Here is a 116,996-nt window from a genome sequence, read left to right as displayed (position 1 = left end):
TGGTCTCTGCTTTACCTGTGGCTTATATAAATTTGTGTTTACGTGTATAGCCTGGGCTGCAAGAAGCCCAGAGTGGTGCACATGGCTACCTTTATCCTCACAACAGCCCTGTAAGGAAGGTTATGCTCAGGGATAAGTGACTGTCTCAGAATCACCCAGTGAGTCTCATGGCTAAATGGGGATTTGAACTTGGATTTCCCCAGTCTAATCTGGCACACTAACCCCTGTACCACTATGGCTCAGTTCATTCTTATTAGAAGTACTTGTTTTTTACCCTGGTGACTTCAGAATGCCTTTACTTTTCATAGAAGCAGCCTTTTGTAGCTGCTTTACTTGTGGCTTGTAGAGTTCTTTTCCTGTGTGTGCTTGTTTGATCCTGTCATGTAAGATACAAATCTACACATTAATGTAGTCCTGTTAAGCACTATAAAGCAACTGATGTTTTCCATATTTCTCTGAATCTCTGCTGATCAATTGAGGTTTGTGTGTTTGTATTTTGATCCCACTTGTTAGCTAGAAATCTGCACTTAGCAATAACTGGCAAAGGCCCTGCCTTCACCCATCACCTGCCCTGCTAGCACCCCATTCCAGGAACCACCTGGAACAGCTGTGTATTTGGACTCTACCTGCGCTGTTGCTCCCCTGCGACTGGTATTGAGAGGCATCGTGCCTCTGAGGCTGGAGGTGGCCTATAGCTACCAGACTATTAGCCATTGGGAGACCTGTTCTCCATGAATTTGTCTAAGCCCCTTTTATAGCTAGCCAAGCTTACCTAGTGGTCGTCACCACATCCCCTGGCAGGGAATTCTATTGATTAGTTATGCGCTGTGTGAAAAAGCACTTTCTCTTGTCGGTCCTAAATTTCCCGGCCTTCAGTTTCATGGGATGACCTCTGGTACTGGTGTTGTGAGAGAGGAAGAAAAAAGGACATTTGGGATTTGTCTATTCTGTCAAAAGTTAGCTGCCACCTCCAGGACAACAAACTTCAGGAGGCTCTAATAAGTGTTTACCTACAGTTGTCTGTATTGTTGACAAGCAAAAATGTATTACTAGAGGAGGCAGTCTTTTCAAATGGCTTTATGGATGGTTAATATAGGACAAAGCTTCAACTTACAGTTAAATACTGGAGTGTACGCAGCTGTCCTGCAGAAGGCAAGCGAAAGAGCTGTGCCCTTGTTGAGTCTCACCATCTGCCACAGTACCTTCCACATGTTACTCTTCACTGAAGCTTTAACACCTTTTTGGCTGTTTCCCCTTCCTTCTGGAATTCTTTAGCTCCTGTATCATGATGGGTTCAGCTGCTAAACAGTTTAATTGCAGAGGAAGACTGCTTTAAAGTCTTGGCTGGCAGTGAAGTAAAGCTGTAGCTGGTGCCCTCTATCCCACACCACACCCAAAACAACTAGAAATAAGTTGGTTAGGTCCACAGTTTAGTCAACTTTCTTGCAATTGGTTGATCTTGCCATTTCCCTGGGCAGGAAGGTAGATCTATTCAGTGGCATAGAAACCTATTTTCTACTCATAGAAAGCAAGAGACTCTCCCCACCCCCACAGCATGGTACAGGAGCAGATCAATTCACATATTAAAAGTATGTGTGCGGATTTTGCCTGGGATGGAAGAAAACTCATTTGGAGAGCAGAGACCTAGGATCCCCAGTCCATTCAAGAGCAGTTCAGTCAGCTCTCCTCCCAGGGATAGTAGCATTAGAATGTCTGTCATGATGATCCTAGGATTCTCCTTCACTATCCTCTGCTAACACATCCTGGCTGGAACATGGATAGAGCTGGGACTGGGACTGGCTCAGGACTGAGCCGAAGAATAAGGAACGGAACTGTAAAAGAAAAGAAAGGGGGGAGGGAGCAGGGAGAGAGTGTCTTTGGAGCCATAATTTAAGAACTAGAAGCCTGCAAAAATGTTGTTGCTCATACAAGTTGTAGTTGCTAAGACAGAAACTGATGATGAGTGTGATACACAAGGAGCTGAGATTTTTTCCCCCTTTGCCTTAAACTAAAGTTAACACACAAAATCACATCTGTTTTCTGCAAAAGCATACATTGTGTGGGGGCAGCCCATGGACAGGACACATGTGTTCTGCAAATCTCCCTGTTCCTCTCAGCCACTCCAAAACTAACACACCCACATGCATCCCTTCCACAGTTTCTGCCACACCCTTCTAATTTCTCAGGAAAAGTGTCTCAGATTTCATAGCAGGCACATATTAGGAAGCAAAACAATTGCCAAAGTCTGATTGCTGCCACTGGAATGTTTAGTATGTCACTTTAGTTGGACCAGAGCCATTAGCCAAAGTCATGACTTAAGTCTTATTGAAAGACTAATGATCATGTTGGCTGTAAATAACTGAAGTCCCACTGCTTTCAACTGGACTTTTAACTGGATCAGGGCCACCCAGGGCTGCTTCACACAGCAGGGACACAGGCCTCTTGGGACCTTAATGCATGAAGTAGATGCAGCCTAGTATGGCACGTGAGGGCCAGTAACATCTTCCTGTGGAATATGTGTGGTATGCATACCTTAAAAGTATACATATTGGTATTCTGAGTGTTTTATATACCCACTGAAAATATAAAGTAGCTCCTGACCACAGTTGCTCATTCTCCTCATTATGCATTCAGACTTTGACACTATGCAGTCCCACTGCACCAGGTCCTCCTTTTTATGGACTTTAGTACATACCCTTTTTTGTGGTGGTGTGCCTGGCACAGTCTCCTCATGATCACTATCTGGCTCCCTTGTACCTAAACTGCTGTGCCTCAGGGGGAAGGTGGGGCTCGGAGGTGGTTCTGTTGTCCTTGTGCCATCACACGTCGTTTCCATGGCAATCATGTAGGCATCGATGTCATCACAGGTGAAGTCATAAGCAGGGGCCAGGGGCTTAGATGTGCTGGTGTGAGGGAAATGGAAGCAACTGGTTAGAGCAGGGGTGGGCACGTTTGGCCCTCCAGCTGTTGTTGAACTACAACTTCCAATAAATTGTGGCTGGGGATGATGGCAGTTGTTGTTCAACAGCAGCTGGAGGGCCAAGCATGCCCATCCCTGTGCTAGATTACCAGGCTCCACCTCCTTGGCAAGCCCAAGAAAGGCTTGCGCCTTGCAGATGAATAAAAATCTTTTGAATTAAGCTAATCTTGATCCCAAACCTAAGATCTGGAGCCACGGACACACCCCATTTAAGCTAAGAGGTGTTTAAGAAAGCCACCCTGGGGCAAACCATTGGAGGCATGAGATGCCAAAAGTAACCATGGCAACCCTTTCTAGTCAGGAAAGGAGGATGACAGACTGAGCTATTCAACAGGCAAAAATATATGTATATCCATGACACATGACAAGTCACCAGCAGCTCAAACGTGATTTTTTTCCCCAGTGCCAACCAGAGACCAAGAAGCAGTTCCTACTTGGGCCCGGACTCCTCCCCACTCCTTGTTTTGTCTCTGGGTACTAGATTTTGTGGGGGAAGAAGCTAAAGCCTTGCTTACCAGCTGGTTGTCTGGGAACTGTGGCTTTCAGGTTCTGACAATGTGGCCAGAACTAGGTGCACTTCCAGCACAGGGTCCTCCAAAGTGAAGATAGCTGGCCTGCAAAAAGAGTTGAGGTGGGCAAAACTCAGATAAGCACTTTTGGGCTTGAGGGAAATCAAATTGAAAGATCAGATAGGGAGGAGACAGCATCAGCTACTCTATACTGTCTTCTGAAGGTGGAGAACCCATTTAGCCATCATGGAACTTCCCTCGTGGAGGCCTACCTGCCAGGGGTATCAAAGTGGATGCTAAGGGGAAGATTGGAGGACTCTGCAAAACTCAGAAGACCCTGCAGGAGAGAGATGAAGTAATTTAGCCTTTGGAGCCAGGTGGCTACTTAATTAATGAATAATTCTGAACAAGGAATGGGGCAGTGCACTGACCCGGAATTCCTTAAGGCAGAAAGTGACTTGAGTCTCCTGCTTGACATGGAAGGCTTGGAACTCATCCTCGCTCAAACACAGCTCTGTCACCATCATCCGGCCAAGCTCTGTGGTAGAGACAAAAGGTAAGAACACACTCTTCTCATACAGCTCTCCCTGGTTCTATTCCATACTGTTGCACCCTGCCCTACAAGGATGCACAATAAAAAGGGAGTGGCTGTGAAAACACAGTCCACGCAAACAAAACAGCACAACCGGTGACCTTTTGAGCAGAAACCTCTATGCTAGGAACCTGCAAGTCACATAATGAGGAGCTAACACAGTTTAGTGACAAGGAAGTCTCCATTACCTTGACAGGCTCTAGAGAGAAGGCAGAAGCAGGGTCTCAGTAGGATGCTTACCAGTCTCCTCTTCCAGGTAACTGCGGAAGCTCACCTTCCCAGCAGGGCTGGCACCCAAGGTCACCTCAGCCAGTGTCAATGGGAAATGCACCACAGCATCCACCAACAGCCTGAGTTGGACGGAGGGAAAGGGAACAGGTAAGCAGGAAGGCACCAGGCAGATTCATGGCTGAGCACTCCTAATTCCCCATCCTCCTGGGCCTAGGGGGTTTCATTTCTGCACTTACTATTCATTGTTCAAAGTAAATTATTCTGACACAGCATGAGCCTACACAAAAGCACCTATTGCTTTCTCCACTTCAGAACTGTGTGTATCCACATCCTGGTTTCCCATAGTCTTCATTTAGTGCTAATCAGTACTTCAGGGAACATTTCTCCAAACACACCCAAGGAAATCTCTCTTAGGAACTCCCTACCCAAACATATACACACCAATATTCACACATGGAATACTCACAGCTCTTCTCATGGTCACCGAGAAGTGCTCTGGGCGGTCTGTGGGGAGTGCGGGATACACTTACCCTCCTGGCAGACAATCATCCTTGTTTCCCTGGGCAGGTGGATCACCTGCCCAGACGACCAGTGGCTGCTCCCTGCAGCTCCGGGGGTTGGGGTGCAGGAAAGTGCTGCCATGCATCTCCCTCCGCACTCCAATAATGCAACGCACGAGTGTGTGGTGCATTATTGGGACCCGCCCTCCCGAGTGTAGCAGCTGCAGCTGACACACAATCAAATAAACAAGGTTAAGGGAGCACTCACTCCCTTCATCTAATTTTAAAGGGAGGCTACTTTGCCGCTGTGATCGGGCCCGATCCTGGCAGTTCACAGATGCATGCAAAACTAGGCTGGGCTCTTTTAGCCCAATTTTATTTATTTATTTATTTGATTTTTATACCGGCCTTCCGAAGTGGCTCAGGGCGGTTTACAATTAAAAACAGAAATCATTAAAAACAATTAAACTATCAGAACAATTAAAACCCTGAAAACCAGGTTAACATTAAAACAATTAAAACTAATTAAAAACCCTAAAAGGCCAGGCCAAACAGATGGGTTTTAAGGTTTTGCATGCACATGTGAATAGCTTCATTATGTTGCATCAACTGTGTCGTCATTTTGTCTGTTGTGTGGATGAGCAAGGAAACCTCTAAGGATCTGGATTTTGAGGGTCAAACACCCACGGGATGCACGTATGTGAGCAGTTGTGGATGCACCTTTTGTATTACTAGACCAAACCACAAAATTCTTACTCTGTCTCAAACCCTTCTGTCTGTGCTGCAAACCCTCCCAACTAGATCATGGTCCTACCTGGGAGGGGCACGCAGAGAATGGGCACACTGCCCTGTGTCAAAGACAGCCTGTAGCGATTCACACTCCTGGAATGACAAGTCATGGGTCTTGACAACACCTGCAGAAAGCAGAGAAAGCCTCAGTGGTTGATGGCCTGAGGCACAGCTTCTTTCCCAGAAAACCCATAAGCTCACAATGAACAAACAGCCTTCCCAAGAGATGAGAAGAAGGGAGTGAGGGAGAATTCTCTCCAATTAGCCTGAATCAGAAAAACTGACCAATTGGGGGGGAACATCTAAAATGACTTATGAAATATTTTCTCTTTAAGCAGGTGAGTGAAACACTAAGTGTGTTTTAAAATAAACACAACCAATAAAATAAAATCAACCAATTCATGCCACTGGAAGTCCTGGATCAAACACAGTCCTATCAGTGATCATATCATTACTAGTTGTCTGGATTACTGAAACATTTCTTTTAGGGCTTGATGTTGCAGAATGCAGAGCATCTTCAGGTCCAATTCATGAATACCTTCCACTTTCTCAAGTCTATGAAGTTCAAGGAGAAAATGCAGAATCAGAAGCTATGGATCTTTCAGATGGCAATTCCAATTAGAGAAATAAACGTATGCCAGTATTTCGAATGATATATTGTTTATTGAAATGGAGTGGGACATAAATGAACACAAATGAGTTCAGGATAGCCAACTTAGTAACTGTAGGCATATTTTGGGAACATGTTTTAAATGCTCCCAAGCATTTAAAACATTTTGGGAACATCTTTACAATGGGCAGATGCTGTGTCACATGTTTTCTAATTAATTAGCTCATTTTCTTGCAGTATCTCTCCAGCATGTAAGTTATTTTTCATTTCCTGATGATGGTACATCTGCAGCCTGGGTTGTGCTGATCTGCAGGGGCTTGATATCATTTGTGGAGGGTACTGTCGGGTGAGCATATGCGTTTATTTCTTTTGCTTACTGCATCTACATCCTGTCTTTCTGCCTTGACAGTCAAGTTGGTTTACAATGTATGCCACTGTTCTTCATTGCACAGCCCACGGGGCACTGACGGTCCTCACTGATCTTACTGGTGGCTCCGCCTTGCTATCCCCCCACCCCGTTTCCAGCCCCCTCAGCCACTGTTGCTGTTGTGGCCATTGCAAGCTCGCTCACTCTCTTGCTTCCACCTCCTCTGGCTGCTCCCCCCCCCGTCTTCTTCTGCCATAGCCACCACAACCTCACTCTCTCCCCACTTCTCCCATCGCTGCAGGGACCACCACACTCCCACTCTCTCCACCCACCCTTCCACTGTGGTTGCCATTCTCTCTCATGCTTGCCCCCAACTCCTGCCACCAGCACGGCCACATCCTGGCCAGTTTATACCTGGTGGCAAGTGGCTGCCCTTCCCTCTTGTGCCCAAGTGAGAGGAAAGGGCATGTCAACCCCCTTACCACTCTGCAAGCAGACCGTAAAATGGCGGCGGCTGCATTGCCCAGTAAGGGGATGGATGCATCCTTTCCTCTCACTCGTGTGCAAGAAATGGATAAGTTCAACTACTTACCGCTATGCAAACTGGAGGGGAAGTAGTAGCACTGGCAACAGCAGCAGGAGGAAGAGCAGGAAGGAGAGTATGAGAGAGAGAGAGAGAGAGAGAGACACAGAATGGCAAGCCAGAGGTTGGGGCCTGTGCCAAGGGGGATAACACTAGCCCAGACTACACAGTGGCAGGGGAGGTGCGTGTGGGGCTTGGCAGGGCAGTGGGTAGGCAGGAACCCCCCTGAAAATTTGGCTGGCACCCAAAAAATGGGGGAATGCACCCAGGGCGGGCAGGCCAGCTATGGCGGCCCCCACTGCAAAAACAGTGAAGATCACTGGCATATACACAATAGCCATAGCTCTGAGGTGAATAGAACATTCTGACCTGCTGATGGGAGTGGTTGTAGCACTCCCACTTTCTGGAGGTACGAGCGGGCAATAGTCCTTGTCCGTGTTCAATTGGTGGGTAGGACTATGATCCCTAATTAAGTCCCCTAGTAAGACCCATCAGGAGCCTTACTCCCATAGCGCTACAGGCTCTTTGGGGCTTTTCACTATGCATGGTTAAACACAGTACAGGTTACTTAACTTCTGCAATGGAGCCTTCCTGGATTCTCTTCTCATGCCCACTTCCTAACTATTCTATTTTCTCCAGAGGTATGTGCAGTTTCATGGGTTCCACTCCCCGTAGCCTAGTAACAGTTGCCTGCAAGATACCTGAACTCTCGGCTATCATTTATCTACTCAGATTTCCCCTGTACCAAAATTATGCTATCAGCCACCTAATTCCACGAAACGGTCATCTTCCACATTCAGGCAGTGTTTCCACTTCTGAGTGCTCACCATATTTGCAGTGTAGCTGCACACGGAGCCGGCTGGCACGGGGCCTCAGTGAGATGAGACATTTCTCCACCGTTTTCTCAAGTGAGGGGAGTGAGCGAAATACAGCCAGGAAAGACTGGAGGGCATAAACACAACCATGACTGGTGTGCATTTTTACCCACCACCTTCCCCCACCCAAAGGAGGAAAAACGATCACGCTGAACTCCATGGCCAGTAGCACCCACTCTTGTCTCGGAGAATTGTGCCCCCAGTTCTGCTTCACACAGCTTACGTCTCCTTTCGTCCACTATTTCTACTTGGAATCCAAACAATTCCGTTTCAAAGACCTAAATAAAGGCTGTCTCCTTGCAGCTTGGCTGAGCAATGCTGGGAAATGGAGTGCTCTTAATGCAAGCTTAGACAGAATTTGGTATGTGCCCCCTTCCTTAAGCTTTGGAAAGTATTTGGTAATCAGCAGAGAGTGCACAGATTTTCTAAAACAGCTGTGATTTTCACAAAAAGTCTGTCAATTACTGAAAGCTTTTCCTCCTGAACCCTGCAAAACACAAAACAAAAACACCCCTCTTGGTCTAGCTATTCCTCCATTGTTTGTGTCTGTTACATTTTATGTCTTATCTTCTCATCATTAAACTCAAGGTGGTGTACGTGGGGTTTCCAGGTACTGACCAGACTAGACTTGCTTAGTTTCCACAAGGTGGCTGAATCATATGCCCTCAGACTATGCCCAGAGACCCCTTGCATCATAAGCAGCCACCTACTGGATCAAATTAAGCATCCCCCTAATGCAGCATTCCATCTCCCACAAGGGCCATTCAGAGGCCTCTGGCAATGGGCTTCCTTTGATTTTTGTCCACAGCATTTGATATGCAGAGATATACTGCCTCTGAAACTAGAAGGGCAATTTAGCTATCACAGCTGACAGCTGTCGATAATTCTATCCAACATAATCTATCAACTTTGACTTTTCCCAAACTCTTCAGCAGTGAAGAAAGGATATACACCCTTCAGTCCACAAATAATTGTTTTAAAGCTAGTAAAGAAGAGTGGCAAAAGGAAGTATTTTATGCTTGAAGATTAATTCTATGCATGTTTACTTGAAAATTCAACTTGCAATTGTACTGAATTCAGTGTCCAACTAAAAGCATGTGCGAAATTGCAGCATATTTCCAAGCCTAGGGCAGAAAAAATTAATTGGCAAGCAAATCTAACCTCTCTGATACATTAGTTTTCAGTGTATGGGTCCACCCACCACCCCGATGGTGGGGTCCAAACGTGATAATCACCTGCAGTTTGAAATGGTGCAACAGACAATTTTATCTAGTGTGTAAACCCATTGCCAGCATCCACAGGTGTCAAGGCTGGTGTCTACTTGCCTTGTGATAAGAGCTTGCATTATTCCCTCCCTGCAACCTATCCACAGTCTCAAATGGACACCTCACCTTCATGAAAACTTTGCATCGGAGAACACCTGCATCGGGGTCAGGGCCTGACTCCTTTGGCTGGTAGTGCTGGAAAAAGAGCGGGGCAAACAGGAAGCAGGCATAGGCGGAGCGAGAGGCATTTACTGCACGCAAGGACAGCTGGGGAAACAAGGATGGAAAGTGTCACTAACTCCATCACAGCAGCAGCAGCTCCCAACTTAATGTTCAATGTCTAGCCCCAAGACAGTTCAAAGCTGCTTTGCAAAGACACAAAATCACTAGTCCAAACATAGAACACATATCATCAGAAAGCCCCAATGTATGTAACATGTTGACAACCAAGAAACATACAATGGCTTACAATAAGGCTTGACAAATCCCAGGTGCCAGGTAGCCATGGCACCTAGGAATTTAACTGTGGCTCCTAGACAAGGATATTCAGAGGCAGAGTTATTTAATAAAGTCATTATGTCCTCTCCATAATGTCTATCACTAAGTCTGGTTGATTTTGTCACGTGTCCATTGTCTGGCTCCTAATTTGGGGGCTAGCTCCTAGATCCAAAGAAAATTTGTCAAGGCCTGGCGCAGGACATATGCCACCCTCATCTCACAGCCACAAAGAAAGATCCCCCCCTTTGCTATAAATAACTGACATATCATTGATGAACATTCTGTCCCCTCTTCAAGTTTTATTGTTTATACTGTGTAAATGTTTGAGAGCTACATCCAACAAACAACACTGCATACAATCTCAGCTTCAATACAATATGACGACATCTATAATATGCTCTGTAACATAATGTTACAATGTTTTCTATAAATATATCCGGCTTCTATTTTGTAAATAAATAGAACTCCTTGACTTGAGTCAGCACCACCCACCATTACCTTGGAATTCTTTAAATACAAACCAAAAAACCGTAAATTAATTATGCTGTGAAACATCCTCTGCTATTCATTCATTCATCTTGTTCACAGAGCTCTCTCTTTTTCCAAACTCCTTGCCTCACCCCTTCCTGCAGTGGTTCAATGTAGACTTCATCTCCAACACGGGAGAGTGTGTGCACTGCTTTCCCCAGGGCTGTGTGAGAGAAAGAAAAAAGTAGCAGGTATCAGTAAGCATGAATGTCTTCCAGTGTCTGATGCTGAGCAGCAGTTTGTGCTGGCCAAGATCGAATTAATAAATCTTCTTCTTCTTCATCTCCTCCCTCCTATTCAGTAACCATTTTGGCCCAATGTTTACAGGAAATAACATGATGTTAATGGTGAGAGACAGGGCTAAGCATGCTTAAATATTCATAGGAACACAGGAAACTGCCATATACTGAGTCAGACCATTGGCCTATCTAGCTCAATATTGTCTTCATAGATTGGCAGCGGCTTCTCCAATGTTGCAGACAGGAATCTCTCTCAGCCCTATCTTGGAGAAGTCAAGGAGGGAACTTGGAACCTTCTGCTCTTCCCAGAGTGGCTCCATCCACTGAGGGGAATATCTTGCAGTGCTCACACATCAAGTCTCCCATTCAGATGCAACCAAGGTGGACCCTGCTTAGCTAAGGGGACAAGTCATGCTTGCTACCACAAGACCAGCACTCTTTTCCTATCATAAATACCATAATGATCGTCCCTTCCAACCCCTGTGCTCTTATTTCATGCCCATCCAGAAATTCCCTTTATACGATAGGAAGATCCTTCTAGGATCTTTTACTCTCTATATAATACAGGGCTCTAAAAATCCCAGGCACTTAGCCACCCTTGTTCCTAAAAAATGGATTCAGGCTCATATGAATTTGAAATCAGTTTCTAGTCCTTTTGTACTCATACCTAGCCCATGGCACTTCCTCTCTCTCTCTCTCTCTCTCTGAATAGAGGCTGACATCAAAACTAACACTCTCCCATCTCTTAAGATTTTGACTGCACTAGTGCAAGGATGTTGCACTAGCTAGTTCCACTAAGTAGGGAGCTTGCATTCCAGATGAGTATCGAACAGAAGGAACTTTGGCAAACTGTGGCACACCTTCCTCTGTGAAATGTCTCCCGCAGGCCATATAAGTTGCAGGGAACCATGTGAGGCTATCTGCTCTCCTTGTTGTATAAGTGGACCAGCAGCACAAGAGATTGAGTAACTTTGAGGAACCACTCAGCTATGTGATCTTCTTGCATACGTGCATCTTTGTTTGTTGCACTAGTATAGCGTTAGTCTGGATATCAACCAGCATGTTTTGTTTCCAAAATGGAAATAAACACCATCCAACTAGTCTCAGGGCTCTCACAGTGGTCTACTCTTTAAAAAGACAAGAATGCACTTTGCGGGGGGGGGGGAGATGGGGGAAGGCATTTACTTCAAGCAAAATATATTTATAATAATGAAAATATCAAACCATTTTAAGTTAAAATTGTTACTGTTCGCAGTAGCTACTGTGAACACAATTGCTTCTGGTGGTTCAGCAAAGCCATCAAGTTTATAAATCTATGCTTCTGACCACCTTGGGACTGGAGGTTTTTTCAAACAAATAAATATGCAAAAGGCAGATGTAAAACTGTCAAGTCCTAATGAAAACACAAGATGCCCTACCTACTCCACAAATGCTGAATCATGGCCATCCTCGGGTCTCTAGAGTGAGCAGCGTCCCTGTTCGCACAAGCCCAGCAGTCTCTTTGCCAGCTAAGGGCCAGATCATAGACAGCTGCTCTGCCCCGAGGTGGATGCCCCATGTCCAACTTTAGATGCTCTCCTGCCTCACCTTTCACATTGCCTCCAGTAATGAGGCACTTCATGCCAAGGGAGAGAAGCCGCCAGGGCCGCCCCAAGCAACCACGAAGTGGGGAGACTAAACGTCAGTCTGCGTGGTGCTACTTTTCACCGGGATCCCATCTCAGGAGCGCGACAGAAAAAAAAACCTTGCAGGCACACCCGGCGGCGGGGGTGACCCGGGGCCCCTTGCTGGCGCTGTACCCCCCACACCGACCCGTTCCGTCTCCCGACGGAATCTCGCACCTCCCACCCGGCACCACCAGCGCGCTTTCTGCGGCATCTCCTTTCCGCGCCGTTGTGACGCGCCTGGGAGGGAGGAGCAATCGCCATCGTGCAGCCACTGAGAGAGCCCGGATGTCTCGCGAGACCTCTCCTCGAGTCATGTGCGCCTGTGTGTGCTGCTGTTTAAGGCGTTCGGTAGAGCTCGTTTGGGTAGCTGCTGTATACCACCGCGAAAAAGAACAGTTTTACTGTGTTTAAATGAAACAATGTTGTGCAAGAATAATAAAAAGCTGTTTTTGAAAGGTGTTGTGGAAATATTTGGGAAGGGGACAGCCAGCATGGCGTAGTGTTTAGACTATTGGACTAGGACTGGGAAGACCCAAGTTCGAATCCCCATCCAACCAGGAAACTCACTGGATGACTCTGGGCCAGCCATGTATCTCTTAGCCTAGGCTCTGCCTCACATGGTTATTGTGAGGATAAATGTAACCATGTACACCGCTCTGAGCTCTTCAGAGGAAAAGCGGGATATAAAAGTTAAATAAATAAATAAAATAAGTTTGTGCCTAAGCAGTTTTGTCTGGAAGTCAGCCAGGTTAACCACTGTCTTTGTCAACTGGTCTGCCCTTGCACCTTTTAAAAGCAGTTTGATCTACAAGCAAAAGCAGATGAAGCTTCACAGCATGAAGGTAAACCTTACCACCTGCTGCTAGTGTCTGCATATCAAGTTGTCATTAAAGGCATAACTAGAGAGGCTTGTTCATAATTTGTTCACTAGCTTTAACTAGCCACTAAAATATTTATAATAAATATCATTGTTCTCTGAGAATGTCTGAACTGTTCAGAACATAGCTAATATACAAGCTGGTCCAAAACTTGCATATCATGAAACCACCAGAACAACTCATGAGACCACAGTCTGTCTAGCCCAGTGTTCTGTTTCCAGCATTAGCAGTCAGATACCTGTGTGGGTGTCTGCAAAGCAGGTATGAAGATTCAAATTGCTGGCAATTAACTGAAATATTGCTGAATGTCAGGATATTTCTTAACATGCTGATGCTGATTTTGAATGTTCTGTTTTCTTCAATTATATTTCATGTATATTTTCCCACAGGAAAGTTCAGAGGTGTGTGGCCTGGTGACTGTTGCATGGGACCTTGTTGTCCAGTCCATTGGAAAATTATTAATTCAAAAAGGCTATTGATATTAATGATAGCAAAAATGTAACCATGCGTTGTGAAGTTGGCACATTTGCAGCAATGGAATCTCATCTAGAAAGGGCATTAGGAATGTCTATAGTATGTGAAAGTATGTTTCACCTATCACACTGTTGAAGAAATCTGGACCAACTAATTGACCTTCCCATACCACTGTCTACATGTAATTTATGGGTCAAGGAAAGCCTTATGATCACAACAGAGATTTGAGAGTAATGTTCAGATGTACTGGGAGCAAAGTAGCTTTCTCAGCCCAAATATTAGCGGCACTTTTCTACAAGGAACATAAGAAGCTGCCTTATACCAAGTCAGACCATTGGTCCATCTAGCTCAGTACTGTCTACACAGATTTGCAGAGGCTTCTCCAAGGTTACTTCAGGAGTCTCTTTCAGCCTGATTTTGGAGATGCCAGGGAGGGAACTTGGAAACCATGCAGGTGCTCTTCCCAGAGTGGCCCCATCCCCTAAGGGTAATATCTTACAGTGCTCACATACAGTATGTAGACTCCCATCCAAATGCCACCAGGGCAGACCCTGCTTAGCAAAAGGGACAATTCATGCTTGCTAGTACCAGCTCTCCTCGCCTAATAGGATTAACTGTTAATCTGTATCCACTCTTTTTCTTTATGTAACACTAATTTGAAGAAATACTGTAACTTAACTTCTCTATATTCTGAATTGTTTTGCAAATCTGAATGTTGTCTGGTGCTAGGTTTGAATGCTAAAGATGTACGTCTGATGTGCTGCAGAGATTGCCTGTTCTTTGTTAGTTTCACTGTAATTAACATGAACTATGAAAAACAGGAGGAAAAAACCTAAAACAGACACATTTTATGTTTTAACTTTAACCAAATTAAAGAACAAGACTTTGGGCATTTACTTAAAATGCCCCCTTCTGTCCCTTTCTCTTCCTCACCCCAATGGAAATGTGAAATGGCACCCTTAAGTCCTAAAAATCTATAAAAATAAAATAAGTTTCCCCTCTGGAAAGAAAATTTCTTGCCAGTACAAACAGGCATATTGAAAAACAAATCAGAAGAGGGTAATACTTCCCTGCTTTAAATGAGCACCTGGGATTAAACTTGGCACTTGGACTGCTACAAAACAGAACTGAAAAGTAAACTTATGATCTCATCACATCCATGCACAGTTTAATCAGTTACAGGATATACACTAGCAAAAAGAAAGGCTACAATAAAAACTGGTGGCAAAATTCTCTTCTCCAAATGTGTCCAACCTGTATAGTAATGGTCTGTGAATCAGTCATCAAGGCCAAGAATATCTCTAAATTACTTGGAACTTAATTGCCCGGTAATGTTAACAGTAGGCAGTTCCACACACAACTCAAGCAAATAAAGTTACTTGGATTCAACCTGACTGAATCCCAGTTACACAATGGGATTAAATTGGTTTAAGAAATCCAAGTGTTTTGTCTTAAATATGTTATGGATCAAGCTGCTAAACTGAGTTGGCCACAGTCCAGAGAACCATGTGAATAGCTTTGGTTGCCCAGTGAGGTTTGGAGTCTCGTGTTTCTCCAGCAGAAATCCCCAGTGCTTCATTCAAACAACTTTTGAGACTCAAGAGAGTTTTAAAATAAATTTGTAATACAGCATGAGGGTTTGTTCACTCTAGAAAGGTCCTGCAGAGCATACCCAAAGTAGTTCTCTGATAGTTAAAACAGGAAATCTATGGCTGGGTCTCTTTAAAAGCAGCCATGGAGGATTGGATCTGGGCAGTGGTACTGGAGAGGGGAAGTTTGACCCTTTCCCTGTTTTGTTTCCTGGTTGAAATTGCCACACACACACCTCAAGCTGCTCTCAACCCTGTTGACAAAAATAAAAATAAAAATAAAAAAATCATTACCTATATGATGCACAGATGGCTAACAGACACAGAATTTACAAGGGAAATTACCTTTTGTGGGGAGACTCAGTCCTGGTAAAATACTTGGTCCTTCATTGTGTTTTCTTGATGAAATAGCACTACAAACTAAATGGTGTTTTGATTTTTTAATGCACTTCTAGGTTAGCATTCATTTACTCCCACTAGCTAACTGGTCCATTAGGAGATGCCTATACAGTATTTATTTATTTATCCCATTTTTATCCTGCCTTTCCCCCAAAGGACTCAGAGCAGCAGACATGGTCTCCTCACTTCATTCTCTACTCATATTACCCTGTGTGGTAGGTCAGAGTGATTGGCCCAAGCCAAAGGTCACCCCCGGTGACTTTTATGTCTGAGTAGGGGTTGGAACCTGGTTCTTCCTGGCCCTACTTGATTACTCTACCACACTGCTTTGCATTTTGAAGAGACATTGATATTGCTGAATGTTAGGCTACAAACTATTCTTATTTTTCATATTCTTTGTCCATATTCAAGTCATTCTATCCTTTTGCTTTTTTGCAGCTGTCAAATATGCTGCCTGCCCAACTTGTTTTACTACTACTACTACTACTACTACGGATATTTATATACCGCCCTTCAACCAAAGTTCTCAAAGCAGTTTACATAGAAAAATAAATAATACATAAATATGATGGCCCCCTGTCCCCAAAGGGCTCACAATCTAAAAAGAAACAAGGTTGACATCAGTAACAGCCACTGGAGGGATGCTGTGCTGGGGTTGGATAGGGCCAGTTGCTCTCCCCCTGCTAAATAAAGAGGTACTTTAAAAAGATGCCTCTTTGCTCAGTTATCAGGGATCAATTTTGCCCTGACAAAAAATACATAGCCCTGTTCAGATCAGTTTAACTGATCTCACCCACTCCTTCCCACATGTGCTTTGGTTAAGAGAGTTGTCGGCTACTTAACTGGCAGATAATATTATGACGGGCAGTTTTTGTTGTGTTTCTTCTTTGGCCAGTAGGAGGCAATAAGCACCCACTGCTTTGAAGCTGGATGCTGCCAGCATACACACTAGTTGTGCTATGGTCATTCTACACCATTCTTCACAACTTTGGTCCTCTAGCTGTTTTTGGACTATAATTCCCATCATCCCCAGCCAGTGACTAATAGTCAGGGGTAATGGGAGTTGTAGTCCAACATCTGCAGGAGGGCCAAGGTTGTGCAGCCCTGTTCTACACCTTTGCTAATTGTGCAAGTTTCCTAGGTTTTTCAAGATGGAATATCTGAGTCTTTCCAGGGGTCCTTCCAGATATTGATATATTCCAACAAATTACCATGGAGAAAAACACATGGAATCCACTCTAAGAAGAAAAATGTTGAGTTATATTCTTAACGCCATCTGCTGGCAATCTGCAGCAATCTGTGAAACAGTGAAAGCTCTCTTTTTTCCAAGTTAGAATAAAAGGAGTATGGACACTGGTATGTAGCCAAATTGGAAGGTTTCTCTTCCTTATATTCAGTTTAGGCAGCTTTATCACTGAGTATTCTTACCTCACTACTGATAATTAGCCAAACATCTATCATTATAACAGGAGGAATTCAGCAACAAGGTCACATCACTGCCTTTTTTCTGTGTATATGCATGCAACAGTCAAAGGCAGTAGGGCAGCAGGGAAAGACTATGGAACTACAGGTGTGTCTGGATGCAGAGTAAGCTCTTGTCTTCTACTTATTCACAAACTCTTTTAAAGCACTGCTTTTTGCTGCCTGGAAAAGCCCTGAGCTTGAGATGATGAAGCATCTAAGCTCAAATGACAGATAGGCAGTTGGGAGATGCAGGAGTGGATGGAGGTTCAATGTTCTGGGATAGAGTGGCAGAGCTGGGGTATTGTCAGCATATAAATGGTACTGAGGGTCATAGGATTTGATGAGATCACCCAGAGACAGTGTGTAGGCAGAAAATGACAGGAGGCCAAGGACAAAACCTTCAGGGACCCCAACAGAAAGAGGGAGAGAGGTAGAACTCCCCACTCTGGAAACACTGAAAGAAAGAATAGACAGGTAGGAAAAGAACCATCTGAGGACAGACCTAAGGCACAGAATATGAGAGAGTGACCAATCAGACAAATATATGTACAGACATACACTGAGAAAGAGACTGAACCAGCATGAATTTTTTAAATGTTTGGCACAACCTGCTTAGAACAGGTCATACCAAGATTCGTGGGACAAAAGCAGCCCCATGATGAGGGCCTAAATAGACAATTTTCCTCCATTGATCTTCCATAACTATTTATTCCATCTTAGGGCTCCAAGTTTAACCAATAGTATAACAATTAAAGCTTTATGTGATTGATCAACAGGGGCCTATTTTAATCATTGGGGCTGCAACTAAAAAGCATATGAGATAACCCAGCACTCTCTCTGTCTCTCTCCCTCTCCCTCCCTCCCTCTGCCACCATCAACTTAGCAATGCCTGGACCAATATGAACTCAGTTGGGTACAGTTGTAAGGACACATAGGGACACCTCATTGACATAATTTGTGATGACGTAATCCACCCAATTCAAGACATTGGACATGTAAACATTTGAGGCACAAGTGGGCTAACTTGTGAACTGCCTAACTGATTTGAACCAAATTTGCTATAGCTGTAGGGACACATAGGGATGCCTCAATGGCATAGTTTGTGATGATGTCATCCACCCCACTTCAAGATGGCAGATTCGTGAAAGTTTGAGGTGCAAGTAGGCTAACTTGTGGACTGTCTAACCAATTTTAACCAAATTTGGTATAGTTGTAATGAGTGACACATAGGGATGGCTTAAGGGCATAGTTTATAATGATGTCATCAACCCCAGTTCAAGATAGCAGACACATGAACGTTTGAAGTGCAAGTGGGAACCAATTTGGACCAAATTGGGTACAGTTGTAGGGACACAAAGGGACATCTCAAACATATAGTTTGTATGATGTCATCCACCCCGATTCAAAATGGCGGATGCATGAATGTTTGAGGCACAAGTGGGTTAAGTTGTGAACTGCCTAACTGATTTGAACCAAATTTGCTACAGATGGACCCAATTTAGTAAAGTTGTAGGGATGGTGAAAGGAAGGTAGGCAGATTCATTCTTATTAGAACAACTTTGCTAAGATTATGGTTCTTGCATGTAATAGGGAGTGAACAATAAAATATTCAAGATGGCCTTTCCTTTTAACAAAGAGATCCTAGTATCTCTTAAGTTTTAAATTATCCTACACTTCTTTCAGTATCTAAAATAGTACATGTTGAGATTTTAATTATAAATTTAAATGTATTAATCAAAAGGCAGGATGAATCATACCAGAGGGACACAGTGCATGGTTAGCTTGTGTAGTTTACAGGCACATGATGTGGTGATCACCACTAGCTTAGATGAGTTTAGCACAGGTGGATTCATGAGCATATACCTGTTAGCCATGATCACTACATGTAACCCCCAGAAGCAGTATATGTCTCGTCTTTGTGCCAGATGCTGAGGACAAACTATGACAGGGAGAACTCTTGCTTTCATGCCCTGTTTGTGGGCTTTGCAGAGGCATGTCTCTGGCTACTATTGGGAAAAGAAATGCTGGACTTGGTGTGATACCTCAAACCTCTTAAGGTTTGATGGTAGCAACATGAGACAACAGGTTTGTAGTCTACAGTATTCTCACAAAATGTCAGACTCTACCAGTAGGTCCTGTGGATGTGAGAAAGGGCTTCTGATCAAATAGGGGAACTGAGACATAAATAAAAAGGACATTTCCCCTTAAAGCTGCTATCTAAACAAATAATTCCTTTATTTTTCCCTCACAGCTTTCTATCATAGCTCTGATGAGACAGAAATAGAGATACAGTTCACACAACCAACAAACTATGGTTAATTAGGATGAAGAATAAGATCCAAAATTTGCTGAGATCATGCACTCTCTCCTCCCCTGCTTGCCTTCTCTGCTTGTGTGCTGTCAATATCCTAGTTGGTTTAAACCACGTCCCTGTGGCTCACGTGAAGCTAGGAACTATGGTTTAACTCTGGTTCACAAACTGGGATGTGAAATCAAGGTTAAACATTCTAGTCTATGATAAAATCCTAATTTGTGATCCAGAGTTAAATCACAATTCATGGTTTCATGCAAGCCACTGAGCCATAGGCCGAATTCAAAGGTAACTTGAAACCAGAGTTAAACGGGGCAGAGTTTGGAACTCCATTACATCCGGATTCGTGAAACCACGGTTGCGAGTCGAAAGCAACCTGCCAGTTGGCTTGTCAAACTCCAATTTGAACCTTCGGTTTGCACAAAGGTTTGTTGCTGATACTTTCAGTTTGGCCACCAAAGCGTCACGTCCGATGCCGGACACCGCCATAACTGCAGTTTTGTGCCAATTCTCAAACTGCAATCATAGAGATGGCAGTGCATACCCGCCCAAGAATGCAGCTGCCCCATGGCTGCGGGGCTTCTTGCTGGCCGCCTCATGTCCCATCTCAAGCTTGTCAGCTTGTTAAATGGCACAGCCACACAGGGGCCTTCTCTCTTCCCACTCTGTCCCTTGCACCCCTCATATGGCAAGCAGGAGGAAAAGGGGACAGGATGATAGGACACGCACTAAACTCTTTGCTCCCCAAGAATGAAACGATAATGATGTATATTCACAAGCACAAACACGGCAAATAGCAACCTAAGCAGGGCACCCCATCACAGCACTGGGAGGGGAACAAATGGCTCTGTGTGTGTGTGTGTGTGTGTGTATGCGCACGCGCCCAGGGTCAAGTTAAAAGGCAGCCCCAACCAGGGATTCTCGAGCAGCCAAGTTCTATTTCCCCCCCACAGAAAGTTTGGGGAAGGGGGAGGGGAAGGGGAAGGGGGGAAGGGGAAGGGGTTTTTTTTGTTTTGTTCCCTAGGCTTATTCATGAGCAAAGCTGATCATCAGGGTTAGCAGTGCTCCAGTCTAAGGAGCTATTCAATATGTGTGATGATGACAGATGGCCAACTGTGGCCACTGGGGCTCTCTACTGAGCCAGGGTGCTGTGTGGAGGAAAGCTGTGGGGCCTGGTACCCCAGCGACTGCTCTCCCTGTCTTGGCGACTGCCACCAAGTAGCTGTCAAAGCTTGCCCCCTGCTAGCCCTTCTGCCCATGGGGGCTTGTGTGTACCCTTGCTTGTGACCCAAAACAGTGACCCTGCTCTCCTGGTGTCCCTGGAGATCGGGGCTCCCCTCTCCTGCAATTCTCCATGCTGGCAGATCTGCATATGGTGCAACACCACACCAAACCTGTGCAGTTTGGATGGGTTTAAATATCCGTCCACGCACCCAGTATTACCCTTGTACGTGCACGCGGCCAGGCTCTGACACATGGAGCGTCAGGATCCCCTTTGGGTGCATGCAAGGCTTAACAGGGATAGGGTGTGCGTGCAGCGCTCCTTTCCATCTTTTACTATGTTAGCTCAACTCGTGAGCATGCAGTCTGATGGGAGACCTAGGGGTTACACCGCATAGTCTTCCTCAGTAGACCAGCCTTCTCATGAGAGGGATAGTCCACTGGCAGCAAGTTAACTGCGGAGCGGGAGTATAGTATGGGCTGCATGGGCTGCTTCGATGGGGTGATCCCTCACGACAGCATCCTAGGTCATGATGGGGCAGGGAACCCCCCCCCCCGAATCCTTTGGCCTCCCTCATATACATATCCCCTCCTAGGAAGGCTTCATGTTCCCTTCCTTATCCTAAGTAACAGGGAAATAATGTCCCCCAATATCCCCTCCACTTACCCTGACATCGTTCTTGTGCAGGACTACTTAGGGGTAGGGCTCTTTGAATAGGGGTGGTACCATCGCTGCCTGAAGAAGTGCTGGCATGACATGGCATTTAAAGGGATTTAAGTGCCCTTTCCATACTGAGGCGGGTGGACGGACAGCTCTGAAAACACATGATCACGCTCGGCATGCCCCCTTCAAGTTTGTGGCCAGTCGCAACCGCTTCGCCGATTTGCTGATGCGGTGCCTGCAGTCTGGCCATGGAGCTTGCTGGGATTAGCTTTGGCAGACAAGGAGCAAGGAGGGGCTCCCCTCTCCTGGAACTGGAGGTTGGCGGATCATGGTTGGAAGAACTTCTGCAGTATGGTTCAAAGTTTCAAATTGAAACCATGGGTTCGCCAACCTCCGGTTTTGTGTTACATCTGAATTTGGCCATAGTTTCAACAAACCAGGATGTAAATGTCATGGCTCCGTTCCAGAGCCAAGAAGGCGGGGGGAGGAGGGAATGTGCAGCCTCAACAGCCTTTAGCCCACATTCTCAACCCAAACCAACCATAGCTTGTTGATGTGAACCAGTCAGGAGTATTTGTCCAAGGCCTCCCAGAAGGCTTTGTAAGCAAGCAAGGATATGAAAATGGCTGCCCCACCTCCAAAAGCTATTGTGTCACACTACCCTTTGCTTTGCAACTTTTCATGACATGACAGAAATATAGGAGGTACTGTACCTGCTGAACATTATCCAAGGAAGTTATCACTGCAATGAATTTGATGGGCATAAATAGCACATTGCACTTGCACAATATGCATGCTGTATTCACAATGTTGTGAATCTTGTTTATGATAACTATAGAAATAAGAAGTCACAATTTTTTAAAAAAATAGAAAGCTGAGAGCATTTGACAATTTTTTTAATTGGTGGATCACATGGGAATATAGGAAGCTGCCATATATTGAGTCAGACCATAGGTCCATCTAGCTCATTATTGTCTACACAGACAGACAATGGCTTCTCCAAGGTTGCAGGCAGGAATCTCTCTTGGCCCTATCTTGGAGAAGCCAGGGAGGGAACTTGAAACTTTCTGCTCTTCCCAGAATGGCTCCATCCCCTGAGGGGACTATCTTCCACGGCTCACACATCAAGTCTCCCATTCATATGCAACCAGGGCAGACCCTGCTTAGCTAAGGGTCTTTATAAATGTTTGAGAAACTAACATGAGTAGTTCTAAGTCGGCTTTGGTTCAAGCTGAAGCTGCCAATGACAACTTTTGAGGTTGCTTAACTTTCCATTGTAAGACTGTTTCCAGTTGCTTATATCTTTGCCCAATTATAAGTGTTAGCACAAAAGCTTTGCAATCACCAGGGTTTCCCTCAGGCTGAGGATTTTTTTTTTTTAAAAAAGATTCAGCTAGAATGGCAATTCTTGTGACTGCAAATGAGGAGGCTAGGCCTGAGGCATGAAATGCATGTTTTGCATTAAAAAACAAAACAAAAACAACCCAGTTCTTCCAATGCTTTCATTGAGAAATTCCAGCACCTCTGTGCTTTGGAGCCAGGACCTGAAATTTGGCAGCAGATAGGTTTCGTTTTGGTGTTAAGCAGGAGCGTTGCTTTTGTCGGCCTCTGGAAAATCTGCCCACATTTGGCCAGATTGGAAGCCTCCAAAACATTGCAGCTTATGCATGCTTAGCAGAGACTTTTAAGAACTTGGCAAGCAAATTTGCCAAGTTGTCTGCAGAGAGAGTGCGCCAGCAATCTGATGGGAAGTCTGAGGGGAATTCATGGAATGGTACTTTCTGGCCACCAGATGGTGCTGTGATGCTGAGGAGCAGAGTGCATCTGCTGGTTGCAGGACTCCCCCTGCTGGCTACAAAGTGTAGAGACAGAAAGTATTTGGGCTAGAAAGCTGTGGAGAGCAATGGGGGAGAGGACAGCTTTGGTGTAGTCTTTGTTTAATAATTTATGATGCATTGTCTAATACTGTAAAGCAGTCTTCCTTCAGTATCATTCCAGTCCCTTCTCTGCATCTTTTTACTCTTTACTGTTTTGTGGTTAAAATGCTGCATTCCAAGATCAATTCTCATCTTGGCCCCTTCACACTACATGGCCTTAGGCAAGCCACTTTCTCTCTCTCTCTCTCTCTCCCTCAACAACCATCATCTGCGATATGGAGAAAACACTGGACTACATTGCAGGGCTGCTGTAAGGACTGATCTTGAAGGGTTGTTGTATAAGAATATACTTAGCTCTCTATATGCTAAGTATTATATGGCCAGGGGGCTGGAAACATTGGCTGGCATCCAGAGAGCAGCCATCTGGGGATGCAGCAGAGGCTGTTCCTGACCCAGTCAGAGTCTTGCCAAGCAGCAGAGCATCATGTGTGCAGGGGGAGAGGGGAGCCATTTTCACTGCTCTCCCCTGCCCCTGTTCAGTGCTCTATGCCTTCCAAATATATGTCCCTGAGGGCTGAGTGACACTCATAGACATATATTTGGAAGGCAAAGAGCACTTGCTGGGGCAGGGGAGAGCAGGGGCAAAATGGATCCCTGCTAGCTGAGCAAAGGCACACATTTTTAAAGTGGCGATTCTTATATTTAGTAGGGGAGAGCAACTTGCCCCATCCAACCCCAGCACAGCATCCCTCCAGTGGCTGTTGCTAGTATCTGCCCTATGTTTCTTTTTAGATTGTGAGCACTCTGGGGACAGGGGACCATCTGATTTATCTATGATTTATTTTTCTATATAAACCATTTTGACAACTTTGGTTGAAGAGTGGTATATAAATATCCCGCCGCCATGGCATCATGGTAGTCCCCCCTCCATCCACGTCCTCTGCTGCTGGGCTAGATTCTGGCTTTCTCTGCTGCGTCCCCAGATGCCTGCTTTGGATGTCAGCCATTGTTCTCGAATTGCATCAATACTGGCTTACATTCTCTGCAATGTAGTGGGGATGGTTACAGGGCTGCCCGCACTGCTGTGAGGCTCTAAAAAACATACCCATGTTGCTGCAGAACCAGGTTGTTCTTCTCCTGCTAACTGTTGTGCAACTGCATGTTGCGACACTACTTCTATTGGGAATAATGGAAAGAGCATCGCAACACGGGATTGCACAATGGTTAGTAGGGGCGGAACAGCCCAGCTCTGCAGCCGCATGGGCAGCTCTGTAACTGTACTGCTGTGCTGCAGGGAACGTGATCATATCTGGCAACGTCTGAAATTTGAGTGGCAATTATCTAAATAAGACATTTGTACAAAGTGATTGCGTCACCGTACACATTTCCTGCAAGTCTTTTATGGTTGTGCTTCCAGTCTGGCCCTACTGATCCGGAGGAGTTTGGTTCCAGTGACTTACAGCCACTGTACTGCACCTGCTGTGTTCCTCTCATGGGCCTGGTGCTGCCAGTGACTGCAGCTGCAGTTTCTCCTTAGAGGTCATGTTTCTGAGTGCCCAGGATGTCAGTCACGAGGTGTTCTTGTATATGGCAACTTAAGATTGTGGTGGACGGACTCTCGTGATTATAAATATTCACCAGATGGGTTGAACTGTCTTCAAGGAGAGTCAGATCACAAGGGCAGGAGTAAAAGAAAGTAGATTAATAAAGGCATTTCCTGATATCAACATACATTTCCTTCGTACCATTGGGTAAGGTACAGATAAGCCACTAAAACAGCAGATGAATTAGAATCATCGCAGCTTCATATGTGGCTCAGAGACAGTGAAAGGTTGAAGAAGCAACAATAGGTGTGGTTGGGATAGATTAAGGAGGTCTTGAATGAATCCACCAAAGAACATGACCCTCTAGAACACTGAAGTGAAGATTTCCAAATCTTTGAGTAAATTTCTGAGAAACCAGATTTAAAAATGCCTCTGTATGCAGGTGTTTCAGGTTTGATGTATATGATGAATTAGGCACGTGTGTAGGTTGAGTAAGCTCATGCCGCATTCAACCTGTGGTTTGGTAGTCATGCACACTGGGTTTGGCTTCCCCACCCACCTTCCCCCAGATTCACTGTGCCACTGCTCAATCCACTTTTGGTAATTTTGTGGGGCCACAGCAAATGTGGGTTGAGTCACAAACTGCATTCATTCTGAAGTAACCCCATGGCTGCTTTATCACAGCCCATTATTCTCAGCATATCAGTTTGGCTGTGTGAATTAGGACTCCAGCCATCCCATTCCCCCGTTTGCTCAGGGAGTTCAACACGTGTAGCCACTTTACAATTGATCAGAGTATTGGGCCAGTTAGCTTCCCTGATTGGCAATGGCTCTCCAGGGTCTCAGTCAGCAGTCATTCTGATTGGAGAGCCAGCGTGGTGTAGTGGTTAGAGTGCTGGACTAGGACCGGGGAGACCCGAGTTCAAATCCCCATTCAGCCATGAAACTAGCTGGGTGACTCTGGGCCAGTCACTTCTCTCTCAGCCTAACCTACTTCACAGGGTTGTTGTGAAAGTGAAACTCAAGTATGTAGTACACCACTCTGGGCTCCTTGGAGGAAGAGCGGGATATAAATGTAATAATAATAATAATAATAATAACAATAATTCCCAGCCCTGCCTTCAAAATCCTTTAAAGGAGAAATGCCAGGGATTGGACCTGGAACTTTCTGCAGGTCCTCCACCACTGAACTATGGCCTCTCCGCAGGAAAAAACTTACTTAGAGTGGGATTAGAACTCATGACTTTCATGAAACTAAAAGTATTGTTTCAGGTTCATCCGAAGACTGTTGTGGGAGTTAATATGATCCCATATAGCAAATAATGTGTTGCTTAAAAAAATACAAAACATTTCATAATAAAGTAAATTTTAATAAAACACCCATTTCCTGAAATAATTCACCCCCTCAGTAATTTGGCAGTACCAAATTAGGCAGAATCTCAGATCTGCCTTCTTGTTAGTATGTATTATGATGACATAAGACGCATAGACGTACCTAAAAACAGGAGTGGAACTGCTGGGGAGTGTACTCACACCATTTTGGTCCTGATTCTTTTCTCTAGGAATATTTCCAGACAGCAGACTTTATTGTGGGTTTACTGCAAGGCTTTACTGAAAGTTTGAATTTGCCAACAAAACAAAACAAAACAAAAAACAAAAAACAAAAAAAACCCCCAACAACCTGATGCAAAAAATGGATTGTTTTAACCCCAGTCAAAAATTGGGCTACATTCCAATACCTAATGAAAAATCTGAATCATGTGTGGAGTAGTTCCCGATAGTTCGCAGAGACTTTGCGGTAAATCTGGCCAATATGTGAATGCACACCCTCCATTCTGGAGGAGAAGCGAGCTAAAAGCCCCATCTGGAAATGCTCCTGGAGCATTTCCAGATGGGACTTTTAGCTCAGAATGGAGGGTGTGCATTCGCACATCGGCTGGATTCGCACCACAGTCCTTGCGAGATATTGGGGAGTACTTCACACATGATTTGGGTTTCTCATTACAACCTAGCCCGATTTATGTCCCGTGTTAAAAAAATCAACTTTTTGCATCTTTTTTTGGGGGGGGTGTGTGTGGCAAATTTGAACTTGCAAGAAAGCCTCACAGTAAACCCGCAGTAAAGCCTGCTGTCTGGGAAAGCTCCAGGGCTAAACTCAAAGGAAATCAGTTCTGCCAGTTTCCTGCAGAAGCCAGCTGTTCACAGTGCTGCTTGCCTAGTACCCATAGCACCCCACAAAACCTTCCCCCTTCTCTGCAAGGCAGATTTTCAACTTTAACAAAAACAACCCTTGGGTTTTTTCTTTCTTTTTTTAAAAAGAAAGGCACCAAATATACTTTTAAATACTTACATGTACAAGTGGTGCATTAAACACTAAAAACCAGCAGGCAGATCAGCTGAAGCCGTGGGAGAGAGAAAAACCTGAAGACTAAATTAGTGTTGGAACAGAAAGCAAATACGTCTATCATTTGCAGTGTAGGCAGGGACCCCCACAGAGGGGAGGGGGGAAAAACACATGCCAACTCCTGTTTTAAAGTATGTCTGTAAGCACCTTGTCTTTCATTATGTAATTCCACACTAACTTTTCCATAGGATCCCTGCCACATTCATTGCATTCCATATGGATATTGCACTCAAAACAAATCTGGTTTGTTGCAGGAACTGAAGCCGTTATCTATTAAAGGTTCTGCCTCATGTGTTGGCAAAAGCAAGAAGCTTGTAACAAATGTAAGGCAGGAAAAGCAGAGAAGGTGGTGTCATGTATATATAGCTGAAGAACTCCCCAGAGAACTGCATTTTGCCTCTGCCTTTGCCATAATTTAAATGCTACACTAATTATGTTATCTAGCTACATTCATAATCAATATAATAAAGACTTGTGGTTACAAAATATGCAAGCTGATGAACATATATAGCTAACTTATCCTGAGTCAAACCATTGGTCCACCTTGCTCAGTGTTGTCTACCAAAATGACTGGCAGCAGCTCATGAGGGTTTGAGGCAGGGCTCTTCCCCGGCCCTACCAGGGATTTATCCAGACATGGCTTCATGCTGCAGGGTTTCCAAAGAGCAAATCTGTTTTGCAGCAGATTCACAGCTGTATAATTTGGGGGATTAGATGGGCCATTCACATACGGTCGGTTCCTCTCTGCATTCTTTTTCCTGTGTGCGCTCCCACAGCTTGCTCCGGTTTTTTACTACAACCAATCACATCCCAGGAGGAGGTGAGAGACGCCTCCCTTCTTCTTCTTCTTCTTCATCATCATCATCATCATCATCATCATCATCATCATCATCATCATTTTAGTTTTACAGCCGGCGTTCCGCAAGATTGACTAGTCAAAACAACAGAACGCTTAACCCGAACCGGCCGAATCTGACCCAAATCTTTGCTGATTTTTATAATGAACTTGCCTTTGTGACTGCCTTCATCACCTCATGTTCCCTGCCACCCCAAACCATTTAAGAGACCATGGAAGCTTAAAGTAGAAATCATTGCTTTCTCTCTGTGATGAAGAAAAATGCAGCCTCATGGAATCGGCTCAGACACAAAGGGAGGTTACATCATAAGAACTTAAGAATAGCCCTGCTAGGTCAGGCCCAAGGCCCATCTAGTCCAGCAACCTGTTTAACACAGTGGCCTACCAGATGCCTCTGGAAGCCTACAGCAGGAGTTTACGGCATGCCCTCTCTCCTGCTGTTACTCCCCTGCAATTGGTACTCAGAGGCATCCTCCTATAGCCCTCCGACTAGTAGCCGTTGATAGACCTCTCCTCCATGAAGTTATCCAAGCCCCTCTTAAAGTCATCCAGGTTGTTGGCTGTCACCACATCTTGTGGCAGAGAATTCCACAAGTTGATTATGCATTGTGTGAAAAAATACTTCTGTTAGCTGGTCCTAAATTTCCCAGCAATCAATTTCATGGGATGACCGCTAGTTCTAGTGTTGTGAGAGGGAGAAGAATTTCTCTCTATCCACTTTCTCCACAACATGCCTGATTTTATAGACCTCTATCATGTCTCCCCACAGTCGTCTTTTGTCTAAACTAAATAGCCCCAGGTGTTGTAGCCTTGCCTCATAAGGAAGTTGCTCTATACCCCTGATCATCTTGGTTGTCCTCTTCTGCACCTTTTCCAGTTCTACAATGTCCTTTTTTAGATGTGGTGATCAGAATTGTACGCACAATTCCAGGTGTGGCTGCACCATAGTTTTGTATAAGGGCATTATAATATAAGCAGTTTTGTTTTCAGTCCCCTTCCTAATGATCCCTAGCACGGAATTGGCCATTTTCACAGATGCCGCATATTGAGTTGACACTTTTAACAAGCTGTCCACCGTATCCCCAAGGTCCCTCTCCTGGTCAGTCACCAACAGCTCAGATCCCATCAATGTATACTTGAAGCTGGGGTTTTTCGTCCCAATGTGCATCACTTGAAACTTGTCAACATTGAACCACATTTGCCATTTTGTCACCCACTCACCAAGTTTGCCATGAATGATCCTTTTGTAGCTCCTCACAATCCATTTTGGATTTCACTACCCAAAAGAGTTTGGTCTCATCTGCAAACTTGGCCACCTCACTGCTTACCCCTATTCCTAGATCATTTATGAATCAATTAAAAAGTACCAGTCCCAGTACAGATCTCTGGGGGACCCCACTTCTTACTTCCCTCCATTGTGAAAACTCTCCATTTATCCCTACCCTCTATTTCCTGTCCTTCAACAAGTTAGCAATCCACACATGTACTTGTTCTCTTATCCCATGACTGCTAAGTTTCCTCAGGAGTCTTTGATGAGGAACTTTGTCAAAAGCTTTCTGGAAGTCCAGGTATACTATGTCTACTGGATTACCTTGATCCACACACTTGTTGACACTCTCAAAGAACTCCAAAAGGTTCTTTTCATCGAACCTGTAGTCTCCATTGTTAAGCTTCCAGGCATCCTCCAACAACATCTGCATATGTGAAGTCTGGTAAAGAGGGGTGGATTCTTCCAAAAGGTAACAAACATTTCTTACATCAAGAAACAGCCATGTAGAGCAGGGTTGGCTTTCCCTTGCAACCGTGCCCATGGAATTCTCCACTGAGACGAGTGTCACAGAGAGCAGAATCTCCCCTCTCCAACACAATAACATTTTACTGATAACCAAACAGTAACCAAGGATAGTTTTGTAACCTGAATTTGAACACTTGTGACAGGATTTGTGCTGCTGAAGTTTGTCTCTGGACTGAAAATGGAGGGAGGCTGGGTTTGGGGGCAGGCAGGCAAGGCTTAACGCCTCCTCTTCTGATCCCCAGCAAAAAACCCTGCCAAGCTGCAGGCTCTTTCTGAAGCTGATCAGTGCCGCTTGAAGTTTTTTTGTTTGTTTTTTTTAAACAACCTACGAAAGTGTGAGTTTTGGAAAAAGCTGAATTATTGGCAATGGCCCCTCCACACATCACGGGAGAAGCATTGGGGCATACCAGAAAGCTTGATTTTTTTTTTTAAAAAAGCAACCGCAGATAGAGGATTTTTTTACCCTGGACAGAATTTGGGCTAAGCTAGAATGTGCAGCAGTAATTTGGGGGAAAGCAGAATCATGTGTGAACTGGTCCCTGATAGCCTGCTGCGACTTCAGGGTAAATCCAGCTGATATGTGGACTCATATCCTCCATTTGGGAGAAGATGCGACCTAAAAGCCATGAGTGTAAAAGTCCCAGGAGATGCCAGGAATTAAGCCTGAGCTCTTCTGCACACGAAGCACGTACTCTACCACCGAGCTACGATCTCTTCTCCTCACTCACTTTCCAGGTGCTAGAGCTCTGGTGGTGGTGAAGTAGCTCTACATGTTCCAATATGCAAGACCGTGTTTCCTTTTGCTTTCCTTTTCCTTTGCTTTTTCAAAGTCGGCCTCTCCTAAATTTATGCTATGTTGTGTCTCCACTGCGCTAAGCAAGCATAAAACATATGTTCAGAGGATCTGCAGAGATCCTTGGCACACAGCCATGTATGTCGAGCAATGAATGAGGATCTGCAGAGTAAGGATAAAGGGATATTAGCGTTTTCTTTTGTGTTTTAGCAGGAACACACCCTCCATCACTCCCAATCTCCTGCCTGGCTCCAGTCCCACTCAGTCACTTCCCAAGTCCAGTTTTGGGTACAGACCAGTAAAGGAAAAGCCTGTCAGGCAGGCACAGATGCCTGGAGGGTCAGGAATCCATGCTGACTGCCTCCCCACAGGTTTCTTACATACATTCAGTAGGAGTCTGCTCCAGTGACTGAGAACCTAGCCTATACAGAAATGCCCAGCTTTGGACACAAGACAATACTATGTAAGAAAAATGACTAATCTGGACATGAATCCAGGTCACCCCAAATTAAACTGGAACTTTTATCCTTATATGGACAAAATCTCGATTATACCTAATCAAAATGTTGAAAAGACAGAAGATGTTAGGTGGTATAAGACTAGGAGGGGGAGTAATATGGGACACCCTATAGAGAAAAATGAGTAAATCTCTAGTCAGTGCAGCATTTAATGGTTGAGGTAAACAAAGCCTGGGTTTTTTTCACATGGGGCTTTTAAACATGGGCCTTTAACTCGCATCTCCTCTGGAACAGAGTGGGGGGTGTTCACATATCGGCCAGATTTACCCCGAAGTCCCAGTGAGCTATCAGGGAGCAGTTCACACACAATTCGGGTTTTTCACAGCACATTAGAGTGTAGCCTGATTTATATCCAGGGTAAAAAAATCCACTATGTTCGTCAGTTCTGGGGGGACAACTTTGAATTCGCAGTAAAGTCTCCCAGTAAACAAGTGGTAAAGCCTGCTGTGTGTAAACATTCCGGGGGCGATGTGAGTGATGAGCATAACAAGAAAGAGGGAAGTTACCAGAACAGAATGAAACTCTCTTCTCCTCTCTTCTCCTTTTAGCCTTTGGTTTAAAAACAACAACCAAATCTTAAAATAAAAGGGCTTTCCTAAACCAGTTTGCTTCAGGTAGAAAGATACCTGAATAAATGAGTTAAAAATTAAGGCTTGTGCAGTGAAATATGCTATTAAAAAGTCATAATAACCAGTGTTTCTCCCACCTTCACCAGTTGCTGGATTCTTTCTGCCTTGACTTTTTAGTTTCCTTAAACAACCAAGATCTCTTCAACTTTAATTGGGGGGCGGGGGAGGTTGTACACAAGTTTTTGTTTTTGTGGGTGGCTATTCCCTAAAACGTTTCTAATTTTCAAGAGAAAAAAGGCCCATAGAAAACAACATATTTTAAACCTTGGCCATTAAAAAAAAAAGCAACCCCCCCCCCCAAAACCCAAACCTGAATCTCAACAGTTCAATAAGCATGTTGTATTAAATAGTTCAGAGTGCCTGTGGGAAAACAGTATGTGCTCTTGAGGTGCATCTGGATTTATGGATGTGTGGAATTTGAGGCGCAGTTTTATCCCATCCAGTTTCTGCAAGCCACAGAAGGCTGCCGTTTTGGTCCTCCTAATTCCCACACCCATAGCTGACCAAAACTTTGCTAGGTTAAGCAGCTATGCTGTACAATGTGAGACCGGGCCCTAAACTGGGGACCCTGGGAGGATCCTATGCAAAAACACTCTTGAGGAAATCTCTTGTTATGAAGACTGCTAAGTGCCATGTAATGTAAACGCTCTCCTTTAATTTACACTACATAATTTCAAATTACTCCTAGAAGCACCACTGTGCCCAAGAGAAAGACTTTGCTTGGGAACACCATGTCTGAGCTTCTTTGAACTCTGAAGAACCAACATAATAGTTTCATCTCTTACTTTTGATATTTTATTCTGGCTTTCTTTTGTTTTTAGACAAGCAGAATTAAACATCCCTAGGTCCAGCTTGTTTAAACACTGTGACTACTTGAACTTGCAGCCTTAAGGAAAAGTCTCAAGTGGGTTAAGGAACAACCTAAACCGTGTTCCCACTTTACCACCGGCAGTGGTGAATTATGCTATAATGCTCTCTAGAGAAAGACCTAAACAAATTAGGACTTCCTTTTTTCTGCAATGGACTATACTGACTGTTCTTTATCACAAGACAGGGGAGCACAGGGGAAATGGGTGGGTGGCGGGGGGGGGGGTTGTAGAAGATGGTTTGTGAGTCTGGAACTGGGAGTAAGTCTGCAATGTGGACAGAAGAAATGTAGCAGAGGCTGCCCTGTGAGTTCCTACAGATATGAATGTAATAAGGGAGGAAATATAAACACAAATGCATCTTGTGGCTCCCTTTTAGCATTCACTAAGGCAATTAACCCGATCGAAAACTGTGTGCATTCCCAATTTTTGATCAAGTGTGAACTAGGGAGGAGGAAGAGGAGGAGGAGGAAGAGGAAGGAGTGATCATGTGATCATGGTGAGAGAGGAGCTGGGCAGGATGACAGCATCCTACTCAGCTCTAGTACCTAACATTTTAACAAGGTAGAATAAAAGGCCATCCTACCCAGCTCCTCCCTCACACACTATAACTCCCTTTTTCTCCTACCTAGTTGTGTGCTCACACACGATAGAAAATTGGGACTATGCACAGCTCTCAAAGATGAGTAGGACACTTGTCCTACCCAGTTTTTGACTGCGTGAATGGTCTTACTGTATGTGATTCTATTAGGCTATTCACACACGTGTGCAAAGCCGGGCTAAGGGAGCCCAGCCCGGTTTTGCGCGTGCATGTGAACTGCCGGGATTGGGCCCGATCTCGGTAGCACCACAGCGGCAATCCCATTTGTAGAGCCTCCCACTTATGGAGCCTCCCTCCAAACCATGGCTAGGAGAGCGAGTGCTCTCCTAACCTCATTTTGTGGATCGTCTGTCAGCCGTGGCTGCTAACAGACTCGGGGAAGGAAGAGGAATCCTCATAATGCACCACACACTCACACGGTGCATTATTGGAGCTCCGGGGAGTGGGGCAATGCAGGGTGATGCATCCCAACACCCCCTCAGAGCAACCGGCAACAGCCAGTGATCTACGGGCGATCTGCCCACCCAGAGGCAAGGACCTGCTCATCTGCAGGGGAGGTAAACTTTCTGAGGCATCCTCCCCATGTCCCGCCAGAGCCCTTTCTCTGCTTGTGAGAAAGGGCTCTGTGTCTTGTGGCTGAAGAGCAAACACCTCAGAAATGACCAACTCAGTGTCATCTTTCCCAGATTTGCAGAAAGCCTGAAATGACCTCTGATAATATGGAGCACCCAGTCCCCATTTATCATGCCAGAAGCTGCAGAGTCCAATGATGTTGTTTCTCTGTCACAAAGTTAACTAGTTTCCCAGTCCCTCTACTCAAGGAATGGAAATAGGTAAAAGGGAAACCAGAGTGTAAGGATTGTAAATTTGAAGCAGCAGCTGTGCAAGTGGCAGCAGAAGGCACACAGGCATGTGGTGGAGAGAGAGAGAGAGAGAGAGAGAGAGAGAGAGAGAGAGAGAGAGAGAGAGAGAGAGATGCCCCTTTTCATTCCAGCATAGCTTTTCCAGTGGCTGTTGCTGGTATCTCACTTACGTATGCTTTGATATTAGATATAGATATAGATATATAGATCTAGATATAGGAACATAGGAAGCTGCCATATACTGAGTCAGACTATTGGTCTATCTAGCTCAGTACTGTCTTCACAGACTGGAAGCGGCTTCTCCAAGGTTGCAGGCAGGAATCTCTCTCAGCCCTATCTTGGAGATGCCAGAGAGGGAACTTGGAACCTTCTGCTCTTCCCAGAGCAGCTCCATCCCCTAAGGTGAATATCTTACAGTGCTCACACTTCTAGTCTCCCTTTCAAATGCAACCAGGGGAGACCCTGCTTAGCTAAGGGGACAAGTCATGCTTGCTACCACAAGACCAGCTCTCCTCTATATAGATATAGATTATATAGATAAGTGTGCTACAGAGCTTTGGAGAACATTAGGAAAGAGCATTGAGGAACTTTGAGGGTTCCCACTGTCACTGTTCCACAATGCTTAATTTGCAATATGTATAGAAAGCAAGTTTTATTTTTTTTAAATTTACATTTTATTGTTTTATTGTTGTGCAGTTCTGATTAGTGTTTTTCTGGTTTACTGAACCTCTGAAGCATCCCCTCACCTCTTCTGCCAAGACTCCCATGGAGAATGGAGTGGGATACCATGTTGGATGTGGTTTTAGGTGTATCCTGATTCTCTGGACATTGTCACTGATCACTTTAAAAACCACTTCCTGAAATCTTGCTAAATGGTTGTCCTTTCCACTGGCAATCTCGTCTTGGCTGCAGTACACACCTACACACACTTTCCTGAAAGTAAATCTCATTGAACTTAGTGGAATTTGCTTCTGAGTAAACATGCATATAGTTTCAGGGATGTGGCTCCTCAGGGATGTGGTTCAGTGGCTCCTCTGGGAAGTGCTGAACCAGTTCAGGCACTGGCGTTTGAACGGGCTTGGCAGAGTGGGGAGTAGTCCCATTAAAATGCAGGTAAGGAGCTCCTTACATGCTCGTCCTCGCCCTGCCACTGTTCTGGCGGCACCCACTCTCCAAAAGCCTGCGCATGGCTGTGGCGTTGTTCCCTGCAGCCTCTGTGCAGCGTCGGCATAAACAGCGCCACAGCTGTGTGCAGCCTTTTGGAGAGTGGGCACCACTGGCAGAAAAGCCGCGGGGTGGTGGACCCTGCCCTGCCGGCGGCTGGTTGTTTTAAGGAAACCTCTTGCTGCATGCCCTGCCAGCAGCTGCACACATGGCTTGTGCACATCCTTATATATTGTGCCACTGAGACTGCAGTTTCCTCCTTTTAATATTTAAAAATATAGCATTAATTTACTGTTCTTGACTCTTTTAAATTACTGTTCTTGCACTCTTTTGATGATTGTGTGTGTGTGTGTAGAATAAGCAGTATAGCAAAAATACTGTGTGTGTGTGTGTGTGTGTGTGTATAATTAATTATTTGTGGGAGGAATACAATAAGGGAGCAGAGGAGGAGGAGGGTTGTTTAGGTATTGCAGTCTGAAGCAGAGGGCATAGGGACCTGCTGTTGCTGCTGCTGCTGCTACAGCTGACTGTCCTTGCCTCTTTCCCCAGTGCTTCAACCATATAGTATAATGGGGAATCACTAAAATGCATATAACTTGTTTGTTTTTTGTCAGAATGGGTTCAAAGTAGCATGCATGGTAGACCTTTGTGAGGCCATCATATCATCTGAATTTTAGGCAGTTAAATGTGGGGGTTTCTGTGCATGTACACTTTAATGTTTTGAGACTCAACTTTTTGCTATTTAAATCCTTGCAATCAGAGCAGTCAGAATGGGAACACTGTTTCTTATGCCCCTTTGATGTGGTTTAGAGTGACTTCTGGTTCTCTGTATCATTGGATAAAGAGCAGCAACAATTATTTGGAGAGGGGTGGGGAGAGAGAGAGAGAGAGAGAGAGAGAGAGAGGGCTGAGGAGAGGGAAGTACCTTCTTTCCCTAAAGGTTAATTCAAAAAGAGCTAACACCATGGGAAGAGTGAAATTGCATAACACATCAATAATTTTCTTTTTAAAAAACGAAAAGTGGGGGGTGGGGGAAGATCATAATAACAAGCCAACTGACTTCACTTTAAAACAAAACAAACAGAAAGGACTACACAATGTAAGGAAAGAACAAAAATGTCCTAGGAACAAAGGTGTGCTCAAGTGTGGGAGGGAGGGGATGTGCAGGGATGTATCCTTAGGAGGCAACGCTCCAATACCTCACCAGCTATGCAGATAACCACTCCTCTACAAGTTGTGCTATGGTCTGTCTAAAGCTTTCCTCCTTGCACAAGGTTTTCTTATTCTGGGATCTAGTTAGAATAAATGCAGCATGAAAAGACAGATGTTTCATAGATCGTAATGCAGGTAGTGCAAAGCAAGCTTTAGAATGTGAAGAACATTGTGTGGACCCCCTGCAAGATCACGCACAAGAATCAGTGTTTGTGTTGGAATAAACCACTGTGTGGAAAGACTCTAGATATGTGCTGGAAATGGGAGAGAGAAAAGGGTGATGGTCATTGTGTTCAAGAAATCCAGAAGTTCTTTCTGACTTTTAAAATATGGCTGTTATAGGAGCCACTGCTGATGCTCAGAGGTTATATTTCTGTGACTGTACCATGACATTCACAGCTACCTAATGGCACAGTGGGGAAATGACTTTCTTAGCAAGCATGAGGTTGCTGCTGGTTTGAATCATTCTTTCATTCATTCATTCAGTTTCTATACCGCCCTTCCAAAAATGGCTCAGGGCGGTTTACATGGAGAAATAACAAACAAATAAGAAATGACAAACAAATAAGAATCCCCATTGGTATGTTTCCCAGACTATGGGAAACACCTATATTGGGCAGCAGCGGTATAGGAAAGATGCTGAAAGGCATCATCTCATACTGCGCAGGAGATGGCAATGGTAAACCCCTCCTGTATTCTACCAAATTAAAACCACAGGGCTCTGTAGGCGCCAGGAGTCGACACCAACTCGACGGCACACTTTAGCTTTACCATGACATTCAGATCATGTTCCGGTTCTGAATCCTGAAGGATCCTGACTCAAACTACACCTTTTCTTGGGTTTGCTAAAATAAATAAGATATGATAACTGCTGTGGGTTTGTTTTTTAGTTCCAAAATGGGACTCTCAGAGCACACTTTCTTAGCAGTAAGCCCTATTGAAGAGACTTACTTTTGAGTAGACACACATAGAATAATTGGCTACTCTGGTCCAGCCTACCTCAATATAATAATTCGAGACAGCACAGTTCTACCTAATGAATGGCCAGCCTGCAGGCAATGCAGCTCTTGTTAACACCAGCATGGGGCAAGATGGGAGAGAGAGGAGCAACCAGAGCTGCTGGGAACCAGAGGCAGCGGGGTTTTGTTTGGCGCGGGCGCACACACACACACCCAGTTCATTAGGATGAGCTACTGCTGCAAAAGGTAACGTGTGCTGTCAAGTCGGATTTCGACTCCTGGAAACCACAGAGTCCTGTGGTTTTCTTTTGGTAGAACACAGAATGGGTTTACCATTGCCTCCTCCCACGCAATACGAGATGATGCTTTTCAGCATCTTCCTATATCACTGCTGCCCGATATAGTACCAATGGAGATTCGAACTGGCAACCTTCTGCTTCTTAGTCAAGCATTTCCCTGCTGCGCCACTTAAGGCTACTGCTGCAGGCTAAGCTAAACTATATCCCCTCTCCCCAAAATATCTGTTTCTGCCCTTGTAACTGCCTTTATCCAGACTGAGGAAATAATTCTGTGTTCAAAAGTTCCACATGGTGAACTTTCGTCCTGATAAACGAAAGTCTCATGTTTGCTACCCATATAGATGGGTGGGGCTGTAGCTCAGTGATCAGAGCACCTGGCTTTGCATGCAGACAGAGGGCCCGAGGCTCAGTCCCTGACCGCATCTCCCACAGAGGGCTGGGAGAGACGCTCGCCTGAAACCTGGGAGAGCCACTGCCAGTCCGTGTAGAAAAGACGGAGCCATAAGGCCGTTTCCTATGTTTGTGCTGTTCTTCAAACATAATCTCACATGTTACACTTTTGTATTACCTGTACAGATTACACACAGAAACGACAGCTCAGTGAAGACATGTACATTGTTGCAGAGGTGAATGAAGACAGAGAGCCACACTTGAGGAATGCTGGTATGTGGATAAATGTATGTGGATAAATGTACCATTTATCCACCCTTTCCCATTTATAATTGGGATAGCTGAAGAATGGTAAAAGAGGGCATCATTCCACTCATCTGAAGCAGCTGTACAGGGAAGCTACTCTGTGTCTTGGTAATATGGCCCCTGAAGTGGGGTGAGGTCCCACAGGGGCATTAGCTAGGGGAGAGGGGGCCCGTGTTCTCTCCTCTCTCTGGTGGCCCCTTGGAGTGAGGGAGATAATGAAGAAACTAAGGAGGGGTGGTCCTGGGGGGCCCTCAGGAGCTGGGGCTCCACCCCGGGTTCTCTGAACCCATCTGCTCGATTATAGCTACACCCCTGGGTGGGGAGCACCTGCATTGGTTTTTCAAAAGTGAGGGGAATTCACTCTGCTTATGTGCAGAGGCTCTTTCCTGCCTACAAAGTTCCAGGAAATGCCAAATGCAGCTAGTGATTTAGCAGATATGATTCCTCAAGTGGGTTGAGAATGGCAGCAGTTATGCACGGGTGGAGGCTGCTGTCGAAAAGTATGTGCAGGCACCAGAAAAATGCACAGATATGTTGAAGCAGAGTGCACTATGCACACAAACAATATAAGACACATATGGCACACATCCATCCCCACTACAGCACCACCAACTCTAGCAGCCACTAGCCACCACTGGACTTTGCTCCCCCACAAGAACTATTTCTGCGAAAGCCCTTGGCAACTGGATCAGAGTGAGCAACCATCTACCATTAGTTATCATTGCGCTGTATTATGTATCATGCCTATGGGAGCTTCCTAGTGATATCACTACAGACGGAATGATGAGCCAGACCTTATACTGTTCCCCTGGCCCACTGCCCTTATTTAAGCTTCTGACCCCCTCCCCCCACCACCCAAGGCATACAATAGCTATAGGGAGAGACGGAGTTGGGAGGGAGTCCAATCAAAGGTCAGCAGTGGGAGGTTTGGCTGGGGCCGCTGGAGGATGAGGGAGCGACTCACCCCCTCTGGTGAGCTCAGCTGCCCACAGTGCTTCCTGTGATGGAGGGGAGGGTGGGGGGAGTGAGACAGGCGGGGCAGGGGATGGCAGAGTGGGCAGCCTGCCACGTCTATGCAGGTCAGGTGGTGCCCTATGCAGCCATGGGTGGAATGGCTCAGCCTTAAGCCAGGGATGCTACTGTGATGAGAGTCAAGCAGGGGCACGACTCATGCAGTCCGACCTCGAAGCAGCTGTTTCAGAGACACTCTTCCTGAAAACAGTGATATTCCATACAAGAATCTTCTGCCAACCAGAAGGACCCAGACAGTCAGCTGTGGGGGGCAGAAGGTCTCTGCTGCTCTGTTGCAAGAAGGGCATTTCAGCACTTGCCAAGCATTTGGAAGAAATGGTTTCAGATCTTTGCTCTGACACATATTTCCTGTGAACTTGGGCAAATTTGGCTCCGTATAAAAGAGTAAGACATGGAGATAATGTAAGTGTCTTGTGAGGACAAATACACTAAAGTTATCGTAACAATATGTGCCATGGACATGGACTATCAATACTGTTCACGAAAGTGGCTGAAGAGAAATAAAATAGGCTATGGGTAGAAAAGAGTTCAAGAGAGTGCTGTCAAGAGTTTGATCTGGAACCAGCCCTAGGATTGTTGCAAGATGACAGCAGAATGTTGGATTTATGGATCCTGACAGAGAAGGAAGCCATTCTCTGATCTCTGACCAATCACCAGAAAGGCCGCTGTGACCCTCCTCATCGGAAAGGAGTGTTTGGGCATGCAAATGGAACTGATTACAGTTCTTTGCTGCAAAGAGAGAAACTCAAAACAGTCCCTTCCTTAATCTGAGCAGCATTCACATGAACAAAGCAAAGCAGCATTCTAGCAGGCTGTACCTTACTTCAGTACGGTTCACATATGGTTTAAGAACTAGAGTACATAAATGTTATTCCCCCCTTGCCGAAAATGTCATTCAGTGATGTCATTATTATTAATAATTCAATTTATTATTATTATTAATTCAATTTCTATACCACCTTTCCAAAAATGGCTCAGGGCGGTTTACACAGAAAAATAATAAATAAATAAGATGGCTCCCTGTCCCCAAAGGGCTCACAATCTAAAAAGAAACATAAGATAGACACCAGCAACAGTCACTGGAGGTACTGTGCTGGGGGTGGATAGAGCCAGTTGCTCTCCCCCTGCTCAATAAAGAGAATCACCACGTTAAGAGGTGCCTCTTTGCCAAGTTAGCAGAGGCTAACTTCTGCTACTTCATGTAGCAGTATCCCAGAATTCCTACTAATTCTATGTCCTAGAGTGCAATTAAGACATTATTTCTGAAGTTGACAGGGGAACAGTGTGAATGGGGAAAGTGGACTATGTCTCTGTAATATTTACACAAATGCACAGAACAAGAATTATGACATTAAAGTGGTGTCTGTACTCTTTATTCTTCCTAATTTTAACTCCTTTCTTAGAGTGAGCAGTGCAGGAGTTCGAGAGCATTAAGAACATAAGGTTTTCTTGTTAAACTGAAGTAACTGTTCACGTGAACACGGTCTCAAAGAAATAGAGGAGATGGAACAAAGCCTGAGGGAAAGGAACACTGGGAACCGGATTTACATCTGGTTGTCAAGTCCAAGACCCAGATGGAGCAACTCAGTAGATTTAGGCAGATATTCACAAGATCACTTCATACAGACAGGTTACACCTTAAAACACTTTTATCTGATTCAAGCATGTTTTTCAAGTCTGTTCAGTTTCTACCTTCAGTTATCCTGAGAATGTGCCATGTTGTGACTATACTAACAGAGATCAGGGGATGGTACTTACTCCAAATTAATTCAACTGAGAGCACATCTCAAGTATAGTAACTGGTGTTTTCGACGCTTTAGTATTATTATTACTACAATGGATGGAGAATACTGCAGGAGTAGGCAACTGACAAAGTTAGCTGCCTTGGCAATTTGCACAACTAAAGTTGTGATGTTATAATATGAGGGATAACTGCCTTATGCCTCCACTGTGCTTCTCCATGTTATAAAAAAATAGAATTCTTACACAATTTTTTGTTGTAGTGATATGCACAAGCTGTTCCCACCTTGGGGGAGTATTTGCCTCTTACCACTGGTGAGATGTGTAAATTCTATTTCAGATTATACAGAGAAGTTTAGGGACAGGAAATGCAGAAATCTTGTGTTTCCTGCCTGTTCATCTCCATAGTTTCATCGCATCTGAAACCACTCTATGACTACAAATTACTGACCTCAATGTAGAACCTGTGCCCACCAGAACCCTTTAAAAAAATCATGTTTCCAGATCCCATGACCACAGAGAGAGCTTTAAAAGGTGAAGGCAGTGTCCACTGTGCTTTAAAGCCACGTTAACATGGAAAACACCTATATTGGGCAGCAGTGATATAGGAAGGTGCTGAAAGGCATCATACTGCACGGGAGATGGCAATGGTAAACCCCTCCTGTATTCTACCAAAGAAAAACCACAGGGTTCTGGTCGCCAGGAGTTGACACCGACTCGACAGCACACTTTACTTTTAATCTGGGTGTTGGACAGGATGTACATAATTCTGTGTGTCTTCTCAGACTCCAGTCAATAGTCCTCCAATCCCATTGTGTCCCATATGCCCCCCCACCCAACCAGTCATTCTGAAAAAGAAAGCCAACCAGAATAAAGTTCACAAGGTATAGATCACAGAATTCATTCTAAATCTACCAATATGGATTTTCTAGCCAAAAGGTTGAAGAGTTCCCTTAATGTACAGTTTTCCTAATGTACTTGAATATAAATCTTTTTGGCACTAGCCTACTATCATTCATCATTCTGAAAGATCACAGAGAAATTTGTGTCTCCCCGAGTTTCTATAATGCATGGCGGCTTGGGTCCTATGATACAACAGGAGAGCTGGGTGGTATGCACAATCTTTCCCCTGCTCTACCGTGATGATGCCAGATACTGGAAGTATCCCACAGATCAGCAGGACCACTGCTAGTCCGTGCATGGTTAGCATGACATTTTCTACTCACATCATTTTGATTTTCCTCATTGCAGAAGTTTGGTTTCCAGTTCAAAATGAACAACAATCTCTGTCTTTCTATCCCTGCATCTTGCAAGTGTGTCCCTGGAACACAGGCAGTGCTTTCTACATCACAGAGCATTTATGAGATACCTCTGTATATGAAAAGCTTAGGTATTTGTCAGAGCTCCAATTGTTGTTTTCAGTCTCCTGGGACATGAACTTTCCAACCCACTCTGAACTGCAGCACAGTCCGCTGGCCCAAGAAAGAAACAATGGAGGTTGCAACAGGGGACCAAAATATAGACCCTCTCTAGCAGGTGGCCCTTCCCTCAATAACAAAGCACATAGATTAAAAAACAGGGGTCAGGAAGAATGGGACAGGTGAAAAAGTATTCCTGGAAATGACACTGCATCTTGTGAGATTATTTTGCTAGCAAAAAAAAAAGGGAGGGATACGAGAAATTGTAAAGCACATAGAACAAGAGGCAGGCCCTGCTGGGAAAGAACCAGCATGGCTTCTGTGAAGGTAAATCTTGCCTCACAAACCTTTTAGAGTTCTTTGAGAGTGTCAACAAGTGTGTGGATCAAGGAGATCCAGTTGACATAGTATACCTGGACTTCCAGAAAGCTTTCGACAAAGTTCCTCATCAAAGACTCCTGAGGAAACTTAGCAGTCATGGGATAAGGGGACAAGTACATGTGTGGATTGCTAACTTGTTGAAGGACAGGAAACAGAGGGTAGGGATAAATGGAGAGTTTTCACAATGGAGGGAAGTAAGAAGTGGGGTCCCCCAGAGATCTGTACTGGGACTGGTGCTTTTTAATTGATTCATAAATGATCTAGGAATAGGGGTAAGCAGTGAGGTGGCCAAGTTTGCAGATGAGACCAAACTCTTTTGGGTAGCGAAATCCAAAATGGATTGTGAGGAGCTACAAAAGGATCATTCATGGCAAACTGGGTGAGTGGGTGACAAAATGGCAAATGTGGTTCAATGTTGGCAAGTTTCAAGTGATACACATTGGGACGAAAAACCCCAGCTTCAAGTATACGTTGATGGGATCTGAGCTGTCGGTAACTGACCAGGAGAGGGACCTTGGGGATATGGTGGACAGCTTGATAAAAGTGTCAACTCAATATGTGGCAGCTGTGAAAATGGCCAATTCCGTGCTAGGGATCATTAGGAAGGGGATTGAAAATAAATCTGCTAATATTATAATGCCCTTATACAAAACTATTGTGCAGCCACACCTGGAATTGTGCATACAATTCTGATCACCACATCTAAAAAAGGACATTGTAGAACTGGAAAAGGTGCAGAAGAGGGCAATCAAGATGATCAGGGGCCTAGAGCACCTTTCTTATGAGGGAAGGCTACAACACCTGGGGCTTTTTAGTTTAGAAAAAAGACGACTGTGGGGAGACATGATAGAGGTCTATAAAATCATGCATGGTGTGGAGAAAGTGGATAGAGAGAAATTCTTCTCCCTCGCACATAGCACTAGAACCAGGGGTCATCCCATGAAATTGATTGCCAGGAAATTTAGGACCAGAAAATGGAAGTATTTTTTCACACAAAGCATAATCAACTTGTGGAATTCTCTGCTACAAGATGTGACAGCCAACAACCTGGATGGCTTTAAGAAGGGTTCGGGTAACTTCATGGAGGAGAGTACTATCAATGGCTACTAGTCGGAGGACTATAGGCCACCTCCAGCCTCAAAGGCAGGATGCTTCTGAGTACCAGTTTCAGGGGAGTAACAGCAGGAGAGAGGGCATGCCCTCAACTCCTGCCTGTGGGCTTCCCAGCAGCATCTGGTGGGCCACTGTGTGAAACAGGATGCTGGACTAGATGGGCCTTGGGCCTGACATAGCAGGGCTGTTCTTATGTAAATCCCTGGAGTATGGCTTCTTAGAATTATGAGTGCAATGGCAGCCTTGCTGCAAATCCTATGCTTTAGAAGGAACAGTTTGCCAATACAGGTGAAATACAAAATACTGTATATCCAAGGCTGTATATTTGGGATGGTGGCAGAGGAGGAAATGTTAACTTAGGCCTCAAGAAGGAAGTTTCCTGTTGGCAAACAATACCTTGGAGAGGACAAGAGCCTCTTGGGTTCCAGAGCCCAACTCTACAGTGGCTGAAACTGGTACCTAAAAGACAAATGAATTAGTCTTTTAAGACAAAATGACATGTCTCTGGCAGTTACAGAACAGCATGGCTGTTCCTCTGGAATGTAAACCTCTTGACACACATGCCCTGTTCTCTATCCAGAATGGCTCTGCCCCAGGCTCCAACATATTGAGACATACCAGATATGACTCACACAACACCACCCATATGACCCAAAGGAGGCACACAGTGTGTATGAGTATTGCAAAAAGGTTGCTTGGCACAATTGCCGCTCTTTCAATTTCTGATTCACAGTCCACAGCATATCTCTAATCTTGGCCCAACTCTTTGTTCAGGATCGCATTCATGATGGCATTGGCAGCCATTTATCTTATGGAATATTCCTTATTGCTAGAGTTGTCTCTTACGCTAGAATATTTGCCATCTCAGAGGACAAAACAGATGTCACACGTTCTTCACACTTCCATAGAACATGCTTTTGTTGTTGTTTTGTTTTTAATATTCAGAACTTCCTAAGTGTCTCTTTTTGAACATTTAAATCTGGCAGCACTAGCTTCAGTGCTTCCCTGTGGGAAAACCAAGCCTGATATGTTTTCAAATACAAGCATCTCCTCTTTAGATCAAGAATCAAAGCTCACAACTCAGGATATGCCTTCTGGATTCCAAAACATGACCCCACTGATTCAACCTCCTAAAACCCCCATATTAACTAATTTAGCATAACCTTGCAGCATACTCAGAAACATACATGGTACAAAAGCTAGAAAGCAATATGTCTGAAAACCTCGGCGCATTTTATGAACACATAAATTTGTGTCTAGACAATAAAGAAACACAACTCGTTGTGGCAGATTCGGTCTCGTGTAAATATATAATTGAGCTTCTACTGCTCACCTTGGAGTGATTCTGTACACAAATGAAAGCTCACTTCAGCCAAATCTGATACATAAATCTTCATTTATTATTACATATACATGGTAATTATTTACTAACAAGTAATAAAAAATTATTTTAAATAAAAAATGGAAAGTAGAGTTTGTGGTGACTTCTAACCAAAAGGGCTTAACATTCTATAAGAAATCAGGAAGAGTGGCTTAAATTCAAACTGCATTTGAGATGAATTCTGAATTTTACCTTTTGGAGGCATTGAATGCTTTTTTTGAGAAAGAGAGAAAAAAAGCTAAAATTAGTTGTGTCTGTGAGCGCCTTTGTTTTTACACAAAGCATTACCGAAAGCCTGCAAGAGGGGGAAAATGGAATAGGGCTTTTTCCCTTCCTCTCTAAAGTTCAAAGCCTCATAATAGTTTTTCCATGTAAATAACGAGTCAGGTTTTAACAACGAAAAAAATTATTCACAAATGCAATTAATTTTGGATGAAGTGATTGGATTTCCTTGTACAGCACAAAACCCCTCTCTTTCTTGCTTTTCTCGTTTGCAAAGTATGTAAATATTTAGTAATGTGAATAAACAGGGACCTCCCCCCCCCACTTTTGCCATATACTCAACATGCCAGCTCTAATAACATTTGAGAGTTTATTTTAAATGTGAAGTTTATTTCCAAAGTCCTCATCTAGTTAGACTCCCATCAGCAAAGTCGGTCCTAATCAAAGGAGAGTAATTGAAAACAAACAATTTCTTAGCTATTGAAATACAAAGAGAGTATTTTTGTCAGATACCCTTTTAAACAACACAGTTTTTTAAGAAAACATTTAGGCGGTGCTTCAAACCCAACAGAAAGGAACTTCTATACAGATCTAAAAGCTCAACTCTTCAAAAGTAATTTATTGGGGTAGTGGCAGGGAGGGAAAATGGACATCAGAACTAAAGCAAACCTTGTTGCAATGGAGGCTTACGGGTCAGAACTGCCTGCCTCTACTGAAAGTTTACTAATGGGGATAATGCATGAAGATATTGAACTAAGGCCTGTACCAAAATTGACTGCAGTCCTGCATACATTTATTTATACATGTGCAAATCCTGGTGAATTCAATGGGCTGCATATTTGCATCACAAATGTACACTTAAGGGGACAAATATGCCCATCCAAACGAATTCAGACTAATGATGAAGGAGAGAAAGCCATGCTATAACAACAATTATATGAATGATATAGTACAATACTTGACTTTCAGTAAAATGCATGCTTCAGTATCACCTCAACACTGATATTTGCTCTCCCATACAAAATATTCTTGCAAGGCAAAACGGTTTTCTTTGAGGGAATCTTTCCTCAGTGCCAAACCTTATTGCCCCCCCACCCACCCCACAGCTCTTTTGCAGCCTCCCAGGTTTTCTCAACAGAGTCCCTTTTCAATGAGTCCATCCAGTTTGGGGGAGGTTGCCCCTGACGCCGGGAAGCAGAGTGCTGAGTCACCAGACTTATTGAAATAGGACTTGGGAGATCTTTTGCTGATTAATGATTTATAATCCCAATCCAAATACACACACACTGGCACAAAGGACAGAAGGAAGGAAGAACACAGGGATGAATGAAACAAATGAGCTGGGGAAGGAGGAAGAGACAAAGAGAACCCCCACACCGATGGCCTTGGCTGCCTGCTGAGTATCGGCACTCACTCCCACATCGGGCTCCCATGACATCTGTCGCCTGGAGGGTTAGTCACCTGCCGATGACTAAAGGCCACACTCCGATTGTGAGAAAGGGGCAAGCAAGCAGCATCTGACAACAGCCCACCAGCAAGCTATTGTGTTTTGTTTCCGGCCAAAGGGCAGCGGGGTGGTGGCAGAGGCACTCCAAGCGCCTGGCACTGGGGCTGGCGTGCAATGTGGGAGCCCTCGGCGGTCCAGGCCAGAGGGCTGGACTGAGAGAGGGAAAGATTAGAGACACCACGGAAAGCATGAGGAAAGGCATAAGGAAGGCAGGCAGGCGAAAGAAGGGGAGAAAGAGAATGGGTCAGTTTCATCTCTCTCTATCCCCACCCCCTTCTCTCCCCCCCACCCCCCTCCCTTTCCAAATCTGGCATTTCAGTCCGGTGCAGGGTGGTTTCACACACTCACCTCGCCTTGCCTCTTTGTAGGCGAGTGGAGCCAAGCGGCGGTGCTTCCCCTCCTCCCCCACGCTGCCCCCCACACACACTCCCACCCTGTGGGACTGGGCTCTGCTTTGTGGTTAAAGCTTTACACGTCAGAAACGAGGGGGGGGGGCTAGGAGAGAAGCAGGCTTCGCGGATCTCTCTCACCAAATTAAAAAACAACACACACACACACACACACACCCAAAGCAAAAAAGCAAAAGCAAAAACCCCACCACACACACACAAAACCAAACCCACAACCAAAAACCAAACCCTAAGTGAGTGGGATTGGCAAATGGGATTATTAATCCTGGCCCAGAATAAAGGAGGCAGCAGCAGACTCCATGCAGACCCCTCGGCGAAAGGAAGCGCTCCGCCACACACCTACCTTCCCGGGCTGCACCGGACTGGGGCTCTAAGCAGATGGAGTTCAGAGGAGCAGGTAGGAGCCCCGCCGGGTACCTTGCTCCTGCTGCCTCCCCTCCTCCCGAGGGAAGCCAGCCCACCTCGCCTCTTCACTCAGGGGCTTTCTCCAGCTTGCGCTGGGAGCTCTTGGGCTTTTGCCTTTGCCTGGGCTTTCCAAGAAATGCCACCAGCAAAGCTTGGCAACATCCAGGGGTCTGGGGCGGGGGTGGGCTGGCATTTCCTCTGGATGGTTCTCTCTCCCCCCCCCCGCCAAAGACAAACTAGCCCCCTTTCTCTGCCCCCTTCTCCTCCTCCTGGGACTTGAAGGAAAGCCTGTTGCTAGCTCCCTTACCTTGCTCTTACTTTCTCGCCCCCCCCCGTTTGAAGAGCTGAAGTGGAGTAGTATGTTGGAGGGGGGACGAACTGAGCGTGGGGGGAGAAGGGAGAAATGAATGAGCCTGCGCTTGTATACAATTGCATCAAACCCATTCTTGAAAGCAACCTGGTTCTGCTTAACACTTGAATTTAGAAGGAATGACCAAAAAAAAAAAAGGCAGCCGCGTCGAGAGAGGGTGTATGCACTTTTCCTTTTCTTTCTTTCCTTCTTTTCTTTTCTTTTAAAAAAAATATTCTTACATTCCTGGACACCAATCAAAAGAGCAAATCGCGGGAGGTGGAAGAGAGGAGAGGGGGAGAGAGAGTGGTGAAAACTTTTGCGCACATTTAAAAAAAAAAAAAAGTTCAGAGAGCTTTTCCCACCTAACACCCAGCAAACACAAACCAAAACAAATAGGGAAAGAAGGGGGGGGGGGAGGGAGAAAGAAAGAAAGAAAAGAAAAAGGCAAGGCACGGCACGGCACCCGGGGCAGAGGCGGCCGGGGAGGCAGGCAAACTTTCACTCCGCGCCGAGGAGCTGCTGCAGCGATCCTTCGGAACAAAACCGTTTGTCTCCTCGCCCGCAGGGTCGCCCCCAGCCCACACTCTGAGTCTACTATGCTATGTGTTGCTGGGGGGGGTTCAGGTAAGGGCTCGCATCTCATTCACTTCGGAGCGGGGGAGGGGGGGGCTTGCCGTGCGCCTCTGCTTTTTTCCTCTTCCCCCCCCCTTTCCAAACCGCTGCTGAGTCTAATTTGATTTGATTAAAACGTCTGTCTGGCTTTGGGACTGATTTAAGGCTTTCCCTGCTCTGTCCCCCCTTCCCTCTTTTTCATGCATGTTTGTGATTACTGGAGGGGGGGGGGAAGAGGCTCTGCTTAGCAAAGGAATAACATCCCAAACTGACAGAGGAAAATCAAAGTCACCAGCATTTTAGACAAGGGCTAAAAAGGGGGTTTCTCTACCCCCCCCCATGGCTTGAGTTAAGTGCTGTCCCAGCAAACAGGGAAAGTGTGTTTGGTTACTAAAATAAAAGGACGGGGGTTTTCTTTTCTTTTTTTTTAAACAAAGAGCAGGAGAAGGGGGGGGGAGAAACCCACCCTGAAACAAGATTTTTTTGCCAAAATGAGGAAATGTCCTATGCTGGAGCGGATGGAAGTCGGGGGAGAACAAGACCCTAGGAAGTGTCCAAGCCGTCCTAAATAATGCAAGGGGTGTTTGTTAATCCTTGGAGTTTTAACATTTGCAGCCGGGTTAGCAAAATCTTTCTTGCTGCTACTTTGAGGGGGGGGGGAGCGATTACTTGGAGTGAGAGTGCTTTTTCCTGCAGGGTGTAATTTTTATAAGCAATGGGGGTTTTGTGTTTTGCAGACAACACCCCAGGCTTTCTGGGCGAGGGCTTGTGTTTAAAATAAAATAAAAATGTAAAAACAAGCCTTAAAAGGTCAAAAGTGGTTTGTTTCCTGGACTGGCTCTTTTGACAATCAGGCCGTTTGGGAAGAGGGGAGTCTCTTGCTCCCACAGAGTCAGCTATTTAAAAAGAGAGCAAACAAAACAAAACAAAAATCTATGGGATTTTTCACTCTGGATGCTGGAGAAGGCAGAGCAGGGAAAGTGGAGGGGGATACGGCCGGAAAACATGAGGCCAGGGAAAACCAGCCCTCTCTTCATCCCTCTAGGAGCAGACAGGCATAGGCAGAACTTGCTCTTTCATGTCTCCAAAGAACAAGAGCCCAAATTCTCCTTGCTCAGTCTGGTGGGGGAAAGATGCTCTGTCTGTTGGGGTCTGTTCCAGAGCCAGAAAGTTCTGTTCCTTGGCTGAAGTGCTGGGAGAAAGTGAGAGGGATTTTAAGAAACGATCGGAAGCATCAGAAACGGGTTCACTTCTGCTGAACCTCCATCCAGCAGCTGGAGCTGGCAGCTTGGAGGACTCTGCATTTTTCAGGGCTGTTCTCCAGGGCAGCCCGGAGGAAAGAAATTCTCCACTGGCCACATGTGGGGTGGGGGAGTTGGCCACTGGTGTGCTGCATGTGGGCTACTTCGGCTTTAAACCAGAAAGCCTGACTCTGAGTACGATTGTGGTAGAAGGGCAACGAAAGGATGCTGTTTTTGTGCAGGAGTTGCTGTGTGGGCTGTGGAGAGGCTCCTGAGAGGATGCAGGTAGAAAGAGGTGGTGGGAAACTACAGTAAGATTTCCGCCAACTGCACCCTTCCTTTACCTGCAGGTACACAAACTAGTTACTAGTGCACGCACCTCCACACACATGTACACACAGCCATGCAAGCAAGCAAACAAGATAACTCCTACGGGGGCACCTATGTGAGGTCCTATGTGGAAGATGACATGTTCGGCCTTTGGCACATAATTTGTCTCAGTTTGTCAGTTCCGACACAGGTGACAAGCACCAGGCAACATGGCCTCCGTGTACAAGAGAGATGTTACTTAACCACATGCATTTTGGCATACAGCAGCTGAGGACAGGAACATTCATATTCCCTGCTCAATGTAGCCATGTACCTGTGTATGTGCTCGCACATGCCCTTGCACATCTTTTTCCCCTACAGATGCTCTTCATTAAGTCTGTTGCTCAGAGGTGATGGGGTGGTGAACCTTTCCTGTTAGTTTATTTCTCATGTCTCAATATTTCTCATTTTGTTTATCCCACCACCAAAATGGCAAAGATGTAGCAAGGCCCAAGTCGGTCTGTTTACGTGGGTTTTGTTCCTGATATTGATGCACAGAGAGACAGTGAGAGAGAATTATTATGACTTGGGCAGGGAGATGCCAATTCCTCTTGTCCTCCTCTTCTTGGGGACCAGAGTCTTTCTATTGTACCTGTCTCATAGCTTGGTAGGGTGCCATGGCATAGGTGTCTTTGAAAATGCACAAGTGTGTGAGTGTGTGTGTGTGTATGTATGAGGAAGTCCCTTTCTTAAGAATGTTTGCATCTGGGTGAGGTCTGAGCTTACTCAGAACAGAAGTGGGGAGAGGAATTAATTCTATTTATAACCAGCAAAGAGACAGAATGTAAACAGCCAGCAAGAGGATGGGCAGCAGGAGTGCAATAGGATGGCCACTAATTCACAGTATGGTGGAAATCTGAGTAAGATCAGACCCTTCTTGGCACAGTGGCATCTCTCCCTCTCTGTACAACCTCCCTGTGGCTATTTATAACTAGCAAGGAGACAAAATGTAAACAATCGGTATGAGGATGGGCAGGTAAGCAACAGGATAGGCACTAATTCATAGTGTCTACCCAGTGCCTGCACTCATACACACGCACAGTTGTACACTGACATATATCTATAGTTCTACCAAGAAACATACAGCCTGACACACACATTGCTTAATATCTAAAACAAGAGGTGCCCGGTCTCTAACTTGCATGGAAGTTGCAGCCTTGGCCCCACACCTAATATCCATCCTGGAGAAATGGCCACTTTGTGGAAACCAAACTCTGACTTCAGGTCCTGTGTTGCATAGCACAACCGCCCAATAATAGGGCAAAAGAGAGAGAATTGTCACCATCTCAGTTTGATTCGCATCCTGCCTTATATTTATTTATTTGATTTATATCCGACTCTATCCCATGGGCTCAGAGCAGCTTACAACAGTTTTTCTAAATGTTAACCATATCACTGGCTTTCCCCATCCACAACAAGTTATGTTCAATTCCCTCAGTCCCTCAGTAGACCTCCTGCTGTTCAGACTCTTGTGTTCAGACACATCTTTGTGCACGCGCGCACACACACCAATTCTCTCTCTCTCTCTCTCTCTCTCTCTCTCTCTCTCTCACACACACACACACACACACACACACACACACACACACACACACACACTTCCACGTGAATGCCCTTTCCCTACAGATGCTCCTCATTAAGTTTGCTGCTGGTTTAGTTTTGCTGATCCTAAGCCTGCAGCCAGGAAATTAAAGAGGGGAAAGGGAAAAGTTATAGGAATAATTTGAAGGTTCTGTGCTGTTGAGACAAGACAGTATTGCACTTGTATAAGGAAAGCAACATAAATGAGGAGCATGCAGGAAGGTTTGATAGAGGCGTCCGTTTGGGGGCAGGTACTGGCAGCAATTTCTCGCACTCCAGTACTGCAGTACTGCATTCTTGGGCATCACTCTCTAGGCTATGGCCTGGAAACTGGAAGTGTACTTTGAGGTATAACCTAGTCTTCTGGCCAGGCTCTATAATTAAGTCCCTGAATAGCTATTGGCCGGGGCATGACATATAAAACCCAAGGAGAGAAAGAACATTAAAGTAGGGAGTAACTCTTATATCTCATAGCATTTGAAAACAAATTTTCTTTCCTTGCACATGAAAGAGTGGGCAAAATGTTTACCACATGATTAAAATTTGGTTTTATCTGGCTGGGGGTCAGATAAAACAGTTTTCACAGGCCAGGTCTGGTATGCAACTGGGATCAGCATGCTAGTTGCCCCTGCCAGTACTTGCACACTGTACTGGCAACTGGCCAGTGCCAGAAAAGCCCAATACCTTCTCCCTCCCTCAGCTTTCAACCCTGCACTGGTCCCATTCTGTTCCTGTCAATACTGGAGATCAGCAGGTGACCAACATAGGCGGAACTGCTGTGGTGGGAATTAAAGGTAAGGTGTGCTGTCAAGCCAATTTCGACTCCTGGCACCCACACAGCCCTGTGGTTTTATTTTGGTAGAATAGAGGAAGAGTTTACCATTGCCATCCCCCATACAGTATGAGATGATGCCTTTCAGCATCTTCCTATATCACTGCTGCCCGATATAGGTGTTTCCCATAGTCTGGGAATTACATATAGGAAAACTGCAGGAGTCTTAAGCATTTGAAGAGTTTTGCCCTTATTTTACTGAATTCCTCCCCATCAAACCTAATAATCCATAGCTTCAATCTCCCAAACATATTTTCTCCTCCCACACCCAAGTTTCTCTCACCTCAAAATAAAATAAAATAGTTAAGTGAGGAGATGCTCTTCAGGTTTTCCCTCTGTTTGCACCCCTGGAAAAGAGCATACTCACCCCCTAATTTGAAAAACCCAGAGGTATCCTTATACTATGTAAACTGATGGAAGCTCAAATTCAAAGCTAACCTTAGAAAAACTTCAAGCTCCCTTTCTCAAGGCAGTGACCGAGATCTGAGTCCAAGCATGCACATCCCTTTCCAACAAGCAACTCTGTTTTCAGAGTTGCTTCTATTTATTAAGGTCAAGGCTGGATAGAAGCTTTCCTGCTGTTTGAGACACTCTACAAGCCCTATCCATCACAAATAGGAATGAAAAGCCTTTGTATAGAGGTACCCTCTGATGATGACAGGGAAACCTGATGGCCAGCAGCATTGCTTCTTGAATTTTCTGCCACCTCTCTTGTGGCAGCAAAGTCACAGAAGTAAGCAAATAGTGGAGAATCATTATGATCATTTTTCCAGGATTGCAAAGAAGGGGAAAGTCTGTTCCTTCTTTAGATACCTACCTCTGAAACCTCAGGTACTGGTTGCTGGGCTGGGTGAAGACCAGGTGCATGGACAAAGGATATGTACACACAGTTGTAAAAATTGCTTGTGATAGGGGCAGCTGATAACAGATGGTCAGTGAACTGGTTTCCCCAGAAAAAAAGGAGTGTTTTCAGGAGAAAACTGGGCATAGGAGAGCTAGTGTGCAGCCTAGGAAGAAATGGGCAAATGGTAGGAACAGGATCAGCCTCTGGATAAGAACAAGGCTAGACTGACAGACATCAATGTGGAAGAGAAGTAGATCCATCAAAGGAAGGCAAGGAAGTCAGAACAATGGGCCTTGGGTCAGCACATTCAATACCTGCATGCAGGCAAGGATTGGGGATGGAGAGATGGCAAGAGGAATACATTACAGGTAGGAAAAGCAAGACTGTAATAATCTGGACCATGGCAAGAGCTTTGGATACCAGCCCAGATGCTGTGGAGAAAAAAGCACTAGAACTTAGTCACAGACGGATACTTGAGGACTTGAGAGAAGGCTGAGCAAAAGGCATCATGGTACCCTGGCTATATATGGGAAAATCAAGCTCCATTCTGACCACACTAAATTTCAGGCTACTCATGAGGACAGGCTTATTGTAAGATGTAAATCCAACTACAAATTAGTGGCATGATCCTCCAGTGCTGGAACACAGAGTGGTGTGTGTGTGTGTGAAAGATGGAGTTTTGTAACATCTTTCACCCAAAACAAAAAGGGAAGACATTACACCACCACGTAGTTCTGAAGGAATGATCTGACAGATGAAGGGATGGAGCAAGAGTGACAGCTGAAGTTCAAGGAAGGGAGAACTGAGAGAGTGATAGGGAGACAAGGGAAGAGTGTTGTTTCTGAGTTAAGTCCAAGAAGAGGAGCTTGAAAGTGTTAAATCAGCTGTTTTGGGGAAGCCCTGGAATGCACTGAAGAAAAATATACTAAGTAGGGTTTGTAGTCTGAATGAAGATAGAGCAAGAGAAGGGAAGGTGAACTGAGTCAGTGCTGAAGTAGTTCTGTGTGGGGAGCAGAGCAGAAGTGTGAGGTAAGGATGATAAATAAGGCAGCAGAGTCCTCAAGACAGTAGCAGAGGCCACTGACCACATTAAACTAGGCTGAGCTTCCCAGAAGCTCATTTTCTTGGGGAAATTTTATCTACAGCCTCTAGATCCTTCCTGCAAGAACTATTCACTGTCTCATGATACTGGGCCTCAGCCCCTTTTTCAGTCTCCTCATGGTTAACCCAATGACTGTTAAGTCTCTTGGTGTGGAAATTTTCCATGCCGACTATGACGACCTTGTTTACCTACTAATATGCTCAACAGAAGTAGGATCCAAGTGAATTTTGTGCTCTGGCACACAGCTCCTTAGGACAGTGGTCTTTAGCTTAATACACTGCTTAAATGTTGGGTTTTTTGCCCACATGACTCTTTAGGGCAGTCATTTATCATTTGCTTTTCTGTGAAAACCACTTCGAAAACTTTTGCTGAAAAGTGGTATATAAATAGTCATAGTCATAGTCGTAGGAGTTGTTTCAGGAATCTAGCACTCTCTCCCCAATAACAGCCCCAGTGTCAAAGCCTGTCCAGGAGCCAGCACCAACCCATGTGGGTACCAACTGGATGACACCAAAATCTCCTCAGATGAGGAACAGCAATTTGAGGTGACAGCAGGGATTGACCCTGGGGATGCCAGGGTGGAGACCCCTGTCCTAGAACCAACACAAGAGACACCAGACAATCTCTATCAAGAGGGGGCCTATGAGGAGAGAGAGGGACCTCCCTCAGATTCCACCTTAGAGACCCCAGAACTGGCAGAACCCACAGAACTCACTTCAGCACTTTCCTCAATGACAAGCTCTGAGAAGGAGGCATCCTGAAAATGGACCAGAGGCTCCCAAACCCTGTGGGCTCCCCTCCCAGTCCCCAGTCAGACAGGCACCACAAACTGAGAGAAATACTACAGACCAAAAGTAGAAGTGCATGCCTTGCTGCCAGGCACCTGACAAGCAATGGGGCAACTCAGGAGGAGGACTAAGCAGCCAACCAGTTTACTCAGAAGCAAGGCTGGAATGGCTGTCAGCAGACAGGAATTGGTGTGGCTCTCTCCAGGCCTTTATAAGCAGTTTCCTGAAACAAGCCCTGGGCTGGAGACAACAGCTCTTACTGAGCACCCTTCTCAATTTGGCTGTGTCAAGTCCAGCCTGATTCCAAACATCCAATGCTTTCCTATGTGCTCCTGACCCTCTGGGATGTTACAGCCTCCTCAGCAACTTGACTTGTGGCTTAGGACCTGGCCTTTTGGCCCTCAGCTCCCAGAACTTCTTCTGCCTCCAAACCTAGGGAACCCCTCCTGCAGTTCCAGTGCTACTTGGCGAGTCCCTGCTTGAACCAATTAGCTTGGGTGTGCAACACCCAGGAACACCAGATCTCCTGCCCACTCCTGAACTCTTCCCAGATCATGGTTCTAACAAAGGGCTCACAAATTGCTAGGCTACTTTCTGTCATGGGTGCTTTGACATTCCAAAGGAATGTCACTTACTGTCACTTACTCCCACTGATTTTTTTCCCCAAAGGACACTGGAATGGGGAAAAAAAGAGTCCTTTCTCATGACACTGTGAGAGGGCTTGAGGGTGGGCAGTAGGGAAGGCAGCAGATGCTCGCCTTCCCTGCAGACAAGCCGGGTGTGGGGTGACAGGTGGGTGCCCATCAGTGCTTAAAGCAGCCAGTGCTGACACATGGCCAATTAAGGGAGTGCTCACTCCCTTTACCTCATTTAAGAGCCTCGCTTCTTCGACAGGTGTGCTGCCGAGGTGCCGCAGGGAGCCGGTAGGCTCCTAGTGGTCCCCATGGTAGCCCAGCCCAGGTTTAGCTGCCCTAGCCTGGTCTTGGCTGCTCATGAGAACCGCCTCAAAGCTCTCAAAAGTAAATGGGCCGCCTTCTTTACCCTCACAGGATAGGTGGCCTGCAGGCTTGGAGCATTCCACAGTTGTGAAAAGCCAGAAGGCACCACTGCGTTTTAGTGACAGAGAATGCGCCGCATCCCTCTGTGAACTCTTCCAGAGGTTTTGGCTTCTGTTCCTTGGGCTGGCTGCAAATTTCACAGCTGGATACTCAAACATGGTTAAGTGCTATTCATGCCTGGCCAGGATAGGACATAGAGGACTCTGTTCTTACATGTCTCAATAACCAGATTGGCATTAGGAATTATGCTTAGTGTTGCTAATCTCCATTCCAAGTTGTATTAATAGATGATGGGTTTTGTACAGGATCCCACTGAATACAACTATTTCCTCTCAATATGATTCCCCTTGAGTCCCCCTGCACTGCCTCAGTTTTAAGAAGCATGGGCTTTTCCTGTTGCCCGCCTTCCAGCCTTGACACTCTTGTAAGCTCATGTCACCCTGTGGTTTCAAACTAAGCTGCTCAGATTTAGTTTCAGCAGAGCTCAACTCAATGTTTATTTCAGCGCCACTTGCTCCTGAATCTAACTGTAGGGGACACACCTAAAGATCCTCTCTGTACAAAACTCTCTGCTGCTAACTAAACACACAGTCACCCATATCTTACAAGTCTGGGGCATGGTTTTGAGGTCACACAGTCCAAACTTATTGTATGTTTACTCAGAAGAAAGTCTTGTTCAATGGAGCTTACACTTATGTAACTTCTAATGAAGCCTCAGGTTGCAATCTTGTGCACACTTTCCAGGGAGTAAGCCCAACAGAATTCAGTGAGACTTACTTCTAAGTAAATGTGCATATGATTGTGCGTTAAGGCTGCAATCTCAGAATGCTTCAAAGAAACATAGCCTTAGAAGCTAGCTATCCCCTTACTGAACCTATCCCTGAAACAGTCTATTCTTTGCTATCAGTCAGTTTCCCCAGTCAATCTGTCACTCTTAAGGAACTCCACCACAAAATCTGGTGCCAACTAACACCTTACCACATGCAGCAATTGAAATAAGCCATTTCCTTGCAGCATTTCAACATTTCCCTTGTTCTCTTTGTGTCTGAGGTCTTTGTACTCATGCAGTTGTTTCTCTATAGTGAAGATCCATCCTTCTCACATTGCAGGACACCTCTTGTCAAGCGGCAGTCCTAAACACACAGAAGTGAAAGTAAGTTTCACACAACTCTGTGGGTCTTCCTTCTGAGTTAACACACAATAGGATTGGACTGCAAAGCACATTTCCTTTCCAGATCTCGGGAAGTAAGCACAGGCTACCATTTCACATGTTCTGAGAGATCCAGTCAGTGATGATGTGATACTCTCAGGTATTTATTATCCCAAACAGAAATCTTTTTAGCATCGCTCTAGAAGGGGACTGAAAGGTGCAGAGTTTGGCACTTTCTGCATTGAGTTGGAACTGCCAAAACCTTTGGCTTGCACCCAAATCTGAAATTATTTTTGCATTGTGCAGTCTAGACACGATCTCTTCAACTGTCCTCCAGGGGCTTTATGCACACTCGGTGGCCCTGCTCACAACTTTTGGGCCTAGGCAAACATTCACCTTGTTCGGTTTTTATTATAGAGACCAGGCTCCTATCACAAAAGCATCTCATTTTCCCATCTGGTCTGGTGCCACTTCTCTCTCTCTCACTGTCAAGGAGGCTTTATGTAGCATACACATTTTCTGTGGCATGCTGGGAACAATATTTAGAGTGTTTTTTTATAGCCTTAGTGGATCCCAGTTCACTAAACAGCCCATCAAATGTTCTGCCAATGTCTTTTGCATGCTACTCTGTAGGCAAATCAATGGAAGCTGAACACACAGCTAAGTTATTTCAGTGGAACTTATGTACCTAACCTCTGTATTACGCCTCTTGTATTGGATTCCTCAGCTTTGCAAGCACTAAAGCTTACAATTCTATCCTTTCAGCTATTTCCCATTCACTCTGACTTCATCTGTATCTGCATCTTTCCCATAATTCCTCATTTCGCACTGGTTTACAGTTCATTGCTGTTGCATGTAAACTTAAGTGACCACTGACGTGACTAACTTAAGTGACCACTTAAATTGCATGTAAACTTAAGTGACCACTTGGGAGTAAACATGCATTTGAGTGTGTGTGTATTTCAATCAGTTATTTCAATTGGACTCATTCCCAAGTAAATGTGCATAGGATGAACGGCCTTTGTTCCAACTAAATGTGATTATATAATACAAGGAATCATTAAAAATGTGTCAGGAGGCCCAGTAAAGAGTTTCTTATTTATAGCAGCATTCGACCATATGCTCAGTTGTGACTCTGCTTGTAAACAGCTGGAAGTTCCTCCGTAGGCCACATAACCGAGGGAGAATCTTCCATCCATCTAGGAATCTCCTTCTGTGCGTCATTCAGTTTCACACTCTTTTTGTTCCCTGTCGGTTCCTACTTCACCCCTACACTGCTGCCTTCTGGAGCAATGCAGCTTACCTCAGAATGGAAAAATCTTACAGCCACTGTCTGGTTAATTTCATTGTCTGCTTTTTTTGCACGTCCTTGACTCTGTCATTATTGATGCAAACAAGTTTGCCGCTGTTCAGGGCTCCCCAGTGTCATCACCAGACTCCTCTGTTTGCTCAGCCAGAAGCGTGTCTAAGGAAACAAACAGATGTAAGGATGAGCAGGATATGCATCCAACATCCCAAATAACAATGCCATAGGAACATAAGAAGCTGCTTTATACTGAGTCAAACCTTTGGTCCATCTAGCTCAGTAGTGTTTACACTGACTGGCAGCAGCTCTCCAAGGCTTCCAGCAGGAGTCTTTCCCAGCTCCTCCTGGAGATGCCAGGAATTGAAGCTAGCTCGGACCTTCTGCACATAAAGCAGATGCTCTGACATTGAGGTATGACCCCATCCCCACCATCACTTCAGCTCACCCACCACACCTACTTACTGAAGCCATGGGACCTCCTGAGTTATAGTCCCCAGTCAGCCAGAGTCATGCGATAATTCTGAACAATATACTGTCTCTCAACCTTCGTTCTGTGAAATGGGATAATAATGGCAACTCCCTAGGTTGTTTGGAAAGTAAGAGATGAAAGAATTATAAGGGTCTCTAAAGGGGGGCTCTGCCAAGCTCCACACACCAAAGCGAGATGCCAAGTTATCCATGGCCAGCTACACTAGAATATAGTGTATTCTTGGTCTTTTCCTTGATACAGCTATCACAGATCTGTGGCCATAGCTTCCTAACTGAAATGTTAAGTGCAAGCATCTCCCAAATGCCTTCAGTTACTGCACCAGATTGTAATGATACGTAAGGGTATATTGAGGCACGGCCTATCCACTTGATCCCTTCCACAGGAGGCAGGAGAAAGTTAACATTGAGATCTACTTTTAGATGTCCGAGACAGAACCATTCACCCTTTAGCTAAAGCAGAGTGGGAAGTTCTCACTTTCAGGCTCACTGCCGACTCTTGTAGACATCCTTGCACCACATTCTGCACAAACACACATACTTTTGAGGTTTCTTTGCAACCACAGTATATTAAAAACATGTTTTAGATCAAGCAGAGAAAATAAGGCGCTAGCTTCAGAGAAGCCACAGATCAAGTGTTTTCTGATGCTAAACGTTTATAAGTTAGTACCACAATACTCACCTAAGATCACACAGAGCATCTATGGTAAAGCAAAAAAGTCAAAACAAAACCTCCAGACAGTACCCTCTCTCCCTCATCTCAAGGTAACAATCTAAAGGGCATGTTAAGTCATAGAAAATACAAAATCCATCCTCTAGCTGTGAGGAGTCCCGGGTACGCTGCTACCATCCACATTTTTATATGAGCAGATTCACCCTTCCAAGGGAATATTCTGGGAGAGTAAAGTGAAAAACCCCTCCTCACAGAAAGGCTTGAGCAGTCTTAGGCCTTCAGGAGCGTGTGACTAGAGCAGGACCCAATAAGGAGTGACACCCTTTAACAACAACAAGGATTTATTAATAATTGGATGGCCAGGAAAGCTATAAAGGCATCAACAATCGCTGCTTCCATTCAAGTAAAACCCTTCCCCAGGAACTACAAGAACCATGCAGTCAGATCCATCCAAGCACTTAAACAAAAATAAATTCCCTGCTAAACTGCTCCCTATCCTTTCTACTTACTTCCAGGTAAGGAACTCCCAGTTGATTCCCAGCTCAAGGCTGTTATACTTCCTTTGTCCTATAGTAGTTGCTGATCAGACGTCCTTCAGAGGCCTCCAGGGAAGAACTGAACTTTAAACACACACTTCCCCTACTTCTCTGTAGGCTGTTATCCAGTAAACTCTGTCCCTTACTCTGGATTGGGCCACAGGGATTTGATTCTCCCGGGCTTCCTTATTTGGAGAAGCCCACCCTCCAAGCAGTTACTCTAATTGAGGCCTTGTCTTCCCTCAAACCTGACTATCACTACATCCCGCTGCTTAAAACGAGACCCAGGGAGTGAGAGGTGTTCACCATCTGCGTCGTCGAGTCAGGGTGACAAATTTCCACAGGTTGACCTAATGCCTTTAACTGGATATAATTCAGCCTACTTATGTGCTCAGGTGCAATCTAAAGAAAAAAATGGTTAAGTACAATTAAATATTATAGCTCAAGCTCACTGAATCAACTATGCAACGCTGCAATGGTAATTGTTTTTCGCGTTGGGTACAATTTTGCTGCCTCTTAGGTTCTATCTTCAAAATAGCAATAGCAATAGCACTTACATTTATATACCGCTCTATAGCTGGAAGCTCTCTAAGCGGTTTACAATGATTTAGCATATTGCCCCCAACATTTCTGGGTACTCATTTTACCGACCTCGGAAGGATGGAAGGCTGAGTCAACCTTGAGCCCCTGGTCAGGATCGATCTTGCAACCTTCTGGTTACAGAGCAGCAGTTTTACCACTGCGCCACCAGGGGCTCTTGTCAAACTCTTGAAGCATAAAATCAAACTCTTGAAGCATAAAACTCCAGTGCACAGACGTCTTTGTGTGTGTGTGTTGGGCTGCAAGAAGCGTCAATCCCTGCTTCCATAAGTGATGGTGTAGCTTCTTGGTTGACGGCCCCCTGGATTATCTCTCCTTAAACAGGGGCATTGAAAAACTGTGGTCAGTGGCCATATGGCCAGTACATGTAGTAAGGTTATCACCTCGAGGTAAGGGCGGCACTGCTAGGACTGGCCTTCCAGCAAGCTTGCTGAGCCCTGTTCAACTCCCCACTCTCATTGCTCTAGCAGTTCCGTGGGAGGCTTCTGTGCCACAGATATTGCCTGTCCTGGTTACGGTCTGCTGCATATTTACTGCCTTTCACTGGAATGCCACCAAGACCTGTAACGTTGGCTGCCGCTGCTCCCTTTTCTCCTTCCACCACGACAAACTCCACAGTCTCTCTCTTACACTGTAAAGGCACTTCCTAGGCTTACTTTTCTTTATAGTGGTCTGAGGGACAAACACATCTCCCTTGGTGTCATTTCTGTTGATGAAGCCATAGCCGTTCCTTACATTAAACCATTTTACTAGTCCCCACAACCTTTGCTGCTTTCTTTTCATGAGATTGAGAAGAAGCGTCTGGATGTGGACTGTAGGTGGCTTGCACCCAGGGCTCCAATCCCTCTTGTGTAGGATCCTTCTCACCTGGACTTAGCCTCCAGGTGGCCTCAGAGGCCACCTGGGAAGAACCGAAGTCTAACACAAACCTCCCCTACTCCTCTATAGGCTGTTGTCCAGCAAACCCTGCCCCTCACTCTGGGTTGGTCACAGGGATTTTATTTTCCTGGGCTTTCTTCCTTATTTGGAGAAGCCCACTCTCCAAACAGTTACTCTAATTGAGGCCTAGTCCTCCCTCAAGCCTGAGTATCACTAATGGCCCTCACCATTAGAGCACACTGAAAATTGTTTTGGCGGGGAGAGAGAATACATTTACTTTTCCTTAACCACTTTGATTTTGTACAGAAGGATGGTTAAAGGGTGTTAAGTAGTCCATTTCAAATTATCTTGAGTATGTGCCCTACATAATGTAAGTTCTTCCAAAAACATACTTCTGCTTCTCCTGCAGTCCCAGCTCTACACCAGGAGTTCCTAACCTTGGGTCCTCAGAAGTTCTTATACTACAGATCCCATCATCCTCAGCCTTTGACCATGGGATGATAGGAATTGTAGTCCAGCAACATATGGGGACCCAAGGCTCGGAAGCCCTGTTCTATACTAACATGCCTTTGTCCAATATCTATATAGATATAATTCTCATAAACGTACCCATCGCTAATCCCATGTGTGAAAGCTCTTGCAAGAGTTCACGAGCAATCTAGGAATTAGCAACGCGGACGAGTGGCCAGCCAGCCGAGGGGACGCGGTGGCTACTGGGCTGGCCAAGGGGACGTGGCCACTGCCCGGCCAGCCGTGGGAAAACTAGGAGCGCAGATGCTCTGTGCCAGGTCAGCTTGTATTAACTTATTTCCCCTTGCCCCCAACTTTGCCTCTTTTTCTTCTCAACCCCCTATCCTTCAGTTGCACTCTAATTTCCCCTACCACTCTAGTTATTCTCCCGCATTGGGGGAGGGGAGGAGGGAGCTCCCCATGTCCATAGTATAAAATGTTTCCTTAAAAAACCCTTTTGCATGCTTGCAGGGTGAAAATTGTTCTCTTCTTGTATACTCTGCTCTTTTGAGAGCTGGTCTTGTGGTAGCAAACATGTCTTGTCCCCTTAGCTAAGCAGGATCCACCCTGGTTGCAAATGAATGGGAGACTAGAAGTGTGAGTGCACTGTAAGATATTCCCCTCAGGGGATGGAGCCGCTCTGGGAAGAGCAGAAGGTTCCAAGTTCCCTCCCTGGCATCTCCAAGATAGGGCTGAGAGTGATTCCTGCCTGAAACCTGGGAGAAGCCACTGCTAATCTATGAAGACAGTACTGAGCTAGATAGACCAATGGTCTGACTCAGTATATGGCAGCTTCCTAGATGAAACCTTTCTCCTGTTCAGTGGAAGGGCAGTCAGCCATTCCTACCCAATGCCCTTCCAGTTCTAGAGATCCTAAGGACAGGAAATGATATCCTCGGCTTAGGAAGACCCAGTCACATGACTTGCAATTGTTGCAACTGCTGTTTAAGAAAGTTTCACTCAGGAGCAAGAAATTCCCTCATCACATGGCCAGAGAGGTATCCCTCTCCATGGAAGAAACCTGATGGACTTCAAAACGAAACAGCCCACCCTTGCCATATACTGGCCTAGTCTACAGAGAAAATACCTGGAGAAACCCAGCTTAGCCACTGCCTTCCCCACTAGTACCCATCTAGCCACTGCCTTCCTCACTACAGTCCCACAATGGGATCCAGGCTTTTGGGACAAGCCCTGCAATCTGCCCCCCCCCTTCAGCCTATGGCCAGCTCTGTTGATTATTTTGGCAGCAATACTGCTTGCAGCTCTGGAAACTTGACACCCCCATCCCCGGCCCTCACACAAGAACATGTGGGGCTCAACTGTAAAACACTGTGTGGGGGACCCGCAGCACCACAGGGCTAAGCCAACTCAAACAGCAGGGGGAGTGAGTCACAAGTCAGCTATCCCTCTCTGCTGCACTCTCCCTCTCCAAATTACAGAGCTCTTTGGCCTATGTTAGGGAAGTATAACCCACTCGTAACAGGGTCAGTCTCAGTGGGTTAATCTCTTGTGTCTCTTCTTGTGCTTTCCTAATGTTTGGTGACAGCATTTTCTACAATGCTATCTTTTGGAAGTTGGACCTTTTTTGTTTTATTTTTATTTTATTTAAAAAAATATTTTTGCTCAGTTCAGACTTTGTTACATTGTGCATTATATTTTTGCTCTGTTCAAACATTATGTGTACAGGTGTCTGTACACATGTATCATTTAAAAAGTGATCCTGGGTAGAGGCTCCCTCACATGCAGAGCATAGATAGGAAGCGTTCTACTGTACATATATTCAACATGTGTGATTAACTGTACCTGTGTACAGATCTGCATGTGAGCGAACTGTACACAGAGATTGGACATACGTTGAACATAAAGATGAATAGGGCTCTTGTGCAGTGTTCCCTCTAAAACAGGGCTGCTCAGCTTTGTCCCTCCTGCAGATGTTGGCCTACCACTCCCATAATCCCCAACTATTGGTCACTGTGCCCAGGGATTATGGGAGTTGTATTCAAAAAACAGCTGGAGGTTCGAAGTTAAGCATCCCTGCTCTAACATGCACATGTGTGCCGGCTCACAAGTTTTTTTATGTCCTCTTGGTTAATTTTAGTTCCCACACAAGTTGACTCAGGAAGGCACATGCGCGCACACACTGCCTTGATACTTCTGCCCAGAACCAAACCAATTCTGCACACAGATGAAAAGGATTAGAGGGAACACTGCTCTTGTGATTGTGATATGAGGGCACTGGCGCCTGGACTTAGGTGGACATTTAGCAAAAGAGAGCATAAAATTACTATCTTTTTCAACATAGTTTTCCCCTTTGACATCACAGTACTTTTCTTGGGGGTTTTGGACTCCCTGTTCCCATTTTAAGAGTGTTATCTAATACATTATGCTCACATACTAGGGTGCAAGCTCCACTGAACACAGTGGGACTTACTTCTGAGAAAACAAGTTCATATTATGGATACAGGGAAAGCAAAAACAAAACAAAACCACCAAACCCCAACAATTATGTAATGTGAATGTAAAGCTTATTCTGGCTGGTACACAGACATTTTTATTAAAATATGGTTCTCTCCTCCATTCTAACTTGCATTAACAACATTCATACATGCACACAAAGAGAGTCTCAAAGGTGCTTTTAGTGTCATACAGTTGGTGATTCTGTATTCAGTGGCAAAGAAGTTAGCTCAGCGCAATGGCATGCAATTAGGACAGCTGAAGCACCGAAAAGCATGGGACATATAAAATCAAGGCATTCTTGCCCTCAAGGATCAGCATCCATTGAACTCAGTAGGACTTGTCCGTAAAACTGAAAAGGGTTGTGCTTCAGGATACATAAAGGGCTGAACATGATGTGAATGAGTGGTGTCGATTTTGTCCTTCTAAGTGACTTTGCTGGTGGTTTTGGTATAGTTCAGACATTTTAATCCTGCTTTGTGTGCTGGGCAGTTTGCTTCTCTTCTTGTAGAATTTAGTGGTTAGAAATCTCAAGTTCTGGAACACAACACTCAATTACTATTCAAGGCAGAGATGCTTTTATGAGTATGGCATGTATTGCCAAAGTACATGAAGAAGCCAGATTCTGAAGGGAGAATCTGCTATGGAGCAAGAAAATGAGGACCAGGTGTCCTGCCCACACATTTTCATGATGTCTAAAGTCCTTTTTGTCCATTTTTTCTGGCTGTCCATACCTGATCTAGTAGCAGTCCCATGCTATATCTCTGTGTTGACTTTTCTTTCAAACTCAAGGGTCCCCGTCCCCCCCGCCTGCCATTTTCTGATGGGAATTTATGTACAGTCTCTGATAACTGGGAGACGTTTTCTGATCTTTCCTCTTTCTTTCTTTCTTTCTTTCTTTCTTTCTTTCTTTCTTTCTTTCTTTCTTTCTTTTTGGAGATACCTAGAGCAGGAAAAGCCTTAGCTTCATAGGTAATGTACTTTGTTATGTTTATAACTGAGTTGGACCATTGGTCCATCTAGTTCAGTATATCCTACACTGACCAGCAGTAACTCTCCAAGGTTTCAGAAAGGGACCTTTCCCAAGTCCTACCTAGAAATGCCAACTGGGACATTCTGCACGCAAAGCAGATGCTCTGCCACTGAGCTACAGATCTTCAGCTTTGCTCTTGGTATAAAGACTGTACACTCTTTTCAGCATGCTTGTTTGTTTAGGATTAAAACCGTTAAGGAGACAGCCCTGCTGGATCAGGCCCAAGACCCATCTAGTCCAGCATCCTGTGTCACACAGTGGCCTACCAGATGCCACTGGAAGCGTATAGGCAGGAGCTGAGGGCATTCCCTCTCTCCTGATTACTCCCCTGCAACTGGTATTCAGAGGCATCCTGCCTCTGAGGCTGGAGGTGGCCTATAGCCCTCCAACTAGGAGCCGTTGATAGACCTTTACTCCAAGAAGTAATCAAAACCCCTCTTAAAGCCATCCAGGTTGTTGGTTGTCACCACATCTTGTGGCAGATAATTCCACAAGTTGATTATGCATTGTGTGAAAAGGTACTTCCATTTGTTGGTCCTAAATTTCCTGGCAATCAATTTCATGGGACGACCTCTGGTTCGAGTGTTATCCACTTTCTCCACACTATGCATGATTTTATAGACCTCTATCATGTCTCCCTGCAGTCAGCATTTTTCTAAACTAAAAAGCCCCAGGTGTTGTAGCCTTCCCTCATAAGAAAGGTGTTCTAGGCCCCTGATCATCTTGGTTGCCCTCTTCTGCACCTTTTCCAGTTCTACAATGTCCTTCTTTAGATGTGGTGACCAGAATTGTACAAAGTATTCCGAGTGTGGCTGCACCATAATTTTGTATAAGGGCATTATAATATTAGCAGTTTTATTTTCAATCCCTTTCCTAATGATCCCTAGCATGGAATTGGCCTTTTTCACAGCTGACGCATATTGAGTCAACATTTTCAACAAGCTGTCCTCCACAACCCCAAGATCCCTCTCCAGGTCAGTCACCAACAGCTCAGATCCCATCAGCGTATACTTGAAGATGGGTTTTTTAAAATCCCAATATGCATCACTTTACACTTGCCAACACTGAACTGCATTTGCCATTTTGTCGCCAACTCACCCAGTTTGGTGTGATCCTTTTGGAGCTCCTCACAATCTGTTTTGGATTTCACTACTCTAAATAGTTTGTTATCATCTGCAAATTTGGCCACCTCACTGCTTATCCCAACTTCTAGATCACTTATGAATCGATTTAAAAGCACTGGTCTGAGTACAGATCCCTGGAGGACCCCACTTCTTGCCTCTGTAAGAAGCCTGCTATATCAGCTCAAAGGTCATCTCGATCAGCATCCCATTCCCAACAGTGGCCAGACAGATGCCTCTGGGAAGCTTCAAGTAGGACACCACTGTGTGCCTTCTCAGCAACTGGCATGCAGATATTACATCAAAATAAATGAACTGTGGAAACTCCCAGTGGGGAGACTGCCTGGATGTAGGGAATTTCTTCTCATACTGTTGAGGGCCCACAGGGAACTTAAAAGTAGGGTATGGTGTACATTTAGAAATAAAATGGTGGGTTCCCGCCCCACTACCCAAAGACATAGCGGATTCATTGCAAAATGGGTGTGAACTTGTTTTCTGCCCTCTTATGTGCGTTGAGTTGTACTGACTGAACCTCTTCCACGCCACATCATGAATGTGTGTGGTCATGCATGCTAGTGTTAGTGCAGAGGTGGACTTGAGTGGCAGGCTGAAACAGAAGGGTATCATGGAGCAGAGAATGAAATTCTCTCACCAGAGCTGGAATAGCTGCGAGATGCAAGTCAGGATGATGGATAGTTGCTGGCAGAACCATGACTGCAGTTTCCAGTTCTGGGAAGTGATGGGATTCCCACCCCCCATCCTCTTCCATTACATACACACGCATCCATACCACTTCATGCCAAGAGAGATGTCAATTGTATGGAAATATGTTAGAACCAGACATGACCTTTCCCTGATTTGGGAACAGGCAATTTTGTAACACAGCTCTGACGTCAGGAGCCTCAGTGGTTTCTCGCAAGGCCAGAAAGGTCACTGTATTGTTCTGTCCAGACTCCCTCTCTCTCCCCCACAAGGAATTCTCTCCAAATACCAGCCTCTCCCCTGAGTCACTTCTGCCTCTCCTGCATACCCTCTTCCTCATCTCACCATGTCTCAATCCCACTGATTATTCTTCAGTGGCAGCCTGGGTTTAAAAACTAGGGCAAGATTCAGTGGCAAGGACAGGGTGCCACACACACTCCCTTTCTCTCAGGTTGCTCCACCATGGGGCTTCTCCTGGAGCCCGCCCCCGTTTAGAACTGAGATTCTTTGGGGCTGGGGGGCAGTGATATCAGCCCCTCCCTGCATCAAGGTCTGTTTAGTCTGCGGCTCTATAATAACCCCCCTTCTTCAGCACCACTGTAAACATCTGTCAGGGTCAATCTATCCCTTGCCAGGCACCGCTTCCTTTGCCCCCTCCCCCACTCCTCTCTCCTGTTTCCTCCCTCCCTTATCCAAGCATGGTGCATGTGGCAGGACAAGGAGTTACAGGGATCCGTTCTCTCAGGAGCCTCTCAGAGGAAACTGGGTGCAAGCTTCTTCCCTTCTGTTCCTTTTTCAGGTTGTGGGAGAAGACATCCATGTACCCTCCAGCAACTGAAACAGGACCATAAGTATACTCTTGTTACGTGAGCCAGTGACTCATGGTGTGGTAATGAGCAATCAAAGCCATTGAGTGAATGAGGCATGCCCCCCCCCCCCCCACTTTAGGTTTTTGAAGTGTTGGCTGCAGAATATCTTGGCACAGACACTACCTTTCTGTTCCGCCTAATGGCAAGTTCTGTGTAACTCGAAAGCTAGCGAACTCTTACTCTGGCAGAAAAAGATATCGCCTTACCTACTTTGTAACTACGAAATATGCAATTTCCTGCAACCTACAACACAGATGTTTATATTTAGATACCACAAATCACTGGCACAGTCTTCATTATGTTTCATCAACTTTCTTTCCTAAATACTAATTTTAAAAAATAGATAAGCATTAGCAAACTTGTGTTAAATGCTATCAAAAACAGCAGGCACGGTTAGGAACCAGACAGGTACTACTGGAGACACACACAAGCTGTTTTGTAATGGTAGAATTATGAGGCTTAGTCTCATATTCTGTTTGCAATGGCATAGCTTAGTGGAATAAAGGAATTTGAAGATATGCAGGGTGCATAGTTCTTGACTTTTCCTTCACTAGTGAGTTAATTGCAACACACAGCACAGGGTTTGTGGGGAAGGGTTTCTATGCAGAAGGCAGGCCTTTCAGGCAGGCTTGAGTTCCTACACCTCTTACTTTAAAAATAAAGCAGTGGCATCCTTAAAACTGGAACAGAAAAAGCAATTGATTGTGTGAAGAATGTTATCCTGCTCATTTGCAGTAATTAAAATTGGAAAGAAATGATAAGCTCCAGGTTATGTTGAAAAGATATTGACAAAACTAGGGCAGGCCTATGTGATTTATGACCCTCCAAGCCAAATGTGGCCTACCAGACATATCACACAGTGCCTTTATAGAGCTAATTGAGCATCCTGTTTTCATTACCTGCTTGCTTCTGTAAAAAGATGTGTGCATGGAGCACCGGGGACGCCACCGTACATGGCTGGTGACTAGATATGAAGCTGCCTGATCCTGAATCAGATTATTAGTCTGTCTAGCTCAATACTGTCTAGGGGCAACAGCAATCCAGGGTTCCAGGTGGGCCTTTCCCAGCTCTACTTGGAGATGCCGGGGATTGAACCTGGAACCTCCTGTATGCAAAGCAGGTGTCTGTTCACTGAGCTATGATCCCTCCCCTGCATTTGGATTAGTGGATAATAAGCTATACAGCCTTGTTCTAGAGTCAACAGGTTTGCTGTTGCTAAAACACTGGAACTGTGGGCAGAACCATTTCTAGGATCAATGGAGATGACATGGTTGGGGGCTGGCCTGTGGCTGAGAATTGTGGGGGCTAACTGGAACTATTCGCATCTGTGATCCCAGGGACAGATTTGCAGGAATCATGGGGCATAAGTGGAGCTATTTACAGGGAGGTGATGACTAGAATAGCAGGATGAGGGTGGAATCACAGAATGGAGTCAGAACTATTTTTATGGGGAGCCCTGATCTGTAATAGAAGTTGGTCAGCTAGTTGGGGTGAGGCAGCGACGGGGAGTGTGGGCAGGAGCTGTGCACAATGCTGGACGAAAGAGACAGCCCATTTTCCTAAAACATTAATAGTCAATGACTTCAAGCAGCCAAATATCCCTTGTGGTGTCCAGTGAGCTAGCAGCTCACAGACCATATAAAGGATTGTTTCCCAACTTGCTACAGAGTAGGGGAAAGCTGTTCTGGACTGAGATTCGAATCACCCAGCAGGGTCAGGTCACAGTGCCTGCTGTGCTGGGGAATGAAGCCCAGCACAGTACAGAACTGGCAGACAGAGCAAAGGGAGGTGCAGCCCAAAGGATGGGATGCCAGAGAATCAGTTAGTGAATCTCAGAGCAGCTCTAAAAACTCAGTGAAGCTGAATGGCCGGACAGTTACTGAGCTCGGTTCCAAAGACCTTTCCCTATCTGTGGGGAGAAAGAATTGAGCACGTGCATGCACTTTGGGGCTCAGAGTCTTTCATCGTACAGAGGAGACCTGTAGATGCTTGTCAAAAGCCAGGAACAATAACCGAGTCTCTCCAGCAACAGCTGGATTACTTATTCTTCTGGGGATGCAGAGTGAATGTCTCCCTGATAAGGCTCCCTGCTTTTACTACTGTTGTTAATTATCTATAGCATTTTTGTGCCAAGTTGTTTATGCCTTTATCTTGCATACCATTTTGGATAGAAGGCCTCTTGTTAGGGAGCAGGGTTAAAAAATACTGCACACAGAGTGAAATCATAGCATGGAAATTATATTAAAGTTATGTTTACCTGGGGTTTACTCATATCCTTCCAGAATATCAAAAGCAGTAAAATGACAGCCTCCTAAAGCTAAGAGGATAAGCAGCGGTGTTCACATATAACCGTGTATTCCCTCTCAGGATCAAACTGGATATGTCTCTAATCATGACATTGGCTCTGGCATGCTTACTTTGTCTTGTTTAAATAGCAAGCTCAGGGACCCTGATCCAGATTGGGACTATAGTATAGGGTAGAGGGGCTTTAAGTCTCCCACTATGGATCCCAGTCTAATCTCCCCACCCCCACATACCTTGGGGGTAGGGGGAAGCTTCCATCATCTTAGATATTTATTTCCACTTACCAACCCAATACTATGTTCATCTCTCTTCTGCTCATCATCTCTCACACTTTTCATTGTTTCTCCCATCTGAGTTCCCCTCTACTACTTCCCTTAACTGAATGACTAATATTCCCTTCCAGACCTAAGCTGTCCCTTAGAAGATCTTTCGACCTGGCAGCATATGATGCTTTCCCCCTGGCCTTCCTTTTTCATTGCCTCCTACTTTATCATCCCCACCCGATTTTGTTTCATGCTCTCCTTTAGTGCAGAGGGCAATAAACCATGTTGTTCCCAAGAACAAGAAATTCAAACCAGGTAGCAGTGCTTATCAAACTAACCTCTGTTGCTGAATTTTTCTTAGTTACACAGAACTATGTATCAGACAGAATGGAAGGTTAGGTAACATTTTTGTTGCATGGGTTAACAGTCATTCATTGCATTCTGTCTGCATCTTAAATTATTTGTAAATAAAACCAAAACCACTGTTTGAAATTATTTACAATATTTGCCTTGTAAAAAAACCCCTTTTCTCTATATACCCAAGAATTGGCTGCTTTTTTCATTGTAGTGGTTAGAGTGCTGGACTAGGACCAGGGAGACCCAAGTTCAGCTCCCTATTCAGCCATGAGACTAGCTGGGTGACTCTGGACCAGTCACTTCTCTCTCAGCCTAACCTACTTCACAGAGTTGTTGTGAGGAGAAACTTAATAGCAATAGCAATAGCACTTACATTTATATACCACTTTATAGCTGGAGCTCTCTAAGCGGTTTACAATGATGTAGCATATTGCCCCCAACATTCGGGGTACTCATTTTACCGACCTCGGAAGGATGGAAGGCTGAGTCAACCTTGAGCCCCTGGTCAAGATCGAACTTGTAACCTTCTGGTTACAGGGCGGCAGTTTTACCACTGCACCACCAGGGGCTCTTAAATATGTAGTACACTGCTCTGGGCTCCTTGGAGGAACAGTGGGATATAAAATGTTGTTGTTATTAATAGGAGACTCAAAGACATATATTCTCTTACTGCAATGAGTTTGATTCAGGCTAGTGGGGAGTAATTTTTTAACAGCATTCTCTAAGTTTCTGTAGTATAATTGTCCCTGAAGAAGGTATTTTTGGCTGAAATGTGTCAGCCTTTAATAAAATACACCCACAACATCTTGAAATGTGGTTTCTCCTTGTTGGTATTTTGGTACATGCTTCCTGGGGTGGTGCTAAAGCAATGACTGGCTGGTTTTACAAGAGTCTGGAAATGCCCCAAAATTGTAGTGGAGAGGAAATACAGCATCTTGACCCTGCTTAGAGGATGCTACGGAACATTATCAGCTTCCTTCAAACCTAATACAGGAAAGATATGCAGCAGGAAACAAAGGTCCTCTCTGACACTGGAGTGCACTCTGCAACCATAACTCTGAAGTTCTGTGATCTAGAGATTAATAGTAGCAACAGAAATACTCCTAAACCACTTTTCAATTAAAGAAGTTAGCAAAGTGGCTTATATAGCAAAAATAATGAGTTTTGTTCAGGATCTTGCCACTTGCCACATTGAGGCATTAGAAATGGAAATTATCTCCCCATTTAATTGTATTGTAACAAGTGACACTAAGAGAACCTCTAGTTTGGAATGTGTCACTTCTAAATTTTGTAAATAAGGGGTAAAAAGAAGAGAGGCATTTATAGATATACAAATTCCAGACAGTACTGATATGACTTTCTCACTTTGGCTGCACAGTTCCTCCTGCAAGCTCTGGACTGTCTCTGTGGTTCATCCTTCCCATTTCTAGTTCATGGCTACTTACTGCTCTTCTACACTCTCAGACTGCAGGGCAGTGCAATCTTAAACACGTTGACAGTGAAGCTTGTTCCCTAGTAAGTGGGTTTAGGACTACAGCTTGATTAGTTTTGCTGCAGTGAGGTCAGGCACCCTGCTGCTTACCAAATGTTAGGGGGAGGGACACCAACAAAATCTGGTCTTTGTTCACACAGCTCTAATATTGATTCCAAACTCTTATGCTACACTGTCCATTCTGGCAGTCTGATGACCACTGGAAGATCCCACCACTCCCTTTGACCCAGAATTTGGGAATCACCATGGCCTAAACAACTATTCCAAGTAGGTATCCATCTACAGCAGCCCATCCTAGCTGGAGATTTGATTTGCTCATTGCAATGACTCATCTTTTTGTTGTTGGCTTGGCATTTTCAGCCCGTTTCAGTTTTCCTTGTGTGATTTGCAGGTCAGGAGGTGTGTGCCTCGGGGAACAGTGTATTTAGGATTTGCATATGTATACGATTTTGATAATTGCTTTTATATATGATCGTATTTGGCTATTCTAGTGCTTTGTAGTGGAAGAAAATAGACGGGTGGGATTATGAATATCGCATACGAGGGTTGATTAGGCCCACACATGTGATGCGATGTGTGTGTGCGCGCGCGCGCAAAGGTCGAGGATTGCAATGGGAACCGTAGCTCTCCATTCCTTGGATCCTGCCCCCAGGGTCCCCCTCGCCTCTCCAGGCTGGGCTCTTAAAGGGAAATCGTGGCGTCTACACATGCCAAGTGACCCAGGTGAAGGAACATGTGACACCTGCTTTAATGGGCTGCCGGCTTCCTCCGCTGAACCAGGGCCAGCTCCACTCCGGCCCCCGGCCAAGCCAGCAGGGAGGGGTCACCAGAAGGCTCACCGCAGGGGGAGGCAGAGGAACGGAGACAGGAGAGCCACAGCGGTGGTGGAGGGGATGAGTGCATAGAAAGAAGAGGCGGTGGGAAGGGAAAGGGAATGAAATGGGACGAGGGAGAGTCAGCAGCGGAGGAAAGGGCTACAACGAAGCCCACCGCCCCGATCCTTCTCTCTTTCTCTCGATGCAACCCTGCCAGCTGCACACGCTCTTTCCATTAGGCGCTGGCAGGGCAAGTGAGCTATGCAAAGAGGCGGAGGAAAGCTCCTCTTCTTTGCCTCCTTCCAGCCCTGCCGCTGTTTCTCCCAGTACAGTGAGCCACCCCATACTCTTAATTACCGAATGGGGTTGGTGACAGAGCATTTTAAGCCAATCGGCGCCAAAAAGCGCCGTCGTGTATTTGCAAATTGCAATCCTACCTACTGGCTAAATGGAGAAGCAAGGTCAGTGGCCAAAAAGTCTCACCTTTTCAAATAATAGAGTGTAGGATGGGCGGCGGCAGCAGCACCATCGCATTAGGCCACAGTACTAATCGACTTTATTGGGGGGCGGGATATGTGTATAGAAATGTTTACATAAATAAAATATACATATATAAATGGTAAGGTGACGTTAAAGCCAGTCTGGATGGAGGGGTGGTTAGTCTGACCCACCTCTGCAATTTAAATAATTCATAAGGTAGAATTTAAATCATGTGTGAGGGACAATTCAGAAGAATTACTCCAACACACAATTATGCAAAGCAGCGATTAGGTTGTGTTGTTTTTTTTGCCAGCCCCATTAGTTTTTAGAAGGGGGGCATAATTTTATTAAAACTGAGGGGTTGGCTTCTAGATATCATTAAGGGCTTTCACTTCCCCGCCAATAACTTAAACACTGCTTTTATCTTTTGTTGTAAACTGCCTTGGGAGGTATCAGTTGAAGGGCAGTATTAAAAGGTTTTAAATAAATAAATGTCATCTAAGCTAGTAGCCATCCCTTGTAGTAATGAATGTCATAAGTCTGAATTTGAAGGATTGAATCTAAGCTAACTTATGAGCCACAGTAAAATATAAGTGCGACATATATCACAAACTACTAGGCTTTTAAGATGACAGAGGTTTACAAAAAATTAGAAATTTCAGATCTAAAATAGAATCTTGATTCATTATTTTATGCAATATTTCTGAGCAAACTTCTCCAGAAACAAGTCCCACTGATTTCAATGGGACTTATTCCCTAGTAAATATATTTAGGATTGTTGCTATGCAGCCTGCTGAGCTTACCTGCCCTGCATTAAGTGCACCCAAGCCATTGAAAAATGTGAAAATCCTCTGCATAGGTTTGCACCCTTCAGTGCACTAGGTGCTTTAAAGTTTTGTACATCCACATTAAACAGCTTTCAAGAGTGTTTCAGCTGTCACATGTCTAACAAGGAACCCTGAGAATTATAGTTCTACTGAAGGGCCAGGGATCTCTGACAAGAAATTCTTCACATCTCAACAAAGCTACAGTTCCCAGAGGTCTCAGTGGGGAGTCCTTGCTGTCAAACTAGTTTCAAATGCTTTAGATTTGTCATGTGAATGTACCATAAGCCTCCTGATGTGGGCTGGTAATTTTTGTAGACTTGTTTGAAAACTAGAGAGAGAGAGAGAATGGTTTCCAGTACTGTATGTCCAAAGCTAAGCACTGATTTGAACACAAGGGGTTCCAGGCCTGTGAGTTATTTTTCTCATGCAGTCTAATGAATGTTTACTTGGCAGTAAAGTCTCAAGTAGATAAGCATACAATTGCATCCTCAGTAAGGTAGTCTTCAATGCCACACAGATCTAGCTTTGACCTCCTGACTGAAGACTTATGGGATCCTCTCAACACCTCAGTCATGGTCCATAAACCCCTGTGGCACTGCACGTCTGCTGAGCTTTAACAGATACAAGTCAGTTGCTTCTACAGGAATTCCTATATCAACATAAGAGCATCTTGATGCAAAGAGAACCTGTGTGCTTCCTTGTGTCAGACAGGTTGGCTTGGGATGGGGTTGTGCCACGGTTAGAAAAAAAAACACAACTGCCTCAGGGCTGTTTGCATTAGTCTGACACATACATTAAGCAGAAGTTTTGCCTGGCATAGAGATTAACATAGGAACAGCTTTTCCTCCTACAATTTTCAGTGTGCCTAAATTTTCTGTGTATAAAGGTATAGAAGTAGGGACTATAGAGTAAAGGCAGCAAACTCGCCCCAAAAGGCAACTCTCCTGATATAAAGTGCTGTTTTTGTGGAAGCACACTTTGAACTTCTTTTTGTAACTTTATTTATTTGGAACTTGTATTACAGCCAGGTTTGCACAGAAACTTATATACACCCAGACATGCTGTCAATTATATGTCCACTTGCTGTCAGACCATGGATTCATTTAGTTCAGTACAGGTGGCCCTCATTATTTGCGGGGGTTCTGTTCCCACCAATTTCCATGGATAACAAAACCGCAAATAGAGACCTTAATGCTATGGGGATTGGGGGGGTTAGATTTCTTGAACTTAAAAAAACTGTTTAAAAAAACGGGCAGGAGCAGAAATAAGGGTAGAAAAGAAGAGTATCTTGTTCTCCGGGAATATCCCTTTTTAATTTATTTTTTGTTAATGTTTGTTAGCAAAAAGAGCCACAGATGGTTCTGCGCTTCAAAATGGCAGCTGGAAATGACATCAGAAGTCATTTCTGGCCACTCAGGAACCACGAATAGGTGAAAATCGCCTATTTTTCATGCCATGGATAAAGAAGCTGGGTCTCTAAGATCCATCCACAGATACACGAAACAACGATCTGTGAAACTGTGGATAACGAGGGTCTCCTGTATTGTCTCTACAGTGACTGACAGGCTCCCCAGCAGGGGCGTAGCTAGTGGAGAAGGGGCCCATGCTCACCCCTCTCCCTGGCGGCCCCTTGGAGTGAGGAAGATAATGAAGGAAATAGGGAGGGGTGGAGCTGGGGCCCTCGGGTTCTTTGAACCCATCCACTCAATTATAGCTACCCCCCTGCTCCCCAGGGTCTCTCCACCATCCAACCTGGATATGCTGTGGAATTAACCTGGGACCTTCTGCATGCAACACACCTACTGTACCACTGAGCTCCCTGATCATTTCTTTGTGAACAGAAAGTTGGTGCAAATACACAACCTATTTTATTGTGTATTTGATAATTATTTTAAATACTCCAAAGAGTGAATAACCACAACAGATTCTCTGCAACAAGCTTATTTTAAAAGCAAAAGTCTTTGCTAGGTTCCTCCTCCAACTTGCTTGCATCAGTGTCTCAGTACTCACGCCAACTTCTCTTTAGATAACACTGCTGTGGTGATAGTAAGGTTTGCAGGGAGGTCTAGGCCTCACTTAGAGAAACTGCTGGGAGGGTAGGCCTTTCCTAAAAAGGAAAAAAAAGCCCAGGAAGTTCAAAGTAAAGGGACCAATCTAGAGGACTGGGTGGGGATTTCTGGCTCAGGCACCATTTTGGCTTGTTAGTCTGTCCCAAGAGGCCCCAAGGATGCAGTGGGCTGAGCTGCTGGGCACATAGGAAGGCCCCAGCCTGTGAGTAATCAGGACCAGTACAGTTAGATGCACAAGGAAAGTTGTTTTTCTTTTCAGTATTGCTTGGAATCTGAGTTGCCTAATTTAATGAAAACACTGAGGCTCTTCTCACGATCAGTGAGAAGAGCCTGGATGGGGTTTGCAGGGAGAGCGGGCTTAGCCCGCTCTCCCCACACACGAGCAGGCAGTCTGCTTCAAGCTGCCAAAGCGGCCTCCCACACAACTGCCAGCTCCGTTTCAGAGCGGGCGGAGGCTGGGAGGATCGGGGACCGTGCGGCCCCTGGAAGCTCCAACATGCCCTGCTGCCCTAGCCCGATTCCGCCTGATCGTGGGAATAGCCTCACTGTCTGATGATCTGTTGTATGAAAAGACAGTTGTTCTTATTGAATACCTCTTTCTTTAAACCTAATAATAAATTCTTGCTGGTGACGTGTGCTACTCTTCATTTTGGGTCTGCCTTAGTCACACGCCTTTGAAGGCCTATGACTGCTCAGCCTTTTGGGGGGAGGGTTTTTCCACTTTAACCTTCCCCAGGAATCTTAAGTGGAAAGAGTGGTTTGTCCCACATTAAAATAAAGAGGATGGTGGCAGCCTACTGTGAATCCTTTACAGACAACAATTCAACTCAGTGAACTCCCCCCTCCCCTGGCACTGGTAGGAGTCATGACAACTGCACAGTATAATGGTCAAGAAGAAAATTGCAGGTAGCCGCCCTTATCTGTCAGTGGAAAGTCCCCAAATAGTAGGGCAATACCTTTATTAGGACCAAGCAAAACAAACACCAGAAAGCAGTGAGTCAGCTTTTGTGTTCATCACAACTCTATTTCAGGCTGGGTGTTAGGCAAAAACAAAACCCAAAAGGAGGTGGTGGAGAGAAAAACATGTGCTGAGCATGATGGGAAAAGCCCGTGTTTTCTAATTGTTGAAGATGGAATGGGAGATGTATTATGCAGTCTTAAGGCTGCAGACTTGAGGCTGTGTAAAGAGTTAAATCAGGATTGCTGAGCTCCACAGAACTGGTTGTGAGAATGCAGATTTTCTGGGTAATCCAGGTCATAACACAATGAGCCCTTTCTCACGAGCAGTGAGAAAGTGCTACCAGGTTTGCGGGGAGGAAGCCCAAAAGAGCTTACCTCCCCGCAGACAAGCATTCCGCCATCCCTGGTTGGGTGGATCGCCCACCCACACAAGCACTGGCTGCTGCCGGCAGCCCTGAGGGTCGGGGTGCCGGGATGCCCCCCCCACACCCCCAAGCTCCAATAATACATTGCATGAGTGTGGGGTGCATTATGGGGATCCCTCCTCCCCTCCCTGAATCTTCCAGCAGTCGCAGCTGACACACGAGCAAAAAAACAAGGTTAAGGGAGCACTCCCTCTCTTAATCTTGTTTTGAAGGGTGGCTCCATAGGCGGGTTTGCTGCTGTAGGGCCACTAGAATTGGGCCAGATTCTGGCTGTTCACACATGCATGCAAAACCGGGCTGGGCTCCCTTAGCCCGATTTTGCACACATGTGTGAATAGCTTCTATACAAATTTCTTCCTACCTTGCTTCCACACAATCACTTCTACCCGGGTTTTCCTCTTACCTTGCTTCCACACAACCGAAAATTGGGAGTACACACTGCTCCCAAACCTGGGTAGAACATAGTTTTTGATTGTGTGAATGACCTCTACCTTTAAGCCGCATTTAATCAGGCTGGGTGACCAGGATGTTATCTATCCTGATTAAATGCTATTTATTCACAGCAGTTTGAATAGGATTGCCCAGGAAATCTGCATTCTCGCAACCAGCTCCACAGGGCTCAGCAGTCCTGGTTAACTCTTTAACCAGGATCAGTGTGAATGTAAGAACACAGCCTTTATTAAACTAGATAGTGCCAGGGTAGAACAGATAAATCAGTTTACACCAAAGTATAGCTATGCTCTCAGCAAGAAGTGCATGTGGGTGTAATGGGGGGAAATAACCAGCTGCTTACTCAGTCTTGAAGCATATTGCAACCCCTGCAAAATGGGGTAGTGATCTCCATTACCCAGTCATCACTGAACATGTTCAAATGGGCTCAGGCACTTGAGAGCCCCATTATATTAAAAATGGGGCTAATTATTAAGATCATCAAGCAAGCTCATGCAATTGCACCAGGTCTTGCCCCTGAGGCATAAGGGCTTCAGATTCAAGTTTCCTGTGACTCAGTTCTTCTCTCCTGGAGGGGAAGACAGCAAACCCATGGATCATTTGCATATATGAATTCATATCAAATTTAAAATTGCCCATAATATTATACTGAACTCTATGATGAATGTGGAAATGTTCTCCTGGAACTTCATAACATTCTACTGGTACTCCATACTTGTCTGTTCCTGCCTGCTTACTGAGTGAAAAGATTGGGGTGGGGGGAACTCAGCTAGAAAGTGCAAACCAAGTGGGAATTACAGTTTGTGAATTTGGAACTCACGGAACAATGGGAAAAAAGAGTCCTGGATCATTTTTCAGATGTGAGGGCTATTTAATCTGCCACTGGCAAAATCATGTTCATGTAGCACTGAGCAGAGTTGTATGTTTGTTTATATGCCTACAGTTGCTGCCCTATGTATCGCATGCTTCTCACTTCCAACCACTGCTAGGATTTCTTCTGTAGCTCAGAGGCAGGGGCCTGAGTTTTAGAAGCGAGAGAGATTGAGTTTGATCACGGCTGCTACCATGATAGGTTCCAGATGTTCATGATTTCATTAACATATACATAGAAGTCACTTCCCATACTGATACAGTTCAGGCACGTCTTAGAGGAAAAGGACATCTTGTTATTACAATAAGGATCCTTTCCTCTAACTGCCTCTGATGGACAGTTGAGATGCTTAAAGTAAGATACTGGGGTTCTTGTTTGGGTATCTATTTTTGTTGACGCTTACAGACTTCTGTGCAAAGACCGGAAACCACTTTTCATCCAACCTGATAGCCTCAGCTGCCCTCACTTTCTAATATGATGTGCCACTTGATGCAATCTATCGTAGTCAATCCTATTTTACCCAGGGAGTTATTCGCACATGGCTTCATGCTTTGGGTTAAATGTTGAGCAAAGTCACTTGGAATCACACTCGTGGCATTGAGGGAAGCATCCCTGCCCCTCTGCTCTCGGGTTTTGTTTTGAAACAAGTTCACATGGCATGCGTCCGTGTTTTCCGTCTAGCCAATGGGGGTGGTGGGGAGAGAAAGAAAGCTTTCTAAAGAGCGATATCTGCATTTCTAAAGAGAGCATCCCTCTTATTGTGCTAATGATTTTATGTCAGTGCTATTTTCATAAAAAGTAGCTTAAAATGAGCATTTTAAAAATCCAGAAATAGTCGAGATAAGCTAGAATTTGCATCAGAAAGCCTGATTTGTGTGTGGAGTGGGTCCAAGAATACAAACTTTGGAGTAAGTTTGGCTGGTGTGTGAATGCACACACTCTTCCGAAGGAGATCTGGGGTAGAAGCCCTGTGTGTAAAGCCTCCAGGCTATGTTATCTTCCCAGTTTGTTAGCACATTCATGCGTGCTATGAAGGATGACAAAAGAGTTTTCTTTGCAGAAAGTAAAGTGTGCTGTTGAGTTGGTGTCAGCTCCTGGCGACCAGAGAGCCCTGTGGTTGTCTTTGGTAGAATACAGGAGGGGTTTACCATTGCCTCCTCCCGCGTAGTATGAGATGTTGCCTTTCAGAACCTTCCTATATCACTGCTGCCCAATATAGGAGTTTCCCATAATCTGGGAAACATACTAGTGGGGATTCAAACTGGCAACCTTCTGCTTGTTAGTGAAGCACTTCCCCGCTGTGCCACTTAAGGTGACTTTCTTTGCATGGTTCCTGGTAAATGGATTCAGTTTGATGGATGTCAGAATGATGTCTATGTAGATGGGTTGGGCTTTTAAAAAAATGCAAAAAGTTGCTTTTGATTGGAAATACCACATGCCGCTTGACAATGCATTGAGGTGCATGTCTAATCTGACCTAAAGTTAGTTACAGGCACATTCAGAATGAGGTCAGTGTGGTGGTGGATTGAAAGCTAGATTGGAATTTGAAGAACATAGGGACAAATTTATTTATTTTATGGATTTATATACTGCCTCAATCCATGTCTCTAGGTGGTTGCGAATCACTTGGTGCATTAAGAAGCTGAGTAATAAACAACAGGATTGCATGCTGAGAATTGTGGTCATTGCAATGCATAACTGGTTGTTGGGCAACTTTCAAATTTGAGTTCATGTCAAAGATGCCACTGATTAGAACAACTGGGCCTCTTTAAGACAAGCTTTTGTCCAAATAAGTCATTCAAAATGAGAGACACATGAAAAGAAAAAGAGGGTCCTGCCCTGTTGTGGTGTGAGTTAAATCCTGTGGATTTGTTTGTTTACCTTTTTTCACTTGGTGTAGTTCAGGTCTCCACACACAATGGACTGATGACCTCTTCACCATTTGCAGCCCTCTCGAGCAGGGTTTCTTAACCTTGGGCCCACAGATGTTGTTGGACTACAACTCCCATCATCCCCAGATATGGCCTTTGTGGCTGAGGATGGTGGGAGTTGTAGTCCAAAAACATCTGGGGGGCCCAAGGTTAAGAAACCCTGCTCAAGAGTAATTCCAAATACCTATTGCTTGTGGCTCTTTCCTACCTCTTTGTGGGAACATCTAAGGGCCAACTAGATGTGATGGTGGCAGATCCTTGTGGTTAAACATGGGTCTGCGCCAGTCACAAGAAAGAGGGTGTGTGGGAGTCTATTTTTAATAACAGAAGGGTCACACAGGTAAGAACTGTAGAACCTTCCTTCTATCTGCTGCTTTCCTCTTCACCATCTACCCCAGCCACATCTTTTTCGTTGAGCTCCAATATCGGAAGTGTGCTCAGCTTGGGCAAAAGTGTTTGGAGGGAGGGGCTGCTGCAGAGAGATAAGCAGAGGGCAGGAGGAGTGTTTCGATGCACTCCTCTTGATGTAGAAAATAGACCCCCCCACACCCTTCTTTTCTTACATTATAATCTGTAAAAATATCCAGATCTGCTGCCAGCAGCTAAAGTGAAGAGTGCCTACATCACACTATATCTGTATTTTTCTTTCTCTCCCTAGATGCAGAGGCCTGTGGTAGAGAATGGGTCATACAAACTGCAGTGATTTAATTTTACTAAGTTGACAGGGTTGTATTGCTTTAATCTATGGGAAATCTTTTGCGCTTGTTTTAAGTTAGAACGTGCACAAGACAATTTCCATTGATGAATGTAGCGATATACAACCCTCTCCAGCTTTGTAAAATTTTAAAAGTGTCACTCAGTGATTTGAGCTGTGCACCCCTGCTATAGTTTTAATTCTTACAGATATTCACACATCCCTTGCAAGCTGGTTGTGGCCAATGGTCTCTACATTTTACAGATACTGATGCAGAAACATGGTAGGAACTCCTTTGCAATAGTGAAATTTAGCTGTAACTTAAATGTTGACTTTTTATTTATTTCAGGATTCCTGTGCCACCTTTCCACTCTAAACGAAGCTAACAAGGCAGCTTACATCATAAAAGCATACTGTCTGTCAGTATGTCTGTCTCTCTTCCAAGCTAGTTAGCTAGCTAAATTCTGGATCTAACGTCATTTGCATTCCTATCTCAGGGAAGATAAATGTGTGACCCCTGCTAACTGAGCAGAGAGGCACCTTTTAAAAGTAGTGATTCTCTTTATTCAGGAGGAGGAGAGCAACTGGTCCTATCCAGCCCCAGCACAGCATCTCTCCAGTGGCTGTTGCTGGGGTCTGTCTTATGTTTCTTTTTAGATTGTGAGTCCTTTGGGGACAGGGATCAACCTTTATTTTTATTTCTCTATGTAAACCACTTTGGGAACCTTTGTTGAAAAGTAGTGTACAAATATCCATCGTTGTTTGTTAAAAGGGAAAACACTATACAGGGTGTGGTTGTGTGTGTGTGTGTGTGTGTGTGTGTGTGTGTGTGTGTGTGTGTGTGTGAATGAGGTACAGATGATGTCTTCATCTACCAAATGTCCACTTATATTTTACAAGCACTTAATAGGTACATTTATTAAAAGAGAAAATCTGCCATTTTGAGAACAGTGGTACAGCAGCACCATGATCACCTGTGTGGACTGTTGCCAGTGCTGCTGTTCCATCTATTGTTGAGAGGTGTGTACTTAGATGCAACAGACCACAACAGAACCAGGGAGGGTAAAAGGGGGAGTGTTGGTCTATTTTGTCCCCAAAACTTGCTCTGTCCATTGCTGTGTGAAGGAACATTGCTATTCTGCATGTGACTGCAAGTGGAAAAGCAACAACTGTCTGGTGCTACAAGAAGCACATCTAGTGCCCACGTTCTACCTATAGGGCTGCTGTTAGTATAGAATGGCATATTCCTATGTAGGAAGCGCTGAGTTCCTTGGAAGAAACACGGGATACAAAAGAGATACATAAAGAAAAATGAATAAAACTATAAGCCTTCCTTGTATTTGGCACCATAACATCCCTTCTAACCTTCTCTTGCCTTCCTAATGCATGATTTGGAATTGTTGTTGCTGTTGTTACTATTAAAATCTTGATCCTGTATAATCCCACAGAGCTGCCTTACGTCTATAAAATCCTGACACCAGAATGCAAAGAAGGTGCAACGTACCTTTCAAATGGCATTTTAGGTTCCACTTAAGAAAAAGCTACAAGGGCCCATTATTCAGCATAGATGCGAACAACGTCCGCTGCAAAGGTGCTATACAGCTCTGTGGATGTAGCTTTCAATTACAGTGGTAGCAGATGCAATTGAATGACAATGTGAAGCCCCTGCGCTTTGGTGCTTTGCAAGTGCTGTTGATTTCACCAGGGCTTTGTGAGGGATTCCCCAACAAGCCCTGCTGATAGTTGCAAAGCAGCAGTGCTTGGTGGTTTGCAAAGCAAAGCACACCTTTCCTGCCTTGTTACTGAGATGATGGTATTCTGCTGCCGTGGCTTTCCCAAGAGACTGTCAGCATATTTCAGAAAACAGTTTTCTCTTTTACAGTGTGCTTGCAAAAGGATGTGATGCTTGTGGAAAAGCCACATGCACTCTCTTCCTTTGTCAGCAGCATAAAAGTGCCAGAAAAATGAAGCGCACATCCATCCTTGCAAAATACACTGAACATGAGTTACGATTTCTGTCTCCCGCATCTGTCCTTTGCCGATGTAGAACAAGACAGGAAATCTGCGGTTGAGGTTCATGCTCATGTTGTCTTACATCTGGCACACAGTTATATGGAATTCTGAAGCAAGACCTACTACCCTTTATCGCTAATCATTCCCACCTCCACCATCAAGATACATTCTGAAACCCAAGAAGACACAAAGGAAAACCATGGTGAAGAGAAGTAGAAAGACAAAGCAGATTTAACTCAGCCCAGAAGTTCAGTATACAGAGTTCTTCGTGCACTAATTTCATTTCATTCTCACTGTCTTGTATTGACATGCATTTACTGCAATGGTGTTTGTAGGCTGAGTCAAATCTGCCTTCCCTTTTCCTCTTTTTTTAATTTGATGTTGGAATCTGTGTCTAGAATAGAGTTGGGCTGGCTAATGAATACAGGTAGCAGTGTAGCATACCACATAAGTTTGCCAAATGTATGACAACATCAGCATGGAGCCTGACCTCTCTACTTCCTGACTTGTTATAGCTTGGGAAGGGAAAAGTTTAGCATACTTAAGACTCATATTAAATGTTGCTGTGCTCCGAAATAATCTATATTAGATTTCCTTTGGATGGCTAAAGATGACCTTGGAACTAAATATTGATAGTTGCCTAGGTGCAAATGTTCACAAACTAATTGCAACTGTCATGCAAAAAAAGGGTTAGGACATATCATTAGCACATGGACTTGTACTTAGAGGCCATTTTTAGAGCGAGAGTGAGTGGCTGTTAGTTCAAATCCCCGCCAGTGTGCTTCCCAGATTGTGCCTAGTAAATACATTTGTAGTTGTCTATATTGGGCAGCAGCGATATAGGAAGGTGCTGAAAGGTATCATCTCATACTGCACGGGAGGAGGCACTGGTAAACCACTCCTGTATTCTACCAAGAAAATTACATGGAATGTGATTGCTAGGAGTCGACGTCAACTCGATGGCACAATCTTTCCTTCCTTTTCTAAATAAAATTGTAGGAATATCAAGAGTCTTACAATCATTACCAGTGAATACACAAGATAAAAGCAATGAGGAGGGGGGAAAGCGAATAATTATCAATGAAAAAAGGTCACTGGCTGACATCCTCACTAACTTGACTAGAGGAAGTCCCATTAGAATTTAGCACTACTTTAGGATAACTTCTGAGTAGTAGTACTGAGTAATTTAGTCTCCATGTCAGCTGCTGTATACAATGTGCAGCCCAACTTGGCAGTTTTTAAACTGTATGTTTTGACAAATGTAGTTTAAAAATATAAGTGAAATATCTTGGCGTTTACACATGAATTATTTAACAAACATAGCTATGTGGAAATCCTCAATCATAATGCAGAAAACCGATCAATTAAAAAAAAAATTCTGTTATGTTGGGGGTGGGGAGGGGTCATTGTGCTCACCCTGTCCAATAGAAATAGTATATTTGCCTAGATTATACTGAAACCCAGGGCAAATATCTTTCAAGAATAAAGATATTTAGAACTGTAGGATTGGTAGCAAGTAGCTAAAATGAGGGCTTTGAGGTTTTGTTTGTGTGTAGTTTTATTGATATTTATTTTTTGTTTATTAGGGTCATACTTTTTTTTTTGTAGTATATAGAGACGTACTGTGTTTCTGCCTTCTATATAAGCTTGTAAAAAGAGAAAAAACCTGTTATTAGAACTGCTGCTAGCCTGTTCCCAATCGAAAATTTCAAATTTGCTGGCCGTTTAAGCAACAATTCTCAAAATCTGAGGCACACTGCACAGCTGCTTTGGGAGGTGTATGTTCTTCCCTGACCCCTCTCCTTGTGTTTTGATTAGTCCATGAGATGAAAGTTGTGTGTGTTCTGTGAGTCCCCTTTTTATATTGAGTCTGGCTTAGGGTGAAGACAGACTTAATATAAAAAGAGAACTCACAGTGCATCTTGGTTGAACCTGCTTTTCTCCAAGCTTCACAACTGAAATAATAGACATATACACATGTGAACTTGGCTGTCAGCCTGTCCTTCCTCACATGCTTCAGGCAGGTGCCCGAATAGAAAAATTAAAAAGCACTACATGAACATCCATGCATTAATTTCCTTTTTGTCTTGCGAATCAGAAAAATTGAATTCTTTTTTAAAACTGCTCCAGGAACGTATGAGAGGAGGGCCAGTCTTGTGGTGGCAAGCATGACCTGTTCCCCTAGCTAAGCAGGGCCCACCCTGGTTGCATATGAATGGGAGACTAGAAGTGTGAGCACAGTAAGATATTCCTCTCAGGAAATGGAGCCGCTCTGGGAAGAGCAGAAGGTTTCAAGTTGGCTTCTCCAAGATAGGGCTGAAAGAGATTCCTGCCTGTAACCTTGGAGAAGCTGCTGCCAGTCTGTGTAGACAATACTGAGCTAGACCAGTGGTCTGACTCAGTATACATCAGCTTCCTATGCTCCTGTGTGTATGTGTGTGTCAAATTTTTGATGCATCATGGATACCAGTCAAACAGCTCGTTACACAGCTGACTTTTGCTTCGAACTTGTAGGGTTTTCTTCTTCTTCTTCTTCAGGCTCTTTCCAGACTAGCTGCTCATCAGCAGCAAAATGCTTCCATTTGAGCAAGTTGCATTTGAAATGTAAACAGCAGGGGGAGCAGTCTCGCAGCAACTAACAACCCCCCAAACCAGCAACTTTTCCACGCCGTATATACGACGTCTTAGCTCTATATCGCAGTGATTAAATTCACAACAAGGTGTTGGAAATGTGAACGGCACCCTGCTGTCTGCATAGGGACTGCGGTGTCATGATGCAGGAAGTGTGGAAGCACACTTCCAAGATATGTCCTGACCCCATTGTAGGGTCTAGTCTGGAAAGTGCCTAGATCTTGTTCCTTGAAAGGAAAAGTGTCTTTGGATTGAATGCTGTGAGGGTGCTTCCAGGGCAGCCTACTGCTTTAAAAATGCAATGTGTGTCTTCACCCTTAGTGTGCCTGTTGCACATTATGGTATTGTTGAATGATTGGTGCTCAGGATCAGAGGAGCAACCTCCTATTTTTCACAGACCACCTCCATTGTGAATCTTAAGGCACTCTGTAAAACTCTGGTTTATGGAGTAAATCTATTTTCTTTCTGAACAAGACTAACCTGATTTAAATGTTTCCAAACTATTGAGCTGTTGCTTTCTGCCAGATCTCCCCACCTAGTAAAACCTTGATTTGTTCAGTTATAGTGGATTGACCTTATAATATTTGACTACTTGTGCCTTCTTACTGGTCAAATGTATGCTAAATTAGAAATTCATTCATTTGATTTTCTTCACATTGTCTATATTTTGTAAAAATATGCAGTCGGATTTTAAAGGCTAGCCTGCTTATTGTGGCATGAGTTTTCATAGGCAATAGTCTGCTTTATCAGATGCACAGGGCAGAAAAGGAAGTGTTGGGAATCTATAAACATGGATTAGGCTACAATGGAGTTTTTAAAAAACCCAAGCTAAGATCTAAATAACAAAAATGCAAATAATTTACTGGTAGGGTGTGAAATACAAATATAATAATACCTAATCTGAAAAGAAGTTGTAACTTCTGGAGCACCAAAGCAAAAATAACTGAACTCCTGGTCAAAATCTAGTTTTACTATAGGATCACTTTATGTACATATGAAGCTTCAGACCATTGGTCGCTCAAACACAGTATTGTCTCTTCTGATTGGCAGCAACCCTCCCATCACTCAGGGCAGGGCTTTCCCAGTCTTGCTGCTACCCAAATATCCTTTGAACTGGAGATGCCAGGAATTGAACCTGAAACCATCTGTAACCAAAACATGTGCTTCACTGTGAAATGGGATGGATGCTAATGAGCCCCAAACCATGATCTTCCCCAAGGGGGGTTACCAAAAGGTTCCATTTTCACAGTCACCATTCCTTCAGACACTCTCTTGCCTCTGGATTGTAAGGCCAGCTGGTAGTACTCAGGGGACTGGATTTGGCCCAGGGTCTTCCAGCTGCTGATCCTTATATTAAACTATTGCTGTAACATCAAATAGGGTGCAATCGCTTTTTGCAGTGAGAGAACTACCCATAATCTTTATTTAAATAGTGAGATACAGTGCCAATTTGCTAATGAATTCTTTTTAAAAAAAAAATAGTGTCTCCATTATATTTTTAGGAATTCAGAGTCTCTCTGAATCTGATGATGCCTGTGAAATGTTTCAGTATGTGACCTTGCATTACAGAAATACCATTTCACAATGTTTGACATTCAGTTCACCCATTAGGTCATGTTCACTACAACTTAATATAGAAACCAGAATTTAAGTCAATCATCTTAGGCCTATTTGTCACGAGGGTACTACATAGTATTATTACCCTGAAGTATTCTAAGATTTAAAGGGCAATTGTGATCACAGCATCTGACCTCCAAATAGTTTGGAAAATAATACAAGCAGAAATGTGAAGTAACAATAACATGATGATGATGATGTTGATGATAAATGTAGTGACAAGCCAGGTCAGTTATACATGGTGCCAAAGATCAACTGGTAAAATGGGGGTCATTTGAACAAGAAGGTCTGATATAAGATTAATATTGTAAACCGCTTTGGGTGCCTTTGTCAAGGTAGAAAGGCGGTATAAAAATGTAGTAAATAAATAAGATCATTTGTCTAGAAGTGAAGACTGTAGGTCACATTCTTAGACTGTGACCAGATGGCAGCTTTCACCACAACTGATTTAGTGCTGTAAGCAGGCCAGAAGTGGGGGAAAGGAAGAGGAGGAGATTTTGTGCTACACTGCATCACACATGTTGATCCTGTTAGTCTCTGAAAATACAAAAAAGCCCAGGAAGAATCTAACAAAGAGCCAACAAAAAGATACCATATCTCAAGATGCCTATAAATAAGTGAGAATCTTTATTGGAAGCCCAAAGCGTTTCAGCCAAAAGGGCCATCTTCAGGGGCAACTATATTACTTTAAAAACCTTACAAGAGAACTCTGGTAAAAATACCCTTCACTAGCTTCCAATAAAACATTCTCACATATTTATAAGCATCTTGTGATGTGGTCTCTTTTTGTTGGAGCCTGCTAGTCTCTGGCCTGCTGTAGAGTCTAGCAGCAATCTGGTGATCAGCACAGCCCTTATGTAGTTTCCAGGTCTCAGGTATTCAGCATACCTGACACATGCCAACACTTTGTGCTGGAAGTATCTTTAGATGATGGGAAGCAATAACCTGGAAAGCTATAAACCTAAAAGCATGTTTGTAAAGCTAAGTTAGGCAACCAACTTCAATTCACAGTGAGCTTCTAATGGTATCCTGAGTCTAATAAGACTAATGTGATTCTTGGCTGTGTAAACCAAGAAGCAGGAAGTAGGGAAGTGCTGCTTCCTCTTTGCAAGTACGAATAGGTGAGACTATTAAGAATGCTATGTCTTAAAGCAATTCCCCATTTCAAAATATATTGGAAAATGTTACAAGAGCTACAAGAACTGCACAGGAGGTTGGACTTGAAAACCTTCAAAGTCCCTTCCAACTCTAGCCTTCTATGATTCTTTGACTGTTAAGAATGCTTTGATGGCATGTTTCATTGTGAGAATTTACAGTGGTCTTATTTTATGCCCAGGAATTTTAAAATATCCCTTGGTCATATGCTATATGGGATAATGGAAAATTGATTTTTAAAAACAAAACAATACACCTATCTCTTAATTAACAATTCCAACCTGCTGTATCAAAATATTTTAAAACACATCCAACTTGCACTTATGAGACCCAAATTGTACTATTTGATATTTTTTAAAAAATCATCCTCACTGAAGAAATGGTGGGGCTATGTAAGATGCGACAGTGCTGCTGATAGGTTTGACTAATGTAGCACTGGCACTTGTGTGCAGAGGAATTTCGCCAACCTCCCCTTCCTCTGGAAGTACTCTGTGCCACCCCAAAATGTGTCTCTGAGGGTCATGCAGCCCTCAGGGACATATTTTCAGGTAGCACAGAGGGCTCCCATGGTAAGGTGAAATCATTGAAATCCATCCCATCCCACCCACCCCTCCTCACACACTGCTACTGTGTTAGTCAGGAAATCAGCATTCAGCACCACCACCAATGCATCTCACAGTGCACCAACACTTCATTAGTCAGGATGTTGGCCATTGTTCTGATGTGGTGGAAGAAGATAAAATATTTGGCAGACTCTTCCCAACATTTCTACCAAGACTTGAAATAGGTGGCATTTTCTTCTTTTACTCATCTGGGCATTAGACTTGATGGGTCAGCGTTTTCATTTTCTAGTACTTTTCAAATGTTTAGGATCGCTCACTAACTGTAGAAGTTCCATTCCTTTTCCAGTTCTGGCAGATAGCACGTCAGTTCCCTATAAATCTTGTCCAATTCTCATGAAGATTTAATAAAAACATTAAAATGTTCTTTGACAACAGACAGGCTATTTTCTTTTCTCTTTTTAAAATAATGTACCAGTCTTTTCCAGTCAACAAATATATTTTGGGATTAGTGCATTAACTATTATGTCTGATGGGAGAAGATTTCTAATGCTTGTGTAATCCCAGCAGACAAGAAGTTTAACAGAATAATCACAGAGGATTCGTGCTAGAACTAGGCCTATCTAGACTAGAGTAGAAAATAACACAGATCCTTAACAAATGAAAGTGGAGACTTTAGGAATACAATAGCTTATATAGGGTTGGAGTAGACTGTGTGAATAATTGAAACAAAGTTGCATGGCTCTTTCTAATTAATCTGCAGCAGCTCAGCTAATGGTTGCATCTTTCTTAATCATGTTGAGGATATAACAGGGCATCATAATGGATTCCCTTGACTTTAACATGGTTGGATTAGCAGCTCTTTGGACCTTGAATACAATAAATTCTGCGGCCCACCACACAATCAAATCTTATGGTATCTTGACAGGAACTGTGTGCTGTACATAATGCCTATCATTTTGTACTGTACATGAAAACAGGAACAAAAATGTTAAAATTTGCCTTGCAAATACATTAAACATGTTACTAAACCATAATTAATCTAGACAGAAAACCAGCTGAGATGTTGTGGTGGTGAGACAGAGGGGCTCAAGGGGTACTCTCTCCACTGTACGACTGATTTCCTGAGGGAAGGATATAGATGTTCTCACCTTTCAGAGCACTCCCCTCATATTCCTCTCTCGTTCCCTTTGATAAACATGGCTATGATCTGGCATAAGACATCTGCTCCCCCCCCCCTTTTACAAGACACCCAGCAGGAAGTGGAACCATTCTCTGGATCCTCTTGCTGGTTGGGAGGGAACACATAGGCCCTTTAGGTTCCTATTTTTAATTTTCCCTTAAAATCTGCATAGAAATCTGTAAGAAAGAAAAACATTAAATTGTGGAAAGTGTGTAGGAGAGGGGATGGGTAGGCCCTGTCCCTAGTGGGGAGAACAGCGGAAGCACTGAAGCAGGATGGAATCATCTGGGCTGGGCCTGGGCGTGGTGCGAACAGGAAAATGCCGCGGGATAGTCTTTAATGAAGCGCAAGTGGCCAGAGCCAGGCTGCGTGTTTCATGGGTGATTCATCACACAAGTGGGAGGCACTGGCATGAGTAACGGGGTAGGTTTCTGTGGTGGCTACACAGGCATGACCATATTCCCAGTCCTGGCCTGCTGAAATCAGAAGACATACACATACCGTTCAACATTTAACAGAGGAAAATTGATGTATGAAGCAAGCCAAAGTAAGAAGCTACTTTTGCATTGCTCCTGTTATATTCGTTTCTAAATATGTATTTTATTTGTAACCGATAACATATATACCCTTTTCTACTGTAATCCAATATTTCACTCTCAAAATACTAACATTTAAGATATAGTAGTAAGCTTACAAAATATAGTTGCTTTGGCTGTCTGATAGCATTGTTTCAATATAAAAAGTTAAAGTTTGCCAGAGGAACTCCAGTACTGGATACGCAATGAATACACTCCAACAACCTATTCACATAATGAGGTAATGTGGAATAGGTACAGTTAGAGAGCAAGTGCAGAGCAATGAGGCAGAACCACCACCCTTATGCAAAACAAAAACAAACACCTCCCACTGATCTGATCTTTTCCATCTACAGAAAGCATTAAACAGCTTGAAGCCATGTTTTGTCTGAAAAGACAGCATTTGCCCTTTCTCTAAATGTGTCCTGTCGATCTGGTTTGAATTCCTTCCCAGAGAGACCCCCCCACACACACATAGCCCTCAGGGACCTGTACAACCTGCCAGTAGCAGTGCAGAATGGGGAGGGGAACTGAGGACAAAGGCTTCAAGTGAGAGGCCTTCATTTCTGGGGCCATCTTAACAGATGGCCTTTGCCTCCAGTTTCCATTGCATCTTGGTTTTGGTTGTTTGTTTATGACTACATGCATGAGTAGCATCAGTGAGCATAGATCCTGCAGAAATTATAAGGATGGGAGGGCAGCCATGTTTCCTGCATGAAGAGAATGAGTCTGCTCGGTTCTTTTAGGCTAGGTGGTGGTGATGACTGCTTGGTAAGGTAACTTTTTGTTGGGTCCCTCTCTGTGACTCACAGGTCCGCCCTCGGGTTGCCAGTCTGCCAAAAATTACCCCGCTTCTATTCCCCCCCCTCAGGTGGATGGGTGGCAAAAATTAGTCTCAGACTATTTTTGGTCACTGCTGGATTCTGCCACTTTACTGCTGGGCTCTGCCCCAGTTCAGTTTTTCAAGGATTGGCAGTTTTGTGAGATCACCAAGTCCCACCTCAGAAATCTCAGATTTTTGTATGCATCTGATCTGGCAACCATACCCTGGATCACAGTGACTTGTGTCTGTCCCTGGGTATCAGCTACACAATGTGCTGGTTCTGATGATATTTTCTCTCTCTTACTATTAATAAGGGGATGTGCCAAGTGTGTGTCTGTTGTGACATCCTCCACGGACATCCCAATGCCCTCCCAGCACATTCCTTCATTGTGTGTGGGGGCTGTTTAAACAAGTATTTGGAGTGCATGCCGAGCAGCCATTCAGATGAACAGACACCCCACACCAGGGGTATCCTTAGAGATCCCTGGCACGGTGTGGGGCCTGGGACAAATTAGCCAGGGTGGAGGCCCCTTCCAGTTCATTTGAATGGCCGCAACAAGAATGGGGCCCAGGTAGTCGGCCCTGCTTGCCCTGATCTAAGGACAGCCCTGCCCCCCATGTGATAAAGGGATGTGCCAGGAGGGCATTAGCGCATCTACAGAAGACATCACAGCAGACACAGTCTTGATGCATCCCCTTCTTAATTGTGTGGGCCAGTAAGGCATCATCAAAACAGGCCCTATCTCAAGATCAGAATTATATCATAGAGTTTGTGGTGTGTGTGTGAGGGGGGGGGGGATACAATGGGACAACACTTTAGGAACAGCTTTGGGCATTTTATTCCTGTGACTTCTCCTAGGAATGATGGGGTGGGGCTGGGTAATGCAGGCTTTGCTCCTCCTGTCACAGTACTCCCTTTGCCCACAGCTCCTTACAAGTGTGCTCCCTGCAGGAGATTCGTGGGGGATCCTTGCCTTCCTGTGTGCCACGCTCTGGAACCTGCCTGTGGTGCCTGCCCTGAACAGCACGGACCAAGTGACTACCAGACAGTCCATCCAGCAGACGTACGACCTTACTCGCTATCTGGAACACCAGCTGCACACGCTTGCGGCCACTTATGTGAGTGCAGAAGCTTTGAGAGAGTTGGAGACTACTGAGTTGAGTAACCTAGTAGAAACCCCTCCTCCTCCTCCTTTCTTTCATGCCATCTACTCTTCCACTTCTTCTCAGCCTCTAATCCTCACTCAAGCCATGCCCCATTTCCTCTCTAAGCTTTGTTGTCTCTGCAGCAAGGTGAGGTCAGGCTGTGTTTCTCTGACTCTGGGTTGAGGGCTGAATGAATCTCAGACATACTGTAGCTTGAATCCTGGAAGCCCAGTGTAGGAAATGACAGTATTAGAAGGTGACAGGATCTGCCTCTACTCAGTATTTGGGGAAAGGCGTCATGGAGGTGCAGGAGACATCCTAAGACTTTGAACTGCCTGCAGCACCCTCTGACAACACCATCTGCACTACACACACCCTGCCACCTGAAATTTCCCTTCTGCATGGTGAATAGCTAAAATACTGCTCTTTCCACAGCTATGGCCCTTGCTTGGCAAAGTATCTGACATGCTTCCCCCCTCCCTGCCTTCAGGCACCGGTGGAGTCTCCCTGTTTACAATCTGTTGTGCATCTCTTGCTGGGGTGAGGTGAGGCCTCGTCTGTCAGAACTCGCCAGGGAGACGCCCAGCTGTATGGAGAGCAGAGACTGGGGCAGCCCCTCATCAATCTGCATGGTATCCCCTGCTCCCTGGCCTACCTGGCATTCTTAACCCTGCCCCTTGGCAGGGTTCCTTCCTGGCACTGACTACTAAGAGCAATAGCAAGAATGAATATAGAAGATACGTTTGGTTTTGGCACTCGGAAATGTTGCAGCTCATATTTTCCAGCATATCTTGGTTCTAGAAACTTCTTTTTAAAAATGTTTGTTAAGCCCAGATCCTCTTGAAAAACCAAGAACTGGGCCATTCTACAACAAGCTATGTCCATGGCTGTATGCACTTACTAAGTATAGAGTCTGCCATTGAAATATGCAACCTTCTCAGTCAACACTTGTACTAGGTCATCAGACAGCTGGTTTGAATGATACTTCTCCACACCAGCCCACTTGATTAAAAAGGGGATACACTGAATGTATGCTTGTCCTACCATGGTTTGTGACATCCTGATGACCTCCCAACACGTCCCTTTATCATGGGTGGTGGGGGGGACTGTTAATCTGAATTGCAGATCTACACACATTCCAGATGTAGTATTTTGAGTGTGTGTAGGGTGGCCATTTGGACAAGCAGCCCTCCACACGATAAAAAGACACATTGGTAGGTCATCAGGAGGACATTGCAAAACATGCCATGAAAGGCACACACTTAGTGTGTCCCCCTTTCAGTCATGTGGACTGGATAAGTATTGTGCAAACCAGCCCAGAAGTAATATATGATGCATCTTCATGGAAGCAAAATGCACATCCAAGATGTGGAATACACTGAGGTTGTTCATATGACCACAGGGGGCTGGGCTGGTGTGAAGGCAGGAGCCTACTTGCCTTCCCACAGATGACCAGAGCCCGACCATGGCTCTACCATCCATGCACCCACATGAGCAGCACTGTGGAGAGCTGGGTGGTAATTGGGAGGGGTGGGGAGGGAAGCCAGACTGCCAGGTATCCCACAATGCACAGTGTGAGTAGTGCGGTGCATTGGGAAAGTTCACTGCTGGTGGGCTGTTCCTTCTCTCCCACCTCTATGATAAAGATGGCTCCCGGCAGCCTTGTTGCTGCTGCTGGTAGGCAGCAACAATCCACACAACTGGTGAGTGAGGCTGGAGGTGTGCACTTGTCCTCCTTCCTCACTATAAGTCTGGCTTTAGAATCAGGGCTACTCGGGGGAGAGGTGGCGGGGTCAGGAATGATCCTGGGGCTTCTCACAACCAGCTCTAACTGGGCTTGCCCTGTCCTACTCAGGTAGGACTTGTCATGAGAATGACTTTATTATGTCAGTATTCAGCCTGTACTAGTCTCTCACCAGAAAGGGGCAGGGGTGATCTTAGGGGCAGGATTGCGGTCCCTGTCTGTCTGTCTGTCTGTCTCTTACTTTTCTGCTTTAAAATATTGAAGCAAGGGGCTGAAAAGCGACATTGTGGCAACGTAACTGGGATTATATTTGCATATTGTTCATTGATTGGATTATCCCAAACAAATGCTGATTCTTTGATAACTGATGTTTACTGTTTGGCTACTGATTAGTGTAGAATGGCAAAAGCCTACAAAGGCTTGTCCTGTGATATGAACTCAGCAGTATGCATATGCCTACGTATACATTGCCACATATAATGAACGCACACATTTGTATTTCACTGTAGGTATTTACAGTGGGAACTCCAGTTAGTGATGAGTTCCCATCCACATTCATGCAGTGTTAACAGATATGAGTGCATTCAAAACATATAACAGTGTACAAATGGAGTGCATGCAATTACTTTTGCATTACAATTCTTCAGCTGCAGTTTGAGCTTTACATATGTATATGTATCCAAGTGAAACACTGAATCAACTCTCTGTCCATGCTTTAAGTGGGTTGTTCACCTTTTAAAACAAATATCAGAGTGACATATATGTATTAATGCACACATGAACATTATCAAAAAACATTGTGTTATTCTCTGGGAACTGGAGTTGAGGGAGGGGTGTTAGTGATGCCATGGTGCTAGCCCATGGATGCTTACCACAGCTTATCCCCAAACATTCTGGAAACCCACAGAATATTTGCAAAAGCTTGTTTCAGGACAGAAAAATCTGTGTGTGCTTTCAGAGCAGCAAAAATACTTTTGAAACATCTCGGTCACACCTAAAACGTGACATTACAAGGCTAAGCAGGGTGAAGTCCTATGGAAGTAGCCTCAGTTCTCATGTGGTACTATGGAGTTATGATATTCTGCAAGATTTGAGGCTCTGCTGGATTGTGCAGCTTCATGCCTTGGTATTATGCTCTTTAGGAGCCCATTTCGTCATCACTGGGCTGTCTCAGCCTTCAGCCAGGTCTCAAAGAGGGAGAGAAGCCTGAAGGGCTAGGGTTTAAGAACTGCATTTAAGATCAATGCAGATTAACACCAGGAGAAGACTCATGACAAGCCAAAGGAAGTTGAGGGAGGGCATAATAATGGTTTGAAGAAGAATATGAAAACTGGGCATGTAAAAACACAAGTGAAAGAACAGGGGCTAGAAAGGGACTAGTTCTCTGTTCGCCATCATCATGTGCCTAAATGCTCAGAATTCACAAAGTAAAAGGAAACACAAATGGGCAGCATCCAGGCTGACGCTGCCGTCATATTGGACCATTTTGTATCCGCAACCAATTTTGCCAGTGCCTCCTTCCCTCTGCTGCCCTCATTGCTGAGGGACCCTCGGGGACATACACTGGCAATCGAGGGAAGGGCAGATTACCCCAAACAATTGTGCGTGTGAAGTGTTCTAACGTGATGGCAGGGTCGGTCTGAATGCTGCCCATTGTCTTGAAACTTGTGAGTTGGGAGGTTGGGTGTGGAGAAGGGCTCTCTCTTTCAGCCCATCTTTGGAAACAAGAAGTTTACCTGAATTCTGCTAACAAATCACCTCTCTTTGGAGCATGCTAGGAGTTATAGAGATAGGCAGCTTAGTAGTGATGGCATCCAGAGAATTGGGTTGATGACAAAGTGGATAATCTTGGTTGCTGAAGCAGGCTATTGTTCAGCACATGGAGGACTGCAGAGGCTGCCACTGGGTGTTTTGTGGAAGTTTTTTCCAGTGAGAACAAAATCTTCCCTATTATGACAGAGTCCCACCCTCTCGCCTTAACATTTAGCACTGCACAAACCCTCCATAATAGTGTGTGCAGGTGTTATGATTTGTTATGAGTCCCTTGATCTATAATATATGTGTCTCCTGAGAATTGTCTCCTTACCCACTGCTCCCCCCCCGCCACTCCCCAGTAGGTTAGCATTTGCCGATGCTTAGTGATTGGCAACTGAGTGTTTCAGCAGGAGGGGAAATACACACACATGTGTACGCATGTGCATTGCCTCATGACCATGGGGTTTCTTTATCTTACAGGAGAGCAGTTGATTCTGCTGCCTTGTTGGCTGTTCCTTGAGGGATGTTGTGAGATTTCTGCCAAGGGATTTCTGTTGAAGCAAAGTTGCTCCCATATGTGGCAATGTAAGCGGAGGGTAGAGAAGCCTATTCAAACAGCCAGGAAAAATGAAATAAAACATATTGACATCTAGGGTCACATCCACAAGTGCCTTACTTAGGAGATTAGATGTGCTGTTTTAAGTGCATTGAATCTTTGCAGTATTAAGGTCGAGGGTGCTTCAGCCTGCAACAGTCCTCCTTTGCTAGTCCACTTGGCTGATGGAGATAATTTCTGGATTAGCACAGAGGATACAAGCACAATTTAGTGAGCATAGGCGTGTTCATGGAGCAAAAGGTATCTGCCTTTTCCTAGGACATTTCCTATCCTCCTGATATATGACATCCCTTTGCTCCATAAGAAATGCCTATAATTAGATTGTGTAGGGCTAGGATGCTCTGCATAGCTTTTTGACCCTTCCCATGACCAGCTGAAGCAGAATAAATGATGCAAAAACAATCAAACATGGTAATTTCATAAGTTATACAGGTCAGAGACCTCAGCATTTCTTGGCATGAAAACTGGATCATCTTGGCATAGAATTTTGATTTTTCTTTTCCTTCCCTTCCCTTCCCTTTCCTTTCCTTTCTTTTTTAGCACAGAGCATACACGCACAGTTCTGCCTACTGTAACAATGTGTAAACATCCAGGGTCAAGAAGATGACATTAACACACAGCCCATTGGATGCCTCTGCCGTACTGTCCAGAGCCATTCTATTTACTGCTTGACTTTCTTCTCCCACACTCTCATCTGCTTGTTCCCATCTATGCCATCAGCTTTGTTCTCAGTTCCTCCCCGGCCAGGAATTACCACTTAATCCACTTTTAGCTTGCAATACTGATGCTCAGGGAAGTTTGAGGGCGGGCGGACTCTTCCCATTGCAAGGATGTTGTGACCTTTATTGTTCTTTTCTTTAAAAGTCACACTTACTAACACCAAGGGATTGGGAACTGTCCTCCCTCCCTCTTTTGTCTATATTGAACTGGTGAGTGCAGAGGGAAGTTTGATTCCAGGCTGCATTTGAAGACTCAGAATTTCAAAAGCTAAGGACGAGAACCAAAATATAATGATCGGGTAATGGAGTGGCTGACTCATCATTTTTGAACATTTAGGGGAAATATATGGCTGTAGCTCCCAGATAGCTCCCAGCAGAAACAGAGTATTCCAGCATTCCTGTCAGGGCCCTTAGTCTGGCTTGCATGAGGACACTTAAGTGCACTGTTTGGGAAAAGCCCCATGAAAAAGCCTAAATGGGGAGAGGGAAGCCTTTGGTGGATCTAGCCTAGGTGCTAGTGGAGGCCCACACCACTGCTCCATATCCCTTCACCCAACTCCAGGGCTGCTCCTGCCCTCCAAAGTCTGTGCCCTTCAGTATGAGAGACTGTTCCCTCTCTGTTGCCTCTTCCCCGGCTGGTCTCATGGTATTGGCCACGTCCCAGCCTGCCCTGCTAGTTGGTTTCTGCTGGCGCGTTGTTGTTTGGAGAGAACCGTCTCTACTTGCCCTCAGGCGACACAGAGGAAATTAATTTGTCTCCTGAGCTTGTCAGATTGTTCACACACCCGCAGGCCTGGACACACCTCCCTTCCGTTCTGTGCTTCATTCACCCCACCCGCTCACCCCACTGCCTGGGCAATCCTGCTGCCCCGCAGGGCACCCGTGCTGGGAGGGGGGTGGGGAATCCCAGGAACGCAGCTCAGCAGGGCAGGCGGGTGTTAATAAGTGGTGTGTGTGTGTCTCTCCGAGAATGTGCAGGGGGAAGCACTGAGCTCAGATTATGTCTTTTTTCTGCCTTTGGATGTGGGGACGAGCTGCAGTTCCAGTGTGTGGGTGCAAAGGATGTCACCCGGTAAAGAGGAGAAATTAAAATGTAAACATGTTGGGAATGTCAAATATGCAGATATTCCGGATATTATTTGCTTGCACACAGAATATTTGTATGCACACCGATATGTCTGCACAAGCAGATGCATGGGCATGTTGGCAGGTGTATGCTTCAATCTCGGTTCCACAGCACACTTGTGATAGGTACAAACCAGCTATTCAAATGTATCAAGAACGGTAGCATTCAAGCCTAAAGTGCTTTGTATCCCTGAAGAATTAAAACTGCATACTCCCATAGTGTCATAGGTCACTGCCCCAGTCAATGGGAATAAGGCTGCAAAGGGGATGGAGGGAACATAGGTGGAACTGTGTTACTATTTCAAGTGAGTTTAATACCCTCTTGTCTTCTCCCTTCAGCTCAACTACCTGGGGCCACCTTTCAATGAGCCAGACTTTGACCCTCCCCGGATAATTGGGGCAGAGGCTGTGCCCAGTGCCACTGTGGACTTTGAGCTGTGGCGCAGCCTGAATGACAATGCGCGGCTAGCAGCCAATTACCGGGCTTACAGCCACCTGCTGTGCTACCTGCGGACCATGGATGGAGCAGCCCCGGCTGCCATGCCAACTTTGCGCCATAGCCTAGCCCACTTCCGTGCCAGTCTGCAAGGGCTGCTGGGCTCTATTGCTGGCATCATGGCTTCCCTGGGCTACCCACTTCCGCCTCCAGTGCCCAGTGGTACACCTACTCCTCACAGCCACTTCCTGCGCAAGATGGATGACTTCTGGCTGCTTAAAGAGCTGCAGACCTGGCTATGGCGCTCTGCCAAGGACTTCAACAGGTTGCGCAAGAGGGTGCCGCCTTCTGCTGTTATGCTGCACTTCGAGACCAGGGACTTCTGACCCCTGCTTTTCACCAGTCTGTCTTCACCTCATCCACGGATGTCATACCTGCCCTTCAAGGCCCAGGGCTTTCCGAAGCCTCTGAATCCACAGCCCCCTCCCAAACCACCTCAAAAGTGTCCCCCTGCTCCTACACTTTCATGGTTCTGCACTGCTCTTATGAAGCTGTGCCTCTAGGTGAGCAAACTCATACCTATCCATTCCTTTCCTTCCTCCTTCAGAGTGTTCTCTAGTTCTCTTATTCTTCCCAGAGGGCTGTTAGGAACATGGGAAGCTACCACAGACCATTGGTCTATCTAGCTCAGTATTGTCTTCCCAGACTGGCAGCGGCTTCTCCAAGGTTGCAGGCAGGAATCTCTCTCAGCCCTATCTTGGAGAAGCCAGGGAGGGAACTTGAAACCTTCTGCTCTTCCCAGAGCGGCTTCATCCCCTGAGGTGAATATCTTGCAGTGCTCACACATCAAGTCTCCCATTCATATGCAACCAGGGCAGACCCCACTTAGCTAAGGGGACAAGTCATTCTTGCTACCACAAGACCGGCTCTCCTCTCCTATTAATTTTCCAGCAGGAGGGGAAGAACTTTGCTCCTTCCCTTTGTTCCTTGTGACAAGCAATAAAGCCGTGGCTGTAGGGCAGGAAGCATTCAGCAGCTTCCAACTCTTACACTCCACTTTCCATTCATTGAGCTCCCCTTGGAGCCTGGGTTCTTGCATTCCTTCCTTCCTTCCTTCCTTCCTTCCTTCCTTCCTTCCTTCCTTCCTTCCTTCCTTCCTTCCTTCCTTTTTTAAAATGCCAATTAGGAGCTAGCAAAAGGGGCTTCACATTGGCCAGATCAGCACACAATTCTGAGGGAAGTGTCTCCCAAGCTAGCTTGTTCAGGATGACCGCTGGCCTGGCCCTTCCTCCAGGCCATGAATTCTAGGGGTAATCTCAGAAAGGGCAAATGGGGCTCTGAACAGGAGGTGACACAAGACACAAACTACAAGGGACATGATTCAGTGCAGACTGGTGGGTATTCGGCCCTTTTTCTTTCCTTTCCTTTCCTTTCCTTTTCTTTTCTTGCAATGGCCATTAACACTTCCCCTTCCAATCATTTGTTCATGCCACATTAATCAAAGCTGAGAGTTATAACAGAAAACGAGCGGGGCCATCATCCTAACCAGCCCCAACAGTGATCGCCGCCTGCCTGTACCTCTCCCTCCACACTGTGGCAGGCGGGCCTGGTGAGGCTGTGTGGTTTACACTGTCACCAGCAAGGGGAGGGAAGCAGGGAGATCCCCCAATGTGGCCCCATCCTTGGTTCTCTCCCCTCCCCTTTCTGCCCAACCCCTCCTCCTCCCCACTGTCAGGTCGTGTTATTCTCAGTTTGTCTGTATTAATATTTATTTATTTTCAGATGTTATTTATTAGATTGTATTTATTGAAGAATTTCTATTCTTGTATTAACAAATAAAAGGCTTTCTTCAGGAGTTGCACTGGCCTTACATCTCTCTCTGCAGAGCACATTCTGGGCAGATCCCCGTGATACTCAGTAATAGATCTATTTGCATGTGCATATATCTGTTCATGGGATTTTTCCTTACTGACCTGTCATCAAGGAGACTTCAGTCAAAAAGCATGCAGTTATTCAACTCCTCTGGATTTTTTGTTACCTGTGCCATCTTCAACCTTGGACCTCTTTCCTCCAGCTGTTCTGCAAAGAATGATGCTATGGATGAGAGAACTTCTTATATGACTATACCTTTCAGAAGGGAGCTAGGTTCTCCCGAGTCTCTTGAAAAGCATGAAATCTAGAGTCCATATGAAGGGAAAGAAACAAACTTGGCAGTTAGACTTAAACCAAACCAAACCAGAACAACAGCTATGGATGGAACAGATTGCACACGTTCCACTTCCCGGCCTCATCCCACTTGCTCTCAACCATTAGACCTAATTTCCATCCCAGAGCTGAGCTGGGAATACAGTCTAGGGATCTTGACTCCAAGCCCCCCATCCATGCTGTAACAAGCAGGCCTCCCATACCTCACCTCTTATGTTCAACAGTGAAAAGCCAGCCTTAGTCCCTGGAGAGAGATAATTAGGGGGCCTTAGCATCCAGGTTGACTGCTTTGACCCTTTCCAGCTGTGGTGAGATCACTAAAGTGTTAAACAAGGAGATAATGAAGCCTGAACTTCTGGCCACTCTCCTATTGCTATGCGCGTGCACGCACGCGCACACACACACCCCCCATGTATGGCAGTCAAAGTAGCTGGTTCCACCCTGACAGCAGGATGTTTTTATTTCAGGCATTGGGAACCCTAATGATTGATCTTCAGTTCACTTCAAAAGGTTTATTTGAATGCTTTTTTCTATTGGTCTGCAAACTAACCAGTCACAATGATCTTATCCCTTCCCAGTTTTTCTGATCAGGACGGTATAGCCAGAAGTGTGGTGGTAGTAATAAAAGAAGAGACCCATAGGTACACTGGGGGAAAGGGGCTTATAAGTCAGTGAGAAATAGAGAACATTTCTAAATACAAGTAGTGGCAGTAAATTCTGCAACAATAATTATGCACTGTGTGAAAAAGTACTTTCTATTTCTGTCTGGAATGTACTGCCATTCAACTTTGTTGGATGACTCCACGTTCTAGAGTTAGGATAGTACTAAATGATCACAACTCATCCCTTAAATAGCCACTTGCAGATGGGCCCCTAGAGAAATCCTAAATTAAGATTAAGAGTTAGAGGAATTCCTAACTTGAGATTTAAATTTTTTTGCATATTCAGTTTTGGCTTAAATATTATGGCTGGCATCCTGAGTAAATTACTCAACAGAAGTCCCATTAAAATTAATAGGACAAGTTAGTTATGACTAATTTGTCCTATTAATTTCAAAGGAACTTCTGTTGATTGATTTAATCAGGACATCAACCGCTCTTTCTCACTGGGAATGTACTCATCTAAACAAATTTAATTTCTCTTCATTTGCATTTTTATATTCTATCTATGCAACCAAGCTACCCCTGAATATGACAATGGGAGATACATGTGACTTCATATTACAGGAATACCATCAAGCTGCTTCTTATATTAAATATGTATTATTGTACAGAACATGAGGCACATGTTCAGGGCACATTTTAGCATGTATGCGTGGGTGTGCATGCAAAGAGATTTCAGTGCAGTGGGGCTAGGTTTAAGCATGTATTATTGATTTATTACAATAGTGCAGTGGTGGCCAATCAGAAGTGCTGTTGGACTACAACTCCCATCATACCCAGCTACACTTTATTACAGCTGGGAGGGCAACTCCATCAATCCTGCTAACTTGGCAAAGAGGCACTTTTTAACGTGGTGATTCTCTTTATTTAGCAGGGGGAGAGCAACTGGCACTATCCACCCCCAGCACAGTACCTCCAGTGACTGTTGCTGGTGTCTTATGTTTCTTTTTAGAATGTGAGCCCTTTGGGGACAGGGAGCCATCTTATTTATTTATTATTTCTCTATGTAAACTGCCCTGAGCCATTTTTTGGAAGGGCGGTATAGAAATCGAATGAATGAATGAATGAATGACATCCTGTGAAGATTCTAACTGCCATCAAGCCAGCTGCCTGTGAGAAGCACTGTGTGGCAGGAGCAGTTTAGTATTCTTGATTTGGACATTGTCATTTGCTCTGCTTCTGGATTTGGTTTGGGGAGAGGGATTGCTCTTTGGCCCACCACTGAGGCCGAGACATCAGGTGTAAGATGCGGGAGGAAACCTCACCCTTGCTACTAGAGTGGAAAATCTACACATGGAAGTTGGCATTGACTCAGACTGCCAACAACTTTGTTTAAATATACTTATAAGCTGCCTTGAAGACTTCAACAATGAAAAGGTGGGATATAAATCTGTTATAAATAAATAGGTTCTTTTGAAGAATAATCACATGTGGCCTGGATCACTGAGGTGAGGGAATAATGTGGAGGGATAGTGATATACCCACTTCCTGTCTGACAGTAATCCTGCACTTGGTACTTATAATTTTATACAGACATCGATAATTCTAGCCCTGTTCAGCTGCTCCATAACCACGTACAGTGGTCATGGTTACAAACACTACCTGGCAAGCCCTGTTCCCACAATGACGCATTGAGAAATCCCACCCTGATGAAGAACCTGCATCAAAGGAAGGATCTCTCCCTGAATACAAGGTTTGTCTCTGAAGATACATGCTGTCCTCCTAGTGACCGAGGGAAGGCGGGCAAGTTACCGGATGAATCATTGTGGGGTGAGGTTTGCTGGGCAGCATTTGTAACTGTACATGGATATGGAACAAATGAATAGGGTTTACATCTAGAGACTATCTCCTGTTTATCTCCCTGTCCCCAACATGGTAACACTTGCTGTAGGAGCTAGAGGGACATAGGAAGCTGCCATATACTGAGTCAGACCATTGGTCTATCTAGCTCAGTATTGTCTTCACAGACTGGCAGCAGCTTCTCCAAGGTTGCGGGCAGGAATCTCTCTCAGCCCCACTATCTTGGAGATGTTGTCAGAGAGGGAACTTGGAACCTTCTACTCTTCCCAGAGCAGCTCCATCCCCTAAGGGGAATATCTTACAGTGCAAGTCTCCCATTCAAATGCAACCAGGGTGAACCCTGTTTAGCTAAGGGGACAAGTCATGCTTGCAACCATAAGACCAGCTCTCCTCTCAACTGCCTGAAGGGCCTCTTCACCCAGGCCATCTCCCAGGAATGCACAAACAGAGGGGTGGGGGAGAGAAGAGCACCCCCCACCATGGCAATGATCCTGTGTGGATGGCACCAGATGCCATTTCTGCGACCTTGGGCTTTTCCACCAGCATCATGCCCAGGAACTTGAGGGCAAACCCCATGCCCTTCAGGAGGGGCTTGTGCATGTCAGTCCACATCTCAGGAAGTTCTACAAAACATGAGATCGAGAGTGGGGGGGATAAACGAGCAATTATAATATCACAAAGGCAGACCAACTATTATGGAAATTAATTTGCAAACCAAAATTTGAATGTGCCTATTTGTACCTTAAAAACCAGAATTGGACAAAAATGTAACATTGGAATTGCCTCTTAAAACTTGCATTTTAGCACAACACATTATTTTCAAAGTTGGAAATAAAAGTTCCACCACTTGGAAACTCAAACTTTGTAACCTGAGATCTGGACAACTATGAGCCATAAGAACCTGTGGGCCTATGAGCCTGCTGGATCAGGCCCAAGGCCCATCTAGTCCAGCATCCTGTTTCACACAGTGGCCCACCAGATGCCGCTGGAAGCCACAGGCAGGAGTTGAGGGCATGCCCTCTCTCCTGCTGTTACTCCCCTGCAACTGTTACTCAGAAGCATCCTGCCTTTGAGGCTGGAGGTGGCCTATAGCCCTCTGATTAGTAGCTGTTGATAGACCTCTCCTCCATGAAGTTATCCATACCGTTCTTAAAGCCATCCAGGTTGTTGGCTGTCACCACATCTTGTGGCAGAGAATTCCACAAGTGGATTATATGTTGTGTGAAAAAGTTTTTCCGTTTGCTGATCCTAAATTTCGTGGCAATCAATTTCATGGGATGACCCCTGGTTCTAGTGTTATGTGAGAGGGAGAAGAATTTCTCTCTATCCACTTTCTCCACTCCATGCATGATTTTATAGACCTCTATCATGTCTCCCCACAGTCGTATTTTTTCTATGCTAAATAGCCGCAGATGTAGCCTTGCCTCATAAGGAAGGTGGTCTCGGCCCCTGATAATCTTGGTTGCCCTCTTCTGCACCTTTTCCAGTTCGACAATGTCCTTTTTAAGATGTGGTGACTGGAATTGTGGTGACCAGAATTTTAGATGTGGTGACTAGAGTCTTGTGGTATCTTTAAAATAACCAGTGTATTATAGCACAAGCTTTTGCCGACTACTGTCAATTTTATTTATAAAAAGTTGAGCTTTTTGAAATATTAATACGATGAATACTTACATACTGCTTTTCAATGAAAGTTCCCAAAGCAGTTTACATAGATTTTTTTTTAAAAGGGGGGTCCCTGTCCCCAAAGGGCTCACAATCTATAAAAGAAACATAAGATAGACACCAGCAACAGCTAATGGAGGGATGCTGTGTTGGGGTTGGATAGGGCCAGTTGCTCTCCCCCGCTAAATAAAGAAAATCACCACTTTAAAAAGGTACCTCTTCGCTCAGTTAGCATTGGTTGTAATGTAAGTCTGACTGCAAACTTTGCATTTAAACAAAAATCTTTATCATTTAACAGTATTTAAATGTTAACATTTAACAGTAACAGTACTGTTTTAACAGTAACAACTTCAGGAAAGCAATCACGTTTCCCATCTGTGCTAATATTTCCTTCAGTGCTAGACCCAGATCTGCTACATACAGCTGGAAGTAAGGAAAGATTTAACATAACAAATACAAAATGAACAGAGACATGCCGTTCCATTGCAGCGTGCACACCCCAGCTCAAGTTCATCCTCTGATTTTGTCAGACACAATTAAGTACAAGTGCTTTACATTTTGCAGCTGATCCAGCATGTAGTTCCTCACAGAAGATGAGAGAACAAGGGGTGTGAACAAGTGTTCGAATTACCGGAATGCAAGAATGGGACCAGCCACCTTAAATGTTGGGATGGCCCCCTCGGCTACTGTTTTTAGAAGCCTACAGGAAGGCCATAGGAGTATGCGAGGCAGCTAGATCTGAGCCAGACTTGATGGGTTCGGCGTCGAACCAGAACTGCCTCGGCCAGTCCAGATCTGAGCTGAACTGAGCCCGGTTTGAATCAAGCTTGCTCGGAGCTATTCTGGTAGAGGAGCTATTCTGGCAGGGGGGAATCCGGTGAGGATTCCCCTTTACCAGTACAGGAAGGGGCACAGGGGGCATATAGAGTGGGTGGGAGAGGAATAAAATATGCTTACAAGTACGAGCTGCAGCCATGTCAGTGGCAGTTGTGGGGAGTGGGGTGGGGCAGCTCCTCCCCAACTCCGCTGGCCTCCCCTTGAGTAACCCAGGCTGGTTCGGGCCTCTGCGCAAGCATGGAGGTAGTGACCTCCACATCTGCACAGAGGCCCAAACTGAGCCCGAGCTACTCAGGCTGGTGGATGGGGTGTGGAGTCGCCCCTGCTCCACGGCCCCCACCACAGCTCGTACTTGAAACCATTTTTACTCCCCTCCCACCCCAGGCGCGTAACAATGATAGGGCAAGGGGAGACAGTTGTCTGGGGGCCCCACTGCCTGGAGGGGCACCCCAGAGGCACCTCATGTGACTCCCCATTGCCCCCTGCCCAGCCCCAAGGCCCCTCAGCCACTTGCCCTCTTCGCCGTCTCTCCTGCTTGTTCTGCTGGCCCGCAATCGAAGCAGCAGGCAAGCGGCAAAGAGCTCCTTTTCTCCCGCCTCTCAGCTGATCGGCGGGTGGGCGGGGCTTCCACGGAGGCCTCCGTGTAGGCCGCATTGAAGCCTGAACTCGAGTAGGGCCCAAGCAAGCCAGGAAGGAGGAGGCAGCCAGAGTGTTCTCTGCAGCAGAAGAGCCCTTGCTGCCCTGCTTAACCCAGACCAGCATTTGCCAGGTAGAGTGTGAACTCCTTTTTGTGGTTACCTTTCCCGCCCCCGCCCCCCCCCCCCATATATAGGGATCTGCTTGCCATAGGGCTTGGATAGGGGGGTGGGGAGGGACCGAGAAGTCTCTGAAAATTTATTTTGAAACAGCTTGGAAAATTTGCTGACTTAAAAAAACTATCTAAAAAGTCCTATAAGTGGCTTGTTTCATGGCAGAAAATTGCAAAAACTTCTGGAACAGTATTTTATTAATTTTATTTATTCATTCATTCATTTATAAATGCACTTATGTTCAAGTTGTTTTGCAACCCAGAAGGTCTGAGTGAGAACTGTGAAGCATGTGTGGTGCTTTTATTTTATTTTTCTTGTGTGTGAACTGCTCCCCAATAACTTGCAGGGACTTCAGGGTCAATCTGGCCAACATGTGAATGCAGCACCTCCATTCCAGATGAGATGTGTCTTAAAGGGCTTTAAAAGCCTCCTGTGAAAAACCTCCTGCAATCAAACTTGACTGAATTTGTTCAGAATTCTGAGAAAACAAACATAGGTTCACCCTGCATGGTTGAAAGTCTCCTTTGCTAATCTGCAGCGAGGGGCCCATTTTAATCATTCATCTTTCTAGTGTGTTCTAGGCATTAAAAGTAATACAAATGTATAGTACTCAATGTATATCACTATATATTGTGACGTGTGTGTGTATTCAGTGAAATGTATTTGCAGGCAGCATACTTATTTTGGAATATCAGACTTAAATCCTTGGGGGCCTGGGGTGTGCGGAGGCCCTGGACTTTGGGGGGGGGCCCATTTTAAAATCTTGTCTCTGGGCCCACTCCAACCTTGCTACGCCCCTGTCCCACCCCCTCTATAAGTAGGAAAGCCCCCCTGCTCCTGCTGGCACTGGTAATGGGGAATCATCACTGGATTCCCCTTTACCAGTAGAGCTCTGGGCCAGTTGAACCTGCTCGATTCGAACTTGAACTGGGTCTGGCTCGACTGGGCCAAAACCAAGCCAAACTGGCAAATCTGGTTCCATGCACACCCCTAGGGGGACATGATTTAGATTAAATTGGAGGGAGCCAGGGAATGAGCCTTGCGGGTTTAATTAAGAACCCCCTACCTCCCCCACCCCCTTATTTAGTCCACTGGTGGCCTACACACCCCAGTTTCATAGGTGCTGGTGGCAAACATGCCCACTAAAGAATCTGGGGGACTTTCCCTTCAAAATGTATGTTTCTCTACCATCAAGAGCACATACTGTTACAATTAGATTCCACAGATCTGTACATCTGTGACATACAAATTCCCAAATGCTGTCATCATCCGTATATAATAGCAAGTTTGTTAAATTGAGTATGAAAGCAAGAAAGCTGGTATTCTACCCACCAAATAGCTGGACTTTCTATGCACCAGTATGAAGTATGGCTTGGGTACGTGGGTATGTGGGCCAACATCAGGGGTCAGCATGGTTGGAAGACTGCCCAAGGACCCGCTGCTGCAGCCATAGCTTCTCTGTGCCCATAGCCTTTGTTGGATGGAGGCTGGCAGAGTAACTCTCCCAGCCATCAGAGTTGCTCTGTCTTCCATGATCTCCTCTCTCACCTAACAAATTGATGGGTGACTGCCTGGAAAGCCCGTTTAAACACCTACGGTGGGGAAGAAAAGTGGTAGGTAGATAGATAGATAGATAAGGTGGAACCAAAGGGCATGCAGCCCTGCTGTGCAAGATCTGCATACTACAGGATTCAAGCCTTGAGTTACAAAGGAGTCACAGAGGCTGAGGCCCATCGATGCTGTTGGGGGGACTGGAAATGGTAACTGTAATTTCCCCCCGAAACCACTTGATTGCATTCCTCTTTTTCTGAGTCAATAGCTTGGGATGTGGACGTTGGTTAGTAAGACAGGTCAGGACCCCCGCAAAGCTCTATAAAGCGAAGCCCATGGCTGGAATGGAGCCTAGTGAAACACATTAGTCATTGTACAGCATAAGGATAAAAGGAAGGCTGGAGAGAACTGGAGAGTGAAGTGGGGCAGGGGAGGATGCATTGATTCTTGTCTTGCTTGCTCAGATCCCCTCTCTCCCAGGCCCTGATTGCCCCTTGTGGGATGGGAAAAGCATGGAGGTTGGTGATTCATGACCTCATGGATCCTTTACCCCCAGGGGTGAGCCTGGGACAGGGGCGGGGGTTGGCACCTCCTGTTGTCCGCCTTTGTCTCATGGAGTCTCTTGTCCTGGAAAGTAACTGACTCAGGCCTGAGATTCCCAGCAGGGGACAAAGCCCAGGATGTCTGGGCCTGGGGGAAGAAGAAGGAAGGAGGCCAGGAAAAAAAATTTATTGGGCTAACCACCTCCACTCTCCCACCACTCCTCACCATCAGCCATCTGCCCTCAGTGGCCAGGCAGATTGCAACACTAAGCCATGGCCCAGTAAATGGCAGATTCTACCGCAACCCCAACGGCACACATCTCCATAGCTATAGCGACAGCCCTAAAATCTTCCATTTAGAGGGTCTTGGAAAAATGAATCCAGCTCTGGGAAAGGCATTGTTCATGGGCCTCAATGCTCTCCCCACATACTGTACTAGATCATACGGAGTCCATGGAATTACCCTAGCTTCAGTTTGTACCTGAGCATAAGAGAGGAAGGGGAGACTTGGATGTAGGCTGAGAGAGGCTGCAGGTCACTGATTCCTGATTGGTGTGTTGTAGCACCCCGATGGGCCATGGAAAGGCCTGAAGTGGGCCACTCAGCCCACATTTGCACATAATGCAGAACCGTGGGTCCAATGGACTCGCAGTTCCGCTACCTACCCCCACCCCCTCTCTCCTGTCCAAAATCGGACATAATACAGAGTTCTCTCTCTGCAGTCAGTGAGACTGCAGAAAAGAGAAGGAACTGGCTGTGTGGGCTTCATTCTGACATGATGATGAGATCTTCCTCACTCAACTCCACTTGAAAGAAACACAGCCTGCAGTTCCAAATTCAGACACAACGCAGGCTGCATGGAACCTCAGGTTGGGGCAACAAAACTCACTACAACCCCAGGGTTCAGATTGGAGTTTCAAAATCAAAACCTTGGGTTGGTCGCCTCATAGAACCGGAGTTGCACACATTCAGATGTCATGGTAAGAAAACCTCTGCCCCCTTAAACTCCAGTTCCACGTTACGTGTGAATGTAGCCTCTATGTTGACTGAGGCAAAGAGGCCCCATCCATTACTGATTGCACTCCACTTCTGCCTATATATGAGCAGTGACATCATCCTGTGGGAGGGAGTAAGAATACACCAGGATTCCTGGACACAGCCTCCATGTGCTACAGCTGACAGTCGTAGGAGGGAATCTCAAAGAAAAGCAACACCTTTGCCCAGAAAGGATAGTTCCATCCCTGAACAATGACCAACTGGGCAAAGGACAGTACCCTGCAGTTTCAAGGAGGATGCCTTCCTGTCATTCTGGGAGATGATAAAGAAGTTACAAATGTACCTTTTTGTTTACAGAGTGGACTTCCCATTTTAGTCCATCAAAAACCTTGCCCCCCTGCCCACGTATCAACAGTTTAGGAAATATTGCTGCAGCGTAAGCCTGTTTAAATAAGGTGAGAAGGGAGTACACTCTGGCTGGACCTCTGCATGTGTCATGAATGCAATATAATACACAGTCAAATGTGAGACAACAACTAACTTTCCCAAAATTGCCACTTTTTTCCTGACCAAGACAATGTGCTTTTAATAGATGCCTAACAGGCAGAAAACCAACTGGTGCAGCAGTTGCTTTTACTGCGCCACCATACTGGGAAAAGTTGAACCTTCCTATTGGACAGCGTTTAAATGCATAGAACCTCTGTTAGGAAAAAATAATACCGAGCATGTCTTGTCCCCTTAGCTAAGGAGGATCTACCCTGGTTGCATATGAATGGGAGACCAGAAGTGTGAGCACTGTAAGAGATTCCCCTCAGGGGATGGAGCCACTCTGGGAAGAGCAGAAGGTTCCAAGTTCCCTCCCTGGCATCTCCAAGATAGGGCCGAGAGAGATTCCTGCCTGCAACCTCAGAGCAGCCGCTGCCAGACTATGAAGACAATAAACTGCCCTGAGCCATTTTGGAAGGGCGGTATATAAATCAAATAAATCAAATCCAATCCAATCAATCAATCAATCAATCAATAAGCTAGATAGACCAATGGTCTGACTCAGTATATGGCAGCTTCCTATGTCCCTATGTCTGAGGAGGAATAGAAGATAGAAGACTATAAAAGGAAAGGGGAGGTGGGCTATTTGGTGAGGCCTTGTCACAGATGTAGCCCTTTCAGATAGTTTCGTCCAGGATTGTCACACTTTGTTGTGGGGGTTACCTCCCCAAAAAACTCACTTTTTATGCGGGCGGGGGTCACAAAATGGGGCTATGCACATGACCATGGTTGGGCATGGGTGAGTGGGTGGGTGGAGGAGGCAGGCTTCAACCACCTTCCTCCAGATGATCGCTCACAGCCCCAAAGGCATGCAAGCCCTGCATCCACATGTGTAGCACTGCTGGGAGCAATTTGGATGAATTTGGCAGTGTGGGTGAACAAAGGCTGGGACACGTCCCGGCCTCTGGGAACCCCACAATGTACCCCATAACACAACCGATGCACTGGAGGATTCCCCCAAGAGACATGAGCTCTAAGCACCTGTCTCTGTGTGCAGCTGGACTGGAAGCAGCCCAGATCACACACGAGCAAGTAGCCTGGGCTAAGGGAGTACTCGCACCCTAAACCTCGGCTAGCAGCCAGGCGACAAAGCTGGGCTAGGCGGTGCTGGTCTGCTGGGATCAGGCCCAATCCCAGCGGTTCTCACGTGCAGCCTAATCCAGGCTGGTCATCCCTAGCTTGGGTTAGACTGTGCGTGAGAACGGCCTCACTGTCCTCATTCATCTGTGCTTTCCCTGAGCTTAAATAATCACGTTGACTAATGGAGGTTTTCTGACTTTTTAATAAAAACAGCACTACAGTTGCACAATGATACACATGCAGACTGTTCTTTGCGCCTCAGCTCTGCCTTTTTGAACAGGCCATAGGCATTTGGGAGAGCACTAAAAATGCAAACAAAAATACGCAGAGTGTAAATAACCATGCCATTCGGCTTATACTTCAAAGCAGAAAAGCAAGGACGGAGAGGTGCCACAAGGAACATGTCTGGAAGTGCCCCTCATCTTCAGACATGGGAGATATTTCCAGAATGGAAGAAACACAAACAAGTTAATTCTTTAAAGCAGAGTTCTGAAATGGCAGAGAAGGTCATTCTTTAGTCTGCTGTTCTTGGAAGAGCTAACTGTAGTTCCCATCACACCAGTTTTTAAGCTGGCACATAATGGGCAGTCCCATTATTCCCCACATTAATGGGGTGAAATTAGTATATTAAGGCTGCAATCCTGTGCACACTTACCATGGAATTTACTTCTGAGTAACAATGCACCAGATCACACTGTAAGGATCTGACTGTGATGCTGTAATCACTGGCAGTTGCATAACTGGAAAATGGGGCACTAATGCCCAATAGTTTCAAGAACCCTTTTCATCCTAGGCAGCAGTTTTATTTTCAGAAGGGGTATGACAAACAAAATAACCCTTATCTCTTTATTCGTACTAGGTTGTGTGTGTGTATGCACGTGCGTGTGAGTGTGTAAATTTTGCTGGCTGTGGCTCCTAGCGGCTTTCAGAAGGCTTGTTGCCTTCAAACAAGTGTAACCCTATGGAGCCTTTGAATCCAACTGCAGGGCAAAATGAAGTTTGTTCAGAGACATACTTTTGCTTCCATGTAGTGGATCCTCATCCCATTTCATTGCTATGAGAACTAACTTAACATGAACAAAACATATGGACAAATGCTAGTCATAGTAGGATTTCTACTCATTATGATCTGAAGTCCCCAAATATGAACAATCCATACAAATTAAGCGGAGAGGAGAGCTGGTCTTGTGGTAGCAAGCATGACTTGACCCCATAGCTAAGCAGGGTCTGCCCTGGCTGCATATGAATGGGAGACTTGAGGTGTGAGCACTGCAAGATATTCCCCTCAGGGGATGAAGCCGCTCTGGGAAGAGCAGAAAGTTTCAAGTTCCCTCCCTGGCTTCTCCAAGATAGGGCTGAGAGAGATTCCTGCCTGCAACCTTGGAGAAGCCGCTGCCAGTCTGGGAAGACAATACTGAGCTAGATAGACCAATGGTCTGACTCAGTATATGGCAGTTTCCTATGTTCCTAAGCATGAGTAACCCAATAGTGTTTCTCCAGTCTCAGAATTATTGCCTCTATTTGCACATGTCAAAATTGGCCAGTTCTCACCAGGATATAACAATGAAATATAATTCCAGTATATATGCATAGGTAGTTAATAATTATTATAAAAAACCCTTACAGGGGAATAAGCCTGGGCTACAACTGAGTAGACCATGACCTAAAACAGAACCATATAATTGACTTATGAATGATGCCTGCTTTCCAGCAGTCCCAGACTTTTTTCCTTGTGTAAAGCAACAGAATACATGGAAACTAGGTTCCTGTTGATCATAGCCTCACATTTTACATATTATAAACATTAAAATAAAAAGGAACATGAAAACACACGCACACACACACCCAAAGAACTAGTAAGTTCTTGTAGCCTTCAGGACTTGAGATGTTTTTCTTAATAGGAGTGGAGATATTAGAGTCCACTTTTTCACTAAGTAGGAGATTTATGAACACCAGACTTATGAACACCACACAATTCAACCCTGATCTGAATTGTAAAGCCTCTTTCACATGGGACTGCTGATGAAGACAAATTAAAGGGTTAACTTCTAACTTTTGGAGTCTTCCACGATAAGTGGGGACTGCTTACAAAGGGCCATCCTGATACGTTTTATGGGAGTAAAAGTGACACCTTGTGGCCAGAGTCAGTAGTTCATATATTTGCTGAGTCTTAAAAAACGTCTTCGTTCCCCCCTCAAACAGAGCTTGAAGCCTTGACAGTACAGTAATCACTAGAAATCTCCACTTTCTTTCCCCATTTATTGTGGAATCTTTGTTGCTTTCTAAGGCTATGCAAGAATTAATCTCTCATATCTACAACAAACGTTAACAAAACAATATTTTTGATGTTGCTGGATATATGACTGCTCCCTCATCCAAGTAGGTTCTTAGCTGTCTCTTGTTTCTTGTACTGTAGACTAGAGGCTGGTTTTATCTTTCAGACTTAGCATAGGCAGTTGTTGATGCAATGGTTCCAAAGAACATGCTGTACAAAATAGACAATGTTTTAAATATTGGATCAACTTGTATTGGCAAGGGAGTGTGCAAGCTTTTAAGTTACTTGGGTGATAAAGAGCTCTGTATAAGTTGAACACTGCATTTTTCTACATCAGTACAGTTTATGGGATAACCAAGGGGCTTTTAACTATTTACATAAAACATTAAAAAGTAACTTAACAACAGAAAATTCTAATAAAGAACATACACCAGCCAGACAGCAATTAATCAATCGCTCGAACCCCCATATATTCTTTTCTTCGTTTCTGAGTCTGAACAATTCTGAGTCTGAACAAAAGGTTTTAATTTTTAATTTATCTGTTTTAACTGTTGATTTTAATGTTTATAGATATTTTTAATTAGTTGTAAACCGCCTTGAGACCTGGTTACAGGTGGTATACAACTGTGTTAAATAAATAAGTGAATAAATGTGAATTGTGAAATTAAATGTGAATAACACATGTATTACAGCCTGATAATAAGAACTTAATTTTACCAATATAATCACCTCTGAGCTATTGAATCTTCAAGCAATTTCTTGGGAAATTATAAACAGGACAACAGGGATCAACATCTTCAGTTCTCACCATACCGTATACACATAGAAGACATTTTTCCTCCCATGATACCTTCTTATATTGCCTTTTGGGAAATTGAGCTGACATAGTTTGAAGCCATAGGGCAGTTCACCTCCCTTCTGAAAGGGAGGTGAACACCTTTTTTCTGTAGAAAGGGCACTTTCAGTTCAGACAAGA

At 44.9% G+C, this 116,996-nt stretch overlaps 2 protein-coding genes and 1 pseudogene across 7 annotated transcripts; 1 reads left to right on the top strand and 2 right to left on the bottom strand.

Moving 5' to 3' along the window:
- Nucleotides 1-1,061: 1,061 nt before the first annotated feature.
- RAD9A (RAD9 checkpoint clamp component A) lies at nt 1,062-47,981 on the bottom strand. 4 transcript variants are annotated; one of them, XM_053283316.1, is made up of 11 exons: nt 47,857-47,981; nt 10,420-10,490; nt 9,428-9,568; nt 7,989-8,103; nt 5,627-5,726; nt 4,322-4,431; nt 3,921-4,027; nt 3,762-3,826; nt 3,496-3,594; nt 2,696-2,903; nt 1,062-1,832 (listed from the first exon to the last, which is right to left on the bottom strand). In XM_053283316.1, exons 3-11 carry the CDS (start codon nt 9,431-9,433, stop codon nt 1,728-1,730), a joined length of 915 nt encoding a protein of 304 aa, XP_053139291.1. In that variant the 5' UTR covers nt 9,434-9,568; nt 10,420-10,490; nt 47,857-47,981; the 3' UTR covers nt 1,062-1,727. The 4 variants fall into 4 exon arrangements, with proteins under 4 accessions (XP_053139291.1, XP_053139289.1, XP_053139287.1 ...); XM_053283314.1 differs by lacking the exon at nt 47,857-47,981 and adding an exon at nt 12,154-12,475; XM_053283312.1 differs by lacking the exon at nt 47,857-47,981 and adding an exon at nt 12,408-12,459.
- On the top strand, nt 47,607-102,907 carry CLCF1 (cardiotrophin like cytokine factor 1). 3 transcript variants are annotated; one of them, XM_053283317.1, is made up of 3 exons: nt 47,607-47,910; nt 94,439-94,630; nt 100,956-102,907. In XM_053283317.1, exons 1-3 carry the CDS (start codon nt 47,764-47,766, stop codon nt 101,436-101,438), a joined length of 822 nt encoding a protein of 273 aa, XP_053139292.1. In that variant the 5' UTR covers nt 47,607-47,763; the 3' UTR covers nt 101,439-102,907. The 3 variants fall into 3 exon arrangements, with proteins under 3 accessions (XP_053139292.1, XP_053139293.1, XP_053139294.1); XM_053283318.1 differs by lacking the exon at nt 47,607-47,910 and adding an exon at nt 48,713-48,894 and having other exon boundaries at nt 94,464-94,630; XM_053283319.1 differs by lacking the exon at nt 47,607-47,910 and adding an exon at nt 90,371-92,660 and having other exon boundaries at nt 94,464-94,630.
- LOC128339421 (Y-box-binding protein 1-like) lies at nt 58,635-62,372 on the bottom strand (annotated as a pseudogene).
- Nucleotides 102,908-116,996: the final 14,089 nt, after the last annotated feature.

Source organism: Hemicordylus capensis, chromosome 1, assembly GCF_027244095.1.
Source record: "Hemicordylus capensis ecotype Gifberg chromosome 1, rHemCap1.1.pri, whole genome shotgun sequence".
NCBI lineage: Eukaryota > Metazoa > Chordata > Lepidosauria > Squamata > Cordylidae > Hemicordylus > Hemicordylus capensis.
Note: the sequence above shows the minus strand (reverse complement) of the source record. Positions and strands in the feature narration are given on the sequence as shown.

Coding starts and splice junctions, on each gene's coding strand:
- RAD9A (XM_053283312.1), bottom strand. CDS start 12,444: ATGCCGCAGAAAGCGCGCTGGTGGTGCCGGGTGGGAG. Junction 4,028..4,321: donor TTACCTGGAAGAGGAGACTG/GTAAGCATCCTA, acceptor TCTCTACCACAG/AGCTTGGCCGGATGATGGTG. Junction 3,827..3,920: donor TCTGCCTTAAGGAATTCCGG/GTCAGTGCACTG, acceptor TCTCTCCTGCAG/GGTCTTCTGAGTTTTGCAGA.
- CLCF1 (XM_053283317.1), top strand. CDS start 47,764: ATGGGATTATTAATCCTGGCCCAGAATAAAGGAGGCAGCAGCAGACTC. Junction 47,911..94,438: donor GATGGAGTTCAGAGGAGCAG/GTAGGAGCCCCG, acceptor CTTTGCCCACAG/CTCCTTACAAGTGTGCTCCC. Junction 94,631..100,955: donor ACACGCTTGCGGCCACTTAT/GTGAGTGCAGAA, acceptor TTCTCCCTTCAG/CTCAACTACCTGGGGCCACC.